The following is a 144,179-nucleotide window of genomic DNA, read 5'->3' on the forward strand; positions in this document are numbered from 1 at the left end:
CTAAAGATGTCGAATTCTGTTTGTACCTTCACTTCTTGACGGCTTATCGATGAGTCTGAGGGTTCATAATGCTAAAGATCTGTGTTCGATGCCTGCCTTTGGGAGAGCACACGTGGTATTGTGTAGGTTTGTGTTTACCATAAAAATTATACAGAATATTTCCAGTGTTTTGACCGACCTAAAGAAAACACGTGAAGCATCTAAATGTTCGTATCATGTTATGGACTGAAACTAACACGATGAAAAATTGTTGGGTAAAACTGCTTTAAAATATTAAAGATTTTTACTTCGGTTCTAAAAATCTTAGTTGAAAATGGTGTGTATGAATGAAACAGGAATTATTTAAACGTGTTTGTAAAGAAAATTAATTTTTCACACAATTAGTAATTTAATATTCAAATTCTAATTAGCGGTACTTTCGTCAAGAATTCACAAATAAACAGGTTACTGAAGCAAGATAAATAAATCCTTCTTCTATTACGTTAAATATTCATAAATATGGTCTTTCTTCTGAGTTCTGAACTAAGCTTATGAACGTCATTTTAACAAGATGTAACAAAACCAAATGCAGTGTGATATCTACATAACACTAAATGATGATATGAAATGTTATATAAAAACAAACTCTATTAACTGCGGCTGATTTTGAGCAAATAAATTCATTTCAGTTGGTTTGTGTGCGAGCAGCGCTACCTATTAAAAGTTTGTGTTTGTTTTGAAGTTCGCGGAAAGCTAACTGAGGACCACCTCCGCCAGCAGACCTTGATTTAGAAGTAAAAGACAAGAGGGAAGGTAATTACCTATCACAACCTTCAGCTAATTCTTAGCTTACGCTTTCATCAATTAATAGGGAAATTAACCGAGCATTTTGCCGGCCCCATATCTGAAACGGCAAGCGTACTTGGTGAGAACATGGGTTCGAACCCACGCCAATCAGATTATACGCCAACACGACCAAGCTGCGCGGGAATGAAAGTTTTATTAAAAGGAAATGTCTTGTAAATAATCAGATATTTTACCGTTTTCCTTATCTTTTATCAACAACATTAAGTTTGTTCTTCTAAATATATTACTTTTAATACATTGGCCACCAGGAAGATACAAGGTTTGGTTTGAATTTCGCGCAAACCTACATGTCCATAATTTAACAGTGTAGGAATAGAGGGAAGGTCACACCACTCACCGCCGACTCTTGGGCTACTCTTTTACCAATTAATAGTGGGATTGATCGTCACACTATAACGCCATCACAGCTGAAATGGGGAGCATATTTGATGTGGCGAGGATTCGAACTCTTGACTCTCAGATTACAAGTCGAGTGCTTTAACAACATGGCCATGCCGAGCCGGTGAGATATAAAATTTGAATGTATACTTGTTTGTTAGACAGTTTAGGATTGTACTTCCACAGATTTATCGCCCCTTATCCAGCGGGGAAAAAACTTGTAATTTATACGATAAAATAAAGACTACTGTAGTTATTGTGTAAAACTACACATCGTCCATTTGTAATATAAGGATCACATTACACGTTTTTTTATGTTCTGTCAGTTCTTCATACAGTTGCCATAAATTAGTCTATAAACCTGAGTTTTAACAAATTGTAAGCACTTAAAAAATGTTGAGAAAATTAATTAATTGGAAACTATTGGAGCAAATAGTACTGAAACGAGTGATAAAGTGAACAGTCTATATATATATATACCCGTGTATACATTCTGAAACAATTCATCAGTTTCTTTGTATTTCACAAACATATGAACGTATGTGTTGTGTTAAACACAGAGCTACATAATGTGGTATCTGTTCTCTGTCCACCACGGTTATCAAAACCCGATTTCTAGCTTTGTAAGTTCGCAGACAAAACCGCTTTGCCACTAGGGAGCACGTAACGAACTTTCCACAATTCAACTACACAGATTTCGAAATAACATTCTTTCTTTTCTCTATCGCACAAGAATGGTTTTTAGAAATTTTAAAGAAAAACTATTACTTAGATCAAATTATTATTTCGTTTACCACGATAAATATTCTTATTATTATGTTCGTTATCGATTGGTCTAGAGCAACCTATAGCCAGTGGTTGTCAACAGTTTAAGCATACTAAGATGATAGGACGGGGATTCGAACCCGCGACCCTCGGATTACGAGTCGAGTGCCTGAACCAGCTGGACCGGAATTAGGGTAGAAGACGTAAAAATTTAAAGCCAATAAAACCATCGCAGGCTTATATAATTAGTTAATTCGACAAAACATCTCACTTTGCTAATTCTACAAACGAAAATATTTAAAAACAAAAATCTTCCAAAGATTCCTAAAAAATAATAAATATGAAACTAGAAGACAAATTTTTACTTTATAATTTTAAATTTGAAGAAAGCACTATTTGTTTTAAAAGGAAGAAAGAGTTGACGTTAATAATGTAGTCTATAACTAAGTAACAAAACTTGTATATTCAGTTAAGACTATTTTTTTAATTAATATCAAGAGATTTCGTTTTAATCATTTTGGGCCTAGAACAATGCAAGGTATAGTATCTTAAATTATTTTAGGATACTTACGCAAAATGCAAATTTTTAATACTATAATCAACCATTATAAAACAAGTGTCAAGTAAACTAGAAAACTATGAGGCAAAACTAATTAAACTAGGTAGTTAAAAGAAATAAATATTTTATGTGTATAATGCAAAAATACAAACCGTATAATCCGAGTGCTTAAGAAAGCCTCATCAAGAGGAAACGTGTTTGCATCTAATAAAAAATATAATATATATATATATATAAGTCTTTCAAAAGCACGCGGGTTGTAGGGTTGTACATTTTTGTGTCAGATTATTTTTTTAACTTTCTTATCGTCCTAATTACGTATGTAATATTTGTGATCACATTCCCCACAAAAAACGCTACGGAACAAAATTAAGGTTTCATAATGTTACAAACTAATATTACTGATTTGAAACGTACTGTTTAATTATTTAAAAACAAATTCATTTCTTCAGCACCTCGGTGTTTGTCCAAAATATTTCAGGAGAAATACCTTTCTGAAACAACGAAACTGCACTTGGTGAAAATATCCTTCATTCGACAAATTACTCATACACCCCGACACACACACAAAGAAAATAAAACATAGAACATAATGAGGACACCTCAAGTAAAATAAACCTTTGTGCTTAGTTAATAATCAATATCAAATTAAAATTAAAGACAAAGTTACGTCACCATTTTATATTTTCCGAGAAATGTATTTTTAGTTGATGGTCTGCGTTTGACAACAGCGTGATGTCTCGTGAAACATATGTGGAAACAAGTTTCTGAAAATACTGTATTTAACCTGTTGACTGCCAAGTATTTCAGTTGCTACAATACAACTCTAATGCTTCTTCATTTTGTACCTTTTTTTCGTGACGCCATTTTGGATCGAAAGTGAAACACTTTGTAAGTAGGTAAATGCATGTATGGTGCTGATATCTAGCGTTGAAGTTAGGTATTATTGAGAACGAATTAACTCGACCGTGGCACGGTGTTACTAATCGGCTTGGACGAGTTATCTCGTCTATGGCACTGAACAGGTTAAAGTTTAGGCCCGGCATGGCCAGGTGGTTAAGGATCTCGAATCTCCGTCGCACAAAAACATGCTCGCCCTTTCAGCCGTGGGTGCGTTATAATGTTACGATCAATCCCACTATTCGTTAGTAAAAGAGTAGCCCAAGAGTTGGCGGTGGGTGGTGGTGACTAGCTGCCTTCTCTCTAGTCTTACACTGCTAAATTGGGAACGACTAGCATAGGTAGCCCTCGTGTAGCTTTGCGCAAAATTAAAAAACAAACAAACAATTTCTCGTTTAATTTTTTTACTTGTGTTTAAGGGAAAAAAACCTTACATTTCTGCCACAATGGCTACTAGGATTCCATTGGACCAATGGGTGGCATTCAGGAACACATACTAATCAGTTTGTAAACACGATATACATGGTATATCAACTTATTGTCTAGAATGTACTTCTGTTAGGTTCCATATACGTACATACCTATCCACAGATAAGATTTATATAAAGAGATTATAATGGTTTGTTTGTTTGTTTGTTTGTTTGTTTGTTTGTTTATTATTAATGCGAACCTTCTTAGCAAGTCATCTGTGAGGATTTGTTTGTTTTTGAATTTCTCGCAAAGTTACACGAAGGCTATCTGTGCTAGCAGTCTCTAATTTAGTAGTGTAAGACTAGAGGGAAGGCAGCTAGTCGTCACCACCCACCGACAACTCTTATGCTACTCTTGTAGCAACGAATAATGGGATTGACCGTCACTAATAACGCCCTCACAGGCAAGTAAGTAAGAAGGCGAGCATGTTTGTTGGGACAGAGATTGCGAGTCGAGCATGTGTATTTGTGTTTTGTTATAACAAAGACACATAGGGCTATTTGTCGAGTTCACCGGGGGAAATGCAATCCCTGATTTTAACGTTGTAAATCCTTAGACTTACTACTATACCAGCGGGGGAGCGAGTCAAGCGCCCTAACCACCTGGTCATGCCAAGCCATAAGTTTAAAGACTTGCAGTGTTAAAATCCCCATGGCAGACATAATTCCCCATGTTGGACATAGCAGATAGCCTAATGTGAATTTGCATGACAGATGTACTTATTAAAAATTTGCCTTGTGTTCATACAAAGCTACAAAATGGGCTATCTGTGCTAAGCCCTTCACGAATATAAAAAATACGATTTTTAACATAATCCCACAGACTTATGGCTGAACCACTCTAAAGGGTTTGTTAAAGAGAACATTTAAACGTCCAAAGTTTGAAAATAACAACGCATGAATGATCGTAATACAAATTCTCAGTGCACATTAAAAATATTAACAATATAGTAACATGCGACTCGAGTCACGAGGCTCGAGAAGGTGTGAACAATTATATTAACAATATAATTACACGCAACGCGAGTCACGAGGCTCAGGGGAGGAGGAAGTAATAAATGCAACAGCGATTTCCACAAATCCTGGACGTTCCCTAAATTTCGAAAACAGCATGTAATTAAATGTTAAAAAACAGTGTGGAAATATAAGAGTAATTTATACAAATACGTTTTTCTTAGCGCTAAAATGTTTAATCCGGAGTCCCGGATGTAAGTGAGAAAGAAAACATGGTTTACAAATCTTTCCTTTAAAAAAAAAAAGCTTTTAAAACTTATATACTTAAATATTTGTTTAATAAATTTTTAGATGTTTTCTCTGTTATTGTTTGTTGTTGTCTTTTCAATTTTTTTCCACTTGTAATTCACTGACATCCTCGGGTCTTTTGCGTATACATTCCACGCTTTTATTGGCAATGGCCTGGTGGTTAAGGCGTTCGATTCGTAATCTGAAAGTCGCGGGTTCAAATCCCCGTCACACCAAACATGCTCGTTCTTTTAGCCGTGGGGGCGTTATAATGTTACGATCAATCCCACTGTTTGTTGGTAAAAGAGTAGCCCAAGAGTTGACGGTGGGTGGTAATGACTAGCTGCCTTATCTCTAGTCCTACATTATTGAATTAGAGGCGGCTAGCGCAGGTAGCCCTCGTGAAGCTTTGCGCAAATATAAAAAACAAACAGTCTTTCCTACGATCTGTGGGCTGCGGATTTGAACTCGATCATCAAAAATTCTTACCTCTTTAGCTGTTGAGCGAAGGTTACCCATAGAATTGGCGGTGGGTATTATTGACTAGCTGCCTCCCTTGTACTCTATCAATTCAAAGTTAGAAACAGCTAGCGCGTGTAGTTCTCGAGTAATGTTTCTCGAAATTCAAAGAAAAACTTCCTTTTTCGTTGTATCTTTCTTATTTGCTCTGTTTCTTACCTTTCTCGCCAATTACTATGCCTATGTGCATATTAGGCCTACATTGCTAGGACTTTGTACATTTTAGGCCTACATTATTAGGACTATGTACATTTTAGGCTTACATTACTAGGACTATGTACATTTTAGGCTTACATTACTAGGACTATGTACATTTTAGGCCTACATTACTAGGCCTATGTAAATTTTAGGCCTACAAGCCTATGTAAAGTTTAGGCCTGCATTACTAGGCCTATGTAAATTTTAGGCCTACATTACTAGGCCTATATACATTTTAGGATTAGGTTTCAATCCCTCTTCTTTGTTTTGCTCGCTCCTGTCTTTTATTATTGTCACTGTTTCTCTTCTGACTTTATCTACTCATCTTTCTCTTATTTCTTTAGATTTATTTAAATGGCAGCTCCTTTTTCCACAACCTGCTACACAAGTTAAACACCAGGTGTCTCCGTGTATCGTTTATGATTCGCTTTCCATTTCCATAAAATAGGTTGCGCTCATTGGGTCCGATCGTCAATTCCCTCTGTTAGGCCAAACAAGGGTAATAAAACAAAAACAGGTGGGTTAGAGTACATAACAAGCAATCTGTGATTCGCGGGATGTAATCTCGTAATCGAGGCAGGTTGTCTTTAATAGTCCCGGGAGCGTTATAATGTGTCAGTCAATTCCACTTTATTGATAAAGAGTAGCTCAAGAATTTTCAGTGAGTGTTGTTGACAAGATGGGTTCCTTTCAGTTTATCACTTCATAACGAGGGACGACTAGCGCATATAATCCTCGTGCAGCTTCGCGTGAAATTCAGCAACAACAAAAAAAACAACAGCGTTTCGATAAAATAGTAGCAAACTGTTCACAACAAATTTTAAACGTGGACATTACATACATAACATGAACCACAAAAGAAAATATTGTGAATGAGTTTGGGACTTAACGTTTTGTTTGTTGAAATTCATGCATACCAACTGGACGACTACCAACGCTACCCGTCCATAATATTGAAGTAATAGACTACAGAAAAGTCAACTACTCAACACGCCAAAATTTTTAGGTCGGATCGTGGGATTTGACAGTCTCTTTTGTAACGCACCCAAGGCTCCAAAGTGCATACCGAGTTTTCATTGTTTTCATGAAAACAAATCCGTCACGCAAACGGGACCGCGTTCCTTCAAAGAATGGTACATATTTTAGTCGCACGTTTTTAACGCTTCACAATACGAAAGGCCAATGTTATTATATAATGGTCAATCCCAAGATTCATTGGTAAAAAAGAAACCAAAATTTGGCGATGGATTGTGACGATTAACTGCCTTCTCTCTAGTCTTACACTGGTAAATATGGGATGACTAGCGTAGAAAGCCCTCGTGTAGTTGTGCGCGAAATTACGAAAAACCCAAGCTAAAACAATGAAGAATATTCACAATAATAGTTTTCAGTGAATTTCCTCGTATTGTTTGTTTTTGAATTTCGTGCAAAGCTACTCGAGAGCTATCTGCGCTAGCCGTCGCTAATTTAGCCGTGTAAGACCAGAGAGAAGGCAGCTAGTCATCACCACCCACCGCCAACTCCTGGGCTACTCTTTTACCAACGAATAGTGGGATTAATCGTCACATTATATCGCCCGCACGGCTGAAAGGGCGAGCATCTTTGGTGCAAGGGGGATTCAAACCCACAACCCTCTGATTACGAGTCGAACGCCTTAACCCACCTGGCCATGCCGGGCCGAATTTCCACGTAAGTACTATTCAAAAGACAGTAGTTATTGACAAAAGTATCTTTTATAAAAAAAACAACAAAAAACTGTTATCTCCATGTTTCAACTGGCTCCATCGATCAGGTCAGGGATATGATTACCATATATGGTTTACTAGTTTTTGTTTTTCACCTTACTCGTGAGACACACGTGCAACATACGTAAAGAAAGCCATTATGAATTTATTACAGTTTTTTGTTGTTGTTGTTGTTTTTGTTTTTTTTCTATCACACTTGTGTTTTTTTCTACAAGTTTGATTAAACAAACTCGAATAATCTTTTTTAAAACTAGTGTCCTAAATTATTTTCGGCGAAAACATTGGATAAGAAAAAGTCGTGTCTTGAGATAGGTTCTGAGGGTTTCCTTAGCTGTCTTGAGCCCGTGGCATTTCTAGGATTTTTTAATTTGGGGTACAAAAGTTACTTCAGGGGAAATATAGAAAAAATTGACACTTTCATTTCAGTAGGAGTCAGAAAATTGTAAAAAATTAAAAAATTATATCTAAGGTTGGGGCTGCTGGGGAAGACAGAGCTTTCCAGTGGGGATCTGCCCCCCACACCACCTCCTTGTACACACCTTTTTAAAGAGATACAAAAATCAACTCAGAAGCAAAACTAAACACCAACATTACTCCGTGCTGACGAGAAAACCCATTTGTAGAGAAAATTATATATTTAAAAACATTTTTAAATATACAAACACCAACATTAGTTTTCCGACTTACCGCTAGGGTGTTTGGATTTGAAGAAGAGACTGTATTACCCTGTACCTTCACTGCTTTGCATTTTAAGACTAGATTTCAAGTTATTTTATCGCAAAACTACGCAGAGTTATTTGTGCTCAGTCCACCGCGAGGATTAAACCTCCAATTCTAACTTTACAAGTTTTCACTCCACCCCTAGTGGCAGAGCGGTATATCTGCGGGCTTACAACACTAAAATATGGGTTTCGATACCCGTGAGAGGCAGAGCACAGGTAGCCCACTGTGTAACCCTGTAATTAATTTAAAACAAGCGAACATAAGCCTACCGCTAAGCCACCAGGGAAAAATTTGGGTTTTGTAAGACGTTTGAACAACAAACTAACAAAGAAGAAAATTCGTTATTAGAAACATTATTGTGACTCCACCGCAAAGAAATAATTTTAATTTAAAATATTTAATCCACCCCTTTTTTCTGTAGTTATAAATATACGGTCCCCCGTTGGTACAGCGGTAAGTCTATGGTTTGTTTGGTTTTTATTTTAGCGCAAAACTACGTAAGGGCTAACTGCGCTAGCCGTCCCTAATTTGCCAGTGTAAGTCTATAGGGAAGGCAGCTAGTCATCATCACCCACCGCCAACTCTTGGGCTACTCTTTTATCAACGAATAATGGGATTGAACGTAAATTATAACGTCCTTACGGCTGAAAGGACGAGCGTGTTTGGTGTGGCGGGGAACACAGTAGTTTCCAAAATACTCCATTTCGTTTGTTTTGTTAATGGCAGATCTAAACAATAGACTCCTGACCTGTGTTTATTTCGGATACAGAAACTCAATTTTCTGTGTTATAAGTTTGACTGATTGATTGAAAGTTAGCACCACGCTACACAATGGGCTATCTGTGGTCTGCCCACCACGGGTATCGAAATCCGGTTTTTAGCGATGTGAGTACGCAGATATACCGCTGAGCCACTAGGGGCTTATGTGTTGTTTTTTATAGCAAAGCCACAGCGAGACATCTACTGAGTCCACGAAGGAAATCGAACCCTTGATTCTAGCGTTGTAAATTCAAAGACTTAGCGCTGTTCCAGCGTGGTACACATTATAAGCCTTCAGAAATACTGCTAAACTACTGAAAGGAAAGAGGGCCATTACATTAAGTGGGAAGATCTTACTGTAAGAGTGTGTTCTTTTTCATAGCAAAGCCATTTCGAACAATGCACTGTATCAACCGAGAGGAATCGAACGCCTGATTTTAATATCGTAAATCCAAAAGCTCACCGCTCACACAGCAGGGTAGAGAAAAATATAATAATTTATTTTCTTCTTGTGTAAAAAAATACTTTTCATTTCCTTCGGAATACCTATTTGATATTTTACAAGCCCACAAAAACATTAAACTTCTCTAAATAATGAAACAAACGTTTCAGCTGAGGTGTGTGTTTGTTTTTTCTTGTTGCAAAGCCACATCGGGCTATCTGCTGAGCCCACAGAGGGGAATCGAACCCCTGATTTTAGCGTTGTAAATCCGAAGACTTACCGCTGTGCTAGCGGGGTCTTCAGCTGAGATTCCCAAGCTGTCTACGCCAAACAATAAATTTGAAAACGCTGATGAGAATTTAAAACAAAATCGATACTTTTATTAGCAGCAGAGCTCGTATTTTTTTTTTTTTTTTAAGTATGCACTCAACATAATTATATTCGGTTATGTTTACTTACATCTCCACAGATATTCAAATTTCCCTTCTTAAAATTGAACTGTCGATCTTGTGTTATATAAACATTATTAAACATAACGCCCCCTGCTGACATTTCGTGCTTATTCACGAGGACAAACTCGAGTGTTTTCTTGGTTATAGAACACATAACATTTTGTTAATAACTTTGCCAGAAGCATTGCCAGTTACAGAACGTTTGTCTATTTTCAGTTTTAGAAAAGGCTTTTTTTATCCTAGTGTTAATATACTAAAACACTTTCAATATTATAATATTATTATTAGGTTCATTGTTCACCAACCTCTCTTTAAGCTTCCAGTATTTACTCCAATACAATGAAAGTTGATTGGTCATATCAGGACAAAGCCACACTGGTCTATCTGCTGGGTCTACCGCGAGGAATCAAACCCAGGATTTTAGCGCTGTCCCTAAACTTACCATTGTCCAACCAGAGATGCCAAATATTTCAAATGACCGAGCATAATGATTGTAGACCCCTTTATCATTTGTGGCTACTAGGCCTGACCAATGTCTCTAAGCTGTTTATTATTATAACTATTATTATTTATGACTGTGTTGTGTGTATTTAATAAATAAATTTTAATAAAATTACTTTGAAATTATGTCTTTTACTCAGTTCAGAGTAACAAACATACTAGTAAAACAACATTGAACATGCACAAACAGTAAGCAGTGGTAAAACAACATTGAACATGCACAAACAGTAAGCAGGAAAAGCCTTTGTGTAAGAACTAGTTTATATCATGTTTATGACACTAATTGTAATAGTTTTGCAGCTGTTGCAGCCTTTGCTATCATGAGAATGTCTCTGGATGATTGGGAGTTATAACAACATAGTCCATTTGACTGCATACACATCTTGTGTGTTATAATACTGCTCAAAACTGAGGTGCTCAAGTTTGGTCTGAACTTGCTTTTGTTTTTAGTCACTAAACTAAATATTCTTTCACTGTCAGGATTAGGATGGAAGACTGTAAAAATTCCAAGCATAACCCTACACAGAAAGTCATACTTCTGGTTGCCATTTCCATCCTTAACTGTAGACAGCTGAACCCAAAACTTGTCAACATTCAACTGAAGGACAGTTTCTGAGAAAGTATCAATTTGATAGTTCAAATATTGCCCTTCCAACTTGTCAATAGTGTCGTGCTTGTGTGTATTGACAAGAACAGGATACCTGTCTGTGAAGAAGCGTAGAGAAGAGAAATCTTTGCTGACTTTCAGTTTTGGATCAGCAACCTCTGCGTGAATCAGAAGTTCATCATTTAGAGGGAAACTGAGGTGTCTTAACTGTGTCCCTGTGTGGCTGGGAGGGTGTCTTGACTGTGTCCCTGTGTGGCTGAGAGGGTGTCTTGACTGTGTCCCTGTGTGGCTGAGAGGATGTCTTGACTGTGTCCCTGTGTGGCTGAGAGGGTGTCTTGACTGTGTCCCTGTGTGGCTGAGAGGATGTCTTGACTGTGTCCCTGTGTGGCTGAGAGGATGTCTTGACTGTGTCCCTGTGTGGCTGAGAGGATATCCTGACTGTGTCCCTGTGTGGTTGAGAGGATATCCTGACTGTTAAAGTCTTGCTGCCTGACTGAGCTGCACATTTAAATCCTTTTGAATCTAGTTTTTCCTTTCACAGTGAAAATACTTCTTAAATGGCTTCCACATGTCCAATATTCTGTTGAGGCACACCCCAAGTGATAGCCATCTTGTGTGAACAAGTTGTAGAATTTTTCTTGTTTCTTTGTCATATAATCCTTGAAACTCTTTGAAATGTTGTTTTCTGCTAGCAATTTTGTCCAGAAAATAATAGATATCTATCAATATATCAGAAACTGGGCAGGGCAGTTCTCTGGAAGCTTTCTGGGCAGCAATATTCATGAGGTGACAGGCACAGCCCATAAAGTAAATGCTAGGCTGTCGTCTTGAGATGTGTCCCATCACACCTTTACCTATACCAGACATAATTGAGGCATTGTCTGAAGAAAGCTGTTTTCCCATGCAATTTTCCTCTTTGTCAGTTCGTGGTCCAAAAGCTTGAAAATATTCTCTTCCATTGAAGCTTCTTTCCATATCACCATTATCAAAAGAGAACAAACAATTTTTCCAAGCAAATGGTCAAGATATCGTACAACCACTGGAGACAGTTTTGAGTCGTCCATGTCTGTGGATCCATCTGTGACTAAACTGTAAACACTGTTAGTAAGTATACTTGAAATCATTTTGTCATCTTCATAACCCAACATTTGTACAATGGTTGTAGTTTTGGTTTTAGCACAGCCATATTTTTTCGCTATATCAGAGTCTGGTAACATTTTTCTGAATAGATGTCCTGCATGATTGGCTACAGCTAGGGATAAATTATGAGCAATGACAAATTGCGTGAACATCACTTCTGCATTTATGGTTTCATATTCTGAATTCTTACTCATAAATGTTGTTATCTGCATTGTTTTTGTCTTCGCCTCAGCCTTTTGTTGGTGAGATGCTGATTTTGTATGTCTGGAACAATCGTTTATCCCACCATGTGACACAGAAAAATCGACGTGACAAACTGTACAAAACACATGACTGTCACTGACTTTTGATGCAGTGACTGGATATTTTGCACTATACTCTTTCCTAAATTTTTGATTCACAGTTTTAGTCCTTTCAGATTTGCCAGAAACAAGACAATCTTGTGAACAATCGCATTGGTGTTTCTATGCCGCTTATAAAACGAGTATTACCCATCTATGCGAGTGCTGATTGGCTGACAAGCACTGATGACGTAACTACGGATTCCCCCACGTACCCAGTATGGAGAAGCACTGCACTCAAACTATTGGTAGACGTCAGAGATACAAATATTTTTTATTATTTCAAGCACAAACATGATTATTGCAGTAACCATTTGGACTATGTCTTTTATTTATTATCAAAATTTATTTGTATCTCACTAGAAATTTTCTTTTCACCCCTTTCAAGCCCTGGGGAACAATTTATCACTTTATTGTATAGGCCTATATAATATATAATAATTTGGGAGTTGCAACAAGTCGTAATATTTGTCTGTATGAGCGTATAGTCGTAATGTATACACCAAAATCGTAATGATTACGCTCAAGTCGTAACGGTTGGCAACCAGACAACAACCGTTAAAGCTAATTATCAAGATTACTGGAATGTTTTAAACAATTTAAAAAATTAATTTCCGGGTCAGTTGTAGCAACTATACATATCACTTAAGTTGTAGAAAAACGTGTCACTTAAGAAGTTGCTACTTGTAGAAAATATACAAGTCCCTTACGAAGTTATTGCTACTGGTAGAAAACATACACGACTTAAGAAGCTGCTACTGGTAGAAAATATACGTAAATTACGAAGTTGCCACTTGTAGGAAATATACATGTCACTTACGTAGTTGTTGCTACTGGTAGAAAATATACATGTCACTTAAGTTGCTACTGGTAAAAAATATAAATGTCACTTACGTAGTTGTTGCTACTGGTAGAAAATATACATGTCACTTACGTAGTTGTTGCTACTGGTAGAAAATATACATGTCACTTTATCTTTTAGTCCTCCAATCTCCTTCATCAATTCATATGTTTACATGTATACACACACACAAATAGGGAAGAAAAATAAATTTTAACAAATAATGAATCATAGAAGTCTAGATTTTAAAATCTATCAAACTAGTATTATTTTACTTTTTATTTATTTTGTTTCAGACACTTCTTACAACAATTCCTATTTTCTATCAAAAGTTATTTATTTTTCCTAATTATTTGTTCAGTTTTAAAATGTCCGCAGAATGGATACAACATTTATATCCTTTTATTATAGCCATATGACTGACAGCCATAATTTTTACAAGTTAAAAACACAACAAATTTATAAAATGTAATATTTTCTTTGGCCTACACGTAAGTGTGTAAATATAGAGATTGAAATTTATAAATTTGTGATTGTCTTAACCTCCTGGTGACTGTGGAAGTGGGACCCACATAGCAGTAATGGAACACCATCTATTAGTCTTAACCTCCTGGTGACTGTGGAAGTGGGACCCACATAGCAGTAATGGAACACCATCTATTAGTCTTAACCTCCTGGTGACTGTAAAAGTGGGACCCACATAGCAGTAATGTAACACCATCTATTAGTCTTAACCTCCTGGTGACTGTAGAAGTGGGACCCACGTAGCAGTAAAGGTATACCATCTATTAGTCTTAACCTCCTGGTGACTGTGGAAGTGGGACCCACGTAGCAGTAAAGGTACACCATCTATTAGTCTTAACCTCCTAGTGACTGTGGAAGTAGGACCCACGTAGCAGTAAAGGTACACCATCTATTAGTCTTAACCTCCTGGTGACTGTGGAAGTGGGATCCATGTAGTAGTAAAGGAACACCATCTATTAGTCTTAACCTCTTGGTTAAAAATGAGGATACATCATCTACAAATCTTAACCTCCTGGTGACAGTGAAAATGAGGCCCACATAAAAATGAGGATGCATCATCTACAAGTCTTAACCTCCTGGTGACAGTGAAAATGAGGCCCACATAAAAATGAGGATACATCATCTACAAGTCTTAGCCTCCTGGTGACAGTGAAAATGAGGCCCACATAAAAATGAGGATACATCTACAAGTCTTAGCCTCCTGGTGACTGTGGAAGTGGGGTCCACACAGCATATCTATTACTCTTAACCTCTGTGTTCAAGGCCTCACAAGTAAAGAAAAACCGATAAAAGAGCAAAATACGAAAACATGAAAATAAAATGAGATAAGAAGGTAAGATAGGACTCAAGCCTACAATGTCCCACTTTTGTATCACCCTTCACTGATTGTAGACAAAATGGGAAAGGTGACTTCTCAGAAGAATAGCAAAAACAAATTATACTGCAATCGAATGTGAATACCTTACTTCTTGAAGTTGGTACTCTGGCCTCCATTTCGTGAAGTTGGTACTCTGGCCTCCATCATGGGCATAAAACTTCAAATTAATTAGTATTAGTAACACAGCAGACAAATTATACTAGGAAACAATCTCTACCAAGTTGTCTAGACTAGTATAACTAGTATCTTTTGTAACAGCTTGTTTATTCATGCACATTAATGATGTTATTACGCACATGAAAATAGTGCCAATATGGTTTGTGTTTAACAGACCTTTTGAAACAAAATATTTAAATTGTTTTTCACAACTTGTGTGCACAATATATTTATTTACTTCCTGATATTTTTATATTTATTGCAAATTTTTTAAATAAATTTATCTAATGTTTGTTTGTTTTCGAAATTTGCAAAGCTACATGAGGGCTATCTGCACCAGCCGTCCCTAATTTAGCAGTGTAAGATTAGAAGGAAGGCAGCTAGTCATCACCACCCACTGCCAACTCCTGGGCAACTCTTTTACCACGAATATTGGGATTAACCATCACATTATAATGCCCCCAAGGCTGAAATAGTGAGCATGTTTGGTGTAATGGGGATTCGAACCTGCGACCCTCGAATTACGAGTTGAGTGCCTTAACCACCAGGCCATGCCGGGCCCTTTATCTAATGTTTATAAAATCCAATATTTCAATATTAGTAGTAAAATATTGTGCTTTGTTAGACATTTTACAAAATCTAAGTAATTGTGAACATGTAATAGTCATAACAGAAGATGATGGAATATTACTGCTGGGAGAGAGAGGAGACTACATATTACAAGATAAAAATTCTCTTATAAAAATATATTAATTAATATCCTTAATAAACTTTCTAATTTCTAGATTTAAATAATGTACTTATAATGTACTTATAATACAGAAATTGAAGTATTATCGAGTTTAATATTTTACTGTTAATTAATTATCTCAGGATTATTTATACTGATTAAAACATCAATATATCAAAGTTAAAGTTGGACTGATTCTGTCTTCAATAAACTTGTTCCCTAAAAATAAAGATACATATTAGATATATATAGAAGATATATTATCTATATATCTATATATTATATACATAGAAACAGCATGTTCAACTAACTACCATTGATTAAACACTTGATTATTGAAGACAACCATTATCAACAGAGGTCGGGAATACCAACATTATCAACAGAGGTCTGAAACACCAACATTATCAACAGAGGTCTGGAACACCAACTTCAGGAAGGATTTCTTATTCACAACTCCCAATGATAAGACTATTCGTTCTCTTCTGACAGGAGTTATCTTCCACAACTGCCTGCAAACATTGAAGGATGACAGAGATGTGGGCTACAGTGGGCTTGAGTACCTCCATCTCCTGGGGCCTGTGTTCTGGTGACTCATTTTACAAACATGTTCTATATTATAAACGTTTTATATTACAAACATGTTTTATTTTATAAACGTTTTATTTTACAAACATGTTCTATATTATAAACGTTTTATTTTACAAACATGTTCTATATTATAAACGTTTTATTTTACAAACATGTTTTATTTTATAAACGTTTTATTTTACAAACATGTTCTATATTATAAACGTTTTATTTTACAAACATGTTTTATTTTATAAACGTTTTATTTTACACACGTTCTATATTATAAACGTTTTATTTTACACACGTTCTATATTATAAACGTTTTATTTTAAAACATGTTCTATATTATAAACGTTTTATTTTACAAACATGTTTTATTTTATAAACGTTTTATTTTACAAACATGTTCTATATTATAAACGTTTTATTTTACAAACATGTTTTATTTTATAAACGTTTTATATTACAATCCTTTTATTTTATAAACATGTTTTATATTACAAAAATGGTTTATTTTACAAACATGTTTCATTTCATCATAGGTTTGGTCTTGTTTGTAATACAGCTTTCTTTCTGACATTATAAATATTAAGCTAATATCTAGGTTTACATTATACACTCGTGTATAGCACACCATGAACTGACAGATTAAATTATACACATGTATATAGCACACCATGAACTGATGCATTAAATTATACACATGTATATAGCACACCATGAACTGACAGATTACATTATACACGTGTATAGTACACCATGAACTGACAGATTAAATTATACACATGTATATAGCACACCATGAACTGATGCATTACATTATGCACGTGTATAGCACACCATGAACTGATGCATTACATTATGCACGTGTATATAGCACACCATGAATTGATGCATTCCATTATGCACATGTATATAGCACACCATGAACTGATGCATTACATTATACACGTGTATATAGCACACCATGAACTGATGCATTACATTATGCACGTGTATAGCACACCATGAACTGATGCATTACATTATACACGTGTATATAGCACACCATGAACTGACAGATTACATTATACACGTGTATACAGCACACCATGAACTGATGCATTACATTATGCACGTGTATAGCACACCATGAACTGATGCATTACATTATGCACGTGTATATAGCACACCATGAACTGATGCATTACATTATGCACGTGTATAGCACACCATGAACTGATGCATTACATTATGCACGTGTATATAGCACACCATGAACTAACAGATTACATTATACACGTGTATATAGCACACCATGAACTAATACATTACATTATACACGTGTTTATTGCACACCATGAACTGACACATTACATTATACATGTGTATATAGCACACCATGAACTAATACATTACATTATGCACGTGTTTATTGCACACCATGAACTGACACATTACATTATACATGTGTATATAGCACACCATGAACTGATGCATTACACTATACATGTGTATATAGCACACCATGAACTGATGCATTACATTATACATGTGTATATAGCACACCATGAACTGATGCATTACATTATACACGTGTATATAGCACACCATGAACTGATGCATTAAATTATACACGTGTATATAGCACACCATGACCTGTCAGATTACATTATACACGTGTATACAGCACACCATGAACTGATGCATTACATTATGCACGTGTATAGCACACCATGAACTGATGCATTACATTATGCACGTGTATAGCACACCATGAACTGAAGCATTACATTATACACGTGTATATAGCACACCATGAACTGATGCATTACATTATACACGTGTATATAGCACACCATGAACTGACAGATTACATTATACACGTGTATATAGCACACCATGAACTAATACATTACATTATACACGTGTTTATTGCACACCATGAACTGACACATTACATTATACATGTGTATATAGCACACCATGAACTGATGCATTAAATTATACACGTGTATATAGCACACCATGAACTGTCAGATTACATTATACACGTGTATATAGCACACCATGAACTGATGCATTACATTATACACGTGTATATAGCACACCATGAACTGATGCATTACATTATGCACGTGTATAGCACACCATGAATTGATGCATTCCATTATGCACATGTATATAGCACACCATGAACTGATACATTAAATTATACACACGTATATAGCACACCATGAACTGACAGATTACATTATACACGTGTATAGCACACCATGAACTGACAGATTAAATTATACACATGTATATAGCACACCATGAACTGATGCATTAAATTATACACATCTATATAGCACACCATGAACTGATGCATTAAATTATACACATGTATATAGCACACCATGAACTGACAGATTAAATTATACACATGTATATAGCACACCATGAACTGATGCATTACATTATACACGTGTATAGCACACCATGAACTGATGCATTACATTATACACGTGTATATAGCACACCATGAACTGATGCATTACATTATACACGTGTATATAGCACACCATGAACTGATGCATTACATTATACACGTGTATATAGCACACCATGAACTGATGCATTACATTATACACGTGTATATAGCACACCATGAACTGATGCATTACATTATACACGTGTATATAGCACACCATGAACTGACAGATTACATTATACACGTGTATAGTACACCATGAACTGACAGATTAAATTATACACATGTATATAGCACACCATGAACTGATGCATTACATTATACACGTGTATATAGCACACCATGAACTGATGCATTACATTATGCACGTGTATAGCACACCATGAACTGATGCATTACAATATACACGTGTATATAGCACACCATGAACTGATGCATTAAATTATACACGTGTATATAGCACACCATGAACTGACAGATTACATTATACACGTGTATAGTACACCATGAACTGACAGATTAAATTATACACATGTATATAGCACACCATGAACTGATGCATTACATTATACACGTGTATATAGCACACCATGAACTGATGCATTACATTATGCACGTGTATAGCACACCATGAACTGATGCATTACATTATACACGTGTATATAGCACACCATGAACTGATGCATTAAATTATACACGTGTATATAGCACACCATGAACTGACAGATTACATTATACACGTGTATACAGCACACCATGAACTGATGCATTACATTATGCACGTGTATAGCACACCATGAACTGATGCATTACATTATGCACGTGTATAGCACACCATGAACTGATGCATTACATTATGCACGTGTATAGCACACCATGAACTGATGCATTACATTATGCACGTGTATAGCACACCATGAACTGAAGCATTACATTATACACGTGTATATAGCACACCATGAACTGATGCATTACATTATACACGTGTATATAGCACACCATGAACTGATGCATTACATTATACACGTGTATATAGCACACCATGAACTGACAGATTACATTATACACGTGTATATAGCACACCATGAACTAATACATTACATTATACACGTGTTTATTGCACACCATGAACTGACACATTACATTATACATGTGTATATAGCACACCATGAACTAATACATTACATTATGCACGTGTTTATTGCACACCATAAACTGACACATTACATTATACATGTGTATATAGCACACCATGAACTGATGCATTACACTATACATGTGTATATAGCACACCATGAACTGATGCATTACATTATACATGTGTATATAGCACACCATGAACTGATGCATTACATTATACACGTGTATATAGCATACCATGAACTGATGCATTAAATTATACACGTGTATATAGCACACCATGACCTGTCAGATTACATTATACACGTGTATACAGCACACCATGAACTGATGCATTACATTATGCACGTGTATAGCACACCATGAACTGATGCATTACATTATGCACGTGTATAGCACACCATGAACTGAAGCATTACATTATACACGTGTATATAGCACACCATGAACTGATGCATTACATTATACACGTGTATATAGCACACCATGAACTGATGCATTACATTATACACGTGTTTATTGCACACCATGAACTGACACATTACATTATACATGTGTATATAGCACACCATGAACTGATGCATTAAATTATACACGTGTATATAGCACACCATGAACTGTCAGATTACATTAGACACGTGTATATAGCACACCATGAACTGATGCATTACATTATACACGTGTATATAGCACACCATGAACTGATGCATTACATTATGCACGTGTATAGCACACCATGAACTGATGCATTACATTATGCACGTGTATAGCACACCATGAACTGATGCATTACATTATACACGTGTATATAGCACACCATGAACTGACAGATTACATTATACACGTGTATATAGCACACCATGAACTAATACATTACATTATACACGTGTTTATTGCACACCATGAACTGACACATTACATTATACATGTGTATATAGCACACCATGAACTGATGCATTACATTATACACGGGCATACAGCACACCATGAACTGATGCATTACATTATACACGTGTATATAGCACACCATGAACTGACAGATTACATTATACACGTGTATATAGCACACCATGAACTAATACATTACATTATACACGTGTTTATTGCACACCATGAACTGACACATTACATTACACGTGTATATAGCACACCATGAACTGATGCATTACATTATACACGTGTATACTGCACACCATGAACTGATGCATTACATTATACACGTGTATACTGCACACCATGAACTGACACATTACATTATACATGTGTATATAGCACACCATGAACTAATACATTACATTATACATGTGTATATAGCACACCATGAACTGATGCATTACATTATACGTGTATATAGCACACCATGAACTGATGCATTACATTATACACGTGTATATAGCACACCATGAACTGACACATTACATTATACATGTGTATATAGCACACCATGAACTGATGCATTACATTATACGTGTATATAGCACACCATGAACTGATGCATTACATTATACATGTGTATATAGCACACCATGAACTGATGCATTACATTATACATGTGTATATAGCACACCATGAACTGATGCATTACATTATACATGTGTATATAGCACACCATGAACTGATGCATTTCATTATACACATGTATATAGCACACCATGAACTGACAGATTACATTATACACGTGTATAGCACACCATGAACTGACAGATTAAATTATACACATGTATATAGCACACCATGAACTGATGCATTACATTATGCGTGTATAGCACACCATGAACTGATGCATTACATTATACACGTGTATATAGCACACCATGAACTGACAGATTACATTATACACGTGTATATAGCACACCATGAACTGATGCATTACATTATACACGTGTATATAGCACACCATGAACTGAAAGATTACATTATACACGTGTATATAGCACACCATGAACTGACAGATTACATTATACATGTGTATATAGCACACCATGAACTGACACATTACATTATACACGTGTTTATTGCACACCATGAACTGACAGATTACATTATACATGTGTATATAGCACACCATGAACTGATGCATTACATTATACATGTGTATATAGCACACCATGAACTAATACATTACATTATACACGTGTATATAGCACACCATGAACTGACAGATTACATTATACACGTGTATATAGCACACCATGAACTGACAGATTACATTATACACGTGTATATAGCACACCATGAACTGACACATTACATTATACATGTGTATATAGCACACCATGAACTGATGCATTAAATTATACACGTGTATATAGCACACCATGAACTGTCAGATTACATTATACACGTGTATATAGCACACCATGAACTGATGCATTACATTATGCACGTGTATATAGCACACCATGAACTGATGCATTACATTATGCACGTGTATAGCACACCATGAATTGATGCATTCCATTATGCACATGTATATAGCACACCATGAACTGATACATTAAATTATACACACGTATATAGCACACCATGAACTGACGGATTACATTATACACGTGTATAGCACACCATGAACTGACGGATTAAATTATACATACGTATGTATATAGCACACCATGAACTGATGCATTAAATTATACACGTGTATATAGCACACCATGAACTGATGCATTACATTATACACGTGTATATAGCACACCATGAACTGATGCATTACATTATACACGTGTATATAGCACACCATGAACTGATGCATTACATTATACACGTGTATATAGCACACCATGAACTGATGCATTACATTATACACGTGTATATAGCACACCATGAACTGATGATTACATTATACACGTGTATAGCACACCATGAACTGATGGATTACATTATACACGTGTATATAGCACACCATGAACTGATGCATTACATTATACACGTGTATATAGCACACCATGAACTGATGCATTACATTATGCACGTGTATATAGCACACCATGAACTGATGCATTACAATATACACGTGTATATAGCACACCATGAACTGATGCATTAAATTATACACGTGTATATAGCACACCATGAACTGACAGATTACATTATACACGTGTATAGTACACCATGAACTGACAGATTAAATTATACACATGTATATAGCACACCATGAACTGATGCATTACATTATACACGTGTATATAGCACACCATGAACTGATGCATTACATTATGCACGTGTATAGCACACCATGAACTGATGCATTACAATATACACGTGTATATAGCACACCATGAACTGATGCATTACATTATACACGTGTATATAGCACACCATGAACTGACAGATTACATTATACACGTGTATACAGCACACCATGAACTGATGCATTACATTATGCACGTGTATAGCACACCATGAACTGATGCATTACATTATGCACGTGTATAGCACACCATGAACTGATGCATTACATTATGCACGTGTATAGCACACCATGAACTGATGCATTACATTATACACGTGTATATAGCACACCATGAACTGATGCATTACATTATACACGTGTATATAGCACACCATGAACTGATGCATTACATTATACACGTGTATATAGCACACCATGAACTGATGCATTACATTATACACGTGTATATAGCACACCATGAACTGACAGATTACATTATACACGTGTATATAGCACACCATGAACTAATACATTACATTATACACGTGTTTATTGCACACCATGAACTGACACATTACATTATACATGTGTATATAGCACACCATGAACTAATACATTACATTATGCACGTGTTTATTGCACACCATGAACTGACACATTACATTATACATGTGTATATAGCACACCATGAACTGATGCATTACATTATACATGTGTATATAGCACACCATGAACTGATGCATTACATTATACATGTGTATATAGCACACCATGAACTGATGCATTACATTATACACGTGTATATAGCATACCATGAACTGATGCATTAAATTATACACGTGTATATAGCACACCATGACCTGTCAGATTACATTATACACGTGTATACAGCACACCATGAACTGATGCATTACATTATGCACGTGTATAGCACACCATGAACTGATGCATTACATTATGCGTGTATGCACACCATGAACTGAGCATTACATTATACACGTGTATATAGCACACCATGAACTGATGCATTACATTATACACGTGTATATAGCACACCATGAACTGATGCATTACATTATACACGTGTTTATTGCACACCATGAACTGACACATTACATTATACATGTGTATATAGCACACCATGAACTGATGCATTACATTATACACGTGTATATAGCACACCATGAACTGTCAGATTACATTATACACGTGTATATAGCACACCATGAACTGATGCATTACATTATACACGTGTATATAGCACACCATGAACTGATGCATTACATTATGCATGTGTATATAGCACACCATGAACTGATGCATTACATTATACACGTGTATATAGCACACCATGAACTGATGCATTACATTATACACGTGTATATAGCACACCATGAACTGACAGATTACATTATACACGTGTATATAGCACACCATGAACTGATACATTACATTATACACGTGTATATTGCACACCATGAACTGACACATTACATTATACACGTGTATATAGCACACCATGAACTGATGCATTACATTATACACGTGTATATAGCACACCATGAACTGACAGATTACATTATACACGTGCATATAGCACACCATGAACTGACAGATTACATTATACACGTGTATATAGCACACCATGAACTAATACATTACATTATACACGTGTTTATTGCACACCATGAACTGACACATTACATTATACGTGTATATAGCACACCATGAACTGATGCATTACATTATACACGTGTATACTGCACACCATGAACTGATGCATTACATTATACACGTGTATACTGCACACCATGAACTGACACATTACATTATACATGTGTATATAGCACACCATGAACTAATACATTACATTATATATGTGTATATAGCACACCATGAACTGACACATTACATTATACGTGTATATAGCACACCATGAACTGATGCATTACATTATACATGTGTATATAGCACACCATGAACTGACACATTACATTATACATGTGTATATAGCACACCATGAACTGATGCATTACATTATACATGTGTATATAGCACACCATGAACTGATGCATTACATTATACATGTGTATATAGCACACCATGAACTGATGCATTACATTATACATGTGTATATAGCACACCATGAACTGATGCATTACATTATACATGTGTATATAGCACACCATGAACTGATGCATTTCATTATACACGTGTTTATTGCACACCATGAACTGATGCATTACATTATACACGTGTATATAGCACACCATGAACTGACAGATTAAATTATACACATGTATATAGCACACCATGAACTGATGCATTACATTATGCACGTGTATAGCACACCATGAACTGATGCATTACATTATACACGTGCATATAGCACACCATGAACTGACAGATTACATTATACACGTGTATATAGCACACCATGAACTGATGCATTACATTATACACGTGTATATAGCACACCATGAACTGAAAGATTACATTATACACGTGTATATAGCACACCATGAACTAATACATTACATTATACACGTGTTTATTGCACACCATGAACTGACAGATTACATTATACATGTGTATATAGCACACCATGAACTGACACATTACATTATACACGTGTTTATTGCACACCATGAACTGACAGATTACATTATACATGTGTATATAGCACACCATGAACTGATGCATTACATTATACATGTGTATATAGCACACCATGAACTAATACATTACATTATACACGTGTATATAGCACACCATGAACTGATGCATTACATTATACATGTGTATATAGCACACCATGAACTGATGCATTACATTATACACGTGTATATAGCACACCATGAACTGATGCATTACATTATACACGTGTATATAGCACACCATGAACTGACAGATTACATTATACACGTGTATATAGCACACCATGAACTGACAGATTACATTATACACGTGTATATACACCATGAACTAATACATTACATTATACACGTGTTTATTGCACACCATGAAGTAATACATTACATTATACATGTGTATATAGCACACCATGAACTGATACATTAAATTATACACGTGTATATAGCACACCATGAACTGACAGATTACATTATACACGTGTATATAGCACACCATGAACTGACAGATTACATTATACACGTGTATATAGCACACCATGAACTGACAGATTACATTATATATGTGTATATAGCACACCATGAACTGACACATCTTCCCCAGAACAATTTTTAGATTAATGCACATATGACAGCATTCTTACACCATGATTAAAAGACAGTACAACAGAGCTGTAGTTAGACGTATTATCATTGAAATGGTTTAACAAAGCCCTTCACAAGAAGAACACACATCTTCTAGCAGGATTGATGAATGATGAAGAACCAAAGCACACGAAACTTTGCGAGTCTCCCTCATTATTTCTCAAAGTGGAAAAACTCACATGAAACAGCATTTACGACAGCAACGGGTGTCACAACCCAACCAAATTTAGAGAAATGTCCTCCTTCAAAATGAGAATCATATAACTGCATAAGAGAAGCTTCAGGCTTAAAAATAAGCATTTCAACAACATTAACAAAGTAACACTCAACCATTTGAAGTTAACCTTCCCAGTACCATTAACTAGATAACACACAATAATTTGAAGTTAACCTTCCCAGTACCATTAACAAGATAACACACAATAATTTGAAGTTAACCTTCCCAGTACCATTAACTAGATAACACACAATAATTTGAAGTTAACCTTCCCAGTACCATTAACTAGATAACACACAACAATTTGAAGTTAACCTTCCCAGTACCATTAACAAGATAACACACAACAATGTGAAGTTAACCTTCCCAGTACCATTAACAAGATAACACACAACCGTTTGAAGTTAACCTTCCCAGTACCATTAACAAGATAACACACAACCATTTGAAGTTAACCTTCCCAGTACCATTAACAAGATAACACACAACCATTTGAAGTTAACCTTCCCAGTACCATTAACAATTAACTAGATAACACACAACCATTTGAAGTTAACCTTCTCAGTACCATTAACAAGATAACACACAACCATTTGAAGTTAACCTTCCCAGTACCATTAACAAGATAACACACAACCATTTGAAGTTAACCTTCCCAGTACCATTAACAAGATAACACACAACCATTTGAAGTTAACCTTCCCAGTACCATTAACAAGATAACACACAACCATTTGAAGTTAACCTTCCCAGTACCATTAACAAGATAACACACAACCATTTGAAGTTAACCTTCCCAGTACCATTAACAAGATAACACACAACCATTTGAAGTTAACCTTCCCAGTACCATTAACAAGATAACACACAACCATTTGAAGTTAACCTTCCCAGTACCATTAACAATATAACACACAACCATTTGAAGTTAACCTTCTCAGTACCATTAACAAGATAACACACAACCATTTGAAGTTAACCTTCTCAGTACCATTAACAAGATAACACACAACCATTTGAAGTTAACCTTCCCAGTACCATTAACTAGATAACACACAACAATTTGAAGTTAACCTTCCCAGTACCATTAACAAGATAACACACAACCATTTGAAGTTAACCTTCCCAGTACCATTAACAATATAACACACAACCATTTGAAGTTAACCTTCCCAGTACCATTAACAAGATAACACACAACCATTTGAAGTTAACCTTCTCAGTACCATTAACAAGATAACACACAACCATTTGAAGTTAACCTTCCCAGTACCATTAACAAGATAACACACAACCATTTGAAGTTAACCTTCCCAGTACCATTAACTAGATAACACACAACAATTTGAAGTTAACCTTCCCAGTACCATTAACAAGATAACCCACAACCATTTGAAGTTAACCTTCCCAGTACCATTAACAAGATAACACACAACAATTTGAAGTTAACCCATAATTCAAAAGTTCACAAACTTGCACTCACACTTCAAACTTAATGGCTGGTTTCATGAGAAAGATGGCTGAGAAACCCAAGTGACATAAATCCTATTTGATCATTACTTCTTTGTAGCCCTGATGCTATTCCAATGGACTTCTGTGGCTTAGTTTCATACACCTATAAAATTCCTTGATGGTGTGCAAATGGACATCTTTGGCTTTGGTTTCATGCACCTGTATCATTCCCTGATGGTGTGCAAATGGACATCTGTGGCTTTGGTTTCATACACCTGTATCGTTCCCTGATGGTGTGCAAATGGACATCTGTGGCTTTAGTTTCATACACCTGTATCATTCCCTGATAGTGTGCAAATGGACATCTGTAGCTTTGGCTTTGGTGGTTGCAAATGGACATCTGTGGCTTTGGTTTCATACACCTGTATCGTTCCTGATGGTGTGCAAATGGACATCTGTAGCTTCCCTGGTTTCATACATCTGTGGCTTTGTTTCATAGTTCCCTGATGGTATGCAAATGGACATCTGTGGCTTTGGTTTCATACACCTGTATCATTCCCTGATGGTGTGCAAATGGACATCTGTAGCTTTGGTTTCATACATCTGTATAGTTCCCTGATGGTGTGCAAATGGACATCTGTGGCTTTGGTTTCATACAGCTGTATAGTTCCCTGATGGTGTGCAAATTGGCATCTGTGGCTTTGGTTTCATACAGCTGTATAGTTCCCTGATGGTGTGAAAATGAACATCTGTGGCTTTGGTTTCATATAGCTGTATAGTTCCCTGATGGTGTGCAAATGAACATCTGTGGCTTTGGTTTCATACAGCTGTATAGTTCCCTGATGGTGTGCAAATGAACATCTGTGGCTTTGGTTTCATACAGATGTATAGTTCCCTGATGGTGTGCAAATGGACTTGTGGTTTGCTTAAACACGGCATCAGAAACCAATGTCTTCATGCAGCAGGATTATCTAAATGTGTATTCAATAATCGGCCTTAACTCACAGAAGGTTGCTATAATGGAAGTTCTGATGTCAGACAATAATGCTTTATCATAACTCTCAGACTGAGTATCGTCAAGAAGAAGTAATTCTTTAAATATATGGAAAATCATTCTAGTTAAAGGCAGTAATCTGTTATTGTATCTTTTGTTTTCTACTACAAAACCCTACACTTCTACACCTTTATTTTTATATAACCAATTACAGAACCTTAGTTTCAGTTCATACACTTCAAGAGGCTTGTTGAAAAAAAACAGCTGTTATTCACTGATGCACATAAAGTTCTGCGCTTTCAAATCTATAAAAATATTTTACAGACACATAAAATACACCAATATTTTTTGCTTATTAGTCTAATAAAGTATTACAAAGGACCATAATACTCTACCTGAATACATGCTGGTAAAATGTTTTGAAGTGAACATGAAACCGAGTTATGACAGTGTTGAATAACTAACTTCATCTCAACTGATCCTTTTTACTTCTTAGCACTGGTTATGAAACCTCAGTAACAACAAGACTTCTCATACTGTTCATTAGTTCTTAAACTAAGGAAATTCTGTCACATTTAATGTCATGGACTTAAGAATTTCTCGTGAAAGACAATCGTGAAGACTTCTTAGATACCATCAACACAGACTGAGAACCGAGGAATTTAAACCAGTCTTTTTTCTTTTGCACACATTGAGATACACAAAGTAATAATATAAAAATAAATTATGTATAGCTATGATCATACAGCTTTTATATCTGTTACAGAATTTAAATATTGAGTAGCATTATTAACAAAAACGTTTTGGTAACTGTTACTGAGTCCTGTGATATGATAGAAATATTCTTCTTTCTCCACCTGTACTGTAAAGTTATTGAATCCAATATCCTTAAATATTGTTGTCACCTAAAAAACATTAAAAATGGCATATCAACATACAATTCAATAAATTGCACAGTCATATAAAACATTAACTTCTGATCAAAACTCAGACTAATATATATCTAAGAATGACCATAACTTCCATTTTCTTGTAATACTCAAGGTTTGTAAATAAGCGAGTTTTATGTAAGTACACTTGAGACAACGTACGTTTGAAACGTGTATTTATTCCATAATCACAATAAACCTAGGTTTCTATTCCATAATCACAACAAACCTAGGTTTCTATTCCATAATCACAACAAACCTAGGTTTCTATTCCATAATCACAACAAACCTAGGTTTCTATTCCATAATCACAACAAACCTAGGTTTCTATTCCATAATCACAACAAACCTAGGTTTCTATTCCATAATCACAACAAACCTAGGTTTCTATTCCATAATCACAACAAACCTAGGTTTCTATTCCATAATCACAACAAACCTAGGTTTCTATTCCATAATCACAACAAACCTAGGTTTCTATTCCATAATCACAACAAACCTAGGTTTCTATTCCATAATCACAACAAACCTAGGTTTCTATTCCATAATCACAACAAACCTAGGTTTCTATTCCATAATCACAACAAACCTAGGTTTCTATTCCATAATCACAACAAACCTAGGTTTCTATTCCATAATCACAACAAACCTAGGTTTCTATTCCATAATCACAACAAACCTAGGTTTCTATTCCATAATCACAACAAACCTAGGTTTCACAGCTCATTCTCCTTCTAAACATTTTCCTTGATACTCAAATTTTCTAAGGAACTTCTTTATGTATTAATTCAAAAATGAACATATGCTAGACATACCTATGTAACCATGAAAATACATCAGAAATGCCCTCCCACCCAAAGTCTAATATTTGGCTGGTCACTGAAAATAATGAATCCTGCATTGCACTGAAGTATTTTCAACAACTGTACAGGATAGAGCCTTGACTTTCACTGTACAATGTACTTGCGTTGTAAGCTGGTATGCAACTCTCATGAAAGTTCTTTATAAAATTAAAACCAGTTGATGAAATAGTTTTTAGTCTTGCATGATCCTAAGATTATGTAGTTTTAATAAAACATTTGGTTCAGATTCTCTTCCTACTATGTATAATAAATGATTATTATTTAATGTAGTTACATGCACTCAGAATCAGAATAGTTTACATGCAATGCAGTTTTTGAGTATAAAAATACTATTTATTACCTTATAGTTTTCAAATTTAATTTGTATAATCTGGAAATTTTCCAGAAGCTAATAAAAGACAGATGCTGACAGTTGTATTCTCTTCTCACAGTAACTTATATAATAGCTCAAAGTTTAGACTTTTAATTGCAAATAGATCATATGACAGTAAAAATCTACAATTTTAATTGTTTTAAATGTTTCTTTTAAATACAAAAAATAAAATCTTCATTTAAAACGTACTTTATAATAACTATATAATAGTTATGTTATTAAAATACACTCATATTAAAAGCAGATTAAATTAAATTGTGAACGTGACTCAGTAAACGTACAGAAGGTGTTACGTGACTCCGTAAACGTACAGAAGTGTTACGTGACTCAGTAAACGTACAGAAGTGTTACGTGACTCAGTAAACGTACAGAAGTGTTATGTGACTCAGTAAACGTACAGAAGTATTACGTAACTCAGTAAACATACAGAAGGTGTTTAAAAATGGTGACTTTCAAATGAGGTTAATTACACTACTATGCCTATTTCTAGAGAGTGAAAATGTCTCAGCTTCTATAACAAATAATAACATCACACAATACACATCCAAAAACACCTACTTACACTTCCAAGATACACCCTCTCACACTTCCATGATACACCCTCTCACACTTCCAAGATACACCTCTCACACTTCCATGATACACCCTCTCACACTTCCATGATACACCCTCTCACACTTCCAAGATACACCTACTTATGCATCCAGAAGTACACAAAAGAAAACTCTATCACAGGGCCATGCTAACTTACATAAACCTGCTGCAGAGTTAACTTTGACCTTAAGAAGGCCTCAATACAGAAACCAAAGCACACAAGAAACAGGCAGGAACAGTCCATTAAAACCAAATCCCTACCACATCTACACTGTTTAAAAATACACGTGAAACAAGAGTGACTCTTCACCAAGAACACAGAATATAATTTACATTTTCTTACCTGATTGATTAGTTTTTGATCACTAATATCAGGTCTCACTTGAACATGAATACTTCCAACTTTCAAGTCAGCAGAATGTTGCCAGAAATGATGGTTTCTGTATGACAACACGCCCTCTATGTTCGTTACCTGCGAGTAGTTAGGTACAAAACACACTCTTCATTTAACCACAGACACATTTATCTAAATTCACAGATCGTATTAGTAATCGTTTGTAATCGAGTGCAAAAGTGCACGATAGGCTATCTGTGCCGTGCCTGTCTTAAGTACTGAAATCCAGACTCTAGCATTCTAAAGTCTGTAGACTTATTATGTTGCTGAGAAACTTGTATTAGGGTTAGTTAATGTTCCATTAAAAGAAACATCTTAAACATGGAAACACTACTGTTTGATGTTTGTAAGTAATAAAACCTGAACAGAATTCAATTAGGCATTCAGTACTAAGACTAGAATAACGGATTTAAATACACAATTTATTAAGTTGGGAAACAGAAAAATATTATCATGTCCTTGTTTGTGCTGATCACAAGAAAGATATAACTGAGATTTTAAAATATCGAAAGTATGTGAATATAAATCAGGAACCACAGTAACGAAACAACAACACATGCAAGAAAAGAAAACATGAACAGTAAGGTACTAATTATAATAAATTTATTAACAACTTTAAAAACAATTTTTTTGGGTAAGAACCATTCATTGATTCTTCATGTCAGGTAAGAACCATTGAAAAAAACACTTCTATCATAAAAATAAAAACTTGTATTTATGGGTAGTGACATTCTTCATAAAAACTAATATTCCAAAAGTTGTCATTATAAACACAAACATGTGTGTGTGAAGGTTGTAAAGAATTCTGTTTAATTTTGACATATCTATTAGTGTCATGTTTTCTTCATATCCTAAGTTTGACATCAAAGAATAATATTTTTGGAATAAACCACAAAATTTATCTAAAGCTTAAAAAAAAAACCAATTAAAACAGCATTGTGACCTTTTAAGTTCATGACATTATCACACATTGCTCAAAAGTTTCTACCTAGAGCATAAACAAAGAAATAGTAAGTTATTCATAAGTCTCTAAGTAAAACAACTACACAGAAATCATATTTTAATAAAACTTCATTTTCTTAGGCCTATAACACTCAAAATGAAATTATGCCACACCTATTGAAATAACTCGCAGCCATACAAGATAAAGGTATTTTTTATATACAATCAAATACCTGTAAATGAAAATTTAAACAAATAACCATGCCAAATAAAATACACTCTTACTCTATTTAGTGCATCCACTAGGGGTTTACCCAGCTTTGTGGGAGTAGCCAGAAGTAAAACCAGTGCCGAATGCTTGAGAAGAGGTAAAACACTTAGGAAAATAAGAACAGAAATGAAAAGAGAACAAACGGGATCAGCTATGAGGAAGCCAAAATTCTGGATTAACAAAGATGAAATAATAACTCCAACACTGCCGAGAGTATCGGCAAGAATGTGCAAGAAGACACCTGAAAAGGAAATCATGATAAGCAAATAATATTTCACAGCTGAAAACAGAGACTCTGTAATATTTAGAAAACCAAAGTCTAATACAAATAAACATCAAATCTACAGTTTATATCTTTTAAGAAATATGAATAAAAGGACCTCAAACACATGCAAACTGTGCATTAAAAGTATTAAAATGTAATAAGAGTAACTTCAGTTCCGATATAATCAGCACATAATTAGATACTGTTCACACTGAATAAAAAAACTACATTTAATGTACAGAAAGTGAGCTGTAATTTATATTGAACTGAAAAATTTTAAGAGATCATTCAATATGAATGTTGTAAGGAGTTTGAAGATCTAACGGAGCTCTCAAGTTCAGATTTAAAATAATAAGAAATTGAAACACTATCAAAACTTCTAGATGATTTATCAAAACATAACGAGCCAAAACTGGCTGAAAGTCAAAGAAATGTTACCTTACCTTCAATGTTTGCATTATCGTGATTATGGTGAGAATGACCGTGACTGTGGTTGTGAGAATGACCGTGACTGTGGTTGTGGGAATGGCCGTGACTGTGAGCATGACGAAACACGAGAATTCCTACCAAGTTTACTACTAGGCCTGCTACAGAAACTGTCTGGACATTTAATAATAGTTTATTTAGAAGTTACAGACAATAAATGCTGAATATACATGTTAAAATTTTTTAAAAATCAGTTTTAACACAGTAACCCAAAGTTATGCTTTGTTTAAAAACTTATGAGAGTATCCAGTTTATAAGGGTTTATTTTTTAATGTTAAAGGATTAAAATAGATCTAATGTAACAAGAGAAACAAACCAATAGCACACGACACAATATATGCACCATTTTTGTTAACAAAGTTCTTTTATGTTAACAGAATGTTTAGATATTTTGAAAATAATATACCAGTGGTAATGTCGTGACTCCAAGGGTTATGTCATCTCCCTTCTTTGCTTTTGCATCTTTTAATAACTCAATAGTTACAACATCTCACTCACCAAAAGCTTTTCCGTGTGGATTTCAGGAGGATCAAAGAGCCTGCTTAAGGCTTCAGTGAAAACCATGAAGGCAACAACCACTAGAAAAAGTCCATTAATAAATCCAGACAAGACTTCAACTCTTGCATAGCTGAAAATTAGAGATTTTTATGAAATAAATACCTGTAATAAACAAAATAATTAACTTCAATTTTATTGTCAAACCTGCAGATTACGAGTCAGAGCAAAGTTTGGTTACCTTTACACTAAAGTAAAAAAACTGTCACTGTTTCTATTCATCTGGCTGATGAGCTATTAATCTTTAAAATGTCTTAAAAATAATTTTAAAACACTTTCCATTCATCACCATTTTAATAAGTGACAGGAATATTTATATAATTTAAAGGTTCATAAAAGTAAGAAATAAGTTAAAGTTGCTGCTCTGCTGTAATGATAGGGAAGTAAACAAATAATTTTTAAATTATTTTTCTTAGCTTAACAAGAAATTTTTTTTTCATAAAGCATTTGTTTGTTTGTTGTTAAGAACTAAGCTACACAATGGGTTAACTGCACTCTTCTCACAAAGGGTATCAAAACCCAGTTTCTACCATTGTAAGTCTGCACACATACCACTCTACCACTGGGAGCATTTACTGTAGATCAGAAACTCACCCATAAGGAAAGGTACGAGTTGCTTTTCTCCTTGCTAGTAATGACGCACTGAGACCCATAACAAGAGCCGAACAGTCAAACAGCATATGAAAACCATCAGATATGAGTCCCAGACTATTGGTCCAAACACCATACAACAATTCAATAAATGTGAACCCCTGGCAAAAAAATGATCCATATTATCTGAAAAAAAATTTAAATTCTAAACAAATTTAACCCTAAAATTACCAGTATAATCTATACAATCTCCAGTGGCATCTTGAACACGTTTTTAATTTATAACACTCCTTGTGAGTCCACGACTGTTGAATCCATGGGTCCTACAGTACGAGTCATACAAAATTTTAAACAAAAATACCAGTAAATATAACATTTGAGTTCTATATATATATATTTGTAAATATAACATTTGAGTTCTATATATATATATATTTGTAAATATAACATTTGAGTTCTATATATATATATTTGCATATTTTATATAATAAATGAGCTATTTTGCTTCGTTTGGTACACTGAATGTTGCTGCAGCCACAAATATATACAATTAATCAATATAGTAGAGAGTTGGTGGGTCAAGACACCACCGGTATCAAATCAAGTCAGTAACTTGTTTAGGGGAAGGGGGGTTGTCCTAACAAATATATTTTATAATTTTATTACTGTTACATTAGAGATTTCCTAAAATAAAAGTAAATCAACTAAAATCCATAATTTCAGAAGAGAAAAAAACAACATTTTTTCATATTATGATTTTTTTTCCAAAGATCCTTCAGACCTGATTTATCGCAAGTAATTTTAAATAAAATGTACACACTTACGAGACTTAAACACAGGAAGTAAAAGATTTTACGAGAATCCGTTTCTCTGAGAATTTCATGGAGACCATTCTTGAGTATGACAACAGCAGAACGTGACGTTCTATGTAAGGCATCGCCCGTGAAAGTGTACAATGGTAACCCACCTGAAGAGTACCCAACAAATGTACCTTTCCAGCCCTTGGATGGTGGACCAGTAAGAATCAAAGTTGCTAGAGTATACATAGAAAAAGAGATCCTTTGTTAAATTATTTTTCATTTCATTCCAAATCTCTATGTATGAGATTGTATTAAGAATAAATACCATAATCTACATTTTTGTCTTTATGTGACATATCCATAGCTATGTACCACACATAACAGTATTAATGTACATTTCTAACACACTATAAAGTTAATACAAATGGATGACAACGTGTAACTAACCAAACATACTGAGATTTTCTTTGTATTAAAATTCATTACATTACATAAAATTGGACAATTGGAATAACTGGAACAGTAATAATAATAAACACAGAACTGTGTTATCAGAATTTCAATTAATCAAAAGCAGTAAAACTTAGAAATGATAATTTTGATTGATTGATTTAATCATGATTTTAATTAATTATACAGTTTACCTGTTACTAATCAACATAATCTCTGCTAACAGGTAATCAATTATAACTTACAGCACCCATTATTATATAACACATCCAACCACAATAATTTGAATCACCAAACACCATATAACACGTTTAGCTATAATAGTTTAAAATCACCCAGCATTATATAACACATCCAAGTATAATAAATTAAATCACCTAACACTACATAACACATCCAATTATAATAAATTAGATCACCCTATACTATATAACACATCCAAGTATAATAAATTATATGACCCAACAATATATAACACATCCAATTATAATAAATAATGAAGATGTTTACTTCTCTTGATAAAACAACATAATGAAGATGTTTACTGTCTGTTGATAAAACAATATAATGAAGATGTTTACTTCTCTTGATAAAACAATATAATGAAGATGTTTACTTCTCTTGATAAAACAATATAATGAAGATGTTTACTTCTCTTGATAAAACAATATAATGAAGATGTTTACTTCTCTTGATAAAACAATATAATGAAGATGTTTACTTCTCTTGATAAAACAATATAATGAAGATGTTTACTTCTCTTGATAAAACAATATAATGAAGATGTTTACTTCTCTTGATAAAACAATATAATGAAGATGTTTACTTCTCTTGATAAAACAATATAATGAAGATGTTTACTTCTCTTGATAAAACAATATAATGAAGATGTTTACTTCTCTTGATAAAACAATATAATGAAGATGTTTACTTCTCTTGATAAAACAATATAATGAAGATGTTTACTTCTCTTGATAAAACAATATAATGAAGATGTTTACTTCTCTTGATAAAACAATATAATGAAGATGTTTACTTCTCTTGATAAAACAATATAATGAAGATGTTTACTTCTCTTGATAAAACAATATAATGAAGATGTTTACTTCTCTTGATAAAACAATATAATGAAGATGTTTACTTCTCTTGATAAAACAATATAATGAAGATGTTTACTGTCTCTTGATAAAACAATATAATGAAGATGTTTACTTCTCTTGATAAAACAATATAATGAAGATGTTTACTTCTCTTGATAAAACAATATAATGAAGATGTTTACTTCTCTTGATAAAACAATATAATGAAGATGTTTACTTCTCTTGATAAAACAATATAATGAAGATGTTTACTTCTCTTGATAAAACAATATAATGAAGATGTTGATAAAACAATATAATGAAGATGTTTACTTCTCTTGATAAAACAATATAATGAAGATGTTTACTTCTCTTGATAAAACAATATAATGAAGATGTTTACTTCTCTTGATAAAACAATATAATGAAGATGTTTACTTCTCTTGATAAAACAATATAATGAAGATGTTTACTTCTCTTGATAAAACAATATAATGAAGATGTCTCTTGATAAAACAATATAATGAAGATGTTTACTGTCTGTTGATAAAACAATATAATGAAGATGTTTACTTCTCTTGATAAAACAATATAATGAAGATGTTTACTTCTCTTGATAAAACAATATAATGAAGATGTTTACTTCTCTTGATAAAACAATATAATGAAGATGTTTACTTCTCTTGATAAAACAATATAATGAAGATGTTTACTTCTCTTGATAAAACAATATAATGAAGATGTTTACTTCTCTTGATAAAACAATATAATGAAGATGTTTACTTCTCTTGATAAAACAATATAATGAAGATGTTTACTTCTCTTGATAAAACAATATAATGAAGATGTTTACTTCTCTTGATAAAACAATATAATGAAGATGTTTACTTCTCTTGATAAAACAATATAATGAAGATGTTTACTTCTCTTGATAAAACAATATAATGAAGATGTTTACTTCTCTTGATAAAACAATATAATGAAGATGTTTACTTCTCTTGATAAAACAATATAATGAAGATGTTTACTGTCTCTTGATAAAACAATATAATGAAGATGTTTACTTCTCTTGATAAAACAATATAATGAAGATGTTTACTTCTCTTGATAAAACAATATAATGAAGATGTTTACTTCTCTTGATAAAACAATATAATGAAGATGTTTACTTCTCTTGATAAAACAATATAATGAAGATGTTTACTTCTCTTGATAAAACAATATAATGAAGATGTTTACTTCTCTTGATAAAACAATATAATGAAGATGTTTACTTCTCTTGATAAAACAATATAATGAAGATGTTTACTTCTCTTGATAAAACAATATAATGAAGATGTTTACTTCTCTTGATAAAACAATATAATGAAGATGTTTACTTCTCTTGATAAAACAATATAATGAAGATGTTTACTTCTCTTGATAAAACAATATAATGAAGATGTTTACTTCTCTTGATAAAACAATATAATGAAGATGTTTACTGTCTGTTGATAAAACAATATAATGAAGATGTTTACTGTCTGTTGATAAAACAATATAATGAAGATGTTTACTTCTCTTGATAAAACAATATAATGAAGATGTTTACTTCTCTTGATAAAACAATATAATGAAGATGTTTACTTCTCTTGATAAAACAATATAATGAAGATGTTTACTGTCTGTTGATAAAACAATATAATGAAGATGTTTACTTCTCTTGATAAAACAATATAATGAAGATGTTTACTGTCTGTTGATAAAACAATATAATGAAGATGTTTACTTCTCTTGATAAAACAATATAATGAAGATGTTTACTTCTCTTGATAAAACAATATAATGAAGATGTTTACTTCTGTTGATAAAACAATATAATGAAGATGTTTACTTCTCTTGATAAAACAATATAATGAAGATGTTTACTGTCTGTTGATAAAACAATATAATGAAGATGTTTACTGTCTCTTGATAAAACAATATAATGAAGATGTTTACTGTCTCTTGATAAAACAATATAATGAAGATGTTTACTGTCTCTTGATAAAACAATATAATGAAGATGTTTACTGTCTCTTGATAAAACAATATAATGAAGATGTTTACTGTCTCTTGATAAAACAATATAATGAAGATGTTTACTGTCTGTTGATAAAACAATATAATGAAGATGTTTACTTCTCTTGATAAAACAATATAATGAAGATGTTTACTTCTGTTGATAAAACAATATAATGAAGATGTTTACTTCTCTTGATAAAACAATATAATGAAGATGTTTACTTCTCTTGATAAAACAATATAATGAAGATGTTTACTTCTGTTGATAAAACAATATAATGAAGATGTTTACTGTCTGTTAATAAAACAATATAATGAAGATGTTTACCCCTGTTGATAAAACAATATAATGAAGATGTTTACTTCTGTTGATAAAACAATATAATGAAGATGTTTACTTCTCTTGATAAAACAATATAATGAAGATGTTTACTTCTCTTGATAAAACAATATAATGAAGATGTTTACTGTCTGTTGATAAAACAATATAATGAAGATGTTTACTTCTCTTGATAAAACAATATAATGAAGATGTTTACTTCTCTTGATAAAACAATATAATGAAGATGTTTACTGCCTGTTGATAAAACAATATAATGAAGATGTTTACTGTCTGTTGATAAAACAATATAATGAAGATGTTTACTGTCTGTTGATAAAACAATATAATGAAGATGTTTACTTCTCTTGATAAAACAATATAATGAAGATGTTTACTTCTCTTGATAAAACAATATAATGAAGATGTTTACTGTCTGTTGATAAAACAATATAATGAAGATGTTTACTTCTCTTGATAAAACAATATAATGAAGATGTTTACTTCTCTTGATAAAACAATATAATGAAGATGTTTACTGCCTGTTGATAAAACAATATAATGATGTTTACTGTCTCTTGATAAAACAATATAATGAAGATGTTTACTGTCTGTTGATAAAACAATATAATGAAGATGTTTACTTCTCTTGATAAAACAATATAATGAAGATGTTTACTTCTCTTGATAAAACAATATAATGAAGATGTTTACTTCTCTTGATAAAACAATATAAAGATGTTTACTTCTCTTGATAAAACAATATAAAGATGTTTACTGACTCACAATAAAATAATACAGTTGTAAAGTTCACCTACCTAGTATGAACATTATCCAACTGAATATCACACCTCCTGATAAAGCATGTTCCACTTGTGATTCTTGTAGTGAAGCCACAGTTGAATGTCTCCACACCCAACTAAAAACCAACACTGCTACAAACACTGTCAGAGAACCCAGTTTAGCTTGCTGAGATCCTTCAAGATGAGTTGCTGCTACTACTGCTACATAGTAGTCTAACATAAACATGCAGACAGCTACCACAGAAAGTGGTACAAGGAGATAAGTCCACGGAACAGATGGTTCCTACAGGGAAAATAAAGATTTTCTTTCAACTTCACAAAACTGTGCAGTCCATAATTAATCTTACAGAATTATGTAGAGTTAACTCAATGCATTTTGTTCAAAAACATTGGTCAAAATGTTGGTCTGCCAATGAATTACAATTTCCTAATATAAAGGCATTTTCAAAGTCAAAATCAACAAGTATGAATAGACCTCAAAGTTATTGTAGTTAAAAGTCACTGGAACATGGTATTATCAGGTAATTTTGTGAAAATAATAATAATTGAAGGCACTGAAAGTTTTATTATTTCATCATTCAGATTTCAGGAGATTTGAACTACGTTACACACACGTTTAAGTTTCACTGATCCTTTGAATAATCTACAAACTAGTAAATGTACTAGTGTACTTCTTAAAGACATTCGTAATTGTTACAGTAAGTAAAAATGCATTTCAGAGGCTCTCACAAAATTAGTATTCAAGTATTCTAAGAAAGTACATTAAAATAAGACTACACGTTAACTATAATATTAAACTATGGGCTAGTTTACTAGTAACCCAATTCCGTTACATCAAAACAACCAAACAATTAAAATTACAGACAATGCTTAATCTTAATAAACATTGTTTTTTAGGAATAATTTTTTTCTATTTCAATACAAATAAAACATTGTTTACATCAATTCATAAAACTAATATTACTGATTAAAAATGTTAAATATTCATTTTCTAGATTTGATTAACTGAATTACAAGACCTTCAACTCTGCTGATAATACAAAGATAAAATAAAGGTTAAATTACAAATTCACCATAAACATCTATCTGGATTTAATACACTTATAATGAAACTTTATTAATTTTAAAACCGAGCATTAGTAAATTATAATCATTACTCATAATTTTTATTACAAAACTCAAGGGCTTTTCCAAAACTTTAAGCACAAATACCCAAATTTATAGAACCTAAGATTACAGTTATAACACTACCACAATTTTAATGAATACCAAATCTGATATTAATTTCTAATGTGCCAATACCATGAAGGATATTGGTATAGCAGAGAATAGATTTGCTGGGTACCATAAAGTATACTGGTATAGGAGTATTAGTTTAGATTTAAACTTCCAAGTATAACATCTAATTCATTTAGCCTTAAAGTTGTCAAATTATACTGTTAATTAAGAAAAGAGTTCACATAAAGTCACTCGCTATCATGAATACTGAATACCCATACACAACAATTTTAGTAAATCATTGATCTACATATACAAAGTTTAATATTGTGCTGAAAAGTAGTTTTAACAATGCCAATGCAGCATATATATTCCACATAGTAGCTTTTCCAGAGAATAGGGCTTATTTTATGTTTTTCATATTACACAGGCAGGGGTGTGTAAATTATATACCTCAACAATAAGAACAGAAAAGCTTGTGCCTTCAACAAATAATGTCACCTGTAATACTTAATGTGGAGGTAAACAAGGCTTAATGGCTTCACACTTTAGATTTGTAGTCAAGATGGTTGAGAACCAAGGATGGCCTGCATCATGTTGCCATATCTTTGAGCAAGACCATTCGTCCCAATTGCTCCAGTTTACTCAGCTCTATAAAGGGTACCAGCAGGTAGCTGGTATTCTTCCCAAGGAGAATGGACCACCAGCCTTGTGCTACTTTAAACCAGAATTCCAAAAACTTGTCCCACGTGCCTCACAAAGACATGGCAACAACATAACTAAGATTTGACATTTGGTCTTCAGAATTTAGATTAAGAATTTAAAACATAAAAACACTGTACCAGTATTTTCACATATAGCAAGTAAATATCTTAAATTCTATTGATTACTGTTAAACTGTCAGTTTCAAGCTTACCACACTATTTACCAGAATTTGAGAAATTCATGTCAATGTAGAAATTACTCCTCAACAAGAACCTAAATGAGTTTTTAACAAAATGTTTCACACACACAAATAAACCAACTGAAGAAAAACCTTTTTCTGAGACTGTACATTATACAATTTTTTACACAAGTAGTTGGGCAATTGAAAACAGTCCTACGGGATCAGCTTAAAAATGATATACTCGAGAGCTTGTTATAGTGGCAACAAAGAATTTAAAGCATGGTCCTCAAACCCCTTTGGAATAAATAAGCATGATGCTGGAATTTCTCTTTAAATATACAAGTTAATCTGTCAAGAGTAAAACTATGACACCACACAAGATAACTGGATAAACTTTTCTACTCACATATTTGGTTATACGCAGAAAAAATGCCCAAGGTGCGAGCAAGACTGTTGATGTGAGTGAGGATATTGCATGGAGATGTTTCGTACCACCTACGTCATTGGCAAGTCTTTTGGAAGCACTATTAAACCCTGTCTGTAACCCAACAACGAGTACTAAGAGCAAGACCCCAGCCTGAAAGTTATATACATAATTAATTAACAGAAACTACAATCTAGAACTAAACAGAACAGCATCTCAGTTTTGTCTAAAAGGACATTAATTTCCTTTGGAGTTTAATACCCAAAGAAAAAGTCAAGAAAACAAAATGTAGAAATCTAACAGAAAAATGCAGAACCTGTTAAATGGTCAATAGAAAAGTATAACACACAAAAAAGCTTATGTATATATAATTTGAAAGAAAGTGCCACAGATTAAACAGCTATTCAAAAATCACAACTTCTATCAGATAGAAACAGTTTAATTATCATAAACTAATTTCTTTTCAAAGTTCTGCAGAGATTAGAAATGTAATGTTAAAAAAATAACAAATTTAAAGAATCATAAAAGACAAAATGCTTACCTTATGATCAGCTAAGCCTAGCCAAGAAACTGAGTAATAAAACAGATGACTGACACCATGATGATGATGGCCCTCAGCTAGTTGAACAGTTATTAAAAATAACAAGAATAATGACAAAAATACAAACATATTAATAAAAGAAGACAAAGCAGTGGCTCTAAAACTGTGAAATTTATATCCCCAGCGATACGTGTGAGAATATCTTAAGAAAATAAAACCTCACACCTGCAAAAATGTACTCAATGTTTGTGTATTATCAGATCACCCTTGTATTATTTCTTTCAATATATATAAACCACTGATAATTCTTTTTAATACATAGCACACATCATAAGTACACAACTGTCTCAGGGTCTAACTTGCAATACCAACCGTGAAAAGAGTGGAAAATACTGAAATTCACAGTCATCTTTATAAATAATGTATAAATCTCACATGAATTGTAAGTAATAAAGACCAGTTGTGTAGCTATTCTCACATGAATTGTGACTAATAAAGACCAGTTGTGGAATTATTCTCACATGAATTGTAACTAATAAAGACCAGTTGTGGAACTATTCTCACATGAATTGTAACTAATAAAGACCAGTTGTGGAACTATTCTCACATGAATTGTAACTAATAAAGACCAGTTGTGGAACTATTCTCACATGAATTGTAACTAATAAAGATCAGTTGTGGAACTATTCTCACATGAATTGTGACTAATAAAGACCAGTTGTGTAACTATTCTCACATGAATTGTAACTAATTAAGACCAGTTGTGTAACTATTCTCACATGAATTGTAACTAATAAAGACCAGTTGTGGAACTATTCTCACATAAATTGTGACTAATAAAGACCAGTTGTGGAATTATAGTCACATGAATTGTAACTAATAAAGACCAGTTGTGGAACAATTCTCACATGAATGGTATTTTTGTATAAACACCAATCTCTACACAGTAATAATACATTTCTTTATTTCTTCGACAAGTAAAAGGATACGATGATCGGTGGGAATGAGATTATCATCATGGTCGAGAAACAGCAAAGAGAAAATTGCCACCAGGAAACATATGGCTCCACGAAACTGTGAACACAAGAAGCTCATTAACTCAAAACAAATTTAACAATCGTTTAAAATCTGAAGAGCTGAGTACAAAATTCTATTGGTGGATGTTTCAATTTGAAAAACTTAAAATACTGATGGTATCATAATCATGCTGGAGTTTACACATTTCAGTTCAGTGACCCTTAATCATCTTAGGAATTTTTTTATTTATATATTTGGTCATTTAATATTTTTTCCATATTGAAATAAAATGCTTATGAAACAAGTAGTACATGTATTTAAGTACCAGTAGTTACAAAATTCACCTATAGTCACTTTAACCTAGTTCATATACCATCTAGTAAAATATCTATACTTCCCTATAAGATTAGTAATTACTGTTTCACATGAAGCTACACAATGGATTATCTGTTCTCTGTCCACTGCAGGTATTAAAACCTGATTTCCAGCATTATAAACTCTCAGACTGACTGTAGAACACACGATGAATAGGTTGGTCTTAGAACAGCTTTCCAATCCTAAGGTTCCATATGATGTTGTATAATATTTTAAGACCAACCAACTAAGGCCATTTATTATTAGTTAAACCACAGAATCTACACAGATTACCAAACAATTTACTCGTATTTATCAATTTAAACAATTTATACTACATAAACATTACCATAATTACAAAATGATGTGACACAAGAAATAAACTCACTTGTTTTAAAATTTCATAAGCGAGGACCATCCATACAGTCCTCCCTCCTTCTAAACCGATAGATTAGAGGAGGGCATGTTATCAACTTTCAACTCTTGGGCTACTCTTATCTAAACAAATATTTTAATCTGACCTTCACTCTTATAGTGTCTTAAAGTCTCTGTACATGCATGCCAAGTAGTGGACCATACTACACCACTCAAGAATGAAACTGCTTACCTTGGAATGTCCACCTGCCCCAGTAAATATTGACCTGAACACTGCAATTACAACTAAATCGTTGTGCTGAACCAGAAGAGCTGTTCGCAGTGGTCCACACTGCGTCAAGCCAAAAAGGGCAAGCAAAGAGAGAGTTGAGCTAATTACAGCGTGACGAACGATATGTAGCCACTGAAATAAGTAATGCAGATAAAACAATTACATTACAAAAATCAATAAAAATCAGTTATCTTTCCCACTATAAAGAAATATTCATAGTTAATGTAATCATAAGAAACCACATAAACACAACGTTAGTAAAAAGTGACACACATGCTAGTAACAGCCAACATGAGGGGATCTTCAACAAGAGTTAACTCACAAATAAATTAACTAATGAAAGTGGTTTTTAATGGTATTATAATTAACTAAACTTGATTATAGTTCTTTAGGTTCATATACCTGTTTTTTGGAGAGCTTCTTTCCTGAAGAAAAGGGTTTCTGAATCAAAATAAACACAGTAGAAATACTGGAAAGAAAAAAACATCCTTTGTTTCAATAGAATAAAGAGAGAGGTTGGTGTTAATATTAAACATGCACAATGTGTCACACAAACATCTGGAACAGTGTAAATACAGTGGAACCCCTCTAAAGCAGCCACCTTCGGGACTGAGACAAACTGGCCTGATTAGAGGGGTGGCTTGATTAGAGGGGTTCCACTGTACATAATTAGGGATTATGTAAACATAAAAAGGGACTGTGATTGAATGACCGATTTCAAGGGGTGGCCGCTTAGAGGGGTTCCACTGTAGTTATTAAAGAAATATTATTAAATATCGGATGTGCAGAACTCAAAACAAAAACACTTTAAAGATAACACATTACTTACACTTTAAGTACTTGTAGAATATTTGTTCCAATTGTAAAACAACATTTAGAACTTTGAGAACTTTTTTCAGTACAAAACTTGACACAAAATTAAGTAAAATGCCAAGACAGTGATGTTATCAATAAACAAAGTTCAAAGGTTAAACAAATAAAGTTAAAATTTCCCTAAGAGCAGATATACTGATATGCCTATTTATGATGTCACAATGACAGTAAGATCAAGAGATACTCTCAGAGAGGTTGGTTGTTTCGAGTTTTGTGTGAAACTAATGGAAGGCTATCTGCACTAGCTGTTCCTAATTTAGCAGTGAAAACAAGAGAGAAGGCAGATAGTCAACTCTTGGGCTACTCTTTTTACAAAGAACAGTAACATTTATCTTCACATAATCACATCTCTATGGCTGAAAGGACTATCCCATTTGAGCCCACAACCCAAAGACAGCAAATCAAGTGCCCTTACCATCTGGCCACAATAAGCCACTTTGAGAAAGACATGTTATGTAAAATGTGTCAGTCAAAAAAATTCAGTCTTAATAGAGACTTTAATTTATATTATGTTTTATAGATATTGAAGTTGTTACAAATTACATTAAAAAAGGAAACAAACGCCCAAAACATTCAGATTAACCACATACAACGAGTACAGAAAACAAAAATCAGATACTTAAATTTACGAGCTGAATGGTTTCAGTAACCAATAAAGTGAAAATAACATGAAAAAAATTCACAGTTTAGTTGGCTACAGGGTCTACCTAACCAGCAGATTCAGGGTTTAAATCCTGCTCAATCTCAGTGTTCATTTATTGAGAAACTTTCTACCTGAAAAGTTGATAAACCTATCTTGAAATCAGGTTCATGGAGAAATTAAAAGTAAGAACTTCCACTATCAACATATAGTTTCAAGAGATAGCATTACACTGCTGTGTAAAATTAACCAGCAGGAAATAATTTCCAGTCTATATTTGTTAATAAATCTGTTGATAATACATTTTTGGGTTCCAATAGCTTTAATAAAAATTAGTAAACAGAAATGAAACTAAGTACATTAAAGTTTTCACATCCTGTTTTTTTTTTGGTGTCTCCAAGCATAGTTCATGGCATACAATGTTCTTATAAGATGAAAAATTTTCCTCAATGTGGAGCTAAATATTTGATATCTGTTAAATGTTTTCCAATCACAGCAATCTAAAAACTACTTTAAATATTTACTACACAAATCCTAAAAGGCTTAAAATAATTCATAAAAATACTTACATAGCTTTGATAATGAAAAGAAACTGTACTACGTGAACGGCTTTTAAAATATCATAAGCCAGGAAGTAACAAAGTCCCAGCAACACTTTAGTGATGACCAAGAAGACAACAAAGCCAGAAATTCTGAAATAATTAACAGAATTTAACTGTAATTTAACTATAATTTAACTAACTTATCTTACATTTGTAAAAGATATAATCTTTTATTTCTGTTTGGAATCAACCAATGTTATTATAAGTCATGAATTAGTTCATCAATGTGGTTGGGCCTGTTGGCAACCACACAGAACAAACATTTCAGTGACAGGAATTCAAACTCAAAATTCTTGCATTGCTAGCTGAACACCCTAACCACCAGGCCCACACCTTATAAACAATAAAAAAATATTAAGTACATAAAATCAAAATATATTAATAGATATATAACTAAATAAGGAATTTGGTAGAGGAACTTTAAATTTGTCAGAAACATCTTTGGGACCATTGGTTAATAATAAAAGAAAAAATAATGGTTTCATGTCTTAAAAATAATACATACTTAAATATAAATGTCAAAACATCAGAGAAAAATAATAAAACTGCTAAAACTCTAGAATGCCAGTGTGGTTAGTTTAGTATATAGGTTTAACTTTCATGTGGTCACAGTGACCACACACCAGCATTTTAAAGTAACAATAACCAGAAGATGTAGTTCCACTTTGATTCTTTTTTCTTTCTTTTTGTCAAGTAAAAAAGACGTTAGCCAATTGGTAGAATCATATGATCAAAATGATTACATATTTTCTTACTCTAAAGCTGTCTGATTAAAGCAAAAGGAATCATGACTCCCTCAAGGAAAATCTTTGAGAATGATGTTAAATATGTTTACTCAAATCATTATCAATTTTGCCATAAATCAAAGTCTCATAGATTGTTTTTCAACACTGTCTCTCTCTTGTTTTGTTTTCAGGATTTCATGCAAAGCAACTCAAGGACCGTCTGCAGTAACGTTTTCTGATATACCAGACAGAAGATAGCTAATCAAAACTACCCATCGACAACTCTTGTCTGATCAAAGAGCGAGACTGGAATGCCACACTTATAATGCATCCGTGGCCACAAAATTCAGAGAATGTTTTTTCTGCTCTGACAGTGAGGGAATAAGAATAATAAACTAATCTCTTGCAAAGAATCATAATTTTTAGTTTACCGGTTTTTATAGCTTCACTGGTTACTCTTTAGAATCAAATAAATAAAACTGCAAAACATCTGTACTAGGTGTACCAAAAATAAATAAAAATCAATATAAAATATTCATATTAACCCTTTAACAATTAACTCAGTATAAAATACAAAAGCTTGTACACATTTGCAGTATGTGTATCTTCACAAAATTTTGGTAGACATCTTGTAAAGATTGCAAATCTTTTTATACACATAAACTCAGATTTTTAGTGAAGTATTTTTACTAAATATTTGTTTGTGAAAATATCAAGTCTGTTTCATGAGCATGAAGTGATTTTCATGTTTTGATTAAAAAACTATTCTTGACCCAAAAATCTCAAATATTATTTGTGTAATTACTGAAACCTCCTTGATACATTTCAAATATTTGTTTTCATTAAAACTTTATAGATTCTCTGTTATTTTATCTACCCTAACTATAGGGGATCTGTCAATTTGACCTACCTTGTAACCACCATAAAAATTATGCTTTTTTTCCTTTAGAATGACAACAAATAGTATAAAAGCTTAAGTCTCATAACATTACATTTATTTGTTATTTTTATCATATTAAATTTCCAGTCATGCATGGCTAATAGTGAAGGAGCAAATGGGTATTCATGTTACCATATCTAATAATATAAGCTTAACATTTAGTCTTTACTGCATTTTAGTGAACTAACATTTTGTAAATTACAGTCACATTTCAATTATTATACATTATATATGTATAAAGATTATTACTATTTACAAACAAGTTCTTAAATTTATTTTTCTTAAAACATAGTACTGTAAATGAAGTATTGGAAACAATTATCCTTTCTCGTTACAACCTTCATGCTCATTTGTTGTTTGCTGTAGGTTTGCAAGCCTTAATAAATTTCACATAGAGGATGTGAAATTAAATATTGTTTTAGGTTTTACATATATAATATATATTTGGAGTAACCAAAATACCATAAATTACTAAATCAGTACCACAGATTTCCACTATAATTTATCAAGTTTAGTAACTAAGCTGTATTTAGATCTTACAAATATATAACTTGAAGCAGACTAAGGACACAACCTACCTCCTACAAATCGTGTTTTGAAAGAACAAGATGACATCCTAACATATAAATGGCTAAAAAAGCCACAAGAGAAACATTCTCGGTTTTTAATTGGTTATTCACACATCATATACTCAGGTGTTTATAAGGGACCATTTCCAAAAATTGAAAGAGGTGAGAAAGGCCATTGTGTTTGATTCAATATATGACTGATGTCCCAACAAACAGAAAAGACAGGAAGTTCTCATTTTATATTCTAGCTTGTTAATAGGGGTAATCTCAGTTCCTAATTCACACAAAACTATAGACTTTGTATCTTAACATCACAAACATTTGAGCCAGTGATGTATTCAACATACCACGTGACTCACAAAAATGAACATTTAACTGTGTTTAATATTTACTTTCAAATTAAGAAACAGAATAATGTTTAATACTAAAACTTGAATTATAATATATAGTTTGACACCAAACTTAACATAAATATGTGTATATGTATATATATAAATGAAAATTTCACCTAAACTGTAAGTACCTGTAAAACAAAGTGTTTATTTTGTTATAGCAAAGTCACACGGAGCTATCCGCCAAGTCCACCAAGAGGAATCAACCCATGATTGCAGAGTTGCAAGTTTGAAATCCAAAAACTTGCCACTGTCCCACCAGGGAACCCCTATAAAACAAACTTATCTACATTATAGTAGTTTTTGTAATAAACTTTACTTTCAAAAAGAGCAAACAAATCTCACCTAGAAGATGGATAAATAGCCCTGTTTGGTGATAAACTGGGGAGTGAACCTCTTTGAGTTGCTGTTTTTCCATTCATTTCCACATAAAAATGCTTGAACCAAATTAAAAACCTGAAAATTGTGCACAGAAAAAGAGAACATTGTGTTAGAAACAAAATTAGGGCTAAAATATTACATAAGCTTTATTAGGGAAAATGTGAACACTATGAAATTAGCCTAAATACTACGACAGTAACAAAATAAGCTGAATGAATTATAAATATATTGTTTTCAGATGTGAATAACTTGACAACCACCATGTCTTCAAAGTTTTTGAAAATGAAAAAGATTAATTGATTACACTATGTAACACAATGTTTATTATAACACTATGTAACACAATGTTTATTATAACACTACCTAACGCAATGTTTATTATAACACTACCTAACGCAATGTTTATTATAACACTACGTAACACAATGTTTATTATAACACTATGTAAACACAATGTTTATTACAACACATGTAACACAATGTTTATTACAACACATGTAACACAATGTTTATTATAACACTATGTAACACAATGTTTATTATAACACATCTAACACAATGTTTATTATAACACTATGTAAACACAATGTTTATTATAACACATGTAACACAATCTTTATTATAACACTATGTAAACACAATCTTCATTATAACACTATGTAAACACAATCTTCATTATAACACATGTAACACAATGTTTATTATAACACTGTAAACACAATATTTATTATAGCACATGTAACACAATGTTTATTATAACACTATGTAAACACAATGTTTATTATAACACTATGTAAACACAATGTTTATTATAACACATGTAACACAATGTTTATTATAACACTATGTAAACACAATCTTTATTATAACACTATGTAACAAAATTTTTACCACTTCTTGTTCCTGGACAGAAAGTGTTATTTCCCAATTACTTATGCCTAAAGTAAACGGAAAAGACCTATTTTTCTTTTCAAACTTTGTTTTTGTGACCTGGGAGCGTATAACAAAAACATGATGGGAGACTATATTTGTGGGCTGATATGTGAAAATGATTTACATTACAGTTGCAAGTCTCGAAAAACTAATCACTTCTAAACATTTTTGTATAACTTTAGTATAAATACATGTAAATCTTGATTCATATGTTGTTTTATTCAGATCTTATGTAAATGAAAATGTGCAAATTTGTCCATTTTTACATAGAAAATTGGTTAATGTTTAAATTTCATTATCCAGGTCACAAAAGCAAAGTTTGAAGGGAATAATGGCCATTTTCTGTACTTTTACAACATAAGCAATTAAGAAATAACACATACTATCCAGAAACAAAATTTGTGTTACATAGTGTTATAGATTAAGAAAGCTTGAAAGTTAAAGTACTATTTTTAGTTAATGTCATCAAAATTTCCAGAGAAATGAAGATACAAGATTAACTTGTATACTGTTATGTGCTATTCTTACTAAATTGGTCAGCACTATTTTACACTGTTAACCAGCAATTCCTTTAATCTGTAAAAATGTGTGTTTTCTTATAGCAAAGCCACATTAACCTGTCTGCTGAGCCCACTGAGTGGAATCAACCCCTGATTTTAGAATTGTGAATCCATAGACATACTGCTGTACTAGCAGGGGACATGTAAAAATGTCATAACTTACTTCATGATTCACAGGAAATCACAGTTCAATATATATTCATTATTAAGTTTGAAACTTCATGCATTTAGAATTTTTTATAAAGCCCCTAACTACAACACTCTTAAAACCTGATGCTAGTTGATTTGGATAATTGTAATTTGAGTTATTTTCATGTTTATTTCATTCATTCCACCTTTATAAGCTTGTCATTCAATTTTCAGCTTAATTCACAGTTTTAACTTATTTCAACATTAAATACAAAATAAAACAATGACATCAATTATTACTTCCTAGAAAGCTACTTAAAAGGATTTGTAAAAGAGTGAAACAAGGCACATGTTACAGTAAATGGAGTCCACTCGACTGTATTTTTGTTACTGGTGATGTGCCTCTGGGCCAGTGCTGGGGCTTTTGTTTTACTTATAACAATTTTCATAGATGCATATAAAAGTTTACCGATGGCATTATAGTGTGGAATTTCTAAATGTACTAAAGATGTTCGGGTACTACATCATAACTTAGACCACTTAGTGATGATAAACTGGACAAATATAATAAATTTGATACATTATCTAGATATAATATAGATAGAAACTTATCTTCATTACTGTTGCTTGTACATCATGTAATATTAACATAATATTGTGAAGCACATTTTAAAATATAAAAACAATCATTCACTTCACCACGAAATTAAAACAAAATTAAATACTAAAACCTAAAGCCAAAACATTGAGCAATAAAACTGATTGTTAATCCCCTCACATATTATTATTACTATTATAGCCATTTTACTGAAACTTAATGTCTTTAATGCAGACTTTCAAACATTTCTGTTTAACTTCCTTCCTTAGTATTAACTTCATTTTTCAAAGTTGAAAACATATAAGATTTGTTTTTTACATATCCAAAAAATAACAATCTTCATTCAGGTAATGTTCTTCCAGCCATCAGTGGACTTACCTAATATTAACTACTGTAAGTGTAGCAGAATTTCTCTCTCGTCTCCTACACCTTGCAAATGTAGACTTTAGTAATTACTATTAATATTAGTGGAATTTACTATTAAAAGTCAAAAACACTTCACACAAAGTTGAAGTCCCAGATCCCTAGTGCCACAGTAGACTTAAAAAAGATTATGTTACGACTAAAATTATTATTGCTAATGTAATATTTAATAATTATTATTAAATGTAAGAATCAAAAACAATGAATACGTGCACGATATTGACAATGTATAAAGTTTAGAACTCCAACTTCCTTTACGATTATTACGGTCTACCAGTGATAATTTGTTCAAAATCACAACGATATTAGATGCTCAAAATAAAATACGTTTACAAAAGACTCATCTGACCATAAACAATAAAATGTCTTCAATATCGTTTTCAAGGAAATTTCGCATAGAACTATCAACAGATGCCATATCATTCCTGCTTACGAAGGCACACACGTGCCCTCTGATAATACGTATTAAAATATTTAATATATTAAATGAAATTACTGTTAATTAATTAAAGAGCTTTTCGCAAAATAATACTCTCAATGTGTATTAGATTTTCTTAAATAAGGTGAATAATATTAATAAATGTTATTATTTAAGAAAAATATTATTTAATCTGGTTTTATTTCTAGATATAACTCTTGGAAAATGTTTGTTAGATGAGATAAAAATGTTACATTATTATAACATTCAATATATAAGATCACATTTGTTTGAAAACCATACAATGACAAAATAACGGTTGACAAACATATTCAAACAGTCTTCTGCTTTAAGTTATTATGATGATTTGTATGTAAACACAAACAACGTCAAGCTAACTTCTAAAATAATCTAAAAATACCTTAAAACCATTATGGATTGCATTCTCACTACTTAAATCGATTAGTAAGAACTCTAACCCTTCTAACTCATAGATATTATTCAACTAATGTGAACCGAACTTTATATCGTACATTATAAAAAAAAAAGTTAAGAAACTCTTAGCGCTATACTTATCCATAAACAATCTAGTATAGTTTGGTGATTAGGGTGCTCGAGTCACAATCAGCAAACTCTCAGTTATTTGTTATTAATAAATTAATAAATCTCAGTTAACTGTTATTAATACAGTTGACAACATATTACAAAAATGTGTAGAAATAAACGATATTTCTTTGTGATTAATATTCAGACTCCTTCTTTTCTGCTTTAGAAATATTCATTTCGACAATGAATGTTCGGTATTGGTAAAAAACAAGAAATGTTTTACATAAATAAAAACAAAATTGTTAAATGATTTTATTACCTCTCTTAGATGTTTTCATTGTTTTATATTAACTTGCTTTGGTTGTTTAAAGCTTTATCGCTGGAATTATGCATTCGTATTTTTTAATGACCATAAAAGACAATTATTTTTACTCTATTTATAAAGTCTACAAATACGATTTTCTTAGACATCTCCGATTGAGGCGTGCAACTCATAATCTGAAGGTCGCGGGTTTGTATCCCCGTCACACCAAACATGCTCGCCCTTTCAGCCGTGGGGGCATTAAAATGTTGTGGTCAATCCCACTATTCGTTGGTTAAAGAATATCCCAAGAGTTGGCGGTAAGTGGTGATGATTAGCTGCCTTCCCTCTAGTCTTTCACTGCTAAATTAGGGACAGCTTGCGCAGAGAGCCCTCGAGTAGCTTTGTGCTTAGTTTCAAAATCAACCCATGGCGTTACAATAAAAGAAGTTATTGAACTGTTTTAGAGAAGAAAACTTATCACCATATATATATGTTAAAGAATCTGGTTGGTTCTGTAAAGTATATGTAGCTTTGCGCGAAATTCAAAAACAAACAATCATTAGCCTTAAAAAACTTTTTTAAGCATTACGTAAATATTCACTGTCAGAAATATTCGACATCTTACCCACTCTATAGGTTAAATTGTTGGTCACTTGCTCTTACAGGTCAGACATAATTGTCCCAAAATTTTAGTTTCAGTACCAGAAGGTAGAAACTGGTCGGTAGCATCTGCTGCCTGAAACCAGTTTCTCTTAACCAGTTATTAATTATATTTAAATCGTATCACATTTAATATTTATTGTTGATATCAACTATACCTTTTCAGTAAAAATAAATAAATAGCTGTATTTAAATTGATTTAGTACTTGTATTCTAATTTGATTTATGTTTTTGTAAGTATCAAAGTGCACATATTCCAGCATCCTCAATTCTCTCAGATTCTGCTTTCTCAGTTCGAGTTTCTTCTTAGAATGATTTTGAGATATAATTAACTCTTTTCAAAATATTAATTTAACGGCTTCCATTCCTTACTAATTAAAAACTTATTAATTTTAAGAGTTTTTTGTGCCAAAGTTTATATACAGTTATTCCTGATTTTTAACCAAAAGCTAGAGAAAGTATACTGTTAACAGTATCAACCGCCAGCTCACGAACTATTTACTTTTGTCTCGCTGAATAGTCACACTTAGAGCCCACTCAAAATGAGTATCACAAATTTAAAGCAGCGAGGCGTGTGCCATAAATTTTACGTTATACAATCCAAGTACACTGACCACCACGTCACCTGTAATTATTATTCATGCAATGATTTTCGTATCAGCGTATTTACTAAATTAGGAAATCAAAAATTTAGAATATCGTGTAATAATTGGTTGGGACAAATAAATAGAAATATGTCATATCAACCCCCAAAAAAAAAATAATTTGAAAATTTAATAATTTGAAATTTTTAAACTTCAGTTACAGAGCTTTCAAATCAGATGTGTGACATTTTTCAGGCCCGGCATGGCCAAGCGCGTAAGGCGTGCGACTCGTAATCCGAGGGTCGCGGGTTTGCGCCCGCGTCACGCTAAACATGCTCGCCCTCCCAGCCGTGGGGGTGTATAATATGACGGTCAATCCCACTATTCGCTGGTAAAAGAGTAGCCCAAGAGTTGGCGGTGGGTGGTGATGACTAGCTGCCTTCCCTCTAGTCTTACACTGCAAAATTAGGGACGGCTAGCACAGATAGCCCTCGAGTAGCTTTGTGCGAAATTCCAAAACAAACAAACAAACAAGACATTTTTCAATAATAAATATATCAACAACGTCCACCTATAAACTTGAACGTATTAAATTCATGATGCAATTACGGTGCATATTAAACAAATCGTTCTGTACAGAGGATTCGATTTAAAAAACTATAATCCTGTTTAAAAATTTATGCACGACCTACGATGAAACAATTGCTCTTCGTTTAGATTTTTTTAAAAACTTAATGTCGACTAGAGTGAAGCCTCGTTAACCCTAAATTAGGTATATTATTTACGGGCTTAATTTTTAATGTGTATACATCTTTCAGTGATCAGAAGTTAATTTTTACCTTTGAATGCTGTACACTGTCACGTTTTTTTACGACTTATAACTGTTTGTCTTGTGTTTTATCTTTTCTAAAACTTCTACGTCTTTCACTGACACGATCAGTGTACGAAAATGACAAGCAGGGAAGCCCACTTTGAATTTTTTTAAATATGGTATTGTGATGACGCGAAGCTCACTGTCACTCACTCAGCCACAACTGTGAAGTCGTCATCATCGTTCAATACAGCGTTAGGATGTAAATCATATGGTTTATGGTTCGTGTCCCACTGTCAAGAAACTGGTGAGCTGCAATTTGAGGGCACACGTTCTTTATAGAATATGTTTTCAAATCTCATCATTTAGTCATAGATGCCCAAGAGCTTTCACATCAAAACATCGATTAGCCATGTCACCCCTATAGTTTGTCTGCTGACATTTCTAAACATCCATAATCTGTCTGCTGACATTTCTAAACATCCATAATCTGTCTGCTAACATTTCTAAACATCCATGGTCTTTCTAATTTCTAAATCCATAGTCTGTCTGCTAACATTTCTAAACATCCATAGTCTGTCTGCTAACATTTCTAAACATCCATAGTCTGTCTGCTAACATTTCTAAACATCCATAGTCTGTCTGCTAACATTTCTAAACATCCATAGTCTGTCTGCTAACATTTCTAAACATCCATAGTCTGTCTGCTAACATTTCTAAACATCCATAGTCTGTCTGCTAACATTTCTAAACATCCATAGTCTGCTGACATTTCTAAACATTCATAGTCTGTCTGCTAACATTTCTAAACATCCATAGTCTGCTAACATTTCTAAAAATAAACAAGTAGTCCATTCTAAGTTGTTGTCCACTTTTTTCCTCATTAAGTAATGGATTTTATTCAGTACCAACTACAACTCTGTAAAAATTGGCATACTTTGAAAATTCCTGGTTTTTTAACTTTTCATTTGGAGATTTGCTAGATTAATACTCATTTTGTAGGAGTCAAGATTCTAGATTGTTGTTTCTGATTTCCAAGTTACATTTTCTGATTCTTTCATGAACAAACTGGTTTCAAGTTACTATCTATGAACAGACAGAAGTTAGCTTATGACATCTAGATGTATTTCTTGGAAGGCTTATTTAACTAATTTCTGAAAATAATTTATCAACAAATGACATTTAACTATTGTATTTTCTTAAAATATAAAGTTCTTTTTAAAAGGTATCTTGTTTGTGAATAAATATTCTGTAGTGTTGCTGTATTCTTTTCTGTTTACTTGATTTGGAATATTCAACATAGAAATATTATTTGTATATATATATATAATTCTGTAACACATATTGACCTGTGTACTAAAAACACCTTTTGGAGGTCTGCCATGGTCTGGTCCCATGTACAGACAGTTGGTTTTTGGTCTCTTCTACCCAGTGTTTCACTAGCAATATTTCATAAGGTGGCCCTCTACATTAACTTCATGGTGTTTATCATAAAAATCCTTAAAACTGCAAAAATATATGGAATGTATAATTCTTTCTGTGGTTTCTGTCATTTTAGGTCCACTGAATTTTATTAAAGAATTAATTAAATGTAAATATAGATTATTCTTCATTGTGATTACTTCTCATAAAGAAATATAAAACAGTCTTAATGTCATTTTTAATATCTTGTAATCATCTAGCTTGTTAGTAAACAAATTCTTTAAGTTAAAATCTCCAGTTTATTTAGTAAAATAAACTTCAGGACAAGCAGTATAAATATTCAGTTATTTTATTTCTATAACTCAGTACACAAAAACAATGTGATAACAAATTGTTCCATTAGAACAACTTTCACGTATTTAAAACTAAAGAAACACAAAAACAAAGAGAGGTCTTCTAATTAAACTTAACTCTACAGTTACAAAAATTCACATAACAACTATTATGTATCTCATGTTTCAGTTAAAATATTTTCACAACACACACAACAACCCAATGCTGTATTTATTTTGGCACAAACATAATTGCCCTATATGTGAATTTATGAAATATAGTTCAATACAGGCATATACCATTTAACTTATTCCTAACATGAAGTTATAACACTTGAATTTATTGTGTAAATAATAATATATTTCAAAAAGAACATTAACCATCATTCCAAAATATGTGTGCATGTTATCCTTACAATTAACCTCAGTTTACAACCAGTGTTTACAATGTTCTCACTCTAGGGACTAGAAACAAACAGCGGATCAACTGGCTGCTAACAATCCACCATCATTACAACCTCAATTTGCTAACATATCTTGCAGTTGGCTATTATTCAAATTACACACACGTGCTTTCTCATTCTAAAATTTCTACCTCTCTCAACTATTTTATGTTCCACCAATAAAGAGAGTCATAGCCAACTATGAACACTATGTTGTAATTTAGTTTTATTTATCAAGGAGAAGAAACCAATGAACAAACAGACGTTTCTTAATTTCTTTATCAACAAAATGAGTGTATTATAAACTGTTGTCTTTAAAGAAAGACAGTGAATATAAAGACATCTGGAAGAAAGGAATTCTTGTAATAATGTATAGAATCTGCTTGTAATTTTAAGATACAAATATAAAAGAAAAAACTACATATTAAAAAATAATCCACTAAATTTAAAATGATACACATGGAAACTAACATACTGGTAAACACACCAAGTTCTTATAGAACTGTTTACATATGTTGCCATCCAAACAACTATTCACGTATATCACCATCCAAATAACTGTTTATCTTATGCATGATAATTGTACATATTCAAATCTATCAAATGCAGGCATTTTGTTATCTTTATAATACAATTATGCCACTACTAAAAGATCTATTAGAGAAACTACAGCTTTTCTCTGGTGATATACAAATTAGAAATATATCACAAAAGTATTAGGTTTAACTCAGTTATGGAACCATTCATAACAAAGTACAAGTCCTAGTCAAACATAAAAAGAAATTGTACATTCTGAATAAACATCTACACAATAAGAGAAAAACAAATACAAACCCAGATTTAAACTCTCTTTTAGGATTCCCTTAAAGTGAAAGTAAAATCTGGCATTGTTTGACAAAAAACTTATAATTCTCAGGTGAGATTTTCTCCAAAAATATTCTAACAAACTTTAGTTGTTACACGTCTCAAAAAAAGTTGTATCTTTGAAGAATTTTGCTCATTAGCTACCAGAGGAATTTATTTAATGTAACACTTGTTATGGCCAAGACTAATTCTATCACTAAGTTTCATTAGCTATTAAAAAAATCTAACACTAAGCTTAAATTGTGCTTCAAGACATTTGCAAAAAAACTGAAACCTGAAATTTGTGATGACGAGAAATCCACTTGAAGTAAAAACGTATCTCAGACAACTGGTGTGGGTGTTAACACTTTTATTATAAAGCAGAGAATAACCTGAAGATGACCTAGCAAGGTCAAAACATTGTTCTCTGCTTTATTAGTAATGAAAGTGTTAATACCAACACCAGTTGACCTGAGACACACTTTTAAAAGCTGAAATAACACTCACGTGTATTCTCAGAATATTCATTTAAGATTCAAGTAGTTTTCACACCAAAGTTAATTTTTATATCATTAAGCATACATTTTGTTTCAACCATATTCATATATTTATTAAAGAAATAAAAGAGGTCTCTATACAGAATGTTATAGATTTATATAGTTAGCCCTGAAAAGAGCGACACATCCACTAAACTATATGAAAGCTTTTTAAAGTCCTGTATAATAATTATGTTAAATATTTTAATCTATAACAGTATCAGAAGATAAAAACATGTTACAACAGACACAGAGAGAAATTGATACAAAATAAACAGATGTTAACATTCAGTTCACATGGTACTTACAAACACTTCAACATGTTAACATTTCTCCTATTTATTATTTCAACAGTAACTCCTGCTGGTAAGAGTAAACAAGTTATTACAAACACTTGTTCAATACTTTTTTTGTTAAATCAGACATAATAACATATTGAAAACAAACTTGACACTGAACAGTGGGGTGTATACAGTATTGTGTTCATTACTAGGATGTTTCTTATTTGGCACATTATTCAACATGAAGACAATAACTATTTCTGTAATAAAACCAACGTTGAAGAACAGGGGTTCCCAAACTTTGCCAACAGGGAGACACCTGTCAACTTTTTCACTGTGTTGGCAAACAACCTCACATTAAACAGTTTTTGTCTGTGTAACTGTTGTATCATATACATGTTTTATTACCTTTGTAGTTTGATTCTAGCTTTAAGAAAACAACAATGAAGAGAGATTTAAATAAGGAAAACTTGAATTGTATCTTATGACCTACTTTAATGTGAATGATGAAACTGCTTTGTTTAAACAATTTTGTGAATTTCTAGGTCAATGTCTGACAGTTTCAAACAGAGATCCAGCTCCATGTTTATATTATTTCTATTTTATATGCATTAGTCCAACTGGAAATCAACTGTTTTGTTTTTTTACAATCAACACACAACTGTGCCAGGCCCACAATGAATTTACATAATTTATGTTAATTACAATTATTAATTTGTGATTTATATATATTACTGTGTTAGTTTTATAATGTTGTTAATTAGAAATATTAATATTTATATATATTACTGTGTTAGTTTTATAATGTTGTTAATTACAAATATTAATATTTATATATATTACTGTGTTAGTTTTATAATGTTGTTAATTAGAAATATTAATATTTATATATATTACTCTGTTAGTTTTATAATGTTGTTAATTAGAAATATTAATATTTATATATATTACTTGTTAGTTTATAATGTTGTTAATTACAAATATTAATATTTATATATATTACTGTGTTAGTTTATAATGTTGTTAATTACAAATATTAATATTTATATATATTACTCTGTTAGTTTTATAATGTTGTTAATTACAAATATTAATATTTATATATATTACTGTGTTAGTTTTATAATGTTAATTACAAATATTAATATTTATACATGTTACTGTGTTAGTTTTATAATGTTGTTAATTACAAATATTAATATTTATATATATTACTGTGTTAGTTTTATAATGTTGTTAATTACAAATATTAATATTTATATATATTACTGTGTTAGTTTTATAATGTTGTTAATTACAAATATTAATATTTATATATATTACTGTGTTAGTTTTATAATGTTGTTAATTACAAATATTAATATTTATATATATTATTGTGTTAGTTTTATAATGTTGTTAATTACAAATATTAATATTTATATATATTATTGTGTTAGTTTAATAATGTTGTTAATTACAAATATTAATATTTATATATATTACTACATTAGTTTAATAATGTTGTTAATTACAAATATTAATATTTATATATATTACTACATTAGTTTAATAATGTTGTTAATTACAAATATTAATATTTATATAAAACTAACATAGTAATATATAATGTCTTAGCATTGTTTTCATTACTTATCCAGTAAATGGTAATTTCATAAATTAGATGCATTACTGTGGACACCCAGGGAGCTTCAGACCACAGTTTGAGAATCTATTAATAAGCAATAAAAGCAGTATATCAAATGCTTATGGAAACAAATAGGTAAATTAACATTAAAACTTCAAACTACTGACATAGTTTTGAAAAACAAAAGTTCAGAACCACTTGAGTTGATTAATACTTTATCAAGAGGGTTTGTTTGTTTTTTTAAATCAAAGACTTTGCATTGGAAAGAACAACAATAAAATAAGACAGTAGAACAAACTTCATTCTAAATATAGCCACTTCTAGAGAGTAATATCAAACAATTAAACTACGGATCTCATTCTTTTATGATAACACTACGCCAAAAATGGTAAACCACCGACAGATATTCAAGGTGAAATGTTAGCATAATGAGGTAATACAACTTAAAACAAATTATTACTATCTCCTTTTGAAGAGAAAGAAACAAACAAAAACCAAATAAAACAGCTTTGATTTGTTAATCATTTTTATCATGGATGTTCCACAGGGCATGTAACAAAGTACTGATTGTTTCTTCCTTAATATCAAACACTGCTCCGCTTACACTGAAGCCTATAATACGAAACACCATAACATTGCATGTTTAATATGATTTATAAATAGCACTCCCTGAATGCATTTACCAAATAATTTACAGAGCAAGAAGGGTCACAATAGGTCCTTGAAACTCTTCATATTTAGATACTGAATCTCATTACAATCAACTGACACCAATTAAAACAAGTACCTAACCAATGAGATGTTTTAATTCACCAAATTTTAAACAAAAGTTTCATTTTAATTTATCAAATCTATAAACATTTGTAGACATTATGTTTCTTCAACAGTTTATTTCTTACTATATTCGTATGTTTAGCACTTTTGTAATTTCTTTTTATGTTACTCGTTTAGGTGCAAACCAAAAATCATAATCAGCTTTTATCTTCTTTACACCACTAATGATATAACACAAGGCCCCCCAGTGTTTGTTTTTTTAATTACAAAATACAAAATAATTTGTTAATTGTAGACACAACAAAGCCATTTAATTTATGAGTAATTTTATTTCCAAGCCCTGTTTATCTAAGAACTGACAGGTTTAAGAGAAATGATATTAATCAAAACTTTAATCTCATGGCATTAATTTGATCTTAAGATATTATACACATTATAATACACATATACAAAAACACTTGTATCTTGTGTCAAGGAATTCTCCTGGACATGGAGAGTAAGATTGCTAATTCACACTGGTCACTGATTAGTTATTCTGTACCTGAGAAATTTATTAACTACAACTACAATTAATAAGGAAACAATGTACATATTGGTTACTTGCACCATGACACTGGGATAGGGTTAAACACAACTACAGTTAATAAGGAAACAATGCACATATCGTTTACTTGCACCATGACACTGGGATAGGGTTAACCACAACTACATTTAATAAGGAAACAATGTACATATCGGTTACTTGCACCATGACATGGAATAGGGTTAACCACAACTACAGTTAACAAGGAAACAATGTACACATCGGTTACTTGCACCATGACATGGAATAGGGTTAACCACAACTACAGTTAATAAGGAAACAATGTACATATCAGTTACTTGCACCATGACATGGGATATGGTTAACCACAACTACAGTTAATAAGGAAACAATGTACATATTGGTTACTTGCACCATGACATGGGATATGGTTAACCACAACTACAGTTAACAAGGAAACAATGTACATATTGGTTACTTGCACCATGACACGGTGATATGGTAAACCACAACTACAGTTAATAAAGAAACAATGTACATATTGGTTACTTGCACCATGACACGGTGATATGGTAAACCACAACTACAGTTAATAAGGAAACAAAGTACATATTGGTTACTTGCACCATGACACTGGGATAGGGTTAACCACAACTACAGTTAATAAGGAAACAATGCACATATCGTTTACTTGCACCATGACACTGGGATAGGGTTAACCACAACTACATTTAATAAGGAAACAATGTACATATCGGTTACTTGCACCATGACATGGAATAGGGTTAACCACAACTACAGTTAACAAGGAAACAATGTACATATCGGTTACTTGCACCATGACATGGAATAGGGTTAACCACAACTACAGTTAATAAGGAAACAATGTACATATCAGATACTTGCACCATGACATGAGATATGGTTGACCACAACTACAGTTAATAAGGAAACAATGTACATATTGGTTACTTGCACCATGACATGGGATATGGTTAACCACAACTACAGTTAACAAGAAAACAATGTACATATCAGTTACTTGCACTATGACATGGGATATGGTTAACCACAACTACAGTTAACAAGGAAACAATGTATATATCAGTTACTTGCACTATGACATGGGATATGGTTAACCACCACTACAGTTAACAAGGAAACAATGTGGTAAACCACAACTATATTGGTTACTTGCACCATGACATGGGATATGGTAAACCACAACTACAGTTAATAAGGAAACAATGTACATATTGGTTACTTGCACCATGACACTGGTGATATGGTTAACCACAACTACAGTTAATAAGGAAACAATGTACATATTGGTTACTTGCACCATGACACGGTGATATGGTAAACCACAACTACAGTTAATAAGGAAACAATGTACATATTGGTTACTTGCACCATGACACGGTGATATGGTAAACCACAACTACAGTTAATAAGGAAACAATGTACATATTGGTTACTTGCACCATGACACTGGGATAGGGTTAACCACAACTACAGTTAATAAGGAAACAATGTACATATTGGTTACTTGCACCATGACACTGGGATAGGGTTAACCACAACTACAGTTAATAAGGAAACAATGTACATATTGGTTACTTGCACCATGACACTGGGATATGGTTAACCACAACTACAGTTAACAAGGAAACAATGTACATATTGGTTACTTGCACCATGACATGGGATAGGGTTAACCACAACTACAGTTAATAAGGAAACAAAGTACATATTGGTTACTTGCACCAAGACACTGGGATAGGGTTAACCACAACTACAGTTAATAAGGAAACAATGTACATATTGGTTATTTGCACCATGATTGCATGCAAGGAATATAAAGATATAATTGAAATATAGCTTGATATTAGGATATGATACCATTACACCAACACATGCATGCACTCACACACCATGTTAATAGAGGTACAAGCAGAACCACTTGCGATACATTTATTATTTACCATCACAGTCAAATCCAGGAACACATGATAGAAACTTTGTTTACCTAACTAGGGTTCACGTGTTTGATGGGAAACAACTTTTGACGGAACATCTTCTACAACAAGTTTCACACAACTCATAGTCCTTATCCACTACGGATCATTAAATCCACGAGAGTTTCTAGACCTTGACGAATCCCTTCATCATTACCTAGATGAAAAGGCTGAAACATCCATTTTCTTCCATGCAATGTCCCACGGAATAGCTGTTCCAACTGTGGAAATGAAGACAAAACTGAGCTTTTCAATCGTGAAAGATTCTCATGACCCGAAAGCTGAGTTCAGCCAGTGGTTCATTTATGTTTAGTTAATTTAAAAATATTATACAACTGTATGAACATCTCAATAATGTACATTTACTATTGACACCGATTCTCTAACTATTAAATATGATTTCAACTGGTGTTTTAGTTTCAGTTAAGTTTTGTACAAAAATACTTTTAAAATTACCTTTTACATTTTGTTTCCGGAAAACCAGTTTAATATTTTCGTACCTAGTTCATAAAAAAATTTTTTTTTAATTACTTAAATTATTCAAAATAAATATATAAAACTTGCGTAATCATCATTTCTCACCCGTTCTGTTGTTTTACGCTCAGGTGTATCTAGGTGAGTAACAAGTACAACACATGGTACACCTTTGAGAGCTGAATCAGAGAGCACAGCTTCTAAAGCTTCTTTGGAAGAGCGTAGATCTTGTTCATTTGACGAGGCATCAACAACAAAGAGAATGCCATGTTGCCCATGGAAATACTTGTTCCAGAATACCTTCACGTCCTGTCCTCCTGCCGAACATGTCAAGCAAGGAATATCAAAATTAATTATCGACAATACCGTTACCAAGAACTACCGTAAATAATTAAATATTGCAAGAAGTTACAAGAACATGCCACACAAAACTTACTCCATTCATTTCAATACACAAGAACTACTGTAAATAATTAAATATTACAAGAAATTACAAGAACATGCCACACAAAACTTACTCCATTCATTTCAATACATAAGAACTACTGTAAATAATTAAATATTACAAGTTACAAGAGCATGCCACACAAAACTTACTCCATTCATTTCAATACATAAGAACTACTGTAAATAATTAAATATTACAAGAAGTTACAAGAACATGCCACACAAAACTTACTCCATTCATTTCAATACATAAGAACTACTGTAAATAATTAAATATTACAAGAAATTACAAGAACATGCCACACAAAACTTACTCCATTCATTTCAATACATAAGAACTACTGTAAATAATTAAATATTACAAGAAGTTACAAGAGCATGCCACACAAAACTTACTCCATTCATTTCAATACAGAAGGTTCATATAAATTTGCATAAAAATACTGTAAACAGAAAAGAATTTTTCGCTGTTTACAGAATCTAAAACACAGAGTAGATCCAATAGTTTTTCCCATCTGAAGGCACAAAAATTACTTAATCTTATAATTATTATTGTTACCAATAAACGAAAAGTTTATTACAGGTTTCAGCTGAGTAACTCTCCACTTAAACTTAACATTTGCATTAAATTTAAAACAACTTGTTTGAAAATCACACATGCTCACATGGTATAAACAGAAGCAAGTGAAGACAGAAACAAGTACACGTTTTCTATCAGTCATCATTTTCTTCTGGAGATACAGTAATCGTAACGGCGAATCAGTGTTTTTTTTTATCCCTTTTGATAAGTACTTGAGGTTGGGTGGTGTGCCATCTTCCCACTTATTTTCAGGAGGGCCTGAAACCCTCCTACTACATTTTACTAGACTGTAAACTTCTCAGAAGAGAAAAGTGCAACAGACAATGCAATAAATATTTATGGTTACAACAGACTAGGGAGAGAAACTATGGGCTCACTGAATATGCTGGAGTTTGTAACCACAGAACAACCACCAGCGTTTACATACAACTTATAACAATATGTTTATACTTAAAATTTATTATTTGATTGACCTTTGAACCATAATCCTGCCACACAAGTTGTAAATTGCTTGAAGAACACAAGTATAACTCACAAAGAATGATCACTTTTCATTATCCCACCTAATCTAACAAAATAAAGATTCTAATTTTTAAATTTCAGTTACTTTTATAAGTACAGAATAAAACATGAACAACAAATATAGTTTCCATCTTCAAAACTGTCTCAAAGCATCCCGCTTCTTCCACTTCATTCATTTCTTTTTACACTTTGTAATCTAAAAGTTCAAATGTAATGGCTGGTAACAATGAAAACTTTGACATTCAAAGATTAACAAACAATAATATTTATTGAAAACACAAGGTTAATCTGCAATATTAGGAGAAAAATACACCCTTCTCATAGGTTGTAGAAATACGCGAGTAGAACATCAAAATGATTAAAGCATTAATGCCTGATTAAATAACAAACCCGAGATCAGTCTGTTATTGTAGGCAGTGTCTTTAAAATTACTTAAAACAAAAAAACATTAACCATCAAGTAAGTATAGGTTCAAACCATTCACAGCCCACAATAATTTAACACACAGCATCTACAACTTACCACCCAGTTCTTTAATATTCAGTGTAGTGTCCAATATAGGAAGAGTCTTGATATTGAAACCTAAAACAAACAACACACATACATTATCAGGAAAACCTGATATCACAATTTATAACGTAACCATTCACAAATAATGCAAGTTGAACAAACTCTTCAAACAATATTGTGTTAAAAACTGTTCAAGAACTATTAAGATTACATTCAATAAATTGGGTCGAAATTTTCAGTCTTATTTGCTTAGAGACTTTACATAAAGCATGACCAAAGATTGTTATTTTTATAAAAAGAGAAAATATTTCAAGGATAATTAATTACACGTGCAGCACAATTATTTTGACATGAATTATTTTAAACCCTCACTTTCAGTACCTGTTGTCGGTTCAATGTCGTCAATGGGTTCTCCAACCAACGATGCTAAGGCTGTCGATTTTCCTGCACCCTTTAGGCCTAAACAAAGAACTTCGTACTGCTCTTTTACAACGGCAGGTGGTTTTTGGCACTGTATCCACTGGCAACACTATGCAAAAACATAACAGTGCAAACTGTGCTCAATAAATACTGGCTATTATAAACAAAAATAGAGGAAAAACTTACATACAGTAAGAAATTCATCAAGATTTTTCTCAACAATACACCACCTGGCTGAAATAATTAGAATGATTCACTGAAATCAATATAACTGGTTGCTTCAAATCACAAATTTAACAGTGACCAAACTCAAGGAAAAATGGAAAAACATATCACTATTTTTTTTCTTAAACAGTGGAAATATTATAGGTGGCAGCACCAGTTGATGATGGCTGCTGTTTAACAGTTAAAAAAATTGCATTACAGTGGTCATTGGAAAGATATGTACTTAGTGTTTGGACACATCTTACAAAGTTTGTGATTTATAATTCCACATCCAAAGTTACTTCTCAGCTACAAACCTGCAGCAAGACTTACTTACTGAAGTACTGTTCCTGTTTAACTTCTCTAAAACACTTGTTGTATAGCGATACCATTGAACAGGGTTCATTTAGTTTTGTTTCACCATCTTTATATTTTGTCTTTGTGAGTGAAGGATGATCACCTTAATGAAACAAATAACCTCCTGTCACTTTAGTTTTGTCTGACTGAATAGCAACATTTGACTGTCACCACATGTTAAACATACAGCAATAACATATGTAAGAAATTCTTCACAAAACTTCTGAGTAAACAAGCTGCCTTTAAAATCTTTCTAGTTTGACTTGGGAATGTTGCATATTCACAATGTTTCTAAATATTAAAGCACTGTATGTTTCAAAAGTTAATATTTAAAAATAATTTGTTCAATATAGGTATGTTGTAGTTAAAAATAGCTTTAGGACTCTTATCAGACATACATTCCATTTCTTATTCAATACGAGATGAAGACAACCATGCAGTAAAATTACCAAACAGTGTGGTACAGGACACTAACAATAGATCCACAGATCAACAACAGTCTGACAAGACAACCCTCGGGTTATCATTTTTGTTTTATATCATTACGTAATGGCAAAAGAATATTTCATGGAGCTAAAATGCCAATTGATAACCATAACAACACATACTTTCAAGTTATTTATATCACCAATAAATTAAAATGATATTATTAATAAACCTTGGATAAAAAAAACACCTACTCAATAACCAACACACACTATTTTATGTAACAATAAGCTAGAACTGAGTAACATGTCATACTGGATATGTAATGTTTGTTGCTATTTCACTGAGTAACATCTCATACTGGATATGTAATGTTTGTTACTATTTCACTGAGTAACATGTCATACTGGGTATGTAATGTTTGTTACTATTTCACTGAGTAACATGTCATACTGGATATGTAATGTTTGTTACTATTTCACTGAGTAATATGTTATACTGGGTATGTAATGTTTGTTACTATTTCACTGAGTAACATGTCATACTGGATATGTAATGTTTGTTACTATTTCACTGAGTAACATGTCATACTGGATATGTAATGTTTGTTACTATTTCACTGAGTAACATGTCATACTGGATATGTAATGTTTGTTACTATTTCACTGAGTAACATGTCATACTGGATATGTAATGTTTGTTACTATTTCACTGAGTAACATGTCATACTGGATATATAATGTTTGTTACTATTTCACTAAGTAACATATCATACTGGATATGTGATATTTGTTACTATTTCACTGAGTAACATGTCATACTGGGTATGTAATGTTTGTTACTATTTCACTGAGTAACATGTCATACTGGATATGTAATGTTTGTTACTATTTCACTGAGTAACATGTCATACTGGATATGTAATGTTTGTTACTATTTCACTGAGTAACATGTGACACTGGATATGTAATGTTTGTTACTATTTCACTGAGTAACATGTCATACTGGGTATGTAATGTTTGTTACTATTTCACTGAGTAACATGTCATACTGGGTATGTAATGTTTGTTACTATTTCACTGAGTAACATGTCATACTGGGTATGTAATGTTTGTTACTATTTCACTGAGTAACATGTCATACTGGGTATGTAATGTTTGTTACTATTTCACTGAGTAACATGTCATACTGGATATGTAATGTTTGTTACTATTTCACTGAGTAACATGTCATACTGGATATGTAATGTTTGTTACTATTTCACTGAGTAACATGTCATACTGGATATGTAATGTTTGTTACTATTTCACTGAGTAACATGTCATACTGGATATGTAATGTTTGTTACTATTTCACTGAGTAACATGTCATACTGGATATGTGTAATGTTTGTTACTATTTCACTGAGTAACATGTCATACTGGAGTAACATGTATGTAATGTTTGTTACTATTTCACTGAGTAACATGTCATACTGGGTATGTAATGTTTGTTACTATTTCACTGAGTAACATGTCATACTGGGTATGTAATGTTTGTTACTATTTCACTGAGTAACATGTCATACTGGATATGTAATGTTTGTTACTATTTCACTGAGTAACATGTCATACTGGGTATGTAATGTTTGTTACTATTTCACTGAGTAACATGTCATACTGGGTATGTAATGTTTGTTACTATTTCACTGAGTAACGTGTCATACTGGGTATGTAATGTTTGTTACTATTTCACTGAGTAACATGTCATACTGGATATGTAATGTTTGTTACTATTTCACTGAGTAACATGTCATACTGGGTATGTAATGTTTGTTACTATTTCACTGAGTAACATGTCATACTGGGTATGTAATGTTTGTTACTATTTCACTGAGTAACATGTCATACTGGGTATGTAATGTTTGTTACTATTTCACTGAGTAACATGTCATACTGGGTATGTAATGTTTGTTACTATTTCACTGAGTAACATGTCATACTGGATATGTAATGTTTGTTACTATTTCACTGAGTAACATGTCATACTGGATATGTAATGTTTGTTACTATTTCACTGAGTAACATGTCATACTGGATATGTAATGTTTGTTACTATTTCACTGAGTAACATGTCATACTGGATATGTAATGTTTGTTACTATTTCACTGAGTAACATGTCATACTGGATATGTAATGTTTGTTACTATTTCACTGAGTAACATGTCATACTGGATATGTAATGTTTGTTACTATTTCACTGAGTAACATGTCATACTGGGTATGTAATGTTTGTTACTATTTCACTGAGTAACATGTCATACTGGGTATGTAATGTTTGTTACTATTTCACTGAGTAACATGTCATACTGGATATGTAATGTTTGTTACTATTTCACTGAGTAACATGTCATACTGGGTATGTAATGTTTGTTACTATTTCACTGAGTAACATGTCATACTGGATATGTAATGTTTGTTACTATTTCACTGAGTAACATGTCATACTGGATATGTAATGTTTGTTACTATTTCACTGAGTAACATGTCATACTGGGTATGTAATGTTTGTTACTATTTCACTGAGTAACATGTCATACTGGATATGTAATGTTTGTTACTATTTCACTGAGTAACATGTCATACTGGGTATGTAATGTTTGTTACTATTTCACTGAGTAACATGTCATACTGGGTATGTAATGTTTGTTACTATTTCACTGAGTAACATGTCATACTGGATATGTAATGTTTGTTACTATTTCACTGAGTAACATGTCATACTGGGTATGTAATGTTTGTTACTATTTCACTGAGTAACATGTCATACTGGGTATGTAATGTTTGTTACTATTTCACTGAGTAACATGTCATACTGGATATGTAATGTTTGTTACTATTTCACTGAGTAACATGTCATACTGGATATGTAATGTTTGTTACTATTTCACTGAGTAACATGTCATACTGGATATGTAATGTTTGTTACTATTTCACTGAGTAACATGTCATACTGGATATGTAATGTTTGTTACTATTTCACTGAGTAACATGTCATACTGGGTATGTAATGTTTGTTACTATTTCACTGAGTAACATGTCATACTGGATATGTAATGTTTGTTACTATTTCACTGAGTAACATGTCATACTGGATATGTAATGTTTGTTACTATTTCACTGAGTAACATGTCATACTGGGTATGTAATGTTTGTTACTATTTCACTGAGTAACATGTCATACTGGGTATGTAATGTTTGTTACTATTTCACTGAGTAACATGTCATACTGGGTATGTAATGTTTGTTACTATTTCACTGAGTAACATGTCATACTGGGTATGTAATGTTTGTTACTATTTCACTGAGTAACATGTCATACTGGGTATGTAATGTTTGTTACTATTTCACTGAGTAACATGTCATACTGGATATGTAATGTTTGTTACTATTTCACTGAGTAACATGTCATACTGGGTATGTAATGTTTGTTACTATTTCACTGAGTAACATGTCATACTGGGTATGTAATGTTTGTTACTATTTCACTGAGTAACATGTCATACTGGGTATGTAATGTTTGTTACTATTTCACTGAGTAACATGTCATACTGGTATGTAATGTTTGTTACTATTTCACTGAGTAACATGTCATACTGGATATGTAATGTTTGTTACTATTTCACTGAGTAACATGTCATACTGGGTATGTAATGTTTGTTACTATTTCACTGAGTAACATGTCATACTGGATATGTAATGTTTGTTACTATTTCACTGAGTAACATGTCATACTGGATATGTAATGTTTGTTACTATTTCACTGAGTAACATGTCATACTGGGTATGTAATGTTTGTTACTATTTCACTGAGTAACATGTCATACTGGGTATGTAATGTTTGTTACTATTTCACTGAGTAACATGTCATACTGGGTATGTAATGTTTGTTACTATTTCACTGAGTAACATGTCATACTGGGTATGTAATGTTTGTTACTATTTCACTGAGTAACATGTCATACTGGATATGTAATGTTTGTTACTATTTCACTGAGTAACATGTCATACTGGGTATGTAATGTTTGTTACTATTTCACTGAGTAACATGTCATACTGGATATGTAATGTTTGTTACTATTTCACTGAGTAACATGTCATACTGGATATGTAATGTTTGTTACTATTTCACTGAGTAACATGTCATACTGGATATGTAATGTTTGTTACTATTTCACTGAGTAACATGTCATACTGGGTATGTAATGTTTGTTACTATTTCACTGAGTAACATGTCATACTGGATATGTAATGTTTGTTACTATTTCACTGAGTAACATGTCATACTGGATATGTAATGTTTGTTACTATTTCACTGAGTAACATGTCATACTGGGTATGTAATGTTTGTTACTATTTCACTGAGTAACATGTCATACTGGGTATGTAATGTTTGTTACTATTTCACTGAGTAACATGTCATACTGGGTATGTAATGTTTGTTACTATTTCACTGAGTAACATGTCATACTGGGTATGTAATGTTTGTTACTATTTCACTGAGTAACATGTCATACTGGTATGTAATGTTTGTTACTATTTCACTGAGTAACATGTCATACTGGGTATGTAATGTTTGTTACTATTTCACTGAGTAACATGTCATACTGGATATGTAATGTTTGTTACTATTTCACTGAGTAACATGTCATACTGGGTATGTAATGTTTGTTACTATTTCACTGAGTAACATGTCATACTGGATATGTAATGTTTGTTACTATTTCACTGAGTAACATGTCATACTGGGTATGTAATGTTTGTTACTATTTCACTGAGTAACATGTCATACTGGGTATGTAATGTTTGTTACTATTTCACTGAGTAACATGTCATACTGGGTATGTAATGTTTGTTACTATTTCACTGAGTAACATGTCATACTGGGTATGTAATGTTTGTTACTATTTCACTGAGTAACATGTCATACTGGATATGTAATGTTTCTTACTATTTCACTGAGTAACATGTCATACTGGGTATGTAATGTTTGTTACTATTTCACTGAGTAACATGTCATACTGGGTATGTAATGTTTGTTACTATTTCACTGAGTAACATGACATACTGGATATGTAATGTTTGTTACTATTTCACTGAGTAACATGTCATACTGGGTATGTAATGTTTGTTACTATTTCACTGAGTAACATGTCATACTGGATATGTAATGTTTGTTACTATTTCACTGAGTAACATGTCATACTGGGTATGTAATGTTTGTTACTATTTCACTGAGTAACATGTCATACTGGGTATGTAATGTTTGTTACTATTTCACTGAGTAACATGTCATACTGGGTATGTAATGTTTGTTACTATTTCACTGAGTAACATGTCATACTGGATATGTAATGTTTGTTACTATTTCACTGAGTAACATGTCATACTGGGTATGTAATGTTTGTTACTATTTCACTGAGTAACATGTCATACTGGGTATGTAATGTTTGTTACTATTTCACTGAGTAACATGTCATACTGGGTATGTAATGTTTGTTACTATTTCACTGAGTAACATGTCATACTGGGTATGTAATGTTTGTTACTATTTCACTGAGTAACATGTCATACTGGATATGTAATGTTTGTTACTATTTCACTGAGTAACATATCATACTGGGTATGTAATGTTTGTTACTATTTCACTGAGTAACATGACATACTGGATATGTAATGTTTGTTACTATTTCACTGAGTAACATGTCATACTGGATATGTAATGTTTGTTACTATTTCACTGAGTAACATGTCATACTGGATATGTAATGTTTGTTACTATTTCACTGAGTAACATGTCATACTGGTATGTAATGTTTGTTACTATTTCACTGAGTAACATGTCATACTGGGTATGTAATGTTTGTTACTATTTCACTGAGTAACATGTCATACTGGGTATGTAATGTTTGTTACTATTTCACTGAGTAACATGTCATACTGGGTATGTAATGTTTGTTACTATTTCACTGAGTAACATGTCATACTGGGTATGTAATGTTTGTTACTATTTCACTGAGTAACATGTCATACTGGGTATGTAATGTTTGTTACTATTTCACTGAGTAACATGTCATACTGGATATGTAATGTTTGTTACTATTTCACTGAGTAACATGTCATACTGGGTATGTAATGTTTGTTACTATTTCACTGAGGAACATGTCATACTGATATGTAATGTTTGTTACTATTTCACTGAGTAACATGTCATACTGGATATGTAATGTTTGTTACTATTTCACTGAGTAACATGTCATACTGGGTATGTAATGTTTGTTACTATTTCACTGAGTAACATGACATACTGGATATGTAATGTTTGTTACTATTTCACTGAGTAACATGTCATACTGGATTTGTAATGTTTGTTACTATTTCACTGAGTAACATGTCCTACTGGGTATGTAATGATTGTTACTATTTCACTGAGTAACATGTCATACTGGGTATGTAATGTTTGTTACTATTTCACTGAGTAACATGTCATACTGGGTATGTAATGTTTGTTACTATTTCACTGAGTAACATGTCATACTGGTATGTAATGTTTGTTACTATTTCACTGAGTAACATGTCATACTGGGTATGTAATGTTTGTTACTATTTCACTGAGTAACATGTCATACTGGGTATGTAATGTTTGTTACTATTTCACTGAGTAACATGTCATACTGGGTATGTAATGTTTGTTACTATTTCACTGAGTAACATGTCATACTGGATATGTAATGTTTGTTACTATTTCACTGAGTAACATGTCATACTGGGTATGTAATGTTTGTTACTATTTCACTGAGTAACATGTCATACTGGGTATGTAATGTTTGTTACTATTTCACTGAGTAACATGTCATACTGGATATGTAATGTTTGTTACTATTTCACTGAGTAACATGTCATACTGGGTATGTAATGTTTGTTACTATTTCACTGAGTAACATGTCATACTGGGTATGTAATGTTTGTTACTATTTCACTGAGTAACATGTCATACTGGGTATGTAATGTTTGTTACTATTTCACTGAGTAACATGTCATACTGGGTATGTAATGTTTGTTACTATTTCACTGAGTAACATGACATACTGGATATGTAATGTTTGTTACTATTTCACTGAGTAACATGTCATACTGGGTATGTAATGTTTGTTACTATTTCACTGAGTAACATGTCATACTGGATATGTAATGTTTGTTACTATTTCACTGAGTAACATGTCATACTGGGTATGTAATGTTTGTTACTATTTCACTGAGTAACATGTCATACTGGGTATGTAATGTTTGTTACTATTTCACTGAGTAACATGTCATACTGGGTATGTAATGTTTGTTACTATTTCACTGAGTAACATGTCATACTGGATATGTAATGTTTCTTACTATTTCACTGAGTAACATGTCATACTGGTATGTAATGTTTGTTACTATTTCACTGAGTAACATGTCATACTGGGTATGTAATGTTTGTTACTATTTCACTGAGTAACATGTCATACTGGGTATGTAATGTTTGTTACTATTTCACTGAGTAACATGTCATACTGGGTATGTAATGTTTGTTACTATTTCACTGAGTAACATGACATACTGGATATGTAATGTTTGTTACTATTTCACTGAGTAACATGTCATACTGGGTATGTAATGTTTGTTACTATTTCACTGAGTAACATGTCATACTGGATATGTAATGTTTGTTACTATTTCACTGAGTAACATGTCATACTGGATATGTAATGTTTGTTACTATTTCACTGAGTAACATGTCATACTGGGTATGTAATGTTTGTTACTATTTCACTGAGTAACATGTCATACTGGGTATGTAATGTTTGTTACTATTTCACTGAGTAACATGTCATACTGGGTATGTAATGTTTGTTACTATTTCACTGAGTAACATGTCATACTGGTATGTAATGTTTGTTACTATTTCACTGAGTAACATGTCATACTGGGTATGTAATGTTTGTTACTATTTCACTGAGTAACATGTCATACTGGATATGTAATGTTTGTTACTATTTCACTGAGTAACATGTCATACTGGGTATGTAATGTTTGTTACTATTTCACTGAGTAACATGTCATACTGGGTATGTAATGTTTGTTACTATTTCACTGAGTAACATGTCATACTGGATATGTAATGTTTGTTACTATTTCACTGAGTAACATGTCATACTGGATATGTAATGTTTGTTACTATTTCACTGAGTAACATGTCATACTGGGTATGTAATGTTTGTTACTATTTCACTGAGTAACATGTCATACTGGGTATGTAATGTTTGTTACTATTTCACTGAGTAACATGTCATACTGGATATGTAATGTTTGTTACTATTTCACTGAGTAACATGTCATACTGGGTATGTAATGTTTGTTACTATTTCACTGAGTAACATGTCATACTGGATATGTAATGTTTGTTACTATTTCACTGAGTAACATGTCATACTGGATATGTAATGTTTGTTACTATTTCACTGAGTAACATGTCATACTGGATATGTAATGTTTGTTACTATTTCACTGAGTAACATGTCATACTGGATATGTAATGTTTGTTACTATTTCACTGAGTAACATGTCATACTGGGTATGTAATGTTTGTTACTATTTCACTGAGTAACATGTCATACTGGATATGTAATGTTTGTTACTATTTCACTGAGTAACATGTCATACTGGGTATGTAATGTTTGTTACTATTTCACTGAGTAACATGTCATACTGGGTATGTAATGTTTGTTACTATTTCACTGAGTAACATGTCATACTGGATATGTAATGTTTGTTACTATTTCACTGAGTAACATGTCATACTGGGTATGTAATGTTTGTTACTATTTCACTGAGTAACATGTCATACTGGATATGTAATGTTTGTTACTATTTCACTGAGTAACATGTCATACTGGATATGTAATGTTTGTTACTATTTCACTGAGTAACATGTCATACTGGGTATGTAATGTTTGTTACTATTTCACTGAGTAACATGTCATACTGGGTATGTAATGTTTGTTACTATTTCACTGAGTAACATGTCATACTGGGTATGTAATGTTTGTTACTATTTCACTGAGTAACATGTCATACTGGATATGTAATGTTTGTTACTATTTCACTGAGTAACATGTCATACTGGATATGTAATGTTTGTTACTATTTCACTGAGTAACATGTCATACTGGATATGTAATGTTTGTTACTATTTCACTGAGTAACATGTCATACTGGGTATGTAATGTTTGTTACTATTTCACTGAGTAACATGTCATACTGGGTATGTAATGTTTGTTACTATTTCACTGAGTAACATGTCATACTGGGTATGTAATGTTTGTTACTATTTCACTGAGTAACATGTCATACTGGGTATGTAATGTTTGTTACTATTTCACTGAGTAACATGTCATACTGGGTATGTAATGTTTGTTACTATTTCACTGAGTAACATGTCATACTGGGTATGTAATGTTTGTTACTATTTCACTGAGTAACATGTCATACTGGGTATGTAATGTTTGTTACTATTTCACTGAGTAACATGTCATACTGGATATGTAATGTTTGTTACTATTTCACTGAGTAACATGTCATACTGGGTATGTAATGTTTGTTACTATTTCACTGAGTAACATGTCATACTGGGTATGTAATGTTTGTTACTATTTCACTGAGTAACATGTCATACTGGATATGTAATGTTTGTTACTATTTCACTGAGTAACATGTCATACTGGGTATGTAATGTTTGTTACTATTTCACTGAGTAACATGTCATACTGGATATGTAATGTTTGTTACTATTTCACTGAGTAACATGTCATACTGGGTATGTAATGTTTGTTACTATTTCACTGAGTAACATGTCATACTGGGTATGTAATGTTTGTTACTATTTCACTGAGTAACATGTCATACTGGATATGTAATGTTTGTTACTATTTCACTGAGTAACATGTCATACTGGATATGTAATGTTTGTTACTATTTCACTGAGTAACATGTCATACTGGGTATGTAATGTTTGTTACTATTTCACTGAGTAACATGTCATACTGGGTATGTAATGTTTGTTACTATTTCACTGAGTAACATGTCATACTGGATATGTAATGTTTGTTACTATTTCACTGAGTAACATGTCATACTGGGTATGTAATGTTTGTTACTATTTCACTGAGTAACATGTCATACTGGATATGTAATGTTTGTTACTATTTCACTGAGTAACATGTCATACTGGGTATGTAATGTTTGTTACTATTTCACTGAGTAACATGTCATACTGGTATGTAATGTTTGTTACTATTTCACTGAGTAACATGTCATACTGGATATGTAATGTTTGTTACTATTTCACTGAGTAACATGTCATACTGGGTATGTAATGTTTGTTACTATTTCACTGAGTAACATGTCATACTGGATATGTAATGTTTGTTACTATTTCACTGAGTAACATGTCATACTGGATATGTAATGTTTGTTACTATTTCACTGAGTAACATGTCATACTGGATATGTAATGTTTGTTACTATTTCACTGAGTAACATGTCATACTGGGTATGTAATGTTTGTTACTATTTCACTGAGTAACATGTCATACTGGATATGTAATGTTTGTTACTATTTCACTGAGTAACATGTCATACTGGGTATGTAATGTTTGTTACTATTTCACTGAGTAACATGTCATACTGGGTATGTAATGTTTGTTACTATTTCACTGAGTAACATGTCATACTGTCATATGTAATGTTTGTTACTATTTCACTGAGTAACATGTCATACTGGGTATGTAATGTTTGTTACTATTTCACTGAGTAACATGTCATACTGGATATGTAATGTTTGTTACTATTTCACTGAGTAACATGTCATACTGGATATGTAATGTTTGTTACTATTTCACTGAGTAACATGTCATACTGGATATGTAATGTTTGTTACTATTTCACTGAGTAACATGTCATACTGGGTATGTAATGTTTGTTACTATTTCACTGAGTAACATGTCATACTGGATATGTAATGTTTGTTACTATTTCACTGAGTAACATGTCATACTGGGTATGTAATGTTTGTTACTATTTCACTGAGTAACATGTCATACTGGGTATGTAATGTTTGTTACTATTTCACTGAGTAACATGTCATACTGGATATGTAATGTTTGTTACTATTTCACTGAGTAACATGTCATACTGGGTATGTAATGTTTGTTACTATTTCACTGAGTAACATGTCATACTGGTATGTAATGTTTGTTACTATTTCACTGAGTAACATGTCATACTGGGTATGTAATGTTTGTTACTATTTCACTGAGTAACATGTCATACTGGGTATGTAATGTTTGTTACTATTTCACTGAGTAACATGTCATACTGGGTATGTAATGTTTGTTACTATTTCACTGAGTAACATGTCATACTGGGTATGTAATGTTTGTTACTATTTCACTGAGTAACATGTCATACTGGATATGTAATGTTTGTTACTATTTCACTGAGTAACATGTCATACTGGGTATGTAATGTTTGTTACTATTTCACTGAGTAACATGTCATACTGGATATGTAATGTTTGTTACTATTTCACTGAGTAACATGTCATACTGGGTATGTAATGTTTGTTACTATTTCACTGAGTAACATGTCATACTGGATATGTAATGTTTGTTACTATTTCACTGAGTAACATGTCATACTGGGTATGTAATGTTTGTTACTATTTCACTGAGTAACATGTCATACTGGGTATGTAATGTTTGTTACTATTTCACTGAGTAACATGTCATACTGGTATGTAATGTTTGTTACTATTTCACTGAGTAACATGTCATACTGGGTATGTAATGTTTGTTACTATTTCACTGAGTAACATGTCATACTGGATATGTAATGTTTGTTACTATTTCACTGAGTAACATGTCATACTGGGTATGTAATGTTTGTTACTATTTCACTGAGTAACATGTCATACTGGATATGTAATGTTTGTTACTATTTCACTGAGTAACATGTCATACTGGGTATGTAATGTTTGTTACTATTTCACTGAGTAACATGTCATACTGGGTATGTAATGTTTGTTACTATTTCACTGAGTAACATGTCATACTGGGTATGTAATGTTTGTTACTATTTCACTGAGTAACATGTCATACTGGATATGTAATGTTTGTTACTATTTCACTGAGTAACATGTCATACTGGGTATGTAATGTTTGTTACTATTTCACTGAGTAACATGTCATACTGGATATGTAATGTTTGTTACTATTTCACTGAGTAACATGTCATACTGGTATGTAATGTTTGTTACTATTTCACTGAGTAACATGTCATACTGGGTATGTAATGTTTGTTACTATTTCACTGAGTAACATGTCATACTGGATATGTAATGTTTGTTACTATTTCACTGAGTAACATGTCATACTGGGTATGTAATGTTTGTTACTATTTCACTGAGTAACATGTCATACTGGATATGTAATGTTTGTTACTATTTCACTGAGTAACATGTCATACTGGATATGTAATGTTTGTTACTATTTCACTGAGTAACATGTCATACTGGGTATGTAATGTTTGTTACTATTTCACTGAGTAACATGTCATACTGGGTATGTAATGTTTGTTACTATTTCACTGAGTAACATGTCATACTGGGTATGTAATGTTTGTTACTATTTCACTGAGTAACATGTCATACTGGGTATGTAATGTTTGTTACTATTTCACTGAGTAACATGTCATACTGGGTATGTAATGTTTGTTACTATTTCACTGAGTAACATGTCATACTGGGTATGTAATGTTTGTTACTATTTCACTGAGTAACATGTCATACTGGATATGTAATGTTTGTTACTATTTCACTGAGTAACATGTCATACTGGGTATGTAATGTTTGTTACTATTTCACTGAGTAACATGTCATACTGGGTATGTAATGTTTGTTACTATTTCACTGAGTAACATGTCATACTGGATATGTAATGTTTGTTACTATTTCACTGAGTAACATGTCATACTGGGTATGTAATGTTTGTTACTATTTCACTGAGTAACATGTCATACTGGGTATGTAATGTTTGTTACTATTTCACTGAGTAACATGTCATACTGGGTATGTAATGTTTGTTACTATTTCACTGAGTAACATGTCATACTGGGTATGTAATGTTTGTTACTATTTCACTGAGTAACATGTCATACTGGGTATGTAATGTTTGTTACTATTTCACTGAGTAACATGTCATACTGGATATGTAATGTTTGTTACTATTTCACTGAGTAACATGTCATACTGGATATGTAATGTTTGTTACTATTTCACTGAGTAACATGTCATACTGGATATGTAATGTTTGTTACTATTTCACTGAGTAACATGTCATACTGGTATGTAATGTTTGTTACTATTTCACTGAGTAACATGTCATACTGGGTATGTAATGTTTGTTACTATTTCACTGAGTAACATGTCATACTGGATATGTAATGTTTGTTACTATTTCACTGAGTAACATGTCATACTGGATATGTAATGTTTGTTACTATTTCACTGAGTAACATGTCATACTGGGTATGTAATGTTTGTTACTATTTCACTGAGTAACATGTCATACTGGGTATGTAATGTTTGTTACTATTTCACTGAGTAACATGTCATACTGGATATGTAATGTTTGTTACTATTTCACTGAGTAACATGACATACTGGATATGTAATGTTTGTTACTATTTCACTGAGTAACATGTCATACTGGGTATGTAATGTTTGTTACTATTTCACTGAGTAACATGACATACTGGATATGTAATGTTTGTTACTATTTCACTGAGTAACATGTCATACTGGGTATGTAATGTTTGTTACTATTTCACTGAGTAACATGTCATACTGGATATGTAATGTTTGTTACTATTTCACTGAGTAACATGTCATACTGGATATGTAATGTTTGTTACTATTTCACTGAGTAACATGTCATACTGGGTATGTAATGTTTGTTACTATTTCACTGAGTAACATGTCATACTGGATATGTAATGTTTGTTACTATTTCACTGAGTAACATGTCATACTGGGTATGTAATGTTTGTTACTATTTCACTGAGTAACATGTCATACTAGGTATGTAATGTTTGTTACTATTTCACTGAGTAACATGTCATACTGGGTATGTAATGTTTGTTACTATTTCACTGAGTAACATGTCATACTGGGTATGTAATGTTTGTTACTATTTCACTGAGTAACATGTCATACTGGGTATGTAATGTTTGTTACTATTTCACTGAGTAACATGTCATACTGGGTATGTAATGTTTGTTACTATTTCACTGAGTAACATGTCATACTGGGTATGTAATGTTTGTTACTATTTCACTGAGTAACATGTCATACTGGATATGTAATGTTTGTTACTATTTCACTGAGTAACATGTCATACTGGGTATGTAATGTTTGTTACTATTTCACTGAGTAACATGTCATACTGGGTATGTAATGTTTGTTACTATTTCACTGAGTAACATGTCATACTGGATATGTAATGTTTGTTACTATTTCACTGAGTAACATGTCATACTGAATATGTAATGTTTGTTACTATTTCACTGAGTAACATGTCATACTGGGTATGTAATGTTTGTTACTATTTCACTGAGTAACATGTCATACTGGATATGTAATGTTTGTTACTATTTCACTGAGTAACATGTCATACTGAATATGTAATGTTTGTTACTATTTCACTGAGTAACATGTCATACTGGGTATGTAATGTTTGTTACTATTTCACTGAGTAACATGTCATACTGGATATGTAATGTTTGTTACTATTTCACTGAGTAACATGTCATACTGGGTATGTAATGTTTGTTACTATTTCACTGAGTAACATGTCATACTGGGTATGTAATGTTTGTTACTATTTCACTGAGTAACATGTCATACTGGTATGTAATGTTTGTTACTATTTCACTGAGTAACATGTCATACTGGTATGTAATGTTTGTTACTATTTCACTGAGTAACATGTCATACTGTGTATGTAATGTTTGTTACTATTTCACTGAGTAACATGTCATACTGGGTATGTAATGTTTGTTACTATTTCACTGAGTAACATGTCATACTGGGTATGTAATGTTTGTTACTATTTCACTGAGTAACATGTCATACTGGGTATGTAATGTTTGTTACTATTTCACTGAGTAACATGTCATACTGGGTATGTAATGTTTGTTACTATTTCACTGAGTAACATGTCATACTGGGTATGTAATGTTTGTTACTATTTCACTGAGTAACATGTCATACTGGATATGTAATGTTTGTTACTATTTCACTGAGTAACATGTCATACTGGGTATGTAATGTTTGTTACTATTTCACTGAGTAACATGTCATACTGGGTATGTAATGTTTGTTACTATTTCACTGAGTAACATGTCATACTGGGTATGTAATGTTTGTTACTATTTCACTGAGTAACATGTCATACTGGGTATGTAATGTTTGTTACTATTTCACTGAGTAACATGACATACTGGATATGTAATGTTTGTTACTATTTCACTGAGTAACATGTCATACTGGGTATGTAATGTTTGTTACTATTTCACTGAGTAACATGTCATACTGGATATGTAATGTTTGTTACTATTTCACTGAGTAACATGTCATACTGGGTATGTAATGTTTGTTACTATTTCACTGAGTAACATGTCATACTGGGTATGTAATGTTTGTTACTATTTCACTGAGTAACATGTCATACTGGGTATGTAATGTTTGTTACTATTTCACTGAGTAACATGTCATACTGGATATGTAATGTTTGTTACTATTTCACTGAGTAACATGTCATACTGGGTATGTAATGTTTGTTACTATTTCACTGAGTAACATGTCATACTGGGTATGTAATGTTTGTTACTATTTCACTGAGTAACATGTCATACTGGGTATGTAATGTTTGTTACTATTTCACTGAGTAACATGTCATACTGGGTATGTAATGTTTGTTACTATTTCACTGAGTAACATGTCATACTGGATATGTAATGTTTGTTACTATTTCACTGAGTAACATGTCATACTGGGTATGTAATGTTTGTTACTATTTCACTGAGTAACATGTCATACTGGATATGTAATGTTTGTTACTATTTCACTGAGTAACATGTCATACTGGGTATGTAATGTTTGTTACTATTTCACTGAGTAACATGTCATACTGGATATGTAATGTTTGTTACTATTTCACTGAGTAACATGTCATACTGGGTATGTAATGTTTGTTACTATTTCACTGAGTAACATGTCATACTGGGTATGTAATGTTTGTTACTATTTCACTGAGTAACATGTCATACTGGATATGTAATGTTTGTTACTATTTCACTGAGTAACATGTCATACTGGATATGTAATGTTTGTTACTATTTCACTGAGTAACATGTCATACTGGGTATGTAATGTTTGTTACTATTTCACTGAGTAACATGTCATACTGGGTATGTAATGTTTGTTACTATTTCACTGAGTAACATGTCATACTGGATATGTAATGTTTGTTACTATTTCACTGAGTAACATGTCATACTGGATATGTAATGTTTGTTACTATTTCACTGAGTAACATGTCATACTGGGTATGTAATGTTTGTTACTATTTCACTGAGTAACATGTCATACTGGGTATGTAATGTTTGTTACTATTTCACTGAGTAACATGACATACTGGGTATGTAATGTTTGTTACTATTTCACTGAGTAACATGTCATACTGGATATGTAATGTTTGTTACTATTTCACTGAGTAACATGTCATACTGGATATGTAATGTTTGTTACTATTTCACTGAGTAACATGTCATACTGGATATGTAATGTTTGTTACTATTTCACTGAGTAACATGACATACTGGGTATGTAATGTTTGTTACTATTTCACTGAGTAACATGTCATACTGGGTATGTAATGTTTGTTACTATTTCACTGAGTAACGTGTCATACTGGGTATGTAATGTTTGTTATTATTTCACTGAGTAACATGTCATACTGGGTATGTAATGTTTGTTACTATTTCACTGAGTAACATGTCATACTGGGTATGTAATGTTTGTTACTATTTCACTGAGTAACGTGTCATACTGGGTATGTAATGTTTGTTATTATTTCACTGAGTAACATGTCATACTGGATATGTAATGTTTGTTACTATTTCACTGAGTAACATGTCATACTGGGTATGTAATGTTTGTTACTATTTCACTGAGTAACATGTCATACTGGGTATGTAATGTTTGTTACTATTTCACTGAGTAACATGTCATACTGGGTATGTAATGTTTGTTACTATTTCACTGAGTAACATGTCATACTGGGTATGTAATGTTTGTTACTATTTCACTGAGTAACATGACATACTGGATATGTAATGTTTGTTACTATTTCACTGAGTAACATGTCATACTGGGTATGTAATGTTTGTTACTATTTCACTGAGTAACATGTCATACTGGATATGTAATGTTTGTTACTATTTCACTGAGTAACATGTCATACTGGTATGTAATGTTTGTTACTATTTCACTGAGTAACATGTCATACTGGGTATGTAATGTTTGTTACTATTTCACTGAGTAACATGTCATACTGGGTATGTAATGTTTGTTACTATTTCACTGAGTAACATGTCATACTGGATATGTAATGTTTGTTACTATTTCACTGAGTAACATGTCATACTGGGTATGTAATGTTTGTTACTATTTCACTGAGTAACATGTCATACTGGGTATGTAATGTTTGTTACTATTTCACTGAGTAACATGTCATACTGGGTATGTAATGTTTGTTACTATTTCACTGAGTAACATGTCATACTGGGTATGTAATGTTTGTTACTATTTCACTGAGTAACATGACATACTGGATATGTAATGTTTGTTACTATTTCACTGAGTAACATGTCATACTGGGTATGTAATGTTTGTTACTATTTCACTGAGTAACATGTCATACTGGATATGTAATGTTTGTTACTATTTCACTGAGTAACATGTCATACTGGGTATGTAATGTTTGTTACTATTTCACTGAGTAACATGTCATACTGGATATGTAATTTTTGTTACTATTTCACTGAGTAACATGTCATACTGTGTATGTAATGTTTGTTACTATTTCACTGAGTAACATGTCATACTGGGTATGTAATGTTTGTTACTATTTCACTGAGTAACATGTCATACTGGATATGTAATGTTTGTTACTATTTCACTGAGTAACATGTCATACTGGATATGTAATGTTTGTTACTATTTCACTGAGTAACATGTCATACTGGGTATGTAATGTTTGTTACTATTTCACTGAGTAACATGTCATACTGGGTATGTAATGTTTGTTACTATTTCACTGAGTAACATGACATACTGGATATGTAATGTTTGTTACTATTTCACTGAGTAACATGACATACTGGATATGTAATGTTTGTTACTATTTCACTGAGTAACATGTCATACTGGGTATGTAATGTTTGTTACTATTTCACTGAGTAACATGTCATACTGGGTATGTAATGTTTGTTACTATTTCACTGAGTAACATGACATACTGGGTATGTAATGTTTGTTACTATTTCACTGAGTAACATGTCATACTGGATATGTAATGTTTGTTACTATTTCACTGAGTAACATGACATACTGGATATGTAATGTTTGTTACTATTTCACTGAGTAACATGACATACTGGATATGTAATGTTTGTTACTATTTCACTGAGTAACATGACATACTGGGTATGTAATGTTTGTTACTATTTCACTGAGTAACATGACATACTGGGTATGTAATGTTTGTTACTATTTCACTGAGTAACATGTCATACTGGGTATGTAATGTTTGTTACTATTTCACTGAGTAACATGACATACTGGATATGTAATGTTTGTTACTATTTCACTGAGTAACATGACATACTGGATATGTAATGTTTGTTACTATTTCACTGAGTAACATGTCATACTGGGTATGTAATGTTTGTTACTATTTCACTGAGTAGCATATCATACTGGATATGTAATGTTTGTTACTATTTCACTGAGTAACATGTCATACTGGGTATGTAATGTTTGTTACTATTTCACTGAGTAGCATATCATACTGGATATGTAATGTTTGTTACTATTTCACTGAGTAACATGACATACTGGATATGTAATGTTTGTTACTATTTCACTGAGTAACATGTCATACTGGATATGTAATGATTGTTACTATTTCACTGAGTAACATGACATACTGGATATGTAATGTTTGTTACTATTTCACTGAGTAACATGTCATTCTGGGTATGTAATGTTTGTTACTATTTCACTGAGTAACATGTCATACTGGATATGTAATGATTGTTACTATTTCACTGAGTAACATGACATACTGGATATGTAATGTTTGTTACTATTTCACTGAGTAACATGACATACTGGATATGTAATGTTTGTTACTATTTCACTGAGTAACATGTCATACTGGGTATGTAATGTTTGTTACTATTTCACTGAGTAACATGACATACTGGATATGTAATGTTTGTTACTATTTCACTGAGTAACATCTCATACTGGGTATGTAATGTTTGTTATTATTTCAAATAATTATATTTCCAGACTCACGACACCTTGCACATCCAAAGCTATCTCTACAAAATTCTCACCAGTAAACTGTTTAAATACTTTTCAGCATCCAAAATAATGGTTATTTAAAAATGTAATATCACTTTTATGTATAATAAAACCAACAAATAAAACTTATTGTATTGAATAATTTCAACCCTGAAGTTTTTTAATGTATGTAAGAAAGATGAGTTTATTTTCCGGACAGATCAAGCCCATCTGGACAGTGTCCACACTTACTTTTCCCAGTCCAATACAACATGCTGCAAGTCCAAGTTGGATACTTTCCAAAACCTGTGGCATACTGCACCGTCAACAAGAAACCTCCGGTTGATTTACCACATATACCTATTCCTTCATGATTCTATTCAAACAGAAATAGTGTTAAATAAATTTGGTTAATGATCTGTGCGACCAACAAGTTGTATCATATAATAATTACCTGTAAAATAGACTGTGCCTAAAAAACAGTGAATTATGGGTACAACATCCGTGTACTTAACACAGTAATAATAAAGTCAAGAAATGTAAAAACCATACCTGCATCTTCTGGTCACACTGCAATATATTTAATACAAAGAAAAATTTTAACACAACATGTACACTCATCCATTATGAAATTTAGTAAATTAAAACTGAAAATAGAATGGTTAAAGACACTGAGAAAAACAAAATTATAAATCAAATATACTTTACTAAGATTTTGTCACTCTATTAAAATGTTTCTCGATTCATTTTTTTTATTACAACAATCTCAACGGTTTGTCTTTTCTGACTTCATGTTCTAGCTACGTTTATTTAATATTCATGACCAAAACACCATGCAAGATTTAAATGGTTATAATGTCAGCTGAAAACATGACGAATGCTACACCATTACCTTTTCGGTAATCGTGTTGTTTCCAAAGTGCACAACTGCTCGTAATTACATTTTGTTTTACTTTTAAACTGTCTTCATCATTGGTTAAGCCCTGCAGATCTACACTGATCTCTCATTTCATTTGCAAGAGGTGCACCTCTCCCAAACTCCAAGTGCATATTATGTCCTGTGTTGCTTTCTTATACATGTGAGTGTGGATTGGTAAGATTGTGATCCTGTCAATAACATGAAACACTTCGTACAAAATAAAGTTTTACCATTTGCTGAAGAATTTCTAACGTCCCTAAAAATACAGCTGCTTTGAAATTATATATTTCAAGTAACGATTGTAAGAATTTATAATTACCTTGAGAGTCAATTTAAATAAGGTTGATGACTGGTTAGTCTGGTAAGTGAAAACAAACCCTTATTTATAATTTTATCACCACAGCATTCATTTATCCAACTTTTAGCTTCAGTAATTTTGCTTCTTTGGTACAGAGGCAACCATTGATAACCAGCCACTACTTCCATCCATGGATCTTATGTTAATTTCATTTAGTATTGGTTTAAATGAAGTAATCATATATCAAGCCACATGGTTGTTGTTATTGTTTGTTTTATTCTTAAAGAATAAAACAAACTTTTGTATTTTCAGATGTTCTTGCTTTTTGTTCCATTTGTTCATTTGTGTTATTAAAAGAGGATGTGTTACTGGAACTTAAGAAACATGGTACAACCACGAAGCTCTCACGAAGGTCTATAACATAATATAAGCACACCTAAAGATGAGCTACAAAAGTAAACCTGAAACATTATCCTACACTGACTCTCACACCTAAAGATGAGCTACAAAAGTAAACCTGAAACATTATCCTACACTGACTCTCACACCTAAAGATGAGCTACAAAAGTAAACCTGAAACATTATCCTACACTGACTCTCACACCTAAAGATGAGTTACAAAAGTAAACCTGAAATATTATCCTACACTGACTCTCACACCTAAAGATGAGTTACAAAAGTAAACCTGAAATATTATCCTACACTGACTCTCACACCTAAAGATGAGCTACAAAAGTAAACCTGAAATATTATCCTACACTGACTCTCACACCTAAAGATGAGCTACAAAAGTAAACCTGAAATATTATCCTACACTGACTCTCACACCTAAAGATGAGCTACAAAAGTAAACCTGAAATATTATCCTACACTGACTCTCACACCTAAAGATGAGCTACAAAAGTAAACCTGAAATATTATCCTACACTGACTCTCACACCTAAAGATGAGCTACAAAGTAAACCTGAAATATTATCCTACACTGACTCTCACACCTAAAGATGAGCTACAAAAGTAAACCTGAAATATTATCCTACACTGACTCTCACACCTAAAGATGAGCTACAAAAGTAAACCTGAAATATTATCCTACACTGACTCTCACACCTAAAGATGAGCTACAAAAGTAAACCTGAAATATTATCCTACACTGACTCTCACACCTAAAGATGAGCTACAAAAGTAAACCTGAAACATTATCCTACACTGACTCTCACACCTAAAGATGAGCTACAAAAAGTAAACCTGAAATATTATCCTACACTGACTCTCACACCTAAAGATGAGCTACAAAAAGTAAACCTGAAATATTATCCTACACTGACTCTCACACCTAAAGATGAGCTACAAAAGTAAACCTGAAACATTATCCTACACTGACTCTCACACCTAAAGATGAGCTACAAAAGTAAACCTGAAATATTATCCTACACTGACTCACACCTAAAGATGAGCTACAAAAGTAAACCTGAAATATTATCCTACACTGACTCTCACACCTAAAGATGAGCTACACAAAGTAAACCTGAAACATTATCCTACACTGACTCTCACACCTAAAGATGAGCTACAAAAAGTAAACCTGAAATATTATCCTACACTGACTCTCACACCTAAAGATGAGCTACAAAAGTAAACCTGAAATATTATCCTGCACTGACTCTCACACCTAAAAATGAGCTACAAAAGTAAACCTGAAATATTATCCTACACTGACTCTCACACCTAAAGATGAGCTACAAAAGTAAACCTGAAATATTATCCTACACTGACTCTCACACCTAAAGATGAGCTACAAAAGTAAACCTGAAATATTATCCTACACTGACTCTCACACCTAAAGATGACCTACAAAAGTAAACCTGAAACATTATCCTACACTGACTCTCACACCTAAAGATGAGCTACATAAGTAAACCTGAAATATTATCCTACACTGACTCTCACACCTAAAGATGAGTTACAAAAGTAAACCTGAAATATTATCCTACACTAACTCTCACACCTAAAGATGAGCTACAAAAGTAAACCTGAAATATTATCCTACACTGACTCTCACACCTAAAGATGAGTTACAAAAGTAAACCTGAAATATTATCCTACACTAACTCTCACACCTAAAGATGAGCTACAAAAGTAAACCTGAAATATTATCCTACACTGACTCTCACACCTAAAGATGAGCTACAAAAGTAAACCTGAAATATTATCCTACACTGACTCTCACATCTAAAGATGAGCTACAAAAGTAAACCTGAAATATTATCCTACACTGACTCTCACATCTAAAGATGAGCTACAAAAGTAAACCTGAAATATTATCCTACACTGACTCTCACACCTAAAGATGAGCTACAAAAGTAAACCTGAAATATTATCCTACACTGACTCTCACACCTAAAGATGAGCTACAAAAGTAAACCTGAAATATTATCCTACACTGACTCTCACACCTAAAGATGAGTTACAAAAGTAAACCTGAAATATTATCCTGCACTGACTCTCACACCTAAAAATGAGCTACAAAAGTAAACCTGAAATATTATCCTACACTGACTCTCACACCTAAAGATGAGCTACAAAAGTAAACCTGAAATATTATCCTACACTGACTCTCACACCTAAAGATGAGCTACAAAAAGTAAACCTGAAATATTATCCTACACTGACTCTCACACCTAAAGATGACCTACAAAAGTAAACCTGAAACATTATCCTACACTGACTCTCACACCTAAAGATGAGCTACATAAGTAAACCTGAAATATTATCCTACACTGACTCTCACACCTAAAGATGAGTTACAAAAGTAAACCTGAAATATTATCCTACACTAACTCTCACACCTAAAGATGAGCTACAAAAAGTAAACCTGAAATATTATCCTACACTGACTCTCACACCTAAAGATGAGTTACAAAAGTAAACCTGAAATATTATCCTACACTAACTCTCACACCTAAAGATGAGCTACAAAAGTAAACCTGAAATATTATCCTACACTGACTCTCACACCTAAAGATGAGCTACAAAAAGTAAACCTGAAATATTATCCTACACTGACTCTCACATCTAAAGATGAGCTACAAAAGTAAACCTGAAATATTATCCTACACTGACTCTCACATCTAAAGATGAGCTACAAAAGTAAACCTGAAATATTATCCTACACTGACTCTCACACCTAAAGATGAGCTACAAAAGTAAACCTGAAATATTATCCTACACTGACTCTCACACCTAAAGATGAGCTACAAAAGTAAACCTGAAATATTATCCTACACTGACTCTCACACCTAAAGATGAGCTACAAAAGTAAACCTGAAATATTATCCTACACTGACTCTCACACCTAAAGATGAGCTACAAAAGTAAACCTGAAATATTATCCTACACTGACTCTCACACCTAAAGATGAGTTACAAAAGTAAACCTGAAATATTATCCTACACTGACTCTCACACCTAAAGATGAGCTACAAAAGTAAACCTGAAATATTATCCTGCACTGACTCTAAAGATGAGCTACAAAAGTAAACCTGAAACATTATCCTACACTGACTCTCACATCTAAAGATGAGCTACAAAAGTAAACCTGAAATATTATCCTACACTGACTCTCACACCTAAAGATGAGCTACAAAAGTAAACCTGAAATATTATCCTACACTGACTCTCACACCTAAAGATGAGTTACAAAAGTAAACCTGAAATATTATCCTACACTAACTCTCACACCTAAAGATGAGCTACAAAAGTAAACCTGAAATATTATCCTACACTGACTCTCACACCTAAAGATGAGTTACAAAAAGTAAACCTGAAATATTATCCTACACTAACTCTCACACCTAAAGATGAGCTACAAAAGTAAACCTGAAATATTATCCTACACTGACTCTCACACCTAAAGATGAGCTACAAAAGTAAACCTGAAATATTATCCTACACTGACTCTCACATCTAAAGATGAGCTACAAAAGTAAACCTGAAATATTATCCTACACTGACTCTCACACCTAAAGATGAGCTACAAAGTAAACCTGAAATATTATCCTACACTGACTCTCACACCTAAAGATGAGCTACAAAAAGTAAACCTGAAATATTATCCTACACTGACTCTCACACCTAAAGATGAGTTACAAAAGTAAACCTGAAATATTATCCTACACTAACTCTCACACCTAAAGATGAGCTACAAAAGTAAACCTGAAATATTATCCTACACTAACTCTCACACCTAAAGATGAGCTACAAAAGTAAACCTGAAATATTATCCTACACTGACTCTCACACCTAAAGATGAGCTACAAAAGTAAACCTGAAACATTATCCTACACTGACTCTCACACCTAAAGATGAGCTACAAAAGTAAACCTGAAACATTATCCTAAACTGACTCTCACACCTAAAGATGAGCTACAAAAGTAAACCTGAAACATTTTCCTACACTGACTCTCACACCTAAAGATGAGCTACAAAAGTAAACCTGAAACATTATCCTACACTGACTCTCACACCTAAAGATGAGCTACAAAAGTAAACCTGAAACATTATCCTACACTGACTCTCACACCTGAAGATGAGCTACAAAAGTAAACCTGAAACATTATCCTACACTGACTCTCACGCCTAAAGATGAGCTACAAAAGTAAACCTGAAATATTATCCTACACTGACTCTCTTCCAGATATTTCTGTGTTTCCAAAGGCGTTACAGTCTATAATCATTTATCACGAAAAACCAACTCACTCATCTGTCAGACATATAATTTTGTGTTAATGGAATACTATTTTAGAGGTATCTGTATACCAGTGAAAATTAGATAATTTCTCAATACGAATGATACTAAATGATAAATACATGACCTATAAGTAAGTGTAACAGTATAAAAATTTAATGTTGATATTTAAAACAGTTCATTCACAGAATTTTGACAGTTAAAATGTAACTTTTCAACACTTTTTGTCTTTGCTATATTGCATTTCCAAATGTTTATTTTAGTATATTTGTGAAAATAAGCAAACACAAAACTAGAGCACCAGAAATGTGTATTTTTCTTTTGAGATTTGTTTTCTACGTTTCAGCACACTATTTATTACCATTGTTTACAGTGGTAAAATTACTTATATTTGCTGACAATACTACAGTCTGGAGTTTTTCTGGTGGTGAAGAGGATGCCGCTGATGTACAAAAGGATTCAGGTCATTTAGTGAGTTAGGAACGTAAATGAAAGATGGATTTTAATTACAAGTGCATGTGGGTTATCATAATTTGAATTGTAAATATAAGTTTGATGGGAATAACCTTAACAGTGTCCATTTTGGTACTCTGCTTGATCAGTTTCTTGTGCCATCTAAGCAGTGTGCTGCTGGTAGTAGTAAATTAAATAACAGTGTGGATTTACAGAAATATTGAATACAAATCTAAAAAGGTTAGGCATCACCTGGAGTGGTGTGTTCAGTCTTGGCTCCTTACCTCAGTAAAGACAATTTGTTGGAAGAGGTTCAGAGGGTTACTACAGTTATATCTGGAATAGAGATATAGTCATACATAGATAGATTAAGATGTCTGAAATTGTGTTATGAAAACATAAATGAGTCAGAGAGAGATTTGATTAAGTGTTAAAGTTTGTTAAGGGAAGTAACAGTGTTGATACATTTTACTGGTAGGAATGGCAGACCTTAGGGACATAAATATAAATTTTAACAGTGTTGATACATTTTCCTGGTAAGAATGGTAAATCTTGGGGACATAAATATAAATTTTAACAGTGTTGATACATCTTACTGGTAAGAATGGTAAATCTTGGGGACATAAATATAAATTTTAACAGTGTTGATACATCTTACTGGTAAGAATGGCAGACTTTGGGGACATAAATATAAATTTTAACAGTGTTGATACATTTTCCTGGTAAGAATGGTAAATCTTGGGGACATAAATATAAATTTTAACAGTGTTGATACATCTTACTGGTAAGAATGGTAAATCTTGGGAACATAAATATAAATTTTAACAGTGTTGATACATCTTACTGGTAAGAATGGTAGACCTTGGGGACATAAATATAAATTTTAACAGTGTTGATACATCTTACTGGTAAGAATGGTAGACCTTGGAGACATAAATATAAATTTTAACAGTGTTGATACATCTTACTGGTAAGAAAGGCAGACTTTAGGGACATAAATATAAATTTTAACAGTGTTGATACATCTTACTGGTAGGAATGGCAGACCTTGGGGACATAAATATAAATTTTAACAGTGTTGATACATCTTACTGGTAAGAATGGCAGACCTTGGGGACATAAATATAAATTTCAACAGCATTGATACATCTTACTGGTAAGAATGGCAGACCTTGGGGACATAAATATAAATTTTAACAGTGTTGATACATCTTACTGGTAAGAATGGCAGACCTTGGGGACATAAATATAAATTTTAACAGTGTTGATACATATTAGTGGTAAGAATGGTAGACCTTAGGGACATAAATATAAATTTTAACAGCATTGATACATGTTAACATATTAACAGTGTTGATACATCTTACTGGTAAGAATGGCAGACCTTGAAGACATAAATACAAATTTTAACAGTGTTGATACATCTTACTGGTAAGAATGGCAGACTTTGGGGATATAAATATAAATTTTAACAGTGTTGATACATCTTACTGGTAAGAATGGCAGACTTTAGGGACATAAATATAAATTTTAACAGTGTTGATACATCTTACTGGTAGGAATGGCAGACCTTGGGGACATAAATATAAATTTTAACAGTGTTGATACATCTTACTGGTAAGAATGGCAGACCTTAGGGACATAAAAATAAATTTTAACAGTGTTGATACATCTTACTGGTAAGAATGGCAGACCTTGCGGACATAAATATAAATTTTAACAGTGTTGATACATCTTACTGGTAAGAATGGTTGACCTTAGGGACATAAATATAAATTTTAAGAGTGTTGATACATCTTACTGGTAAGAATGGTAGACCTTGGGGACATAAATATAAATTTTAACAGTGTTGATACATCTTACTGGTAAGAATGGCAGACCTTAGGGACATAAATATAAATTTTAACAGTGTTGATACATCTTACTGGTAAGAATGGCAGACCTTGCGGACATAAATATAAATTTTAACAATGTTGATACATCTTACTGGTAAGAAAGGTAGACCTTGGGGACATAAATATAAATTTTAACAGTGTTGATACATCTTACTGGTAAGAATGGCAGACCTTGGGGACATAAATATAAATTTTAACAGTGTTGATACATCTTACTGGTAAGAATGGCAGACCTTAGGGACATAAATATAAATTTTAACAGTGTTGATACATCTTACTGGTAAGAATGGCAGACCTTGCGGACATAAATATAAATTTTAACAATGTTGATACATCTTACTGGTAAGAAAGGTAGACCTTGGGGACATAAATATAAATTTTAACAGTGTTGATACATCTTACTGGTAGGAATGGCAGACCTTGGAGACATAAATATAAATTTTAACAGTGTTGATACATCTTACTGGTAAGAATGGCAGACCTTAGGGACATAAATATAAATTTTAACAGTGTTGATACATCTTACTGGTAAGAATGGTAGACCTTGGGGACATAAATACAAATTTTAACAGTGTTGATACATCTTACTGGTAAGAATGGTAGACCTTAGGGACATAAATATAAATTTTAACAGTGTTGATACATCTTGCTGGTAAGAATGGTAGACCTTGGGGACATAAATATAAATTTTAACAGTGTTGATACATATTAGTGGTAAGAATGGTAAACCTTGGAGTCATAAATATAAATTTCAACAGTGTTGATACATATTAGTGGTAAGAATGGTAGACCTTAGGGACATAAATATAAATTTTAACAGCATTGATACATGTTAACATATTAACAGTGTTGATACATCTTACTGGTAAGAATGGTAGACCTTGGGGACATAAATGTAAATTTTAATATATAATTTTTATCTTCAGCTAAGAACTTTATTCTTTTCAGAGGGTGTTTGACTTTTTGGAATGAGATGTTTTCAGATACAGTGAGTTTCAGTAATAGTTTAATAAATATGCAAATGACAAAGATGGACTTTCAGTAAGCCTCTTCTTATCCTTAATGTTTAAGTTACATAAAATTAACACAAGCCCAACTGATCTTTTCAAAATCTTAAATTTATGTCCTCCCATTCTATATCTTCAAGTTAGAGCACAAATAAGTTATATGCCTTCATCCTATCAAATCTACAGACAATCTTTCAAACTTCAATAATACCACTTTTTATCCTTCTTTAAGAGAAGACATCAGGAAATCTTCACCTTTCAACATGTGACCATTCCATATCTAAAATCACCCTAACAGCTCTCCTTCAAACCTTTTCCAACAAGACAATATCCATTTTTAGATAAATGGATAAATCTGAACAGAATATTCCAAATCCAAATAAGGTCTAACTTCCGATTTTTTTATATGGGTAATTACCCCTTCTGATTTGTCTTCAATATGTATGTAAATGCACCTTAAGTTTCTATTAGTATCAACCTTAACACTATTTTAACAGGCTGAAGGACTTATTCACCTCGATGCCAAAATTAAATAAGTTCCCATTTGTATTCCATATGATACAAATTATAATAAAATTGTAATATTTTGCATTTACCACGAATTGTAATGAAAGATCAAATGGTAAATATTTTTCCAATTTTTACAAAGTGTATCTGTAAAACTATAATACTACAGAATTCTCAATAGAACTTAGAAATACGAAATTGGTTAATGTTATTGGAAAACTTTCAATACTATAAAACGATTAATACACGTAATGCAAAAGCAATGTCTCAAGCTCCAACCCCTAAACTCCAATTAAAACTATTCTACGTTTTCACTATTAACAGTAACACTAATAACAATGGTCCTATTTGACTAGATTATAGGATATTGGAAGAGTTAAACCTGTCAGTTGTGAAAGTAAGAACCCTAAAAATCACTGATTTAGTAATTACAACACTAATTTGACTATTTCAAGCATTTTAAGTCGCTTGAATTCTAAAGTTGAAGATGAAATTCGAAGTCCCACAGAAGCCAATGAACTGGCACATTAACCTAAATCATTGAACTTTCAAATAAGTATATAATACATGTATTACCATACATATTAGAAATTCTTGGATAACAGCCAAAAAATATACTTTCACAAACGCTAACTTCTCATAGTTTACAATTTTAATACCGCCATTGGTGACGAAAGCGCCCTCTTTAATAGATATTTTTGTAAATGATATAGAAATCCGTTATCAGACGAATTGTGAAATAGTTTATATTTTCATTTTTTATTTGTTTGTTTGTTATTCTTTTTATGTGTTTGTTTCTATTTTTTATTTTTGAGGGTTTCCTTTTCCATCGAGATTATGTATTCCATTATATTTTTTATCTCTACGAACTATGGTTCTATGATGAATTTTACTTCGTATAGAATATGTAAATAGTGCATACTTCAGTCGTTTATATTATCGAATAATAAAACACTGTCCTACCTAGACTCTAAAAAGTAAGCATCTTTAGTTATCTGCCCGGCTCTGGCTAGGTGGTTAACGAACTCGACTCGTAATCTGAGGGTAATCTCACTATTCGTTGGCAAATGAATAGCCCAAGAGTTGGCGGTGAGTGGTGATGACTAGCTAGTTACCGTCTCTCTAGTCTTACGCTACTAAATTAGGGATGGGTAGTACAGATAGCCCTCGTGTAGCTTTGTGTGAGATTAACAAACATCTTTAGTTATAAAGAATATATCTATATATTTATGAGTAAAAAGCTATACAATGGATTATTTACATTGTGCTAATTACGGCTATCTTATAGTTAGTAAATTCACTGATCTAATTTTTTTCTGTAGTTCAAAAAATAACAGTTACAGTATTCCTGATTTTCGTGTATTTTGTATTTGTTCCGCATTTTGAAATATGTCTTCAATCACCAAAAATGATTATACTTTGTAGGTTCATTACTCTCTGCATTGACTTTAAAGGCGTCATCCTGCAAATTGCTAAAATTATTTATATTACAAATTTACATTTAAAACAAAAAGAAGTGCTTTAGCACTAGACACTTTCAACGTAAATAAATTACCAAAAATATTTAAAAATTAATATCAGTTACCAAATGGCATAGTTTCATTTTTCTCCCCCATTTTGGTAACAAATTCCTTTTAAAAACTAACAATGGGCCCGGCATGGCCAGCTGGGTTAAGGCGTTCGACTTGTAATCCTCGGGTCGCGGATTCGAATCCATGTCGCACCAAACATGTTCGTCCTTTTACGCCGTGGGTGCGTTATAATGTGACGATCAATCCCACTATTCGTTGGTAAAAGAGTAACCCCAAAGTTAGCGGTGGGTGGTGATAACTAGCTGTCTTCCCTATAGTCTTACACTACTAAATTAGGGACGGCTAGTGCAGATAGCCCTTGAGTAGCTTTGAGCGATATTCAAAACAAACAAGCAAACAAAATCTAAGAAATAAAACAGAATTGTCATAATAAATAAAGATTGTTTGAACAGAAAGGTAAGTGTTTATTCACAAAATAGTTTATTTTTTAAAACTTTTTTGTTGAACGACATTTCATTATACATTTATAATATGCATTACATAATTACCTGAATGTTGACCTGAATTACCTGAAAAAATGAGCGTTATGTAATAGTGGATAAATTCGTCAAAATTATACAAAAATTTTCAGGCCTAGCATGGCCTGGTGTTTAAGGCACTGGACCCATGACTTGCATCTCATGGGTTCAAATCCCATCACCGAACATGCTCACCCTTTCAGCCGTTATAATTTACTTTCAATCACACTTTTAAAACGCCCCCTGCTAGTACAGCAATATATCTCCGGATTTACAACGCTAAAATCAGAGATTCGATTCCCCTCGGTGGGCTGAGCAGATAGCTCTATGTGACTTTGCTATAAGAAACACAAACAAACGTACAAAAATTTTCTTAAGCGTATTATTTATAAGTCACCAGTTAAGCGTGATGTATTTTACTTTGTTTTCGTTGTATTTCGTCTTCCTAGCATGTATGTTGACTTTGTTTTCGTTGTATTTTGTCTTCCTGGCATGTATGTAGCAAGAGTAAACTGAATCCGAAATAAGTTTTTGTCATTACTGTTTCAACACTTCACTATTATAGTTCAAAATGTATGATTAATCAATTTATGACTACTTTATGAAAATTTTGCAACTATTTTCAGTAAAGTATAGATGATTCATTAAAAGTTTTTTTTTTTCTCTTCTTGCTAAGATAAACGTTAAATTGAAACGTTTTCGGACTATTAGTAATTACTCAGAAACTATTAAATTGCTTTGCACAACTCTTGTTTTAGTCACTATGTGTAAGTAGTATCTATCGACGTATTTTATATAACAATCTAATATTTATCGTTTTTTTTAATGTTAAAAGAATGTTTTACTGATCATTTTCCCTATTTGAGAAGCTATGCAAGTAACGAAATTGAATTTGACATATTTTAGTCTTAAAAATAATTTCCACCTTTAAAAATTAAATAAATAATATCTTATATCAAAGTTTATTTAGTCTGAATATCTGAATAAAAATCATGTTTTCAGTTTTTCTGTTAACTGAGACGCGGGACCATACGAAAACATGGAACTTACAACCTTCTATATTCAGATACTTCTAAGTTTATGTTTGTTATTCTGAAACGAATTATTTAATTTTGTTCATATAAAATTATACAAGTTTAGATATGAAACTGGGGGAGAGAGGTTACGTTAATAATTGAAATGTATTTTGCATAGCAATTCCTCACATGTGCATTTTTTTTCATTTACCTGACACATTTAAACCAACCTGGAGATTTTGAATCGAGTAATCTATATTTAAAAGTCAATTTGTTCAAGATTAACTTAGTAAAAATTTAGTTTTATATACTTTCCTATAAATATAAGCATTAAAAAAATTATCTTAGGTTGTAACGAAATAGTGAACTAGTTAAAATTAGAAACCTTTGTTTTGTATGAACACCAAGAGAACTCAGTATTGTTGCCTGATAATTACTTCTGCTGCCTGGATTTAGAACAACTTATAACAACCTAAAATTTTGTTTGAATAGTGTTTTCTTAAAATCATGGATTTTACTAATAACATTTTAAACTGTGAAAACATATTGTACTGGTAAGCCCTCTGGTAGAGCTTTGACCTTTGAAGCTAGAAGGCCGAGTTAAAATCCATGTGATATTACTAAACATTCCCTGCACTTTAAGGTGTGGATGCGTTATAAGAATGAGTCAACCTCAAGTAGGGTGCTGCAGACTGGCTAGCGTTACTCAAAATTAGAGGCTATGGTAGATGGATCGTTTGGGTTGAGAAAATATTTTACGTAGAGGAGCGAACAACGTTTCGACCTTCTTCGGTCATCGTCAGGTTCACAAAGAAATAGGTAACTGACCGGAAGCTGACCACATGTTTGAAAGGGGGTTGTGTAACTGAGTGTCGGAATGTAGAGGGCGGTGTTATATGTTTGAATATATAATTTTATTTATTTTATTATATTAATATTGGTATAAAGCCGTTCCTTTATATTGGTTTATTTTGGGTTTAAGTTGTTGTATAAGTAAGGCTTCTTTAATTTTGCGTTTGTTTATGTTTGTTTCTTTATTTAGTATTTGAGTGTTTTCTATGGTTATGTTGTATTTATTTGACTTGCATTGTTCGAAAACGTGTGAAGGTGACTTTTTATGTTCTTTGAATCTGGTTTCCATTTTTCTACTTGTTTCTCCAAACGAGCCGTTTTTTACATATTTCTCTACAAGTGGATTTTTTCGACATCACTGATGGTAGATGGCTTCGCGAGAAATTCAAAACAAACAAACTCGGGTTCTGCGACATCATGACCTCAATACGTCAGCCATAGTTATCTTGTGACCCGTAACAGTTTGTTTGTTTGTTTGTTTTTGAATTTCGCACAAAGCTACTCGAGGGCTATATGTGCTAGCCGTCCCTAATTTAGCAGTGTAAGGCTACAGGGAAGGCAGCTAGTCATCACCACCCATCGCCGACTCTTGGGCTACTCTTTTACCAACGAAAAGTAGAATTGACCGTCACATTATAATGCCCCCACGGCTGGGAGGGCGAGCATGTTTGGCGTGACCGCGATAGGAACCCGTGACCCTCAGATTACGAGTCACACGCCTTAACACGCTTGACCATGCCGGACCCCATAACAGTTATATTTTTAATGTTTAGTGAGGAATCTACTGAACGTAATAAGTAATTAAAGCATGTTTTATAGTATGAAAGTCCTGATTGTAACAATTAAAATGTATTGACCAATAATATCATGTTATCATCAGGTAAAATAAATGTAAACATGATTTGTTTGGTGGTTACGAGATACTGTAGGTCAAAACGCTGTAATTATTAGAATCATAACTTTCCTATTTTGCAAGTAGCTGTTGTTGTATCTTGAAACTTTTCGTAACTGTTTCGTTTCGATTAATGGGAGTAATTATTTGAACACACGAAGGCACGTTCTCGTGATGAAAGGTGTCTTCAGCTGTCGTCGAGGGTAACCACCCTCATTAACCTCTACCACACAGATTTCCACCCTCATTAACCTCTAGCACACATTTCCACCCTCATTTCCATTTCCCCTCATTAACCTCTAGCACACAGATTTCCACCCTCATTAACCTCTAGCACACAGATTTCCACCCTCATTAACCTCTAGCACACAGACTTCCACCCTCATTAACCTCTACCAAACAGATTTCCACCCTCATTAACCTCTACCACACAGATTTCTCGTCGTTGTGTTTATTCTCATGTTGAAGGTTGGAAGTTTACTTTTTCACTGGTGTTTGTTGAAAATATGAAGTGTGTGTTTCTGATAAAACGTTATGTTAAAACAATACACCATGAAGTAATTCGGAAGATTTCAAATTAATATTTCGTTCTTAATCAACCTATCGTATCACGATTTCAAACAGCCGGATTTTGTTTTAAAATTTTATTTTCACTGAATGTTAATACGTATCAAACTTATGATATTCACTAACAAGACTGATACACAGTTTTCATTCTTAACCCAAACATATTTTAACACCCAAATAACAATACAATTTATAATAACAATCATCACAAATATTGGTTTATGTACAAGTTTGCAAACTATACTGTCTTTCATCTGGCCCAGAACTGAACATCATCGATGTCCAGGTTCACAACCAGCGAATTAATTTTGAGTCGATATTGTTACAATTCGCTGTCTATTCCTAGCTCGTCTCACGCCGCTCATAAACAAACTTTTTACTGACGAAGATATTTAACGTTTTCCTCGAAACACTAACGTTCGAAGTTAATTCACTTAAGTTAAACGGTTTGTAGTGTTCGAAATCTATAAACGTTTCTGGTCAAATATTTATAACTTTCCGATTAATAAACATTTATCACAATTATAGCTTCTGAGGTTTATATTATACTGACTGTAGCAGACCAACAAGATTATTAAACTGACTCTTGGCACATTAGTTTATAAAGGTTTAGGGTAAGGTTCTTGAAAGTACGGTTGGCAAAACTATTTAAAGAACAGCTACTATTTTCGTAAACAATTTTATTATTGATTCTTACTCTCGAGAATCTTCTACAAATTTGGACAATAGGCGGGTCTTGCACATTACACATTTAACAATACAAGGTACAATATATAACAATATACTTAAACATATATTAAACTGAAACAAACAGAGATATTAAAATAAATATACATTAGTGTGTCCTCTATAGGTCAAACGGAGAAATTCAGAATTTGAAGTTCAATGTAAGAAATACGTAAAATATTTAAAATAAATCAAAGCAAGTATATTTATTTTGTCCTACATTTCTTTTGGAAAGGCATCTATTTTATAAAGTTGTTTGTTTTTTTGTTTTTTTCCATTGAAGTAATAATCCTTAAAATTGTTTTATTTTATTAAAAATAAAGTTTATACTTTCTACTCTGTTTGGCCTGCCATTGCCAAGTGGTTAAGACTTCCCCATCCCCATCACACCAAACATGCTCGCCCTTTCAGCCGTGGGAGCGTTATAATGTTACGGTCAATTTCATTATTCGTTAGTAAACGAGTAACCCAAGAGATGCCTTCCCTCTAGTCTTACACTGCTAAACTAAGGACGGCTAATGCAGACAAAAAAAGAACAGAGATTACGTAAAAAAGTCCATTGTTCCTAAGTTGTTAATAAATCTTAAAACAGTAAACGAGAAAACAACTGCGAAATTGTATTCAATTTTGTAGATTTCTTAAAGCACAAAAGTACACAATCTATGCTGTGCCCATCACGGGTATTGAAACCCGGTTTGTAGCATTTTGAGCCACGTGGGAGCTGACTTTATAGGACAGTTTACGATAACAGTGCAAAAAGGCGCAAGGCTTAACAAAACATATCGAAAACGTATTTCGTTGGAGGTCGTTCTTTAATATCGATTAATAAGAATCACACGTGAGGAAAAACTGTACGCACGTGTACGTGTATAAGGCATACTGTACATGCTTCGGGCAGAATCTCTATCATCATACACGGTAAGATGTAAATTCACAGAGATTTTCAGTGTATTAAAAATAACAGTCAGATAAACTTTTCTCTAGAATCATTATTCTATTTAAAACCATGCTCTGTATGTAACACGTATATCGCTTTAACAAGTTCAAAGTAACGCTTTTCAAAACTCTTTACATAAATTATATTTCTTCATGTCAGGTTACCTTAAACAATGGAACTTCACGTGACCTTCGGTCGAATGTGGAAGTTTCATAGTTTTCAAAGTTCAAGGTTGCAAGGGCTAACTAATTGTATATTGCATATAATTTTTTTTCCCCCTCGTATGTTGTCATGACAACCGAGTATCAAGGTCGAAAGGCGCGGTTGATCACGTTTTTTGTCTCGTGTGTGCATGCAAGCAAGCTCTGTCGCCAAGCGAAGATCGATAATTTCCAGGCAGCGTCAGGTTTCCGTCCTGAATCAAGGCTTTACAATGCTTTATGACTGATACAATACGATTCTGGCGGCTGTAACAGTCTTACCAGAAATAGATTAATTACAACTGTTACGAATACGGTTTAGACTAACACGTTACTCGTGTATATAAAAGAACAAAACGTACGCGGAGTGAAAAGAAACAACCAAAAAAACACCCATTAATGAAATGTATATATATCCACATAAAACATTAATCATAATAGAATATTTGAATTAAATGAATGAGAAATTTGCATCGAACTTAATAAAAAACAAGTTTGATATATTCCTTATAATATTGTGATTTTATATTCCGCAACACCAGACTGTAAAACTGATTTTAAAGATATTAAAACACCTGGAAATTTACACAAGAAGTAAAGTGAGAAAAAATTATATTATCTGTTTGTTTCAGCCTTGAAGACCAGAAAATATATTGCAAAATTTTTCTACAGGGTGGCCCGTAAGTCCCTACCAATCAATATGTTGTTATAAACAACGTTATAATACTAATGATGAAATGAAGGCAGCTGCTACCACGGCATTTGGAACAATAATCCCTGCCATGTTGAGGAAAATGTCTCAAAACATGGCGTCGCATAATATTATGAAGCGAGAATGAGGGACAGCACAGAGATAATACACTGGATATATAAGGTATATAGATGGGTAGAGACTTACGCGCCACCCTGTAGATAGTTTCGTAAGCGCCTGCTGACAACCCACAGTATCAAAAAGCGTATGGTGTTCGTGTTCTCTCTTTATATTAAATAACAAATATCGTTTGATATACGTAATATTTTATTTCATTCGTATCGATATGTTTACAGCAATAATTTTAACCGTAACGGTTTAAATATGTTTAACCCGTCAAAGAAATGTTCACTTTGCTTCATCGTGAATTGTCTGTGTTTTTTCGTATAACAAAGCCGTATTGAGCTATCTGCCGAGTCCACCGAAGGGAAGTGAACCGTAGACTTACCGCTCGTTGTACCAGGTGGGAACTCTTCGTGAACTATACAAGAGAGAACAACAGTTTATATATTTTATACAGTATAGAGGTGCAATTGTAACTGCACAACAGCTGTTGGAGTTGTGTTTCTAATTAACACCATGAATTATTGATGAATTTATTTAGCAAATTATATTTTAATGAAATGTTAAAAATCTAGGTGTATATCTAAACAGTTAACACCAGTTTTTTGTCTAATAAAATATTAATGTTTATTTTTCACATTGCTCATCTCACTATAACAATTTTTTCTCCAGCCGAAATTATGGTTTCCTTTCTTCATCTCTTGTTTCCACAAATTAGACAAAGTTTTAATTCTACTCGTGTTTTGTTCAGATGGATAAACCAGCATGGCCACAGAACTTGGTTCTGGCGTTTTATATTTTGAAACGTTAAGTTCCTGGTGATTTTTTGTTTACTTTCTATCGATTTTTCTATATTATTTTGATGGACTGTCACAGTCTAGCATACTTTCTGGTTTGTAAAATGTTTTGGCGTCTTCCAAAACGTGGTTGATCTATGTAGCTGTCTGATCTCCAGAACATATCATAAATTTAACCACATCACTTATACACCGGAAAATTTATGATGATGACTGAGGAAGGTCGAAACGTTGTTCTCTCCTTATCAATAAAAGGGTTAACACCCTTACCAGCCGTTCTGATACAAAAAAAAAACAACAAAAAAAATACATGAACGATTGTCAACAACGGTTAGGTTACGATTGTTTGTTTGTTTTGAATTTCGCGCAAAGCTACTCGAGGGCTACCTGCGCTATCCGTCCCTAATTTAGTAGTGTAAGACTAGAGGGAAGGCAACTAGTCATCACCACCCACCGCCAACTCTTGGGCTACTCTTTTACCAACGAATAGTGGAATTGACCGTAACATTATAACGCCCGCAGGGTTGAAGGGGGCGAGCATGTTTGGTGCGACCGAAATTCGAACCCGCAACCCTCGGATTACGAGTCGAACGCCTTCACACGCTTGGCCATGCCGGGCCTTTAGGTTAGGATATCTACATGTATGAACTAAACACATCGGTAGTCAGCAAGAGGTTGGTTATATCTACTTGTAGTAATTTTTACATAAGTAATTGTTTGTTGTTTCACTAGCACAAAAGATGCCCTGTACTAGAGTTATCGGTTTTAGAACTAGCAAACACGATTCGAATTAATGTTATACGTCAAAATATTCTCAGCACTTCAGGCTATAGATACCTTGTTATAGTGACAGCCAATCCCTTAGCATAGGGCGTAGCGTGCTGGATGCCTTCCCTTTGGTCAGTAATTCGAAATTAAGGGCAGTGACAAATAGCCTAATAGCTCTGCCATGAATACAAATTCTATTAGGCAGAAAATAAAAGTACATAAAACGCTAAACAAACACGCGTAACTTTTACAGATGTGTTGTTTCCAGTTCGTAGACTCGTGTACTTATGTACGTTGGTCGTCGAACTACGACCAACCTATTAGCCAATAGTAATAAACAACCGACTAACGTTGCATATTATTTACGGAATAAAAACAACAAAAAACAAATAGTTGAAGTCAACTAACCAAGCTCTTTCTAAGTTAATACACACGTTTTATACGTACAATTATGACACACCTCTGTAAGTTGGTTTCTAAACCACAGTTTTTACGTGGCCTTGACTTGTATCGGTCATGACTTGGTTCTTTAACAATTTATTTTTTTAAAGATTCAGATATGTTCTTGCCCATCCGACGGTCCTTAAAACTTTAATATGGTTGTTAATCGTTCAGCTAGTAAGTGGATTTCTTTACGTGTACCAACAACAAAAACTAAAAAGCGAAGAATGAATGTCAACTTATTTAGGAGCGGTTGCCTCCAGGGCTCGCGACAAGACTTGCAGCTGCTACATAGCAGGGGTTACCTTATATATCAGTTCTTAAATAGAAGAGTCTCAGACTAAATAAATCTTGAACGACTAAATTCTTGTACAGTGAATATCGTCATGGTTTAATAACAATCTGGACTAGAACGTGTTGGACAACCGAGCAAGGCAGTTCAACTGCAACTTATTTTTCGATAGATTAGGTTTAACAAAAGGCTTCGTTACAAAACCTTACAAGAACTTTAGAAAGTTTACGTTTCACATTACAAATTGACATGTTTTTAAAGCGCTGTTGAACAAAAGTAAAGAATATTTATGTAGAAGAAAAACAGTTAAATAAATATGACAAAATCCAATCCATATCTCGAACAACGATATTTACAGAATAGAGTGCTTTTCCATAATACTCAGTTTTTTTGAAAGTTACAGGAAACATCTAGATTACAATCTTAAATATGATTTCATAAAACTTGTATTAGTAAAGATCTTACTCAAATAGAAAACTAAAGTTCTTAATTTGTTTGAAAATGTTAATGAACATTTATTTCCTAAACGATTTCGGTCTTTAGCAAAATCGTGAAGTTAATTTACTTTTGATTAATGGTAAAACAAACTTTGAGAGAATGAAGTTTAATACTTTAAAACAAAACATCTTCAGAGCCATAAAGAAAAATTCACGATTATGCTCCTCTTTAATTACATGAAGGCCCCAAGAACAAAACACAAAACCAATGTATAACTAAAAATTAGATACTCGTGCGAAGAATCTTATATATTAAGTTGGCAAACAATATATAATACACATTTCAACAAAACGTATAGTATGTTCTTGCAATAATAAAACATTTTATTGTGCTTATAAATAGTTTTGCCAACTTATTACTGTAAAAATAAAAACTTTATCTGTAATGAATTCCACAACGCGGCCTGGCATGACCAAGCGCGTAAGGCGTGCGACTCGTAATCTGAGGGTCGCGGGTTCGAGCCCGCGTCGCGCTAAACATGCTCGCCCTCCCAGCCGTGGGGGTGTATAATGTGACGGTCAATCCCACTATTCGTTGGTAAAAGAGTAGCCCAAGAGTTGGCGGTGGGTAGTGATGAATAGCTGCCTTCCCTCTAGTCTTACACTACTAAATTAGGGACGGCTAGCACAGATAGCCCTCGAGTAGCTTTGTGCGAAATTCCAAAACAAACAAACAAAACAAAACAATTCCACAACGGACATGTAAATAGTGAGAGCTCACCGATATAAACGGGCACTTTTCAAGCAGTGTGAACCGTTAGAAGAGACTACGACTATAAACGGGCACTTTTCAAGCAGTGTGAACCGTTAGAAGAGACTACGACTATAAACGGGCACTTTTCAAGCAGTGTGAACCGTTAGAAGAGACTACGACTATAAACGGGCACTTTTCAAGCAGTGTGAACCGTTAGAAGAGACTACGACTATAAACGGGCACTTTTCAAGCAGTGTGAACCGTTAGAAGAGACTACGAGTTGCTTCTAGTATTCAGAGTACAAAAACCAGAAGACAATTCTTTTATTCCAATTCAGTTGTCCTTATGAACGCTTTTAAAAATCTGAAACTGAGTTATTACGTAGTAACACTTAGTAGAAAAATCGATACCTTTATTTTAACGTGATGTTACCTTAATTTTCAACAGATGAAATATGTTTTCTTACTAATAACTCGCAGCATGGAATGTAAAACCAGTGCACGTCACTGCTTAATAACATGTATTGGTTTCTAAATTAATATTAATGAGTTTATTACAACTAACGAATTCTGTCAAGTTATCTATTTATGCGTATTATTAATCAACAGTAAATTATTATACATCTTACCAACTAACAGCTGCTGTAACCAGTTTACCCAAACAAAGCCCATGTGAACGCTGAGGGCAGCGACATGCCGTTCAAGGCCATAAGCTTTGGAGAAAGTAAATCACCTTGAAAGAGAAGTCGTTTTTAGGCAATCCTTGACCAAGAACGCGGTCTAGCGCTCAAGCAGTTTTTAATGTTGAGATTAAAGTCGTAACCGGCTTTGTTTAGAATTCAAACTACGTACCTTCCGAATTCAGAAGTGACCTAAGAGCTGATCTGTTTATGGCGACACCACCAACACAGTTCGTTTTCTCAAGGCTAGAACGTAGCGTATAATAATACTCTTCGTGAACGTTTAAGACGACGCGTACGACAAACAATGTCAGATAAACGAAACCGGATGTGTACGTGCGTTTCGATAAATGAAAGGAAATACATCAACAAAGTACATCAAAAACATTTTTCTTCAGTTTTTCGAATGCGGAGGAAAACATTAACAACGTTATCTTTTTTGAAAAATATACAACCAATAATTCTACATTCTATAACGTTTTCTTTTGTTTTACGTTGTTGTTAAATATTATAATTTTGAAACCATATCTGCATTATCTTTAACCTCAAACACGAGCTCGTAGACTAGACAATTATTTTTTCCGTTTTGCTTAGAAACTCCATTTCTTTTCCCTTCAAAGTAATCGATCTCTATTTCTATATTTGATAAAGACTATTGCAGTTTGAAAATAATTTATTTTAGACATACGTGAGAAATAAAAAAGTCACCTAGTTCTAGAAGCATAAACCCTCTATTCAATTTTCAAGTCAATATGGCTACTCCATCGAGATTGAACTAAGTCCGAAACACTCTCGAATCCGACAGAATTTGTTCGATAAAACTGACATATTTCGTTAAAAAAATCTTAATATATCTACATAACCATAGTTTTATTGTATTTTACACCTAATCTCTGTTTGACAATTTATAACTCAAATTTACTATTAAAATATTACTTCTCCGGACCCAACACTTATACCAATAAAACCCATCTAGCAGCTGCAGAAAGTCTTAGGACATTCACTTTTACGCGGGAATGAGATAGGTATAAACGAAACCCCGCCTAGTTAACTCAAATACACCAATCAAATATCGATACTCTCAACGCTAACGTTCAAGCTCTTAGCAAATACTGTGTGAGCTATGCCATGACGTCAGGATTAATAGGAGCAGTACAGCTTAGGCGCAGATAACATTTTGAGAAGAGAGAAACGGTTTGTCTATGCAGAAAGGAAACAACGTTGTTGTGGAAGTGGTAGTTAGGTTTTATAAAATCATTTTTGTAATTTATTTGTGTGTCAGCGTATCATTCTCAGATGCCAGCTACTCTGTTTCATGAAATGGAACGCAATAGTCTCGAAGATCAAAGAGCGTTGCAGTTAGCTTTAGAACTGTCAATGCTTGGCCTGAACAACGAAAGTACTATGATTCATTCCAACGATACCAGCCGTACTATTAATAGTAATACCAGAGGCAAGAAAGGCCAGAATACTACTGAGTGTGTTCCTGTCCCAAGTTCAGAACACGTGGCAGAAATTGTTGGTAGACAAGGTGAGGCTATGCCTTATTTAACCTTTTCTTTTATGCATTAAGTTTAAAAACAAACAGTTAATGCTGTGATTGGAAGCCCACTTTCTATTTGAAACGAAGGTCTTTGTTCAACAAAACTAGCCAGTACTGGTATTATGTTTTCCCGGAAGGCATTGCGCGAATCGCGCCATTTCTTTGTGTGAAAATTTGTTCCCCGTCGGTCTGAAACCACGTGCTCGGTGCTTTTATGAAGTGTTCCAAAATAGTAAGGTATAATTTAATAAAAATCGTATGGTGTTCAATTGATAATTGTCTTGAGTAGAATTAAGCTCTTATACTGCGTGTGTTTTGTTTTCAAATTTGAACTTAAAATGGTAGTCTATTGTGGGTTTGTGTAACAACTGAATTTTGACATATAGTATTACAACATTAGTCATCTTTTTATTTTAATATTTTATTACGCAATTTTTAGTTGTCACCGTTTAATTTTAAACAGCATTTCTGATGAACTTCTTTGACGAGAAACCCACTTGAAATGAAAATGCATCTCAGAACGGCTAGTATGGGTATTACGCTTATGGGTAAGGAGAGAACCTTTCGACCATCCTGATGTTAATACCCATACCAGCTGTTCTAATATACATGTTTGTACTGCTACTATATTGACCAAAGTAAATCTTCGATCTAAGCCTCACGGTAGAAATGTATTATGTGACTGAGTGTTTATACTGACATGTGTTATTTAGTGTCGGTCAATACACAGTTTTTGTTGTTGTTTTTTCGGTATTAAAATTTTGTTTAACGATTGTGTCTCATTGTCTGTGGTTTTAAAACACAATAAAAATTTAATGTCAGTATTCTAAACGACAGTTTCTTACTGTTAACACCAACAAGTTTTAATTTTTACTGTCCATATAAATAAGAACTTTCGACTTTTAACTAGGATGCAAGATTAAGGCACTTCGGGCAAAGACCAACACATACATCAAGACTCCTGTTCGTGGGGAGGAACCAGTTTTTGTGGTCACAGGACGAAAAGATGACGTTTCGGCTGCCAAGAAGGAGATAGTGTCCGCTGCTGAACACTTCAGTCAGATCCGAGCCCAACGTAAAAACAACCAGACTGGAGTATTGGCTCCAGGTCCTAATTCCAACATACCGGGACAGGCAACGATCCAGGTCAGAGTACCCTACAGGGTGGTTGGACTGGTGGTTGGGCCTAAGGGTGCTACCATTAAACGCATACAACAACAGACCAACACTTACATTGTGACTCCCAGTCGTGACAAAGAACCAGTTTTTGAAGTTACCGGACTACCAGAAAATGTAGAAAGTGCTCAAAAAGAAATTGAAGCTCACATTGTTGTACGTACTGGTGGCATGCTAGACTCTAATGATGAAAATTATTCAAAACCTAATGGGGTGGATCAGAGGTTCTCTGGGAACCTAAACTTAACCAATGGCTTTGTTACATCTATGTTTAAATCAGATCTTGATGGGTTTGTTTCACATTTACGAGATAACAAAAATTTGCTCACGCAAACCTCTCAAGAGAATATCTTTTCGTTTTCTTCTAATGGTTCAGTTAAACTCGCAGACCATTGTCCTTTCACGGGCGGCTTTTCTAATGGGTTTGGTTTTTACGACACGGATGAGGGTTTAGGTGACTCTCCAACATTTGACCCCATAGTTATTCCAACACCAACAAGTTGGCCAGATGGAAATTTGTATCCAAACTGTAACTTGTCTGGACGAAGTGGAAGTCTTGGCAGTGAAGGTACAGCTCTTACACAAGCCATCACCGATGGTTTCCTCTTGGACCATCCTCCGGCGAGACGTGTTGAAAGTGATCCCCTATCTACATTACCCTCTCTCACGTCACTGCCAAATACTACGACCAACATGTCTACAAATAGACCATTCGTCAACAGTACTGGCAGTCTAGCAAGCAGTCCCACTGACTCTCTGGGGTCCATTGGAAAGAACTGTAGACGAGAGTGCATTGTCTGTTTTGAAAGTGATGTTGTGGCCGCTCTGGTTCCATGTGGCCATAACTTGTTTTGTTTGGAATGTGCCAATCGTATCTGTGAGAAATCAGAACCAGCATGTCCAATATGTTACCAGCACGTGTCCCAAGCAATTCGCATTTACTGTTAGTCTGAGATAGTTGTACATATAGTTCTGGGTAAGCATGCTCACTGGCCCGGGCCAGGTTTGTAATAGGTAACATAATTTCCTACATTATATATTTTGTAGTTTAATAAATAAATTGAACTCGCGCATTATCACATTTCTTCATTAACCTGTAATGCATAACTGTATTAGTATTAACACGAGAATGTCGCTGAGATATTTCATCTTCTCATAAAAATAGTATTAAATATATAATAGATTTTATTCTTGATGTAATATGTTATATTTAAGAGGCGAAATACTTATTTGCTAGAAAGTCTTTGGAATAGTTGAGTATGTTTTTAAATTGTAAAAAGTTTGGTTGCCAATTGAATATATATCTTTAAAAAAAACAGAGGTGATTTATTTTATTCAAAATTTTATAATGGTTTGTTGTGTGACGTATCGTAAAAATATTTAGTAACCGTACTTTGTGTATTTGTCAAGTCGATTTTTCTTGCACAAACGTAGGGTAAGTTTTCCTATTTTTAGTATTTGTATGTTAATATATTCACTGACAGTCCTGTTTACCATTTCCAAGTTGTGTAAACTTCATTAGAGCAAATATTTAGCTGATGGACATTGTTTTCTATTATTTAAAACGTATGCCTTATTTTTCTGATACAAGTTGTCTTGCCACGATTATTTTAATGTCTTCCATTTATTTATATTTGGCATCTAAAGAAAGCTTGAGAGAAATCTTTTTTGTTGTCGCAGTATGGTTCAGTATTTTGTGATTTAATGTAATGTGTGTCCATGGCGCAATAATACTTTATTAACACTGAAAATTGGTGGGGAAGTCACAGTATTTTTAAACATGGAAACCGTTACGGCTATTTATGTATTTGAATAACTTCGGAATCTGACAATACCCGTAATGGAGGCAGTGTTTTTGTAGAGCTTGAAATTATTATATAATTGCGTGTGTAAACTTGTGAATGTTTTTCAAAGACTGTAAACAATTCGAGTTATTAGAATATACGACTTCTAAAAAATATCACATTTTCCAAAGCACGAAAGACCCTATTCACTATGCTCACGAATCGTGTATGTCTCGTAGGGTTACACGGGTGATTTGTAGTTTTATTGCTTTTGGGTATTTTGGCCAGTTCAAAATAAATGTTCTGACAATTAATAATAATGTGTTAATGTTTTTTTTCACTGTCACTGTATTGACTGCATAGTTCCATGCTAAAATAATTCTATTTTATTATTAAAATTTTGAATGTTTTGAAATAAAAATGTATTTTAAAGTTCAAATAAATACCTCTTGGTGTGTATTTGTGGACCAATGTTTTTGGATTTTTTCTTATTACAATTAAACCATACCTAAGAAACCTACTATAAATCAACTTAGCCACCAGTACAACTAAGTACAGTTTTCTAATCGGACTATAATTTTTAAATTGTAAGTTAATGTACACGTTTTAGAGAACTATGATTTATGTACGATTTTAACTGCGTTTTGTGGTAACCTATCATTGCAGGATAGTATCTAACTGTTGTATAATCCATCTCTGGGTTTTCTCAGTCTTGGGAGAGGTATCGAAGGTTCATGGTGTCCTGCGTCCTATTGGTTTTAATTACAACTAGCCTCTTTAAAAAATGATTAAAACTAATACTTTGTGGATAAGAATAAGCGAGTTTAACTTTTTTAAACACAATTGACGTGAAACGTTGTTGTCCAATTGTATATTAGTAATAGTAGTAACTTTAAAAGTGTACATGAATTGTTTGATCTTGAAATATTTCTTAAATAAATAGTGAATTATTTGAGAAAAAAAATTATTCGTCTGAGATATAAAAACGTCATTATTAAATAAAAAATGTTGGCTTAGTCAAGTGTAATTATTATGTTGTAGCTTTGCTCAGTACAACCGATTGAATTTTTCAGCGTGGACTGGCAAGTCCGTACGCGCAGTCTCAGTTTTAGGATAACAAGGTGCGATGACATAAGAATCCTACAAAACAAGTCTGGTAATTAGGATAAGTTTACTATTAGTAACTGACACTAAACAAGAAAAGCTTACGTAATTCCGAATGGCATGGTAACCAAGAAAGGTTTTAGTTGGGAGTTTATTTAAAATATTGAACAAGTTCTGTGCACAAAATAGTAAGATGAATATTTTGGTGGTTGTTTTCGTAATTGTTCTTGTACTGTTTTACGAATGACATAAAATTGGTGTAATAATAAATTGTGTTCCACAAAAGCTAAAGCATGCTAATAAATGAAGTACGAATAGAAAATTTAGCTCAAGTGATCATCTGTTTAGATGTGAACATATTGGCTTACATAACCAGTTCAGGTCATTTTAGTTCTCAAAGTATGAGGGTATGAAAACAGTTTCTTTTCGTTATAACAAAAACGAATTCCATAATCTTAACATGAGGAGTTCAACTTGTCAAGTAATGAGCAGTTGTTAAATTCATTAGATAAAACAAATATTTCTTGTCTGTATTAGTAAGAGGATAAAGCGTGTTTATTACATTTATCGATTTATCCTTAAGTTCCTAATGTTTCATCTTACGAGAAAGACAATGTTAACTTATTGTTTGAAATGTAATATTTTTTTTAAAACTAATGTTTGTTTCAAAATCGGTTTGTAATTTTGTCAATAAAAGACGACGGTTGATTTACCTAGTAGTGGTATCGTTCTAAATGATATTAGCTCTATTTTTAATATCTAAATAAACATTATCGCACAAAATATATTTGATACAAACAGTATTGCTGAGGTATATTTAAAAAAAACAAAACTGATAAACCACGTCCGTCTTTGTGCTCATAAAATTCATTGTAATTATTAAAAAAAAACGTAAAATGAAGAATAATTGTGAAATATTGCTATATGATACAGTGTATTAAAATAATATGTATGAATGCTAATAATGTAAGTAATTCAAAATATAAAGTTTCTTGGTGAAAGTCTATAATACAAGAGTTAAAAACTTTATCTACCAGATCGCGAAATGTGTTGGCCATCTTGTTTGTAACCTTGAAAATGCCCGCAGTCTCCCCAAGTCTTGCTGTTGATCGGGTCTGTTGGATTTATTTCTTTCGTGCATAGCCTGTGGCTGTTTTCATGAAAGTTCTTTCTTTAGCAGAATAAGCTACCGAACAACCATAAATTTGTGTGTGATAATTGGTGTTACTTCAAGCAACTTTTTTCAGACGCGTAGGCAAATATCTGTCTGGCGTAATAACTTTCATATATAAATAAAAATCATTAAGTTATCAATACTTAAAATTGTTTTTTGTTTTTTTTATAGATATGTGAAAGCAAAACTTAATCAAACTTGGTTGTTTTGAAGATTATTATTTAGAGGATTTCGGTAATAGTTTCACTGCGAAATGTAGCAGAAAATTCATAGTTTATCGTAATAAATTTTATAAATAAAAGTCTATTACCACTTCAAGAAAGTCATTGTATAGGGTGGCACAGTTTAAATGTGTTATGTTTTATTATAAATTCTTATCTGTATAATATGAATCAGTTACTGGCTTTAGACTTAAAACAATAGGTGATACCATAAAGTGATTTTTAAAATGTAACATTTGTTTGGTTTATAGAATAACCAGTAGTAGCGTACATGTGTATTCCTTACCATGCAACTAATGAACCTATGTTTATTAGAATACATGTGTGTGTGTGTGTGTGTCGTAAAATATTGAATGAAGTGTACAATTTAGTCTTTGTACAAAACTTGAGTAACTACTGAAGTCTCCTGTCAGTCATACGTGTAGTTATTCTAGATTGTGTGACACCATACCGTGAAATTGAGAAACTGAATCACACCAAAATGGTAAAGTTCACGATAATTCAATTTTTAGTACGAATCGTTAAAACCAAAAAGCAAAAAGACATTTTATTATCTTGGTTACAGCCATAAACATTTAAATGTGTATGGAGATTTTTTTTTTGTCCAAAAAATATTAAACTTCTACGGGCACGTACAGTAATGTAACTACGAAATGAATTAATACAAATTATATCGCCAATGGTAAGGATTATTAGACCAAAGTGTTCTCTGTGTTACCTTCAGCTTACAATACTGGTCACGTAATGGCAGACTTATTTCCTAAGTGATGACGTCAATAACCAACTTCCATTGTTTTATCATTCATTTTCAAAAATAAACATTAAAAAAAAAAAGAAACTTGGCCTTTGAACTGGTAGCGAATAAAATCAATCTACTTCCTACGAAAATAATGTATATAATTACAAATAGAATCCATTAGAAATAACTACAAAAAATAAATGAACGTGACAGTTTCAACACTGGGCGTCGGCCATAATTTCTTGACGGAACAATCCGTTGGTTTTCAACGAAAATATCAAAAGTAAAATGAACAGTTTTGTCTGTATTTAATTTCAAACAGTCTAGTTCAAAGTAACAAAAGTGAATTGTTGTTTTCCTCGCGTTCAAAGCTTTCAGCAACCGCTTCACAGGATAATATGTTACGTAATAATAACTGCTTTGAAAATGTGTGTTAGCTTGTGCACGTGATCGTTGTCTTGACAGCAGCGTTTCCTCTGAGCTGCGCGGCCTCATTAACCCTGGTAGTTGATAGGCCTAAAGCTCAAGTAACCAAGTGGCTTAATGATCCAGTAGGATTGATCGCCTAAAATGTCATTCGGGATGTGAATTGAAAAAAAAATGGAGGGATATTGATTGACAGTTTTCTTTTTAGAACAAGCTCGCATTGGATTATCTGCCGAGTCCCCAACGTGTAATTAAACGCTAGATTTTAGCGTTGTAAGACCATAAATATACATTGTCTCGCCTTGGGACTGTGTTGTTTTGTTTTCTTATAGCAAACCCACATTGGGTTATCTGCTGAGTCCACCGAGAGGAATCGAACGCCTGATTTTAGCGTTGTAAATCCGTAGTCTTACCGCTGTAGCAGCGGGAAACGACTGTGTTGTCAGACATGAATAAATGTTTTTTTTACTGTAACAGTAAGAAATGTTTAATATATTTTCTCTTACGAAATCATATTCAAATTATTGACATTTGGAGTGGGTGCATTAGGGCTCCCAATATAATAGTGTTTGTTGTTTCTGACGCTAGGCTTGTTTACACATTCACTCTCACGAAAAAAAATATTTTTAAATTTAGAATTTTTCTTGAATGTGAATCATGGCTTAGTTTGGGTGTTGTGAAATAAAAAAAACTATATAAAGAGATTGTCTGTGACCTGCCCAGTATCGAAACCCCATTTTTAGCACTGTAGACTCACAGCTGAGTCACCAGGGGCGTGTTCTGATGTGACACTCCTCGTGGAACGTCTGTTGGATATAATTTACAAATGTTCCCACCGCGGCTATTTCAGTTCCAACCTACCTTTGTGTCATACTCTGTTTTCCCGCTTAATTATTGGGTAGGAACTGCAGAATATCCGTAAGTTCACTACAAAATGTATTATGTAGCGGAACTCTGAATTATTTTAACTCCAAATGGGTTTGGAGGAGAGAGGGAATGGATACAAGTTAACCTTTTCAATTAAAAAAAAACTATTAGTTTCTTATGCAGTTAAGATGGTTCTATTTTGTTATTATGCACAAAAGGGCTATCTGTGCTCTGCCCACCGCGGATATCGAAACCAGGTTTTCAGTAGTATGAGTCTTTGCCACTGTGAGAGCTGTTAAGATGAATTGTTCTGTCTTCCACTACGCCACCCGCTAGTACAGCGGTATGTCTTCGGATTTACAACGCTAAAATCAGGGGTTCGATTCCTCTGGGTGGGCTCAGCAGATAGTCTGATGTGGAAGGGCCTGGTATGGCCAAGCGCGTAAGGCGTGCGACTCGTAATCCGAGAGTCGCCTGTTCGCGCCCGCGTCGCGCTAAACATGCTCGCCCTCCCAGCCGTGGGGGGCGTATAATGTGACGGTCAATCCCACTATTCGTTGGTAAAAGAGTAGCCCAAGAGTTGGCGGTGGGTGGTGATGACTAGCTGCCTTCCCTCTAGTCTTACACTGCTAAATTAGGGACGGCTAGCACAGATAGCCCTCGAGTAGCTTTGTGCGAAATTCCAAAAAACAGTCTTCCACTGACAGAACATGGCTTTATATGAGAAAGTACTATTCACACTGTATCCTAATTGAGTGATCTACTTCCGTGAGTAATCAGGACGAAAGGAACTTAAAGGTTTTCTCTATTCATTCTTTACTGCACCAACATCTTATGTTCAATATTAAAAGTTTGATAACATAATAGTCTGAATACTGTATTTTTCATCCTAGACTTTACGTATGGTAATAAGTTATACCACATTCTTAATCTTTCATCAAATATTTTACGCTCAGTGATAGATTAGACTGGACCATAGATTGTGTTTGATAGCATACTAGACTGAATCCTAGATCCTACACCTTACGTTTGTTAGCATAATAGACGGAATGCATTTTTAAAACTTAGATGTGACGATATGTACCTTTAGTACGACCAGACTTAGCGCTAGAATATCAGAATCAGATTTGTTTGAAAAGCTACCTTAATTTTATAGTTTGTATGCTAGTGAAGCTAAGGAACAGAATACAATTATGTGTGTGTTTTTTATAGCAAAGCCACATTGGGCTATCTGCTGAGTCTACCGAGGGGAATCGAACCTCTGACCATCGAATGAATTCACCTTCATGAACATCAGAATCTACACTTGAACAATATAAAATAAACTGGAAATTGAAGATGGTTTGTTTTTTTAATTTCGCGCAAAGCTACACGAGGGTTATCTGCGCTAGCCGCCCTGATCAGACATTACTGTGTATCGACCAGTTAGACGTGAAAAGTTGGTTGTACCCTAACATCAAAATTTTACAGCAGCTAGTGACGTCATAATACGATTGTTCTCGGAAAAATTTAATTATCACAACGACTCGTAACGCCAGAATGATAGATCTACTAATGGTTTCATAACACTGTTGATAGAGTGAAAGTGCTACACTGAGAGCAGAAGAACACAACACATATACACTGATACCACACTTGTGAGATATACAAAGAAGAAAAATACACCACAGTTATAATGACAACACTAAAACACGGTTATATCAACACTGAAAAAACACTACAGCTATATTAATACGTCAAAGACCACAACCGTACTGATAACACTGTGTAACAAATGTTTTCTTATTTCTGGACAGAAAGTGTTATTTCTCAATTGCTTATGCCTAAAGTTAATGGAAAAGACCTATTTTTCTCTTCAAACTTTGCTTTTGTGACCTGGGTAATGAAATTTTCAAATTTACCCATTTTCCAAAACATTCCACGTGGATTAAGTACTGAGTAGTTAATAGAGATGATTCTCGAAACTACAAGAACTTTCTGGAATATTGTAGAACTTACAAGAATTTTCTAGCATGTTTTAGAACTTACTTTTAGAATTTTCTAGAACTTTTTTATAGAAATATATACAGAGGCTCACCACTTCAGTTTAGTTCTAGCTGCCTATGTGAACATATAGACCTATCTGATTTTATCAGAGATGGCATCAAGAAGCTATAAACATTCTCCAGAAGCTTTCTGCTACGTATGTGGCTAATTTATCAAGACAAGATCGGAAAAGTACTCCGTGACAGCATCTGCTAAAATAAGTGAAGCCCACAAGACATATTTCAACATGTCTGTCGGGGATAAAGATAAAACCTGGGCAAATCATTTTACCTGCGAGCACTGCAAAGAAACACTAGAAGGTGAGACGGACAATTTTTGTTTGCTTGAATAGTAAGATTTTATATTATACAAATTTTACTCCTTTCAAATTTTAAATATCTTTTAAATTATTTTTTTTAAATTCGAATAGTACAGAAAAAAATATCACATATAAAATATTTTGAACCTCTTACACATTAGTTGTGGATGAAATATATTTATTCTTCATAATAACAATTTTATTTTTTTCTCTTTTACAGGATGGTACAGAGGGGAAAAGAGAGCCATGAAGTTAACTGTTCCAAGAATTTGGTGTGAACCCACTGACCACTCAAGCAATTGCTACTTCTGCATGGTGGACCCTTCCAAACGTCGGGTTGGTAAGAATACATCTGCTATCATGTATCCGGACCTTCCATCATCCATCGCCCCAGTCCCACACTGCCCTGAGCTACCTGTAACCACTTCACCAGAGAGAAAGCAGCCATCCTCAGAAGAGAACAGCAAATCAGAAGAGGAGGTAGACGTTGAAAATCCAGATTACAATTTCAGAGGTTCATCTGGTGAGAGAAACCCATACTACCCCAACCAAAGAGACCTCAATGACTTGATCAGAGATCTTGGTCTAACTGAGTCGAATGTCAAGACTATATTTGGGGGCTGATACGTGAAAGTGATTTACATTACAGTCGCAAATCTCGAAAAACTACTCACTTCGAAACATTTTTGTATAACTTTAGTATAAATACATGGAAATCTTGATTCATATGTTGTTTTATTCAGACCTTATGTAAATGTACAAATTTGCCCGTTTTTACAAAGAAAATAGATTAATTTCTAAATTTCATTATCCAGGTCACAAAAGCAAAGTTTGAAGGGAATAATGACCATTTTCTGTACCTTTACAACATAAGTAATTAAACACATACTATCCAGGAACAAAATTTGTGTTACATAGTGTAATGTCAGAACACTACAAGTATATTGATAAATCAAGGACCACAACTATATAAGTAACATCAAAACATTACAACTACATTAATAAGTTAGAGACCAGAATTATACTGACAATGTCAGAACACTACAACTACATTCCCAAGGACTGTACGAAACCTGACATGATATTTTAAAAGTATTGGTTAAATGTCTGTCAGTGGTGCAGTAGGAAGTAAGGATGTTTATAACACAGAATCTGGATTTTGATACCCGTGGTTGCACAGCAGAGATAACTCAATATGTTGCTTTGTGCTTAACGACACATAAAACAAAAACATTGTGTAAATATAACACACTAACCATATTAAATATTTGTTATTAAAATCATGTGTACTGGATATCAGTTTTTCTCAGATTTACCTCAAGTTTTGATTATGTATTGCAGATTAGATGTTTATTAAAACATATTCAGATTAAAAGAAACATCACAAAGCAAACAACTTCAGCCTTATCACAACATATCAATTTTATCGATTCGCCAGCTCTCGACGTACAAACAGTGCTAACATTAAAAATTCGATTCCCATTGGTGGACATAGCAATGGGCTTTGCCGCTGGAAAAAACACACACGCAAACATCGTAACCTAATATTCGTTTAAATGTAATACAACGGCAGAATCCTAGGTTTGATCACCACTGTTTAAATATATTCTACAAATGTTGTTAAGTGGATCTAGCTCAAATTAAATCAACAGTGTTTAATCTGTATTCCTCTAGTATTGTTAAGTGGGTCTAGCTTAAATTAAATCAACAGTGTTTAATCTGTATTTCTCTTGTATTGTTAAGTGGATCTAGCTCAAATTAAATCAACAGTGTTTAATCTGTATTCCTCTAGTGTTGTTAAGTGAACCGAGCTTAAATTAAATCAACAGTGTCTAATCTGTAATCCTTTTGTATTGTTAAGTTGATGTAGCTCAAATTAAATCAACAGTGTTTAATCTGTTTTCTTGTAGTATTTTTAAGTGGGCCAAGCTTAAATTAAATCAACAGTGTTTAATCTGTATTCCTCTAGTATTGCTAAGTGGATCTAGCTCAAATTAAATCAACAGTGTTTAATCTGTATTCCTCTAGTATTGTTAAGTGGATCTAGCTTAAATTAAATCAACAGTGTTTAATCTGTATTCCTCTAGTATTGTTAAGTGGACCTAGCTTAAATTAAATCAACAGTGTTTAATCTGTATTCCTCTAGTGTTGTTAAGTGAACCGAGCTTAAATTAAATCAACAGTGTCTAATCTGTAATCCTTTTGTATTGTTAAGTTGATGTAGCTCAAATTAAATCAACAGTGTTTAATCTGTTTTCTTGTAGTATTTTTAAGTGGGCCAAGCTTAAATTAAATCAACAGTGTTTAATCTGTATTCCTCTAGTATTGCTAAGTGGATCTAGCTCAAATTAAATCAACAGTGTTTAATCTGTATTCCTCTAGTATTGTTAAGTGGATCTAGCTTAAATTAAATCAACAGTGTTTAATCTGTATTCCTCTAGTATTGTTAAGTGGACCTAGCTTAAATTAAATCAACAGTGTTTAATCTGTATTCCTCTAGTGTTGTTAAGTGAACCGAGCTTAAATTAAATCAACAGTGTCTAATCTGTAATCCTTTTGTATTGTTAAGTTGATGTAGCTCAAATTAAATCAACAGTGTTTAATCTGTTTTCTTGTAGTATTTTTAAGTGGGCCAAGCTTAAATTAAATCAACAGTGTTTAATCTGTATTCCTCTAGTATTGCTAAGTGGATCTAGCTCAAATTAAATCAACAGTGTTTAATCTGTATTCCTCTAGTATTGTTAAGTGGATCTAGCTCAAATTAAATCAACAGTGTTCAATCTGTATTTCTCCAGTATTGTTAAGTGGATCTAGCTCAAATTAAATCAACAGTGTTCAATCTGTATTCCTCTAGTATTGCTAAGTGGATCTAGCTCAAATTAAATCAACAGTGTTCAATCTGTATTTCTCCAGTATTGTTAAGTGGATCTAGCTCAAATTAAATCAACAGTGTTTAATCTGTATTCCTCTAGTATTGCTAAGTGGATCTAGCTCAAATTAAATCAACAGTGTTCAATCTGTATTTCTCCAGTATTGTTAAGTGGATCTAGCTCAAATTAAATCAACAGTGTTCAATCTGTATTCCTCTAGTATTGCTAAGTGGACCTAGCTCAAATTAAATCAACAGTGTTCAATCTGTATTCCTCCAGTATTGTTAAGTGGATCTAGCTCAAATTAAATCAACAGTGTTTAATCTGTATTTCTCCAGTATTGTTAAGTGGATCTAGCATAAATTAAATCAACAGTGTTTAATCTGTATTTCTCCAGTATTGTTAAGTGGATCTAGCATAAATTAAATCAACAGTGTTTAATCTGTATTCCTCTAGTGTTGTTAAGTGGATCTAACTTAAATTAAATGAACCGTATTTAATCTGTATTCCTCCAGTATTGTTAAGTGGATCTAACTCAAATTAAATCAACAGTGTTTAATCTGTATTCCTTTAGTGTTGTTGCGTGGATCTAGCTCAAGTTAAATCAACAGTGTTTAATCTGTATTTTTCTAGTATTGTTAAGTGGATTTTGCTTGAATTAAATAAACCAGTGTTTAATCTGTATTCCTCTAGTGTTGTTAAGTGGACCAAGCTTAAATTAAATCAACCAGTGTTTAATCTGTATTCCTCCAGTATTGTTAAGTGGGTCTAGCTTAAATTAAATCAACAGTGTTTAATCTGTATTTCTCTTGTATTGTTAAGTGGATCTAGCTTAATTTAAATGAATAGTGTTTAATCTGTATTCCTCTAGTATTGTTAATAAAATCAAGGACATATTTTATTACCAGTAATTAATATTTTATATCACACAGTTTGATTTTTTTCATTCTTTGCGTAATTCCTGTTATTTTGTACAAAATTGTGCACCGTAAAAACCTATGATGGCTTCTAAATACACGTAGAAGAAATGACTTTTATATTTCACGTGTCCTGCATAGATCGTATGACTATTACCAACCTATTTATCTCTGAGAAAAGAAGTGGAATCATCCTGGAATGTACACTGGTCAGTTCCACCAAAGTGAGTTCGACTGTTGGTTTCAACTAGGACTTGAGGTACTTTTATAAAATGGCGTCTCACACCTTGACAACAAAAGAATTCCCATTAAAATACGTTAGAAGAGGCTATTCTGGACATCGACGTCAACCGAAGTGTTTTCCATCAGACCCGAAGAGTTTAAACTACCTTGACACCTCTAAAAATATCGCTTTACTTTGGTCCAGTTGGGCCTCATCTTGCTGGTAACGAAAGGTTTCTGTCTTGGCTATCTTGCTGGGAAACTGGCTAAACACATGAAGTTTCCTTCCATGCTCTTATGAGGTTTGTGGACAACACTTTACAATTTTGCAGGCTCGTGCGTTTCAGGATGCAGTCTCCCTTACTGTAGGAGTTTAACTTCCGTTACTCCATACAGCCGGCCAGTCTTTGTCTATTTCTGTGGCCAACAACTCACAGTGAACTGGTTAAATTTATTTTTTTTTAGAATTCTACTTCGTGAAAAGTCCAAAATGACTTCCCCTTACGTGGTTTAACTCGCAATCCTTGGCCATTGTAGCATCACGTGAACGTTGTTGTAGATAAGCTTCTTAGCTGACTCTCAATAAGAACTCCTATTTATAGTCCCAAAACGGCTGGTGCAATTCCTAAACAGCCTAAATCTGATGGTGTAATAATTTGACAGTATTGCATCATCCATGAAACACATGAATTAGGGCCTCACGACAGATGATGGTTCCGAACATAAGTGTGTAAAAAAACTGAGTGATGTAATAAATTTTTCTAGCATTACATATAACTGTAATATAGTAAAACGAATCAAGTTTACTTTATCAGCAGTATTTAATCTATATTCCTTAAGTATTAATAAATGAATCACACTCGTACTTTATCGGTGGTATTTAATGTGTATTCCACCACTGAATCAAACTAGTACCTTATAACCAATATTTAGTCTATATTTCTGAATTATTGGTAAATGAATCAAAGTCGTACTTTATCAGTAATATTTAATTTATATTCTACTAGTAATACCAAGTCCATCAAGTTAAAACAATGTTGTTTAAAACGTCGACCTATTTTATGTATTGGAATGATACTTAGTAAAGCGGTTTGGGTGAAATGAATGAAGCGTATTTAGCAAGTGTTCCTAACTTAACGTGCGTCGGCCGGTTAAATAATCTACGTTATTTTTACACAATTGTGATAAGAACAAAGACTAATGATCCCGGCTCCGAATAGGAGCCGTCCCTAATTTAGTAGTGTAAGACTAGAGGAAGGCAGCTAGTTATCACCACCCACCGCCAACTCTTGGGCTACTCTTTTACCAACAAATAATTGGATTGACCGTCACATTATAACGCCCCCACGACTGAAAGGACGAGCATATTTGGTGCGACGGGGATTAAAACCTGCGACTCTCAGATTACGAGTCGAACGCCTTAACCCACCTGGCCATGCCGGGCCATGAGTACAAATATACTAAATATACTTTGAACATATAAACATTATATTTTAAGTCGTTTCCATCTATCTCGATGTAATGAATTCGTCTATTTGTAATATCAATGTAATTACCCAGTTTATTTTACATATCTATTTGTATTAAACAGGTTATAGCCTCTCCCCCCCCAGTAACTAAGTAATAAAGTTGTGAATTTATATGTTTCGATGCTCCTGATAAGCTCAGCACATATAGACAACCCTTATACAGGTTTGATTACAAACAGTCACGATAAATACAGCAATGTCGTACTGGCTAGAACTTCATGAATAGTTTGTATATTTATATATATAATACATACTATGTATTGACTTCCTTGAAACATATAAACTAATAATATAAATATAGAGACAATATTTTATTTGTTCCATCAACAACAATGGTTGTGGAATTGTCGACTGCACTTCAGACCTTTATATTACCGAAGTGAATCTCAAAATACCAGACAGTTGCTACAATAATCAGATTTAATGTTTGTCACGGAACATCACGTATCAATTTTAATTATTATCACGGAACATCACGTATTAATTTTAATGTTTGTCACGGAACATCACGTATCAATTTTAATTATTATCACGGAACATCACTTATCAATTTTAATTATTATCACGGAACATCACGTATCAATTTTAATTATTATCACGGAACATCACGTATCAATTTTAATTATTATCACGGAACATCACTTATCAATTTTAATTATTATCACGGAACATCACGTATCAATTTTAATTATTATCACGGAACATCACGTATCAATTTTAATTATTATCACGGAACATCACTTATCAATTTTAATGTTTATCACGGAACATCACTTATCAATTTTAATTATTATCACGGAACATCACTTATCAATTTTAATGTTTATCACGGAACATCACTTATCAATTTTAATTATTATCACGGAACATCACGTATCAATTTTAATGTTTATCACGGAACATCACTTATTAATTTTAATGTTTATCATATTCTGGCACTTAACAACATCACTACTTAGAAATGTATTTACATACACTCACACATACTCATGGTTTAATATTAATGGTTAGATTCCGCATTTTGTATAAACTAATAATTTGGTAAAATTATATTTTTCGCCCTAACGAAACAGCTAGTTGACATGAATTTTCCCAAAACGAATTAAATACAATAAAAGCATTTTTAGCCAGCCTGGTTTTATAGATAGTTACGCACATAGTTATCTAGATATGACCAAAAATGTCAATATTTCAAAACAAACATCAGATATAATATCACGCTTTATAATCAAACATATGCTACACGTAAACAAAAAAAAAAAGCCCCCTAGTCTGCGGACTTACAACGCTAAAACCCAAGTTTCAATACCCGTGGTGGGCAGAGTACATATAGCCCATTGTGTAGCTTTGTGCTAAATTGAAAATAACAACATGTAAAAATAAAAATAATTATATAAGGTTTTTCCTAGAAACTAAATTGATTTAATCCGTGACCACGAGAAAACCCACTTGCACCCATACCAGCCGTTTTTACATATATAAATTGATGTAACAAATAAAGGTTTAAACTACTAGATAGATAGAGCAGTCAGAGAACAGTTTCTAAACTTGATAATGAATCAAATATCTGTATAATACTTATCACGTATTTCGTGATGCAGTTGCGTATCGCAGTATGTTTAACATTCTCGCTAGAAGGCGATAAAAGCTTACCTGTATTGATTAATAATTCGAATATCAAAACAGGAACACAGTCACAAGTTAACCAATGAGTATTAATTTCACCGCCAAACGAAACTACAAAATTGTCAAACTGGTTATTTTTATGGAATATGTAAAACTAGCAGAACAAATTACTGAAATACAGTTAGGACTAACCAATTTGAAGTAACTGATTGGATATTCCCGTATTATTTACCTACTACAGTAAAATCAATTCAGATTCATTGTTATTAGACTTTATGACGGAGTGACCTTTATAATGATGGGTGCCATCTGTGATGACGAGAAAACCCACTTGTAGAGAAAAATATATCAGTTAAAACGGCTGGTATGGGTACCATCATGAGTTTGTACTTTGAGATTTTTTTACTTTTTTGTAAAAATGTTTTAGAACAAATCCAATAACTTTGATATCAAGTGGTTTGCTAACTTGGGGTTTTGGCCCAGCATGGCGAGGTAATTAAGGCATTCGACTTGTAATCCAAGGGTCGCGGGTTCGGATCCCCTTCACACCAGACATGCTAGCCCTTTCAGTCGTAGGGGTGTTATAATGTGTCGGTCAATCCCACTGTTCGTTGGTAAAAGAGTTGGAGGTGGGAGGTGATGACTAGCTGCCTTCCCTCAAGTCGTACAATACTAAATTAGGGACGGCCAGCGCAGATAGCCCTCGTGTAGCTTTCCACGAAATTCAGAACGAACCAAACTTCTGATTTTTGGAATATCTATTGGTGAATAACCATCATTCCACCAGGTCTCATCCGATCTCATTGGACACCCAGTATTTGGTCTGGTTAATACTTGTGTTGGTGATCATCTGGAAATACCATGTGATGATTGCACTATTAATTTCGTTTGCCCCCCCCCCCCAATGGCACAATGATATGTCTGTAAGCTTATACCGCTAGAAACCGGGTTTCGATATCCGTTGTGGACAGAACATAGATAACCCAATCCTGTCGCCTTGTGCTCAGTAACGAACAACAACTGGTGGTGAAACTTGAAACTCAGTAATTATAATTGGTTCACAAAATATTATTTATGCTAGACTCTTGTATGAAGAATGTTTCATTAGAATACTGAATAAACGGAAGGGTTGTTATACGTATCATAATAATTTAGGTACAATATGGTCTGGTGCTTAGGACGCTGAATTCCTAATCTGTGGATCGCGGGCTCGAATCCACCTCAACAAACATACCTGCCCTTTCAGCTGTAGCGGCTTACAATGTGATGGTTAATTCCACTCTTTGTTGGTAAAAGAGTAGTCAAAGATTTGGAGGTGGGTGGTGATGACTAGCTGTCTTCTCTCTAGTCGACCACTGTTAAATTAGGGACGGTTACCGAAGATAGCTCTCGTGTAGCTTTGAACGAAACATAAAATGACAACCAAATCATAATAATTTAAATAGTTTGATCTTGTTCGGCTTTAAAGACAATTATGTGGGGTACACATCTTAAGAATGAACATTGTCTTCTAAACTTCATGAATAAACATGTTGTTGTGCGTGGTTCATCTTTTCTTGCATTGTTTAAAAGAAGAAATGACTTTTTAATGTAATAACAAAATGCAATGTTATTTTCAATTTAAAAACTTGTTTTGATGGAAAACAATTAATAATATGTTTACTGCGTAAAGAAAAGTTTGGAATGAAAGTTGTTTTATTGTCTCCATTTCTCAAATAAATAAGTGGATAAACAGAAATAATTAGATGAATAATTGTAAACCACAAAAACTTTCGTTTTACTGAATATCACATCACAAAAAATTGTAAAATGAAAGAAAATTACGATTTTTTTCTGGATTATACAAGTACCTCAGAAAAGTGGACCAATGCTTGGAATACTTTGTTTCACGTTCCACATATTTTTTTTTCTGGATTATACAAGTACCTCAGAAAACTGGACTGATGCTTAAAATACTTTGTTTCACGTTCCATATATTTTTTTCTGGATTATACAAGTACCTCAGAAAAGTGGACCATTGCTTAGGATACTTTGTTTCACGTTCCATATATTTTTTCTGGATTATACAAGTACCTCAGAGAAGTGGACCAATGCTTAGAATACTTTGTTTCACGTTCCACATATTTTTTTCTGGATTATACAAGTACCTCAGAAAAGTGGACCAATGCTTAGGATACTTTGTTTCACGTTCCACATATTTTTTCTTGGATTATACAAGTACCTCAGAAAAATGGACCATTGCTTAGGATACTTTGTTTCACGTTCCACATATTTTTTTCTGGATTATACAAGTACCTCAGAAAAGTGGACCAATGCTTAGAATACTTTGTTTCACGTTCCACATATTTTTTTCTGGATTATACAAGTACCTCAGAAAAGTGGACCAATGCATAAAATACTTTGTTTCACGTTCCACATATTTTTTTCTGGATTATACAAGTACCTCAGAAAAGTGGACCAATGCTTAGAATACTTTGTTTCACGTTCCATATATTTTCAACTTCATCGCAGCTATTATACGTTCGTTAAGTTCACAGAGACAGAGAGTTCAGTTAAAAAGAAAGAAGTGGAAACCACACGATTCCTAGTTTATAAAGTTATGGTACCACAAACACAATCATTTTTTTTATTTCTTCTCACATAAACTGTTTTGATTTTTACACTTCTCTATATTGTCCCAGTCTTGTATTTCCCTATGATGGAAGACAACTACATCCTGCTATATACTCAGGGAAAGCCAATTAAACACTCCCAGGTTGTCATGGTGATCTGCACTACATATATTCACGAGAATATTGAAGACCTTTACAATAATCTGCAAATCTTACCTTTTGTAGAAATCCCAACTCACCACTCAAGAAGGAAAGTTTGCTTTCCTAAAGGTTCGTATTAATCTAACAAATTGATGTAAGATCTTAACTGTGGCAGCAGTATAAAGTACCAAAGGACATGTAAGATCTTAACTGTAGCAACAGTTTAAAGTACCAAAAGACATGTAAGATCTTAACTGTAGCAGCAGTATAAAGTACCAAAGGACACGTAAGATCTTAACTGTAGCAGCAGTATAAAGTACCAAAGGACACGTAAGATCTTAACTGTGGCAGCAATATGAAGTACCAAAGGACACGTAAGATCTTAACTGTGGCAGCAGTATAAAGTACCAAAGGACATGTAAGATCTTAACTGTAGCAGCAGTATAAAGTACCAAAGGACACGTAAGATCTTAACTGTGGCAGCAGTATAAAGTATCAAAGGATATGTAAGATCTTAAGTGTAGCAGCAGTATAAAGTACCAAAGGACACGTAAGATCTTAACTGTGGCAGCAGTATAAAGTACCAAAGGATATGTAAGATCTTAAGTGTAGCAGCAGTATAAAGTACCAAAGGACACGTAAGATCTTAACTGTAGCAGCAGTATAAAGTACCAAAGGACACGTAAGATCTTAACTGTAGCAGCAACATTTTTCAAAATCTTTTATCAGCAAAAAAAAAAAAATTCCCGACACAACTGAAACCAAAGAGCCGGCCTCTGGAAATCTGTAAAGAGAGTTAATATTCCCAAGACACTATATAGCCAAACATAAATGCACAGAAAAGTAAATAGCTCTATGATTGTTTGTATTCTCAATTAGGCTTAGCAGCATTTATATTCTTCATTAGGCTTAGCAGCATCTGTATTCTTAATTAGGCTTAGCAGCATTTGTATTCTTAAGTTGGCTTAATAATATTTGTATTGTAATATAGGCTTAATACCATTTTTATTTTTATGTATATATACTTAAAACCATTTCTATTTTTAAAAGGTCTAAAAATAATTTTTAAACTCAATTTTGCTGAGATACAGCTATTTAATATTGACGAAGTCTCAATGGTAAAAACGTAGATTATAATGAAATTGAGTTATTTTTGGCTCCCCACTGGCACAACGATATATCTATTGACTTATAACTGAAATCGGGTTTCAATACCAGCGGTGGGCAGAGCACAGATAGCCATTTGTGTAGCTTTGTGCTTAACTTCAAACAAACAAAGTTATTCTTGTCTTTTCTGGAGTATATTAGAAATAATATGATATATAGATGTTTATTCTTTAGAGGGTGTATTAGAATTAATTTGATATGTATGTTTGTTCTTGAGAGAGCGTATTGGAAATAAATTGATATAAATATATGTTATTTAGAGAGTGTATTGAAATTATATTGATACATGAGTGAGCGTATTGGAAGTTTTTTGATATGTAGTTGCTTGTTCTTTAGAGAGTGTATCAGATACCGAGTGAGCTATTAATAGTATTTTAGTATAGATGTATGAATGTAGAGAAAGTACTTGAATCATGTAACTGTATGGATGTGTGTTTAAAACTCTGTGATAGAACTGCCTAACTACTTAGTTATTCTAATAAAAGATTACCTGAAACGTATGGTAAATGTCACTTTATATGGATGTGTGTTTAAAACGGTAAATGTCACTTTGTATGGATGTGTGTTTAAAATGGTAAATGTCGCTTTGTATGGATGTGTGTTTAAAATGGTAAATGTCGCTTTGCATGGATGTGTGTTTAAATGTCGCTTTGTATGGATATGTGTTTAAATGTCACTTTGTACGGACGTCTGTTTAAAATCGTAAATGTCACTTTGTACGGACGTGTGTTTAAACTGGTAAATGTCACTTTGTATAGACGTGTGTTTAAATGTCACTTTGTACGGACGTGTGTTTAAAACGGTAAATGTCACTTTGTATGAATGTGTGTTTAAACTGGTAAATGTCACTTTGTATGGACGTGTGTTTAAAATGGTAAATGTCACTTTGTATGGACGTGTGTTTAAAATGGTAAATCTCACTTTGTATGGACGTGTGTTTAAAATGGTAAATGTCGCTTTGTATGGATGTGTGTTTAAAATGGTAAATGTCGCTTTGTATGGATGTGTGTTTAAAATGGTAAATGTCGCTTTGTATGGATGTGTGTTTAAAATGGTAAATGTCGCTTTGTATGGATGTGTGTTTAAAATGGTAAATGTCGCTTTGTATGAAAGTGTGTTTAAAATGGTAAATGTCACTTTGTATGGACGTGTGTTTAAATGTCACTTTGTACGGACGTGTGTTTAAAATGGTAAATGTCGCTTTGTATGGATGTGTGTTTAAAACGGTAAATGTCACTTTGTATGGATGTATGTTTAAAATGGTAAATGTCACTTTGTATGGATGTGTGTTTAAAATGGTAAATATCGCTTTGTATGGATGAGTGTATAAAATGGTATATGTCGCTTTGTATAGATGTGTGTTTAAAATGGTAAATGTCGCTTTGTATGGATGTGTGTTTTAAACGGTAAATGTCACTTTGTATGGATGTGTGTTTAAATGTCGCTTTGTATGGATGTGTGTTTGAAATGGTAAATGTCGCTTTGTATGGATGTGTGTTTAAAATGGTAAATATCGCTTTGTATGGATGTGTGTTTAAAATGGTAAATGTTGCTTTGTATGGATATGTGTTTAAAATGGTAAATGTCGCTTTGTATGGATATGTGTTTCAAATGGTAAATGTCGCTTTGTATGGATATGTGTTTAAAATGGTAAATGTCGCTTTGTATAGACGTGTGTTTAAATGTCACTTTGTATAGACGTGTGTTTAAATGTCACTTTGTACGGACGTGTGTTTAAAACGGTAAATGTCACTTTGTATGAATGTGTGTTTAAACTGGTAAATGTCACTTTGTATGGACGTGTGTTTAAAACGGTAAATGTCACTTTGTATGAATGTGTGTTTAAACAGGTAAATGTCACTTTGTATGGACGTGTGTTTAAAATGGTAAATCTCACTTTGTATGGATGTGTGTTTAAAATGGTAAATGTCGCTTTGTATGGATGTGTGTTTAAAATGGTAAATGTCACTTTGTATGGATGTGTGTTTAAAATGGTAAATGTCGCTTTGTATGGACGTATGTTTTAAACGGTAAATGTCACTTTGTATGGATGTGTGTTTAAAATGGTAAATGTCGCTTTGTATGGATGTGTGTTTAAAATGGTAAATGTCGCTTTGTATGGATGTGTGTTTTAAACGGTAAATGTCGCTTTGTATGGATGTGTGTTTTAAACGGTAAATGTCACTTTGTATGGATGTGTGTTTAAAATGGTAAATGTCATTTTGTATGGACGTGTGTTTAAAATGGTAAATGTCGCTTTGTATGGATGTGTGTTTAAAATGGTAAATGTCGCTATGTATGAAAATGTGTGTTTAAAATGGTAAATGTCACTTTGTATGGATGTGTGTTTTAAACGGTAAATGTCACTTTGTATGGATGTGTGTTTAAAATGGTAAATGTCGCTTTATATCGATGTGTGTTTAAAATGGTAAATGTCGCTTTGTATGGATATGTGTTTCAAATGGTAAATGTCGCTTTGTATGGATGTGTGTTTAAATGTCGCTTTGTATGGATGTGTGTTTGAAATGGTAAATGTCGCTTTGTATGGATGTGTGTTTAAAATGGTAAATATCGCTTTGTATGGATGTGTGTTTAAAATGGTAAATGTCGCTTTGTATGGATATGTGTTTAAAATGGTAAATGTCGCTTTGTATGGATATGTGTTTCAAATGGTAAATGTCGCTTTGTATGGATATGTGTTTAAAATGGTAAATGTCGCTTTGTATAGACGTGTGTTTAAATGTCACTTTGTATAGACGTGTGTTTAAATGTCACTTTGTACGGACGTGTGTTTAAAACGGTAAATGTCACTTTGTATGAATGTGTGTTTAAACTGGTAAATGTCACTTTGTATGGACGTGTGTTTAAAATGGTAAATCTCACTTTGTATGGATGTGTGTTTAAAATGGTAAATGTCGCTTTGTATGGATGTGTGTTTAAAATGGTAAATGTCACTTTGTATGGATGTGTGTTTAAAATGGTAAATGTCGCTTTGTATGGATGTGTGTTTAAAATGGTAAATGTCGCTTAGTATGGATGTGTGTTTAAAATGGTAAATGTCGCTTTGTATGGATGTGTGTTTAAAATGGTAAATGTCGCTTAGTATGGATGTGTGTTTAAAATGGTAAATGTCGCTTTGTATGGATGTGTGTTTAAATGTCACTTTGTACGGACGTGTGTTTAAAATGGTAAATGTCGCTTTGTATGGATGTGTATTTAAAATGGTAAATGTCGCTTTGTATGGATGTGTGTTTAAAATGGTAAATGTCGCTTTGTATGGATGTGTGTTTTAAACGGTAAATGTCACTTTGTATGGATGTGTGTTTAAAATGGTAAATGTCGCTTTGTATGGATGTGTGTTTAAAATGGTAAATGTCGCTTTGTATGGATGTGTGTTTTAAACGGTAAATGTCGCTTTGTATGGATGTGTGTTTTAAACGGTAAATGTCACTTTGTATGGATGTGTGTTTAAAATGGTAAATGTCATTTTGTATGGACGTGTGTTTAAAATGGTAAATGTCGCTTTGTATGGATGTGTGTTTAAAATGGTAAATGTCGCTATGTATGAATGTGTGTTTAAAATGGTAAATGTCACTTTGTATGGATGTGTGTTTTAAACGGTAAATGTCACTTTGTATGGATGTGTGTTTAAAATGGTAAATGTCGCTTTATATGGATGTGTGTTTTAAACGGTAAATGTCGCTTTGTATGGATGTGTGTTTTAAACGGTAAATGTCACTCTGAATGGATGTGTGTTTAAAATGGTATGTGTCACTTTGTATGGACGTGTGTTTAAAATGGTAAATGTCACTTTGTATGGATGTGTGTTTCAAATGGTAAATGTCGCTTTGTATGGATGTGTGTTTAAAATGGTAAATATCGCTTTGTATGGATGTGTGTTTAAAATGGTAAATGTCGCTTTGTATGGATGTGTGTTTAAAATGGTAAATGTCACTTTGTGTGGACGTGTGTTTAAAATGGTAAATATCGCTTTGTATGAATGTGTGTTTAAAATGGTAAATGTCACTTTGTATGGACGTGTGTTTAAATGTCACTTTGTACGGACGTGTGTTTAAAATGGTAAATGTCGCTTTGTATGGATGTGTATTTAAAATGGTAAATGTCGCTTTGTATAGATGTGTGTTTAAAATGGTAAATGTCGCTTTGTATGGATGTGTGTTTTAAACGGTAAATGTCACTTTGTATGGATGTGTGTTTAAAATGGTAAATGTCGCTTTGTATGGATGTGTGTTTAAAATGGTAAATGTCGCTTTGTATGGATGTGTGTTTAAAATGGTAAATGTCGCTTTGTATGGATGTGTGTTTTAAACGGTAAATGTCACTTTGTATGGATGTGTGTTTAAAATGGTAAATGTCGCTTTGTATGGATGTGTGTTTAAAATGGTAAATGTCACTTTGTATGGATGTGTGTTTAAAATGGTAAATGTCATTTTGTATGGACGTGTGTTTAAAATGGTAAATGTCGCTTTGTATGGATGTGTGTTTAAAATGGTAAATGTCGCTTTGTATGAATGTGTGTTTAAAATGGTAAATGTCACTTTGTATGGATGTGTGTTTTAAACGGTAAATGTCACTTTGTATGGATGTGTGTTTAAAATGGTAAATGTCGCTTTGTATAGACGTGTGTTTAAATGTCACTTTGTATAGACGTGTGTTTAAATGTCACTTTGTACGGACGTGTGTTTAAAACGGTAAATGTCACTTTGTATGAATGTGTGTTTAAACTGGTAAATGTCACTTTGTATGGACGTGTGTTTAAAATGGTAAATCTCACTTTGTATGGATGTGTGTTTAAAATGGTAAATGTCGCTATGTATGGATGTGTGTTTAAAATGGTAAATGTCACTTTGTATGGATGTGTGTTTAAAATGGTAAATGTCGCTTTGCATGGATGTGTGTTTAAAATGGTAAATGTCGCTTAGTATGGATGTGTGTTTAAAATGGTAAATGTCGCTTTGTATGGATGTGTGTTTAAAATGGTAAATGTCGCTTTGTATGAATGTGTGTTTAAAATGGTAAATGTCACTTTGTATGGACGTGTGTTTAAATGTCACTTTGTACGGACGTGTGTTTAAAATGGTAAATGTCGCTTTGTATGGATGTGTATTTAAAATGGTAAATGTCGCTTTGTATGGATGTGTGTTTAAAATGGTAAATGTCGCTTTGTATGGATGTGTGTTTTAAACGGTAAATGTCACTTTGTATGGATGTGTGTTTAAAATGGTAAATGTCGCTTTGTATGGATGTGTGTTTAAAATGGTAAATGTCGCTTTGTATGGATGTGTGTTTTAAACGGTAAATGTCGCTTTGTATGGATGTGTGTTTTAAACGGTAAATGTCACTTTGTATGGATGTGTGTTTAAAATGGTAAATGTCGCTTTATATGGATGTGTGTTTTAAACGGTAAATGTCGCTTTGTATGGATGTGTGTTTTAAACGGTAAATGTCACTCTGAATGGATGTGTGTTTAAAATGGTATAAGTCACTTTGTATGGAAGTGTGTTTTAAACGGTAAATGTCACTTTGTATGGATGTGTGTTTAAAATGGTAAATGTCGCTTTATATGGATGTGTGTTTTAAACGGTAAATATCGCTTTGTATGGATGTGTGTTTAAAATGGTAAATGTCGCTTTGTATGGATGTGTGTTTAAAATGGTAAATGTCACTTTGTGTGGACGTGTGTTTAAAATGGTAAATATCGCTTTGTATGAATGTGTGTTTAAAATGGTAAATGTCACTTTGTATGGACGTGTGTTTAAATGTCACTTTGTACGGACGTGTGTTTAAAATGGTAAATGTCGCTTTGTATGGATGTGTGTTTAAAATGGTAAATGTCGCTTTGTATGGATGTGTGTTTTAAACGGTAAATGTCACTTTGTATGGATGTGTGTTTAAAATGGTAAATGTCGCTTTGTATGGATGTGTGTTTAAAATGGTAAATGTCGCTTTGTATGGATGTGTGTTTTAAACGGTAAATGTCGCTTTGTATGGATGTGTGTTTTAAACGGTAAATGTCACTTTGTATGGATGTGTGTTTAAAATGGTAAATGTCGCTTTGTATGGATGTGTGTTTAAAATGGTAAATGTCGCTTTGTATGAATGTGTGTTTAAAATGGTAAATGTCACTTTGTATGGATGTGTGTTTTAAACGGTAAATGTCACTTTGTATGGATGTGTGTTTAAAATGGTAAATGTCGCTTTATATGGATGTGTGTTTTAAACGGTAAATGTCGCTTTGTATGGTTGTGTGTTTTAAACGGTAAATGTCACTCTGAATGGATGTGTGTTTAAAATGGTATGTGTCACTTTGTATGGACGTGTGTTTAAAATGGTAAATGTCACTTTGTATGGATGTGTGTTTCAAATGGTAAATGTCGCTTTGTATGGATGTGTGTTTAAAATGGTAAATATCGCTTTGTATGGATGTGTGTTTAAAATGGTAAATGTCACTTTGTATGGACGTGTGTTTAAAATGGTAAATGTCGCTTTGTATGGATGTGTGTTTAAAACGGTAAATGTCACTTTGTATGGATGTATGTTTAAAATGGTAAATGTCACTTTGTATGGATGTGTGTTTAAAATGGTAAATGTCGCTTTGTATAGATGTGTGTTTAAAATGGTAAATGTCGCTTTGTATGGATGTGTGTTTTAAACGGTAAATGTCACTTTGTATGGATGTGTGTTTAAATGTCGCTTTGTATGGATGTGTGTTTGAAATGGTAAATGTCGCTTTGTATGGATGTGTGTTTAAAATGGTAAATATCGCTTTGTATGGATGTGTGTTTAAAATGGTAAATGTCGCTTTGTATGGATATGTGTTTAAAATGGTAAATGTCGCTTTATATGGATATGTGTTTAAAATGGTAAATGTCGCTTAGTATCGATGTCTGTTTAAAATGGTAAATGTCGCTTTGTATGGATGTGTGTTTAAAATGGTAAATATCGCTTTGTATGGATGTGTGTTAAAAATGGTAAATGTCGCTTTGTATGGATGTGTGTTTAAAATGGTAAATGTCACTTTGTGTGGACGTGTGTTTAAAATGGTAAATGTCGCTTTGTATGGATATGTGTTTAAAATGGTAAATGTCGCTTTGTATCGATGTCTGTTTAAAATGGTAAATGTCGCTTTGTATGGATGTGTGTTTAAAATGGTAAATATCGCTTTGTATGGATGTGTGTTTAAAATGGTAAATGTCGCTTTGTATGGATGTGTGTTTAAATGTCACTTTGTACGGATGTGTGTTTAAAATGGTAAATGTCGCTTTGTATGGATGTGTGTTTAAAATGGTAAATGTCGCTTTGTATGGATGTGTGTTTTGGTAAATGTCGCTTTGTATGGATGTGTGTTTTTAAATGTCACTTTGTACGGACGTGTGTTTAAAATGGTAAATGTCGCTTTGTATGGATGTGTATTTAAAATGGTAAATGTCGCTTTGTATGGATGTGTGTTTAAAATGGTAAATGTCGCTTTGTATGGATGTGTGTTTTAAACGGTAAATGTCGCTTTGTATGGATGTGTGTTTAAAATGGTAAATGTCGCTTTGTATGGATGGTGTGTGTTTTAAACGGTAAATGTCACTTTGTATGGATGTGTGTTTAAAATGGTAAATGTCACTTTGTATGGATGTGTGTTTAAAATGGTAAATGTCGCTTTGTATGGATGTGTGTTTAAAATGGTAAATGTCGCTTTGTATGGATGTGTGTTTAAAATGGTAAATGTCACTTTGTATGGATGTGTGTTTAAAATGGTAAATGTCACTTTTTGGATGTGTGTTTATGGATGTGTGTGTTTAAAATGGTAAATGTCGCTTTATATGGATGTGTGTTTTAAACGGTAAATGTCGCTTTGTATGGATGTGTGTTTTAAACGGTAAATGTCACTCTGAATGGATGTGTGTTTAAAATGGTATGTGTCACTTTGTATGGACGTGTGTTTAAAATGGTAAATGTCACTTTGTATGGATGTGTGTTTCAAATGGTAAATGTCGCTTTGTATGGATGTGTGTTTAAAATGGTAAATATCGCTTTGTATGGATGTGTGTTTAAAATGGTAAATGTCGCTTTGTATGGATGTGTGTTTAAAATGGTAAATGTCACTTTGTGTGGACGTGTGTTTAAAATGGTAAATATCGCTTTGTATGAATGTGTGTTTAAAATGGTAAATGTCACTTTGTATGGACGTGTGTTTAAATGTCACTTTGTACGGACGTGTGTTTAAAATGGTAAATGTCGCTTTGTATGGATGTGTATTTAAAATGGTAAATGTCGCTTTGTATAGATGTGTGTTTAAAATGGTAAATGTCGCTTTGTATGGATGTGTGTTTTAAACGGTAAATGTCACTTTGTATGGATGTGTGTTTAAAATGGTAAATGTCGCTTTGTATGGATGTGTGTTTAAAATGGTAAATGTCGCTTTGTATGGATGTGTGTTTAAAATGGTAAATGTCGCTTTGTATGGATGTGTGTTTTAAACGGTAAATGTCACTTTGTATGGATGTGTGTTTAAAATGGTAAATGTCGCTTTGTATGGATGTGTGTTTAAAATGGTAAATGTCACTTTGTATGGATGTGTGTTTAAAATGGTAAATGTCATTTTGTATGGACGTGTGTTTAAAATGGTAAATGTCGCTTTGTATGGATGTGTGTTTAAAATGGTAAATGTCGCTTTGTATGAATGTGTGTTTAAAATGGTAAATGTCACTTTGTATGGATGTGTGTTTTAAACGGTAAATGTCACTTTGTATGGATGTGTGTTTAAAATGGTAAATGTCGCTTTGTATAGACGTGTGTTTAAATGTCACTTTGTATAGACGTGTGTTTAAATGTCACTTTGTACGGACGTGTGTTTAAAACGGTAAATGTCACTTTGTATGAATGTGTGTTTAAACTGGTAAATGTCACTTTGTATGGACGTGTGTTTAAAATGGTAAATCTCACTTTGTATGGATGTGTGTTTAAAATGGTAAATGTCGCTATGTATGGATGTGTGTTTTTAAAATGTGTGTTTAAAATGTAACTTTGTATGGATGTGTGTTTAAAATGGTAAATGTCGCTTTGTATGGATGTGTGTTTAAAATGGTAAATGTCGCTTTGTATGGATGTGTGTTTAAAATGGTAAATGTCGCTTTGTATGGATGTGTGTTTAAAATGGTAAATGTCGCTTTGTATGAATGTGTGTTTAAAATGGTAAATGTCACTTTGTATGGATGTGTGTTTAAAATGGTAAATGTCACTTTGTTAAATGTCACTTTGTACGGACGTGTGTTTAAAATGGTAAATGTCGCTTTGTATGGATGTGTATTTAAAATGGTAAATGTCGCTTTGTATGGATGTGTGTTTAAAATGGTAAATGTCGCTTTGTATGGATGTGTGTTTTAAACGGTAAATGTCACTTTGTATGGATGTGTGTTTAAAATGGTAAATGTCGCTTTGTATGGATGTGTGTTTAAAATGGTAAATGTCGCTTTGTATGGATGTGTGTTTTAAACGGTAAATGTCGCTTTGTATGGATGTGTGTTTAAAACGGTAAATGTCACTTTGTATGGATGTGTGTTTAAAATGGTAAATGTCGCTTTGTATGGATGTGTGTTTAAAATGGTAAATGTCGCTTTGTATGGATGTGTGTTTTAAACGGTAAATGTCGCTTTGTATGGATGTGTGTTTAAAATGGTAAATGTCACTTTGTATGGATGTGTGTTTTAAATGGTAAATGTCACTTTGTATGGATGTGTGTTTAAAATGGTAAATGTCGCTTTGTATGGATGTGTGTTTAAAATGGTAAATGTCGCTTTGTATGGATGTGTGTTTAAAATGGTAAATGTCGCTTTGTATGGATGTGTGTTTAAAATGGTAAATGTCACTTTGTATGGACGTGTGTTTAAAATGGTAAATGTCGCTTTGTATGGATGTGTGTTTAAAATGGTAAATGTCGCTTTGTATGGATGTGTGTTTAAATGTCACTTTGTACGGACGTGTGTTTAAAATGGTAAATGTCGCTTTGTATGGATGTGTGTTTAAAATGGTAAATGTCGCTTTGTATGGATGTGTGTTTTAAACGGTAAATGTCACTTTGTATGGATGTGTGTTTAAAATGGTAAATGTCGCTTTGTATGGATGTGTGTTTAAAATGGTAAATGTCGCTTTGTATGGATGTGTGTTTTAAACGGTAAATGTCGCTTTGTATG

At 33.0% G+C, this 144,179-nt stretch overlaps 4 protein-coding genes and 1 long non-coding RNA gene across 11 annotated transcripts; 2 read left to right on the forward strand and 3 right to left on the reverse strand.

The window, feature by feature from the left end:
- Positions 1-14,490: 14,490 nt before the first annotated feature.
- On the reverse strand, positions 14,491-54,075 carry LOC143242166 (proton-coupled zinc antiporter SLC30A5-like). 4 transcript variants are annotated; one of them, XM_076485488.1, is made up of 16 exons: positions 53,579-54,074; positions 50,945-51,055; positions 47,941-48,063; positions 46,261-46,327; positions 45,820-45,990; positions 44,831-44,915; positions 43,842-43,918; positions 43,283-43,453; positions 40,788-41,055; positions 36,103-36,311; positions 35,282-35,439; positions 34,631-34,760; positions 34,090-34,246; positions 33,396-33,622; positions 32,118-32,246; positions 14,491-16,328 (listed from the first exon to the last, which is right to left on the reverse strand). In XM_076485488.1, exons 2-16 carry the CDS (start codon positions 51,019-51,021, stop codon positions 16,311-16,313), a joined length of 2,067 nt encoding a protein of 688 aa, XP_076341603.1. In that variant the 5' UTR covers positions 51,022-51,055; positions 53,579-54,074; the 3' UTR covers positions 14,491-16,310. The 4 variants fall into 4 exon arrangements, with proteins under 4 accessions (XP_076341603.1, XP_076341602.1, XP_076341601.1 ...); XM_076485487.1 differs by having other exon boundaries at positions 16,206-16,328; positions 53,973-54,070; XM_076485486.1 differs by lacking the exon at positions 14,491-16,328 and adding an exon at positions 29,191-29,920 and having other exon boundaries at positions 53,579-54,075.
- A 4,626-nt stretch (positions 54,076-58,701) lies between these two features.
- On the reverse strand, positions 58,702-99,975 carry LOC143242472 (ADP-ribosylation factor-like protein 15). 4 transcript variants are annotated; one of them, XM_076485894.1, is made up of 7 exons: positions 99,867-99,975; positions 96,166-96,217; positions 89,721-89,844; positions 68,681-68,828; positions 68,312-68,371; positions 66,349-66,557; positions 65,034-65,987 (listed from the first exon to the last, which is right to left on the reverse strand). In XM_076485894.1, exons 3-7 carry the CDS (start codon positions 89,781-89,783, stop codon positions 65,859-65,861), a joined length of 609 nt encoding a protein of 202 aa, XP_076342009.1. In that variant the 5' UTR covers positions 89,784-89,844; positions 96,166-96,217; positions 99,867-99,975; the 3' UTR covers positions 65,034-65,858. The 4 variants fall into 4 exon arrangements, with proteins under 4 accessions (XP_076342006.1, XP_076342009.1, XP_076342007.1 ...); XM_076485892.1 differs by having other exon boundaries at positions 96,134-96,217; XM_076485891.1 differs by lacking the exon at positions 96,166-96,217 and having other exon boundaries at positions 58,702-65,987; positions 99,867-99,973.
- A 7,555-nt stretch (positions 99,976-107,530) lies between these two features.
- Positions 107,531-112,214, reverse strand: LOC143243357 (uncharacterized). Its single transcript, XR_013024333.1, has 2 exons — positions 111,462-112,214; positions 107,531-107,762 (listed from the first exon to the last, which is right to left on the reverse strand). It is a non-coding gene; the product is annotated as an uncharacterized LOC143243357 (long non-coding RNA).
- A 448-nt stretch (positions 112,215-112,662) lies between these two features.
- Positions 112,663-116,474, forward strand: LOC143243356 (RNA-binding protein MEX3B-like). The gene is made up of 2 exons (XM_076487232.1): positions 112,663-113,043; positions 113,966-116,474. The coding sequence occupies exons 1-2, from the start codon at positions 112,809-112,811 to the stop codon at positions 115,177-115,179; spliced, it is 1,449 nt and encodes a 482-aa protein (XP_076343347.1). The 5' UTR covers positions 112,663-112,808; the 3' UTR covers positions 115,180-116,474.
- Positions 116,475-121,758: 5,284 nt separating this feature from the next.
- LOC143243358 (uncharacterized) lies at positions 121,759-124,170 on the forward strand. Its single transcript, XM_076487233.1, has 2 exons — positions 121,759-122,891; positions 123,111-124,170. Exons 1-2 carry the CDS (start codon positions 122,819-122,821, stop codon positions 123,512-123,514), a joined length of 477 nt encoding a protein of 158 aa, XP_076343348.1. The 5' UTR covers positions 121,759-122,818; the 3' UTR covers positions 123,515-124,170.
- The last annotated feature ends 20,009 nt before the right edge of the window (positions 124,171-144,179 follow it).

The sequence above is a fragment of the Tachypleus tridentatus genome, unplaced genomic scaffold (genome assembly GCF_004210375.1).
Source record: "Tachypleus tridentatus isolate NWPU-2018 unplaced genomic scaffold, ASM421037v1 Hic_cluster_2, whole genome shotgun sequence".
In the NCBI taxonomy this organism is placed as follows: domain Eukaryota; kingdom Metazoa; phylum Arthropoda; class Merostomata; order Xiphosura; family Limulidae; genus Tachypleus; species Tachypleus tridentatus.

Excerpts from the sequence above, each read along its gene's own strand:
- LOC143242166 (XM_076485485.1), bottom strand. The coding sequence starts at position 54,046 with ATGATATGGCATCTGTTGATAGTTCTATGCGAAATTTCCTTGAAAACG. Across the intron at positions 44,916-45,819 it reads GGGCAGGTGGACATTCCAAG|TTTCGTGGAGCCATATGTTT; the intron begins GTAAGCAGTTTC and ends TTGTGTTCACAG. Across the intron at positions 32,247-33,395 it reads TAGTGGATGCACTAAATAGA|GTAACGAACATAGAGGGCGT; the intron begins GTAAGAGTGTAT and ends AACTACTCGCAG.
- LOC143242472 (XM_076485891.1), bottom strand. The coding sequence starts at position 89,783 with ATGCCACAGGTTTTGGAAAGTATCCAACTTGGACTTGCAGCATGTTGT. Across the intron at positions 68,372-68,680 it reads CGACATTGAACCGACAACAG|GTTTCAATATCAAGACTCTT; the intron begins GTACTGAAAGTG and ends TGTTTGTTTTAG. Across the intron at positions 66,558-68,311 it reads GAATATTAAAGAACTGGGTG|GAGGACAGGACGTGAAGGTA; the intron begins GTAAGTTGTAGA and ends CATGTTCGGCAG.
- LOC143243356 (XM_076487232.1), top strand. The coding sequence starts at position 112,809 with ATGCCAGCTACTCTGTTTCATGAAATGGAACGCAATAGTCTCGAAGAT. Across the intron at positions 113,044-113,965 it reads AGAAATTGTTGGTAGACAAG|GATGCAAGATTAAGGCACTT; the intron begins GTGAGGCTATGC and ends ACTTTTAACTAG.
- LOC143243358 (XM_076487233.1), top strand. The coding sequence starts at position 122,819 with ATGTCTGTCGGGGATAAAGATAAAACCTGGGCAAATCATTTTACCTGC. Across the intron at positions 122,892-123,110 it reads CTGCAAAGAAACACTAGAAG|GATGGTACAGAGGGGAAAAG; the intron begins GTGAGACGGACA and ends TCTCTTTTACAG.